The 144,179-nt window shown below is 24.1% G+C and overlaps 11 protein-coding genes across 16 annotated transcripts; 5 read left to right on the top strand and 6 right to left on the bottom strand.

The window, feature by feature from the left end:
• Positions 1-41,662: 41,662 nt before the first annotated feature.
• On the bottom strand, positions 41,663-44,780 carry LOC129610960 (skin secretory protein xP2). The gene is made up of 3 exons (XM_055523813.1): positions 44,671-44,780; positions 42,765-43,382; positions 41,663-42,669 (listed from the first exon to the last, which is right to left on the bottom strand). The coding sequence occupies exons 1-3, from the start codon at positions 44,677-44,679 to the stop codon at positions 42,238-42,240; spliced, it is 1,059 nt and encodes a 352-aa protein (XP_055379788.1). The 5' UTR covers positions 44,680-44,780; the 3' UTR covers positions 41,663-42,237.
• Positions 44,781-84,219: 39,439 nt separating this feature from the next.
• Positions 84,220-85,354, top strand: LOC129610735 (proteasome subunit alpha type-5). The gene is made up of 3 exons (XM_055523406.1): positions 84,220-84,343; positions 84,474-84,606; positions 84,673-85,354. Exons 2-3 carry the CDS (start codon positions 84,474-84,476, stop codon positions 85,263-85,265), a joined length of 726 nt encoding a protein of 241 aa, XP_055379381.1. The 5' UTR covers positions 84,220-84,343; the 3' UTR covers positions 85,266-85,354.
• A 381-nt stretch (positions 85,355-85,735) lies between these two features.
• Positions 85,736-90,924, bottom strand: LOC129610734 (muskelin). Of its 2 annotated transcripts, none has more exons than XM_055523404.1 (11): positions 90,706-90,924; positions 89,782-89,994; positions 89,151-89,349; positions 88,544-89,089; positions 88,319-88,479; positions 88,093-88,261; positions 87,828-88,028; positions 87,561-87,773; positions 87,403-87,488; positions 87,184-87,340; positions 85,736-87,113 (listed from the first exon to the last, which is right to left on the bottom strand). In XM_055523404.1, the coding sequence occupies exons 1-11, from the start codon at positions 90,777-90,779 to the stop codon at positions 86,502-86,504; spliced, it is 2,631 nt and encodes an 876-aa protein (XP_055379379.1). In that variant the 5' UTR covers positions 90,780-90,924; the 3' UTR covers positions 85,736-86,501. The 2 variants fall into 2 exon arrangements, with proteins under 2 accessions (XP_055379379.1, XP_055379380.1); XM_055523405.1 differs by having other exon boundaries at positions 88,093-88,258.
• Positions 90,925-91,808: 884 nt separating this feature from the next.
• Positions 91,809-95,713, top strand: LOC129610885 (inhibitor of nuclear factor kappa-B kinase subunit beta). 3 transcript variants are annotated; one of them, XM_055523663.1, is made up of 7 exons: positions 91,809-92,073; positions 92,162-92,241; positions 93,096-93,496; positions 93,563-94,600; positions 94,659-94,846; positions 94,920-95,411; positions 95,479-95,713. In XM_055523663.1, exons 3-7 carry the CDS (start codon positions 93,182-93,184, stop codon positions 95,528-95,530), a joined length of 2,085 nt encoding a protein of 694 aa, XP_055379638.1. In that variant the 5' UTR covers positions 91,809-92,073; positions 92,162-92,241; positions 93,096-93,181; the 3' UTR covers positions 95,531-95,713. The 3 variants fall into 3 exon arrangements, with proteins under 3 accessions (XP_055379638.1, XP_055379636.1, XP_055379637.1); XM_055523661.1 differs by lacking the exon at positions 92,162-92,241; XM_055523662.1 differs by having other exon boundaries at positions 92,162-93,496.
• A 2,768-nt stretch (positions 95,714-98,481) lies between these two features.
• On the bottom strand, positions 98,482-107,568 carry LOC129611013 (CTD small phosphatase-like protein 2). Its single transcript, XM_055523915.1, has 7 exons — positions 107,446-107,568; positions 100,119-101,602; positions 99,297-100,057; positions 99,056-99,213; positions 98,875-98,994; positions 98,709-98,811; positions 98,482-98,638 (listed from the first exon to the last, which is right to left on the bottom strand). Exons 2-7 carry the CDS (start codon positions 101,560-101,562, stop codon positions 98,573-98,575), a joined length of 2,652 nt encoding a protein of 883 aa, XP_055379890.1. The 5' UTR covers positions 101,563-101,602; positions 107,446-107,568; the 3' UTR covers positions 98,482-98,572.
• Positions 107,569-108,533: 965 nt separating this feature from the next.
• On the top strand, positions 108,534-110,805 carry LOC129610965 (elongation factor Tu, mitochondrial). Of its 3 annotated transcripts, none has more exons than XM_055523818.1 (5): positions 108,534-108,763; positions 108,869-109,159; positions 109,214-109,447; positions 109,513-109,884; positions 110,112-110,805. In XM_055523818.1, the coding sequence occupies exons 2-5, from the start codon at positions 108,976-108,978 to the stop codon at positions 110,669-110,671; spliced, it is 1,350 nt and encodes a 449-aa protein (XP_055379793.1). In that variant the 5' UTR covers positions 108,534-108,763; positions 108,869-108,975; the 3' UTR covers positions 110,672-110,805. The 3 variants fall into 3 exon arrangements, with proteins under 3 accessions (XP_055379793.1, XP_055379795.1, XP_055379792.1); XM_055523820.1 differs by having other exon boundaries at positions 108,842-109,159; XM_055523817.1 differs by having other exon boundaries at positions 108,534-109,159.
• Positions 110,688-111,447, bottom strand: LOC129610966 (uncharacterized). Its single transcript, XM_055523821.1, has 2 exons — positions 111,320-111,447; positions 110,688-111,243 (listed from the first exon to the last, which is right to left on the bottom strand). Exons 1-2 carry the CDS (start codon positions 111,361-111,363, stop codon positions 110,817-110,819), a joined length of 471 nt encoding a protein of 156 aa, XP_055379796.1. The 5' UTR covers positions 111,364-111,447; the 3' UTR covers positions 110,688-110,816.
• A 66-nt stretch (positions 111,448-111,513) lies between these two features.
• Positions 111,514-112,163, top strand: LOC129611182 (DNA polymerase epsilon subunit 4). The gene is made up of 2 exons (XM_055524176.1): positions 111,514-111,800; positions 111,875-112,163. Exons 1-2 carry the CDS (start codon positions 111,579-111,581, stop codon positions 112,133-112,135), a joined length of 483 nt encoding a protein of 160 aa, XP_055380151.1. The 5' UTR covers positions 111,514-111,578; the 3' UTR covers positions 112,136-112,163.
• Positions 112,164-113,473: 1,310 nt separating this feature from the next.
• Positions 113,474-114,618, top strand: LOC129611057 (protein LZIC-like). The gene is made up of 3 exons (XM_055523981.1): positions 113,474-113,614; positions 113,668-113,803; positions 114,152-114,618. Exons 1-3 carry the CDS (start codon positions 113,529-113,531, stop codon positions 114,428-114,430), a joined length of 501 nt encoding a protein of 166 aa, XP_055379956.1. The 5' UTR covers positions 113,474-113,528; the 3' UTR covers positions 114,431-114,618.
• Positions 114,537-115,867, bottom strand: LOC129611056 (NADH dehydrogenase [ubiquinone] 1 alpha subcomplex subunit 8). The gene is made up of 4 exons (XM_055523980.1): positions 115,628-115,867; positions 115,250-115,425; positions 114,849-114,939; positions 114,537-114,792 (listed from the first exon to the last, which is right to left on the bottom strand). Exons 1-4 carry the CDS (start codon positions 115,754-115,756, stop codon positions 114,661-114,663), a joined length of 528 nt encoding a protein of 175 aa, XP_055379955.1. The 5' UTR covers positions 115,757-115,867; the 3' UTR covers positions 114,537-114,660.
• Positions 115,868-116,922: 1,055 nt separating this feature from the next.
• Positions 116,923-140,753, bottom strand: LOC129610806 (retinol dehydrogenase 12-like). Its single transcript, XM_055523533.1, has 4 exons — positions 139,824-140,753; positions 118,364-118,627; positions 117,821-118,228; positions 116,923-117,603 (listed from the first exon to the last, which is right to left on the bottom strand). The coding sequence occupies exons 1-4, from the start codon at positions 140,045-140,047 to the stop codon at positions 117,210-117,212; spliced, it is 1,290 nt and encodes a 429-aa protein (XP_055379508.1). The 5' UTR covers positions 140,048-140,753; the 3' UTR covers positions 116,923-117,209.
• Positions 140,754-144,179: the final 3,426 nt, after the last annotated feature.

Below are 144,179 nucleotides of genomic sequence, written 5' to 3'. Positions count from 1 at the left end.
GATATTTCATCAAGTTTTTGTTTATACTTACACGATGAATGAATTGCTTACTTACGTGTGCTTAATGAATTTCGGAAGTTGCAATCGATTTGATCTAAAATCCAAATGGCAGCTATTTCAGAAAACTTAATTCTTACATATATTTGTTAATGAAAAAGTTGCCATAATTTTCAAATTCACCAATCAATTACTTTTCGACTAAGTGATATAAAGTGCAAATATGTCGGTGAAGATTAGGTTTTTGTAAACTGTTAAAATAATATCTTTATCATACAGATTTCGAATTTGTGACTTTTTTTGATTTGAATAATATTTGTGAATTTTTGTGAATTTGCATAATTTACGTACCTAAGCTTCATAATTTATTAGGAATTAATTAAGTCGGAAATATGCACTAAACTAAATAATTATGTAAAATGAATATAAATAAACCATTTCTCAATGAACTCAATGTATGAGTTATGGATAGGAGGAAGCTATTTTTACAAATTAACCCTTGAATTAATATGAGTTTGGTTAACTCTCTAAAATTATACTTTCAATGAATTTATTAATTTTTTAAGATTATTTACTTGTTTTGGAGAATTAATTCGAAATTTCATAAATTTATGGTATTTCCAAAAAAAATTAACTTCTTATTATTTAATAAAATTAAATCTGAATAGGATTATCTTCCCTTAAAGCTATATATTACAAAGGCAGAGAAAACTTTTAAAAAATTACTTACCATCTTCCTTTTTATTACTTTTTTTAAATTGTCTGTTGGAATTTTTAAGCAATAATTGCTAAAATTCTTTACAAATTAACAATATTTCCGTTTACAAGCCCTTATAAGTTAATAACTTCAATTACAGTATTATATGCAAATAACTACCAACTGAAGTCAATAATGAAAGTTATGAACGTTTCCCCGTTAAATTTAATCATATAACATTTTCTTCATTGTCACAGATTCAATTTTAATTTGATTAAAATTTCACTCAAGGAATTTTTTACAATTTCTTATAATGCATGAATTGTTTAACACAATGTAATTAATATATGGGCGCAAACAGTATTTCATCCGAATTTTACACTTTCAATTTCATTTGAATTTTACATTTAAATTTTTGACAATCCTATTTACGCATATTTATAAATTATGGTTTTAGGGAGCTCAAATTTTTTGGAAATTTTGAATAATTTTCAATAATTATTATTAACTTTTGAGTAGGAAATTTCAATATTTCTTAATTTTTTAAATATTCTTTTTTTTTTGGATGGCCAATTATATTTCAACTAATAATATAAATTCAACATTATTGAATACTACTTACACATACATAAAACATTTTAAGTATATTTAAAAAATTGCAATAAAGTTCTATAACCGCATAATTTTCGTGCGTGTAATGATAGCTTTGTACTTTGATCATTTTTTTTTTTTTGGTGAAATTAGTTTTTCGTGGTATAGACTTTTTGTCCTTTAGGGCAATTTAATAATTTGGATATTCATTGTAATATATGGTCCAATATAGAACATTAAAAATTCGGGAGGAATAAAAGACAAAACAAAAAAATCAACGTTTATATGGTTAGAAGCGTTACAAAAAAAAATGTTTTTTTTGGCAAATTTAAAATGAAGTATTAAAATAATGAAAAGAAAATAATTGACTGGTTAAAACTGTTTTTTCATTTTAAAAAACATAATATATGTGTAAGGTTAGTGATGATGCATACCATCACTACACATATTATGCTTTTATCAAATATATAGATGAATTTGCCACGACATTGCCATAAAAAGAAAGAAATATATAAAATGTCAAATTGTATTTGATAGCATGTAATAATTTTTTGTTGCTTTATATACGAAACGAAGCCAAAATTTTATGTATAGCGATTAGTTTAAAGAATCCCAGATGCCATATAATTTTTTCCAGCAGATAATAACGCGTTTCAACATTAAAATTATTTCTTTGGTGTTTTTACCATATTTTGCATGGATTTAGATTTTTTTTTTGGAAATTTTATATTTTAATAAATATTATTATTTTGGTAAGAATTTTATATGAAAAATAAAGTTTTTGCGTCTTAGAAATAAAAATATATACTAAAATTAATATCGATTATTTAGTGGTAATCTGTGAAATTATATGACTATAGTAAGCGACTTTTTAAAAAAAATAATAATAATAATTTTTTAAACCAGATTTTTTAGACTGCTTTCATTTATGTCATAGGATATTTAAATAGTGCTGCACTCATATTGAATGAAAACGGAGAATGAAATCTAACTTTGTAGTTTGATTGAGCTTTGGGCAGCTATTCTCAATCACAATCAAATTTTATTGAAGAATATTGGTCTTAAACCCGTTTGTAAAAATTAAAGTACCCTGTAGGCTTTTAAGCGCATCCAAACTGATGACCGAGTGGAAATTAAAGTAAACTGTAGGCTTTTAAGCTCATCCGGACTGATGACCAAATAATTTTGTCATTTGTACGAAGTTATACGATTATGATCGATTTTTAAATTCAAATATATGAATACCATATATGCCTTTATATGTTATAATTTCTGAGAAATTGCAAAATTATTTTTCACGTTGTATGACACATATTGAAATAACTCTTTATCTGAAAGCAAATTTCATCTGAACCATGAAGAAAAATTATGTAACAATTGTAATATACGGTATAATTTTCATCTTCTTAGTGTTACAGAAGTAGTGTTAAATTTATAATACCCTTCAAGTATTCATTCTGAGAGCTAACAAAATTTTAAATTATTTAAAATCATATCTAATTTGCATAAACTCTAGAAAATTACTGAGATTTTTTGTAAATGCAATTCTATACGTCAAATAAATGCAAAAAAAAAACTGAGTTCTTACGATTTTATTTTAATTATAATTTTGAAAATCCATAAAAAAAATTTGAAAATTAAGCATTATAATTAAAAATATTTTAAATTTTTTACCTTTTTACCAGTTCCATGTAATTATGTTATATTCAGTTTTGTATAATAAATGTGCTGGCAAAAATTAATATCAGTAAAATTGTAGACGGATCACATATACTTAATAGGATTTTCATGTCTTATTTATAAAAAATAACCTCATATTATACTGTCGTTCAACAAGCAATTAAAGCTTTCGATTTTTTAAAACTTCAAAGGAGCGTGCAAATAAAAATTTTTAATGAGAATTTGCTCTTGAATCATTGAAATTTAAATACTCCTCAATGCAAGCAAATGAGCAATGCCAATTATGTTTATGCCAATTCAAATGAGGTAAATGAGGCAAATGTAAGTTTGTTGAACCAAATTTCAAAATATAATAAGCATAATAAAAATAAATGTTTATTCAAAGAGTGTTATTATTTTTTATATTTTAATTTTCCATTATTCAAAAGTTTAAATTTTGATCACTTTATTACTTTTTATTTTCCTTACATAATAGTTTTCTTTCAAATTCTATAATATTTATATGAAGCATTATTAAAAGGTATTATGAATCTAGCATTTCGTAAATAAGCATCATCCAATTCTTATGTTCGAAAAATGTAAATATAATTCACAAATTGAGTTTAAAATTAGTTTTATACCATTCAATAAATATCCATAGGGTTTTATTAATCGCATTGCATATGACAAAGATAATGTTATTACCAGCCTTTCATCGAAAATAAAATTTGTTGAGTACTAGAAACCATTTTTAACTGGTATTTCTATTTTTCTGCCTGTCTGTCTGACTGTTTACTCCTGCATATATTTCAATATTTAAATTCTGGGAAAATATTTATTAAATGTCCCAATATAGGTACTACACATTCGTCTTCTTTTATTTGATGCTCACTATATTAAAACATATCAAAAAAATGTTTAAATTCGAGTTATGCAACGAAAAACAAATAATTTGCAATGCTTCTAACTTCAATTAATGTAAAAATCATGTACTTATACGCACCGCACCGCCTATTGAAAAAAACAAGAAAAAAGAAAATAAAATAATTTACACCTGCTTTCAAATTTTTATATCGTGTAATTTTTTTCTTTTTATAATTTTTTTTAAATAAAAATTTATTAAGAAACACCTTGTTACATTTGTCTTTTGAGTGATTGAACTTTATTTCAAAAAAAAGCCAAAAAAAACCTAAACGCAATTGTCCTGCTCTTAATTAAGGCTATTTTATATTTTTTTCTTGCCTTTTTTTGGTTTCATACACTAAAGGGCATCATTTATATCCGCAAAATTTTCAGTTTTGTAATCATCTTTTCTGAACTCCTAATACTTTTCATATATACATATTTTTAAATTATAAAATCATTCATGTCTACACTTCAACCAACAATCTTTATAACAGACCCGTGCATTTTTCAAACATTTTCAGATTCTTCATAACAAAATAAAATCATAAAATTGATGTTGGTATGTCGATGATGAGCATTAGTTATGTTTGTCCATCAAATCTTATATTATTTCTATAATGGACGTGTTTGTAGAGAAATTTATACGATTGTGGATCGCTTATGTATATATAGATAGCAAAATAATTATACAAAGAAAATATAAAAAAAATTAATAAAATCAATAGATGCCGTCAATAAAATGTGCAACATTCAATTCACAAGACAATCGCATATTAAAGTGATATAAATTTTTAAAGAAATAAGAAAAAAGAAATAAAAAAAAAATTTTTTAACATCACTGTTGTGTGAACATAGTAATTATGTCTAATTTAGAGGTCTCGTGTCCCTACTATTTAAAATTCTAACCCAAATTATTGTTGATTCTATATACGTGCATTAAAAAACAGAAAGGAAATCAATGTTAGTAACGCATGTATTTTTTGTTTTTGTTTTGCCTTTTTAATGAATTTAAAGTTATGAGTAGCCGTGTTTTAGGCTCATCAACTAAGTTATTCGGTAATTTTTTTTTATTTAATTTCTTTTTTTCATAAATCGGGTGGGTTTTTGTTTTGTGTTTTTTAAAAACATACTTTGGAATACTGAAAAGGAACTTTGCTTTTTCACAGTATTTAATTTGATCAGGTGGAAAATACAATTAATCAATATTTACGGCACATACGAGTATATTCGCAGTAAATATTTCAAAAAGTGTTTCAAAATCAACAGCAAATTTAAATTATTTAAAAAAATCTTGAAAAACCTTAAATTTATAGAGCGAAACATTTTATGGTCTTGTTTTTAAGACCGCACTTTATACTTATAAAATTTGTTGTAAGTTTTAATGATTATTTTAATAACATTTAAGGTAGATATTTTAAAATTTATATTATTAATAAATTAAACTCGTATTAATGGTTATTAAAGTAATTTTCTTTTTAAATTTTAATAACCATTATGAACTAATTTGTACTGATTTGTATGCTACGAGAGTTTTGTGTTGAAACACTATAAAATCTGTAGCCCACAATCAGGCTAAATTATTTCAGATTTTCTGGTTTCATAATCAGAAATTTTGTTGCTAATACTATTTAATTAAAATAATTTTTTCCATCACACCTTACATTAGGACTCAATACCCTTACATTTGTTGTTTCTAAATTGCTTAAAAATCGTGAAACTATTGTAAACATTTTTTTATCAAGAATTTTATAACATCTGAAATTGGTCTTTACAATTTTCTATGTAATTCAACCGTCTTAAACAAAAACACAAATTTTTCTTTACTTTATTGTTATATAACATATTGTACAATTTCACAATATATAATATTAAAATTAAGCAGTCATAAATTCTAATCAAATAATTTATTCAAAGTATAATAAAATACCCGCAAACATTTTATGTTTCAGCGCCCTCAAAATAATGAAAACCCATCATGATTAACACGTAAGATTATATACAATGGAAATGAATGTAATAAAATAATAAAATAAAATTTTTAAAAACTTCCTTTTTCAAAGAAATTTTTTTCATACCTATTTAAATATTATCCTTTTTTAAGAAATAATTTTAGTAGGGATATTCATTTCTGGCATTTTGCATGAATACATTTAGTATGAAAATATTGTTTATATGGAAACAGGAAATTTAATTCAAGATTTTTATAAAATTAATTAAATTTTCATAATGTTGATTTCAAAATTTAGGAACCATGTGTGGAATGCATGTTACTGTAGAACCTGAGCAAAATGTTCCATAATTTCAAACAGTTTTTAACAAGTAAGATTACCTCAAATTAATGGTTTATAAAGTAGTACGTCTCCCTTAAATAAAATAAATAGTTGTATAAGAAAAATTAAAAATAAAAAAAAAAAAACAAAAATCTTTTATTAATATTATTCTCTTAATATCTTTTATCTTTTTTATTGCATATTTTTAGGAGTAACTCAGGAAACTAAAAGAAAATCAATAATATAAAGTCAAGAAATAATTAATTAGGTTATCAAAAATTTTTAATAATTCAAATTTTTTGACACGACTTATCCTATTACTCTTTTCTTTTACTGTTATTGAAAAATGTTGGTGCATTGCTTACACAAATGTCATTAACAACGAATTAATATCAACTAAAACGAATCGTCGTCTATAAATAAATCGTTATTGTAAATGCGGAACTCAAAATAATTACTTCAAATTTTAATTAAACTTTTGACCAGCAGATTGAAAATAATGTCACAAATGTTTTGCAATAGTAAGCACTTTAAAATTAAACATTCATGCTTGTATGATTTTATATAGAGACCGTATAGATAAGTAAAGGGAAGAATTTTTGAATTTTAAATCTAAAACTAAACTAAACCATGTTAAGTAGCCTTCCTTTTTTAAATATTTAGTTTTAATCAGATTTGACGTAAATACATTTCCTATAGCGGCAAACCTACATATGCCCCCCATCCTCAAAGAACAAAATTTATACAATATTAAATCGGGACAATTTAAACATTTATAGCGTGCAACAACTTTTGAAGAAAAAATAAAAATATACCAAATTATAATAAAGGATATTAAAAGTCTTAAAAAATTATCAGTATAAAATTTCAGTAATAAAATTTAATACAAAAGAAAAATTAAAAGCCAGAAAGGATTACAATAGCATTTCATTTTGTTTTATGATTTTTTCAAACAATAAAAGAACAGAGCAAAAAAAAGCATATAAAAACTAAACGGTTCCGTTTTATTGCACGCTCTAAAATTAAATTCATTCGACAGTTTAAATGTTTATGTACCCATTTTATTAACACAATACCAGTACCAATTTTACATTAGTATTAACATACATTTATCCTATATTATATAAGCATTTATTATTCTTTGTAGTATATAGTATACGGAGTTTATTGTATCGCACTTTTTATTTGAAATAATAAAATATTTTGCAAAAAATCACGATTTTAAATAATATACTTACTAAGAAATAAACTACTAATATAGTATTTTACAAATTTACATACCTGTAGGGTATAACACAAACACAAGTTGGAAAATGAACTATACATATATATACTGACATACATATATACAAAATTAATGCTATTTGCGTCATCAAAACAGTAACAATAAAACTTTCATCAAGCGCGGTGTGATTGCATGAATCTACATAAAAGAAGCCAATAAAAATATAAGGTACAAGAAAAACTTTTAAAATTGGATCATGTTTTGCAAGGTGTTTAATTGTTGGTAAAGACCATAATTAAACGCCTTTTATTCATCAGAAAATTAACACAAAAGAAAAGGTAAAGTACAGCAGTACAAAAATGTAAATTTTATATGAAATAGTGCTAAAAGTTTTTTGAAAATAATGAGAAATTTTTGCATAAATTTACAATTTGAAATTAAACACAAAAGGGTTGTACTCGCATATAGGTATATGATTAAAGAAGCAAAGGTTAAAGATATAATTTTAAGAAATTCAATTGTTAAAAAAAAATCGATAATTTAAAAAAAAATTTAATTAAATTAAATTAAAATATTTACGTTAATGAAACAATTAACTTTAAAGGTACAAAAAATACGGAAAACTGTATAGGTGATCAACATAAAAAATCGATTATTGGTTACTCGATATTAATTTTTGGCCATCGTCCGAAAAATTCTGATTAGGTCAAATTGGGAAAAAAAGTATTTCAAACTGAAGTCTTAGTATTTTAATTCATTAACAATTTAAAAGAATTTTTTACAAGTTAATTGTCTTTTCGAATTCAGAGTGCAAAGTAACTTCTCATCGCCACAGTAATATTAAGTACATGCAGCCTTCGAGTACATGTACGATATATAGTTTACTAAATATGAGAAAATTTTTAAGAAATATGTTATTTTTAAATTATAAGCAAGCCACTTAAACCAGAAATCTATAAAAATAACAAAAATATTAGAGAAAAAATTAAGAATTTTATTTTAACACACTTTATTTTAGTCTTAAAATTTGCATAGTTAAATCCGTTCATTCAACCGTTCATTTTACTCTTTTTTGACTACTTAATTAAAATCGACTGCTTATCGAAATTTAAAATTTCTTACTACTATACTGTTCATAGTTTAATTGAGACTTGTGCGACATTCTTTAATATTCTGAAATAAAATTAAACCAAAATTAAATTTATGAGATTTAACTTCAATACCAAAAACTCGACACAAAGCTCGTTGATATCTTGATAATTTTTAAATTTAACCAAAAATCATATCTTATCGAAATGTTCTCTATTTTCAATCTTCTTTAAGAACTCAAATACAATCCGAGAACATTTATAAATATTTGATTTTGAGCTTCATCAGCAACTTAACCAAGAATAGAAACTTCAAATTTAATCAAATTCATAATTATCAAAGATATAAATCGGTTTTCTATTTTTTGTTAAACTGCTTCTTGTATTAGCATTTTATTTTCTTTTTGAGCACAAAAATTTTTCCTCTTCTAATATTTTTATAATTAATAAGCACGAATAAATTTAACTAAAATAAAAAAAAAACACAAACAAAAATCTTTTTTAAATTCAATATGTCATTAATAACGAACAGAAAAGAAAAATTAAAAGTGTCAAATTCCAAAAATTTCTTTTCAAAACATTAACCCATAATTTACCGTTTGAAACGGTACAATTCCAAATATGACATCTCGCTTGTTTACACATTTTTATAATTACTAATTGATTACATAAGAATGCACCTGATGACATCTACTTTATTAATTTGATAATTATCTTTAAGAAGAAAAAAAATCGAACAAAAAAATATCGAATCAAATAATCAAAAAAAAAAATTTTTTCTTATAATATTTTATTTTTTTTCATTAATAATGCAAGAAATTTAACTAACAATATTTGATGAGCTAAATATAAGAGCCATATTTTGTTCCTTTTACTTTTCATTTATTTTTGTTGTGAAATTGAATATCACATAAATTTTAAAATTTTCAAGATTTTAATCAATAATTATCATAGTTTTAACATTTTGTTTCCATACAACACAACTACTATTTTAACTAGTAAATGTTATAACTAGTAGCGCTTGCAATAAAAAAAAATATCATGAAATTTGAGATGAAACTCTTACTACATATAAGGGTTGCCATTCATTAAGAATTGTTTTAAAATTAAGTTTATCACATTTATTAAGGAAAACTATTTATATGCAAGTTTATTACATATTTTAAGAATAATGCATAAACTATATGCAATTGCTCTTAAAACTTTACAGTGACACATTAAATTATTTTGTTTTAATTTTACATTTAATCCAATAATATTTAAAATATATTTAATCTACAAGCGTTATATAAAACGTACATTAAAATTTAATATATTTATTTTATATGTGCAATGACAATAAAAAATTCAAAAGCCAAAATAGTTTTACAAGGACAAACCTCGGGTGCATTTGAAATTAAAACTGGTGTGAGACAGGGAGATGCACTATCTGCACTAATGTTTAATCTTCTTCTACAACATGCTTTAGGAAAATTTTATACTCATGGTAACATTTTTTCAAGAACGTCACAAATAATGGCATATGCAGATGATGTTGTTATAATTGGGAGAAGTGTAAGGGCCATGTGTGAAGGGTTCGTAAAAATCGAAAATGAAACATCAAAAATCGGTTTAAAAATAAATGAGGCAAAAACAAAATACCTAGAAATGTCTAGAACACCGAGAAGGCGACAATTACAAAATATGACAATTGGTCAATACAATTTCGAACGTGTAACAAGTTTTAGCTACCTTGGGGCTGTAGTTCGCAACGACAATAGTATGCACTATACCATAAATGATAGAATACAAGCGGGCAACAGGAGCTATCACGCCAACAAGAAACTCATACAATCGAATCTACTGTCCAGACGAACCAAGCTAATTATATATAAAACAATTATACGTCCAGTCGTGACATATAGTAGTGAGACATGGTCAATGACAAATGGTGATATGCTAGCCAATCTTCTTGCTTTGAAAATTTTCAAAGCAAGAAGATTGGGTAATGATGAATATGAAAGACGAAGCAATAGTGAATTATAGAGCAGTTAATAGGGGGAGAAGATATCGTTAGATTTATAAAATCACAGAGATTAAGATGGGCAGGACACGTGGCCCGAATGGATGATGAAAGGGCACAGTTCAAGATTTTTAATGGTCGTCCTTACCTCAGTCGTGCAAGAGGTAGACCAAGAACAAGGTGGGTCGACAATGTAGATAGCGATGCGCGAAGGCTAGGGATCCAAAATTGGAAAACATCGGCGCAGGAAAGGACAACTTGGAGGCAAATTGTGCAGAAGGCCAAAGCCTACCCCGGGCTGTAGTGCCAAATGATGATGATGATTTTATATGTGCTCATACCATAAAATATGTATTAAATTGTGTCACAATTCTTAGCCAGACGCCTAATTCTATGCAAAATATAAGATTTTTATAATAATTATTCAGAAACATAATTTTAATTACATAATGAAAAATTAAAATAATGTTAGGTTTGATTATTATAATCTCACCACTTTAATGTTCTCACTTTTAAAGAATGAATTAAGTATACCTATTTAAATTCAAAATAAATTCAGATCAAGCCAATGGTTTGTCCAAGAGAAATACAACAGTTGATTTGAAGTACCATTTCGTTTATCACACCTAATCCTAAAATAGTATTGGTTCTGATGGTATTCCAATTTCACATACATAACTGAAATATTAAAAGAAAAAAAAATAATAACTAAAATAGGAATTTTCAATTTCAAAAAAAAAAAATCAAAATCAAAAATTCACAGTCACGCATATTAATAAACACCTTGTCGCTCATCTCAATCTCAATCATACTACCGTTCAGGATGATAGTTATCCATAAAATTATACTAATTTTCATAAACATATTTGTTTTAATGGTAGGAGACGGAAAACAAACAGCATTTACAAAATCTTCTACTAAGATATATATGTATGTACATACATGAATTTGCATATTGTTGTGTACTATAACATAAAGTAGTTAATTTGAAATCAGGTGCTCCGTTATAAATCTTCTCAGTTGGAGATTTTTATCAATAAAATAGGAAAAAAAATATGTAGTTTTCGATAAAATTTTTCATGTCGCGGCTTAAAAAATTTAATCAAAAAAATTTATCATCATAATTTAATATGAAATCGAATTAGCATAACAAAGTATTTTATGCTATTTTATGATTATTATGATTTTTATATTTTATATTTGAAATATATTTTAAAATAAAAATTCTTCTGATTTCTATCTATGAAAATTTTTGGGGAAAAAAATATTATACACGTAAAATATATGATTGTTTGATTTTGCCATTATTGTATACCATCAAAATATATATACAAAAAAATTTTAACCTTGGGAAAATAAATTATAACAATATTTTATGATAAAATTTTATACTAATTAAAAATCAAATGAATCTATATTATAAATTATAACTTTTTCACTATATACATATACTGCTACATAATACAAACTTTATTATAACAAAAATTATAGTCTATGCCTTTTTGATTTTACAAAAATAAATAATTTTTATAAAAAAAAACACAAGTATTTGTTAAATTAACTTCGCCATACGACTGAATTTCAATAAAAAATTTGCAATATGTTCAAAATCCGGTTTAAATTCTTCAAATTATTTTGTTCTAGGATTCTTACCTTAAACTGATTTTTGCCTGAAAAAATTTGGTTAATAACAACTCTTTAACTAAGTGCTTCAATTTTCACGCTATACGGCTTTATATCGTATAGTAAAATTTTTATATCCACAAAATTCTAATGAGAACATTTGATTTAACATATACTATTGATTATATATATTGGTTGCAGACTATATTACCGAGTTAAAAGGAGTTTGAACTAAAATATTTGTTTTGTTTCTAAATTGCTAAAAATAACTAATTTTGACCATTTATTGTACCGAAACCAAACATTTTTTAAATTCCATACACGCAGAAAAGTAACAATTTGCTTCTTTTAACGTACGACGAAATAGTATAGCTGAACATTGAAATAAAAAATTGCCATTTATATTAAACTTTATCTAAAACCAGTTTTATCAAATTTTTAATTTTTGATTTTGCGATTTTCAAAATTGTATGTTCTTACGAATTTCTATAAAAGCAAAAGGCTAACGGTAAATGCCATGTCATCAAAAAATTTAACTATTTTTTTTAACTCACCTATTTAACTATCGAATTTGAAGTCAAATCCTAGAAGTATATAATTTTTAAACTATTTCTCCAATTTGCAAGTTGAAAAATTTATTGAAATCGGATCTATTCCTATTTATTAAATAGAAATTTCTTTCTTTTTCAACCATTATGGAAATATAACGATTGTGTAAGAATTAAATTACTACAAAATTGGTAACCAATAAAAATAATTTTATACTATAACAGCCCAAATGGAAAATCCAATGTTATTTCAGTCTACATCAAGTAGTTCCGAAAGTAGTTCCGCTCCATTTTTGAAATCGTTCAAACCTTATTTGTACAAAATATTGATATTGAAAATCCAATATCTCACAGTTGATACGATCAACTCTATCTTTTCTCATTTTTAAGTGAAACTATAAACAATTTCTTCCTTTACTATATATTTATAAACATATAATAAAAATTAATCTCAAATTCATTTGATTTAAATGATGGGTCCATTCTTTAAGTATCCATTAAATTCAGCGAGAAAATTCATTAAAATTTTCGTAAAAGACATTAAATTTGTTCATATTCATACAAATATACATAATACAATTGGATATCTGAACGTATAGTTACATTTAATTGTGTGTGTGTATATTTTGTCATAAATTAGTTTCATAATATATTATTGTAATTTACGTTATGTATATGGATATATAAATATCAAAAATACGTAGGCAGAGTAACAACATGCGACTACTAATATCACCTGAAATTCAAGTGAATAATATAAGAAAAAAAAAATTAGGAATAAAATTATGACAACGACGATACCGATTATACCAGAAGCATAAAATTTCAACAGCAAAAAAAAAACAGCAACAACAACAAAATGTCATAAAAGTGGACACAGTTTGGCCATTAATCTTCAAGTAATAAAATAAAATTTTCAAAAAAAAAAATAAAAAGATGTAAAAATCTATGTATATGTGCATATGTACGTTCAAATAAATTTAGAAAACTTTAATGTTTTTGTTACTTGTTTTTATAAATTAGAAACGCTAAAAACTCATTTCGATGTTTTCTGCTTATGTGCACATATATTTATATATATTTTAGTTGAAGATAAGTGAGTTATTTGAACATGCAATAATTTCAGTGGTATGACACAAGCCCCTTTATATAGTCTTATAACTTAATTGTGTTGATAAGAAACACAAAACTGCAAATGGATGGTCTAAATTTTTTATTATTTGGAAAAAAAAACAATTAAATCAACCTAAAAGCCTAGTTATTAGCCTAATTTAAAGCCTAAAATTAAGTTCTATAACTTGCTGTTAGTACACTAATGAATATGGTATTAAGCGTATGTAACACATAATATAGCAGTTCAAATGTGAGAACTACATATTTTTCAATACACCAGATGAAGGAGTTGAGTGAGATTTCGTCTAAAAATCAAATTTCGGGACCATCAAATTAAAATAAAATATTTTTCAGAAATTTCTTTATTTCGACATTTAAAACATTTCTTACATTAAATAAAGCCGGAAGCTTCTCAAAATTAGAATATAAAACCCGTATACTAATAATAGCACTTAAATTTCTGGGATTTATTAACTTATTCTCTATAATAAACCCCTTTTTTTATAAAAAAAATATCAAGACCCATGGAGGTCATTAAAATGAATGATCATTTAAAAAAAAATATTTTTTTTATGGAAATCAATAGAATTTGTTATTTATTGTTTTAATGTTGTGTATAGTAAAACGACCCCCCTCAGTTATTTTGAAAAAAATAAAATAGCAAAAAAAAAAAATATTTAAATTAGCCACTGTATTTTACTTGAAGTTTATATAATATAAAAGTAATATAGTTTTTTTTTTTATTTTACTGTAAAAGTTCAGTGAATCTTTTGATTAATTTTTTTCTTTTATTATTTTGTATTCAAACCCATTATATTTTTATTGCCTTGTATTTTGAGATGGTCATCATTTCTTCTTATCTAAAATTTATAATATACAAAAACAAAACTTTAACGTGCGTTTTCTTATGAAACTTATTTCAACTATATATAAAATTGGAAATTAAAGGAAATTTACCGAATTTTCAATATAACATTGAATACAGTAGGTACCAAATATCATAAAATTAATTTAGTTTATTGTTTTTTTAAAGATTTTTTTATTAAAAAAAATTTAAATTCAATTAAAGTTAACAGATTTTTATAACATTCGTTCAAATTTTTTACAGTAAATAAAGTATGAATACATGCAGTGTAACAAGGGTGTAAAGATTTGTCGCTGTTATTAAATTTTATTTTAAACTTTTCTGTTAAATATCTCTATTACACAAATGATTGAAGCATTTCTAACATGCGTCTATAAATTTAAATTTTTTTAACTAAAAATCATTCGTAAAATTGAATTTTTAATAACATTTTATTTTGAAATTAACTTCATCTATACAAACCATATTGTTAAATTTAAATGGTTGTTTGATTCTCTTGCCAATATCCTAAAGAACACAATACGAAAATTCAAAAAAAAACCTTATATATTACAAGTTTCCGAAAAATCTTTGAAATTATTGTTTTTATTTTATCCAACTGGATATTTTTAAAAAAGTAACAAGAAAACTCTTTAACACTGGGGGAAGAAGTCTTTTGTATCGTTTATTACTCGACTATCTCGAATATTCTGTATACTCATACGATTAGACTTTAACATTCATTTTAACAAGCAACCTAACTGAGCATAGAATTTTAGATGAACTAGAATTTGAAATTAAACCTATTCAGGGTTTTGACCATTACACAATTTTAATGAAAATTCAAAAACTTAATGTTAATTTTTACTCTTCTTTAATGTCACCTATTTAGATAACTTTCCTTTTTAATTTTTTACTACACTTTATTAAGTTTAGTTACACACTCACCTCAGGTTGATTCATATGAAAATAATTTTTATAAATGTATATTAATAAAAGGTGTGGTATATCACTTAATTGTAGTTGTGTGGTAACAAAACATTCTATATGTAAAAATTTCACAAATGTGTGTGTGTGTGTATTAAATTTGTAAAAATTTTCCACATTTTATATTGTTCTGTTGAATTCAAGAAGAAATGTAATACTCTTCTGTTAATATATTTTTTCATGGTGAAATATGTTAAGATTAAATGTGTATGTTAACTATTGTGTATGCATTTAATGATGAATATAATACAGATGAACACACACATAGATAAGATACTAAGTTAATTGACGACTAAAATGTTTTTCACGTAATTTGAGCTAGTACAAATTAAAATCTTAATTCCTTTTAAAATCAAAATTTTTGCTATTATTCATTTTAAACTTTCAACCTTTGCTTGACCTCTTGTCCAATTCCCAAAGAGGCTACACATATTTGAACAAAAACTACGACAAAATTTTAAAACAATTTTACAAAAATAAATTTAAAAATAGTTGGGAAATAAAAATTTTACTCCTAAATATTAAAAAACTCACACCAAACTGTTAAATTTAAATAAATTTAAAAGACTCGAACCAAACTCACACATTGGGCTAATTTTTTGGTCAATCTTTAACATGTATAATTAAATGAATTTTATATTGATATTATTACATAATATATTTTTCGATTAAGAAGTAAAAGAAGTAAAAAATTTATGCTGCACCCATTATATGGGATATAAGAAAGAGGACATCACACAGATTTTGTTATAAGAAGTAAAATAAGTGGGCTTGTGGACTTTTATTTATGAAATGTTCAATCTTATATAACAAATTCAGAATTTAACTTAAGTTGTTAGTTTGTCTCAGGTCTATTTTGTGTCATTATAATGCAAGTACTGCTTTTGTTCAGTATATTATATTTCCCTTTCTTATTAAATATAACAGATCACTTTCACGAATTTTTCAGCTACGTCTTTCCGATTGACATTTCGAACAATTGGCTGTATGACTTCTTCCTTTAAGTACTTGTAATTTAATGTTTAGAGAAACATTAAAAATTTTGGATTTTATAAGTTCAGTTGAGGCATACTTTTTGTTTCATACAAAGTAAGCAGCAATTTGTACTTAAAATTATTTCTAATTATAAACGAAATTCCACCAATTTTGTTTAATTCAATGGGATAACGTATACAAAAACAAAGCAAACAAATACTGAAAAAAAAAATATGGAAGCAGGTGTATCGATTTTAGTTCCGGAAACGACGTTCCATATACATTTAAAATAAATCGTGATGGCACGTAAGAAAGAACCCCTCAAAATTTTAACTAAAATTACACTTTTATTTTTCATATAGGTACATAATAATAGTATAGAGAATTAGTTTTTTATATAAAAAAAAATTCTTTGAAATATATAGACAATCGTCTATTCCAATTAGGATATATAAAAACGAGGGCTTTGTTTTTAGAAATTCGTGAAAAAAGGTGAAATATTTTGAACATTTTTCTTTAATTATCTTTGCAATGTTAAATAAAACAAAAGAAGATAAATGTTATTAAAATTTATTGGTAGTATTGATAATAATCAAAATTAGAGGCCTTAATGATGGCCGAAAAAAATATTAATGTATAACATTAAGTGTAGGGTTTTCAATTGGATATAAAATGGAATGGGAAATAAGTAAAATTTATTTTTCCGCTTTACGGACAAAATTATGTCATTTTGAAGATTTGAAATATTTATAAAATACGGCGAGAATAAAAAAATATTGATCGAATAAATAAAATAGCCAAATTTTTTGAAAAATATAAACGGAATAATTTTATTTCCATTGTTTCCTTCAATAAATAATGATTAAATAATTTCATAAATTGAAATAGTTAAAACACTTCGAGTGTGTTAGACTAATGAGTACGAGGAAATAATCAGAAATTTTTTCATATTACAAGAGGAGATTATTTACAGCACATTATTTTATGCTTTCCTTTTTATTTGAAATATCAAAACAGGAAGCATATTAAGTCAAATCAACTAGACTTTCATAAATAGTAATCAGAATTTAGAATAAAGAATTTAACAATGCACTCATATTACTTTTATATACTTTTTGAAGTACGTGCATGAATAGAGAAAGAATGCAAATCTACCTCTTAATTCAAATTGCCCTGCCTGGAATGAAATTTGCAGAAGTATGCTATCAATACACGATTACACTTATGAGTATTTTAGCGTATTTTGAAGCTGCAATTAAATATTACACAAATAATACATACATTTTTTTATTTTAATTGAATACCTGTAAAACTTACATATTCTATTGAATTTGGCGTTGTGCTATCGCAATAAACTTGTATATCTATAACATTTATAATAATATACATGTGTTCATAAATTACGCTTCGAAATAAAAATTTTAATGTCATAATCATTTCAAAAAATTTATAAAAATTCAACTTAAAAATGTCAATACCTACACACACCTGTAATTCGCTGCGAAAATCTATAAAGACACAAAGTAAAGACAAAAATTAGTTTTGCACATTTTTATTTTTACCCTCATAAATTATACTTTCCAGAGTGTTGACAAACTTCCTCCTCTTCTAAATACTAAATTTATTTCTCAATAAATTTTATTTTTTACCTTATTTCTATAAAATTTACAGATAACGAAAAAAATTTATTAATTTTTTATCAGTTTTAAAATTTTTTACAAATTCTTATTTAACCTTACATAACCTTTAGATGTATAGTTTTATAATCAATTATCACAAATAGGTATATTTATATAGGAACATCTTAATTATGTCACCTGCTTTTTATAATTATTTTTAAGGAAGAAAAAATAAAATTAAAAAAATATGCGAACAAATTAAAAATGAAATAAGAAAATCTCAACAGGATTCTAAACCGCACTAAATTCCTATATTAAAAAGTGTGCCAGGAGATCCAAGAAAAACAAATACAATAATAAAATAAAAATCTTAAGAATCTTGTAATTACGTAACTGCCTATCAATTATAAAGATAAAAGGATGAAATACCGACAAAAATTTTTTCTTTAGTCTTGTTAAGGACACTTTAAGATAACGGGCACGTGCTGAGTTGTTTTGTTTATTTAAAAAGTTATTTAGTATTTGAATTAAAAATATTTTTTTTTCGAAATATTTATAAAATTAAAAAAAAAAGACTTTAAAACGTTTAAATGAAATTTCAATAATTTTTAGTTTTTCATTGCGGGAATTTCGTAATATGAAATTCATGTAAAATCAACTTTTAGTTTAGAGTAGCAAGTCGATAATATCCTGGCTCCAAATGTACATGAAAAGGTACAAATTTTTGAATGTAAATGTATGAAAAGTAACGGTCCAGTGCAAATAATTGACATACATTCTCTATATTCCAGATCATATCATTCATATTCCAATAAATCTATTCTCTTTACTTTCATAGATTGCAAATGATTACGAAAATGCATTTTATAAACAGGAAATTAGTAATCTTCATTCAAACCTAAAATTAAATTTCAAAATATTCCGATGACTATTTTCTTAGATACGATGGAAAACGTAAATTTGATTCGCGTAATAGAAGCCTGGATCGCATAGTGAATATTACACCAAAGCTTCATAAATTTTTTTTTCAAATAAATCAAGGTATTTTAACTTTTATAAGGGACTTCAGATGAAAAATCATGTCATTATCAAAAAATTGGTGTAATTTAAAAATTTGAATGACATTTGAATGACATTACAATACAAGTGTCAAAATAGCGCTTTTTATATTTACATAATATTTTTCAAGTATACAATTATAAAGTTGTAAAAATTCATATTTTTTTATTTAGTTACTCTTAATTTAATTCTCAATCCCTTCTAACATTAACAGTAGCTGTTATTCTATTTTAAAATAATTAAACGCTACTTTTAAGCCTAATTTTTCAGATTTTCTCCAAAGGTCACTAAGCTGTTATATACCTTTATATTAAAAGTATAATAACTTAAAATTAAAAATAAAACAACTTACAATAGTAATAAAAAAAATTCAGAGCGAAAAAAATAAAAATATTAAATATTTTTCATGTTATTTTATTTTTCCTTAATTCATGATTTACTCATAAAAGTCATCATATCATCAACTTTTATTACAGTGACTTTACTGTAAAATTAAGTACCCATAATCTTTATTAAAATCATTACCGGTATCTCACCTTCAGTCATTAAAATTTTAAACTTAAAAATTTTGTCTAAGGTCCAGATATATAATTAAATTTCATAAACTAAGAAAACAAAACAAAAAATTTTATTTGTTATGGCTATTAAAGAGATGTAAAGTTATTAAATTTTAATTGATGCTGCTGCTGATTTCAAGATAATTTTATTTTAATGACTAAAATTATACTTATTTAAAGAAAAATATAATAAAATCAAGGAACTAATTACGACTAAACTAAAGTTTCTGTTATATTTCTTAAAATTTTTTATATAGTTTAGATTTGTTACTTTTTTATTTAGACACAGAAGAATTTATGTTTTTAAATTAATTGAGGTCAGAAATATTTAAATATTCTAAATTGTATTTTTTTACAAAAATTAAACTAAATGATAACAATTTCGTGCTTAAAATTCACAAAATTTGAGAGATGTTTCGGTGATTTCGAATCCATAATAATTTCGGTAATTTCGAATCCATAATATTAAGAAACAAAATTCGATATTGTAAAGAATTCCGCATTAAAGTAAAAACTTCTGCCTTGCTTAAACATTAGAAATGCTCCTAAATTTATTGAAAGCATCACTTCTTTACCCCTATAAAATGGAAAGATTGGTGTGGCTCAGAATATTATTCATAATTTAATCTATATGACAACTGTTTAATTGCCAAAATTACTGTAATTTATTAATATTTTGCATACTTCGCTATCAATATCTTTAAAAATTTCATAGCTACAAACTTCTTGAAAATTTATTTAAAATCCTAAAATACAATAAGCAATCTTTTTTATAAACACAATAAAATAATTTTTAATACAAAATATGAAATATAAAAAAGTTCAAATAAAAATAATTTTCCTAACAATATAAAACATTGTGGGAATTTTGCAAAAAAAAAAATTATCCTTACATAAAAAACCAGCATAATAAGGATATCCTTTCCAACAATCATCTTAACATGGATAAGAAGTTTTACATTCACGTATGTTAAGAACAACATGACATCACGCGTGTTCAACATAAGTTTTTTTTTGTTACGATATAAAAATTGAAAAATCCTTGATATTTTTGTTTGGTATTTCTTTTTTATATTATCCTTTAAGTTTACAACACGTAAAAGGAGTGACCAATAACATTAGTATATTTCAAAAACTATGTAAATTCCTTTATAATTTTTAGCAGTATCCAGTTTTTTTTAAGCATTAACGTGATAATCTAACATTTATAATAAAATAGAGTTGCCAGTCTATTTTGTACTTTAATAACATAAATTTTTTAACAACAGTAAGATTTTTTAGTTATATTTTTCAATAATATTTAACAATAAAAATAAATTTTCCGACAGACATCGTACAAGTGAGCGAAAAATTTCAGAAGAGTTGAACATCAGGAACTTAAGTGAATGATTTATGTTTTAAATTTTAATGGTACAAAAAAAGAAGGTCCTACAAATGAAACTATAATTAAATTCTCATCAATTTCATTCACAAAAATTAATTTCATTCATCTTTAACTTAATGTTCACCGATTCATTTCAATACGATGTTGTATGGCAACCCTTATTTCTAATATTATAAAATAATATACGCCTTTAGTATAAAGGTTGACTTTCTCAGTCACTCAGGCGAAGATATCAAAAATCAAAAAAAAACAAACAAAAAAAAGCAAAAATTAATTTTTAACAATATTAAGGCGGTTATTCGGAATACATAATATTATTTTATAAATGTTTATAACTTTAAAAAAAATATGAAAGTTGAAATAATAAAAACGACATACAGCTTATGATTATATAACATACTTATATAACAATTGTATAAGATAGGTATATACGGAAATTTTACAATATAAAGTTGATTTTAATAATGGAATTAAAAAATATAACAAGAGTATTCATTTAATAAGAGGATGACATTTAAGGATTAAAATCACAAAATATGATTTTTTGTTATGAATTTTATTATTATACTCTTCTTCATATTCATATACTACACAAACAATCATATTAAGGCTTACACTACAGACTTCGTTTAAAATGCTTTAATGACTTTTTGATTTTTACTTTTTTTACATTTTGGTATACAAAACATTTTGTATAGAAAAGGATGTTTCAGATGATACAATAGTATACATATAACGGGTTGTCCAAAATTTAATATCAATTAGAAGCGTTGGTGAGTATAGAGGATGAGAGCTCCTAAGCAGTTAATATAAAGATACGCAAATATCTTTTGTATGCAAGTTCCTTCGAATAGAAAATTTATTTTAAAATTTATTTAGATTAAAAAAAAGGCTACCATTTCAAAGAATAAGCAGTTCTGTCCACAATCTCGTACAACCTGTGTCTTTTTACCAGAAATCCCTTTTAATACTTTCCGTTATTAAACACATAGAATTTTAAAGCATTAGATGACACTTTTAAGACTGATACACACAGAAAATTTTAAGAGAATTTTTGAGATTTCCAGGGCAATATTAATTTCAGAGACTAAAACAATTTCAAACATTTCAATTCAGAATATTGCAGTATTACAGTTGAATAACTGTATTAACCATTGGTGCAGTGGTTATGGCACCGGTCCTTTAACCGAAGGGTCTCGGGTTCAAACCCCGGTCAGGTCACTATAAAAATTATATTCAATATTATTATAACTTAATATACAATACTAATAAAAAAAAAATATTATACAAGTAATTTTCAAATATTCCTAATATTCGATATTAAAAAAAACTGAGAAAAATAAACAGTAAATATTAATAACCTCAAATAATTAATATAAATAAAAAAAAAAAACTACGGCAGGCTAGTCACCTACCTAGTTAAACTCTATGACGCTATGAAACTAGTGCATGAGAAATCATGCACTAGCCCTATGCTCCTTCTAGGAGTGAACAAAGGAAAAAAAAAAAAAAAACAGTTGAATAAACCAATAAACACTTAAAATTATATTTATTTTTTATTTTATTTTTAAGATATACAAAAATATATAAACATGTTGACTAACAATTTAACAATTGAATCATAAGTGAGTCAACACCTTGTATATTTATCCATTTTCATATTATATTACAAATTTTATCTGTAAAAACCATACTCTTTTCCAAGGATATAAAAGAATCTTTCCTGGTAAAGAAGTCTTATACAATAATCTGATCATATTTGGATGTGATGATTGTCTTTATTGTTCACTACACTATATACCTAGTTATGTATAGTAACCTTTATTCATTCGTATATGTATACATGTATGAGATGTGTGAAACCAAAAAAATAATGAAACAAAATTGTTTATAAGGGGAAGTAATTTACTGTGATAAGAAGGTTTTTGGTATTATTCGCCCAAGCTATATATGCATCTATTTATTTATCTATATGTATCTATATGTACATCTATTTATTTGTATATAATAATTGTATTCCACTTTAAAAATCAGGATTTCTGCAAATTAATATTATACGATTAGATAAATGTTATTAGATATATACATATCATTTAGATGAATGTAATCATAAGGATAATGGCATTGTTGACAAGGACTTATATTTAAAAATTAAAAATACAAAAAAAAAAAAAATAATTTTATTGTATTTTTCAAGAGGGTAACCAAATTGTAATTATTAGATATTTATTTAAGGGAAATAAAACTGTTTTTCAATTGTGTAATTGAAATTGAATTTTTATCATGAAAAGTTAAAATTGTATATGTATACATAAAATATATTAGACGGATGAAATAAGATGAGATTTAATTGATTTTCCAAATAAAAATATATGGAGGGTGTAATATTGAGTGTTTTCAAAATATTTCTAAATTGTATAGAAATTCTAAAGGTATAGATAGAAAAAGTTGGTGAGAATAAATTTGTATAATGAGTTTAATATGTTTTGAATTAGATCTATTTTTTAAGGGATTAGTTGATTTTTATAGTATAGATAAAAAATTATTACCTAAATAGAAAATTTAATCATAACAAACGAAATTTTGCTTTTTTGAACATTATCTATAATAAAATAGAAAATTAAATGAGAAATTGTTTTTCTATAACAAAATTTTGAACTTTCTTTCAAAAATTTTTTAGAGCTCTTTTCGTCGTAGTCGTATTGTAGGTACATTTTTCGTATAATTTGACATGGTATATATATAAGCATGACCAAAATATTTTAATTTGCACTTTGTATAGTAGAAAATTTATCAATAAAATTAAATGTAAAGTTTTGGTTTTAAATTCGAAGTCTATAATTTTTTTTTAAAACAGATGTTAATATCATCGAAAGACAAACATAGAAAAACTTGAACTGCCGTCAGACCTATCAATCGCACCTGGAAGGTTATGGCACTCCTAAAACTAGTAAAACTAGCTAACTTTTAATTTTGTTCTATCATGTTTTTGTGTCTTCATTCCGTTAACGAACTCTTCCCTTATAAGTGCCTCAATAATTATATGCTGTTTCGAAAGTGTGTTTCATGGAACAGTTCCTTATTTCCGCAATTTTCCCATCGAATAAACTAGCAAATTTAATAATAAATTGTTCTTCAAAACTTCGAGTTTATTTTTGAAATTCGGTTAGACCTTATTTCGTAGTAGACGTAAGTAAGCAAAATTTTTCATAATATTTGATTTGATAAACCGCAAAAATTCAATAAAACTTATTAAAATTCATGATATTACTGTATGAATTTACAGAATGTAAACTATAAAATGTGCCAAAAAATTTCATGATGATAAAATAGAATTTTGAAATATTAAAAAAATTTAAAACCTAGTTTTTATCATAATATTATTTGGTTGCCAAAAAACATTACTATTGACACAAAGAGTATGATTTTTGTACATAAACCTTTATAAAACGACATGACGTTTCTCAACACTAGGAATAAAAAAAATATACCAAATTCGAAAAAAGATTCGAAAAGTATAGTTCTAAATCCTCATTTGAAATGCATTCGAAAATCTTTCTGCTTCATCACTCCTTTCTACCCCATGATTTCCATGATTCACACTTTTTCAATACTAATCAATGCGCTCACGAATCTTTCACCTTAAATACATACTACACATATATCTTTTCCTCTACATAAAAAAATGTATTTTTTGCACTTTTTTTATTGTTTTATAGATGGAGCCTTAGAAATATAAAAATAATTTATATATACAATTTTATTAGCTTCTCTGACAATTTTTTTAAGAGATATTTTCTTAAATTAATGATGAAATTTTTAACGATCACAGTAAATATTTCGCCTGTCCAGAACAGGAAAACCATAAAATTTTTATTCTCTGATATTAGGACAATAATTTCTACATGCAAAAAAAAATATATTTGCCGGTTTTTATGTGCGACAAATGTATATGAATGTCGCGAAAAGGATATGTGTTTAGCGCCGTTTTAATTCATCGTTCTTTATTCGAATTTAAAAGAAAAATGAAGTAAAAAACAAGAATCTTACAAAGGTCATTGGTATAAAATCCAGAATTTTTTTATTTTACTATAAAAATAATTTAATAAACTTTATTTTTCTATAAAATATGTCAAAAAGCTTGCTTCATTTATTTGGAATTAGCGGTTTAAAATAGTTAATCTAAAATGAAAAGTTAACAGGGGTGGGGGATTTAAGTTGTTGTTTTCGGTTTATTGTTTTAATATGGGGATTTTAGTAAAAATTTATACTTATTTACTTACATAATATTTATTAATTATTATATAATACATAAATTTATTTTTTTATGCTGATAAAGTTTAAAATATATAGTCAAACTAAATAGGAGGATGATACCTATTATTTAATGCTTAATCAATTAAAATATTAATTTATGTGACTTTCAATAATTTCCATTAAATTGCAAATTATTTACATAAATTGTAATTGTATCGCTACCAGGTTAACTCGAAAATTTTCTATCTATAGAGAATGAAAACTGAAATATTCAATATTCTTCTTCAAAATTTTAGAAATGTCCATCCTAAAAAAAATTGAAATTTTCACCCAAAATTTTTTAGTAAAATGCCAAAAATAATTTAGTAGCAATCTCTTTTTTTTAATAGTGAAAATGAGGTCAATCTTTCGCTATTTAATACAAGACCAAATATTAAAAATTTGGCTTCTCACAATAGTACAAATAATAGTACAAAGAAATTCTGTTTTCGAATATTTTGAAACAGTTCTTTCTCTAGAATACATCCGTAGTTATTTTATAGATAACAAACAAGATAGTCATCATCTTTTGTTGAATATAAAGAAGTTCTAACATTTAGTGTTTTCTAGTACATAGTCACAAAAGCAAAATACTTAAAAGAATACTTAAAAGATATTTCAAAATTAATTTCATAAATAGAATATAACACTTTTCAGTAGTAAAAACGAAGACATGTTTCGAGTTTCTTAAATCTTTAAAAATTTTAACAAAATAATTAAATAACTATAATTGGTATTAAAATAGTCATTTCGCTACCCATTAAATTAACAAAACTATTTAAATTTGTCTAATCAAAAACTAAAAATTTTATCTAATCAAATTTGCAAACTTCAACAAATTATTATTTAAATTAATCGTGTATACTTCATAAATATTAGCAAAATCATTAATAATCAATTAACCATTAAAATTAAAAGAAACTATTAAATAAATTTAACAATTAATACTAAAACACACGATGCTATTAAATCTAAGGCTGATGACTTTCAATCAAAAATTGGATAAAAAATCATCACATTTTTATCTTAAATTTTCTAAACATGCAATTAAAAAAATTATAAATTAAAGTTTCTTTCATCTTTTACCGAATTTAATCTAATGGCATATGTTTGCTTAAAACAGTTTGTTATAATAAAAGTACAGTTTTATTTCGATTTATAATAAACAGAAACTAATTTGCCGTCCTATTAAGCTCTAGCATTAATTCATGTTATATAAAGATCTGTGTTAAATGTGTCATTAAATTTTAAATTCATTATAAAATTTATAATTTTAATTTTGAGAATTTGAGTTTCTAATTTTGTAAGTGTTTGGACAAGTTCTGAATAGATTATCAATGGAGAATGCAATATCTTGTATAGTGTTTTCAAAAACCTCCGTACACTAATTTTGAAATATCTATACAAAAAAACTGATTCATTTCAAATAACAATTATACCACATACTGTACAAAAAACTGATGAAATTAATTACGAATCTCTTAAATTTTCAATCAAATTTAATTAAACTCAGGCAAATAAATTAATTAAATTAAATTTTAAATTGAATCAAAATTAAACCAAAAGTTAATTAATAATTAAGGCATGCTACTTATTAGTAAGTTCAGAAAATTATTTTTATGTGATCAGATTATCTAAGAATATCTGCAAGCTATGGTAACTAGCTAAAGAAAAATTTCTAAAACCTTAAATATTCTAGATATTGAAACCTTTCTTTTTATTAGTCTTTACGTTTTGTTTTAAATCTCTGATTACTGCGAGGTTAGTCTATTTAAAAACTTTAATGTATCTTCCCATTTTATTACAGCTATATGTTTTATCATATTTTATTTTTTAAAGTTTATGGGCAATTTAAGATTTTAATAGTTATTGCTATTGTTCATTCATTCTCTGCAACCTAAACTTGTTCTTGCATTTTAATTTTAAATGCATGCTCAATAAATTAATGAGAAGATTTTCAAATAAACAATATAATTTTATATATTGTCTGAATACATGTACGATACTAATGGAATGCGTTGCAGCTACTGTTTTAGTAATAACATTATAAATTCTTTATGAGTTTAAAGATGTTAAATTCAGATCATATCAACATTAAAATTAAAAAAAAAATAAAACAAAAAAAAATTTAAGTGATGATTTGTAATTTCTCTTTAGTTTTGTCCATAGTACAGTTCCATATAACTTGATTTCAAATTCACAAAAAAATAAATTTAAAAATAATAAAAGTCAATAGCAGCCAGAATCAATACTTCTTAAAAAAGTTTTAAAATTTAAAAAGAACTTTTATATATTTAGTTGTAAATAGTTAAAAAAGTTATAAAAATTTACATTAAGGTTTCAACGATTAATTAAAGTAATAATAATCTTACAATATTTAATACATTATTAAAAATCTAAGGAAATTTTAATTAATGATTAAGAAAATTTAGTAGGAATAGTAAATACTTATATAAGATACTTAATCCTTAATTCAAATAAAATTGTAAAAAAAATTACATTGCACAAAAATCTCATAGCTGAATTGAAAAACAACTCTCAATTTTTTAATTCGCCATCCGTTAACCTTAATAGTTTGAATAGTTTAAGAGCTGTTGAGCTTTAAAAAATCGTATAAATTTTTGTCATTGAATGTCCTCTCCATTCTTTTAAAGTGCTTACTGTCAAAAGTATTGTTTTGTTCCATTCTGAGCTTAACCAACAGATTCGTATTGGCCAAACCAAATTTTTTTTTTAAATTGCCTACCTTTGGGCAAATTTGCAATTACTAGGTTAGTTCAAAATTTTTAATAATATAACTAGAATAAGGAACTAAATTCAGAACTAAAGTACTTAAAGTAATTGTTTTTTTTTCAATAATTTTAATTTTGAACTTAAAACTTTAGTTTATTTTCTATACTTTAAGAATTCTTATAAGTCATTTTCAAATTGCAAATAATACCATACGTATCGCATGCGTGAAATAATTACATATGAATTGAACATAAAAACATACATGCGCGCCACATAACAATATTACTTTGCACATATTAATATAACTTATATATATGTATATTACATTTATATAATATATTAATATATTAGTATGTTAAATGTATCAATTACTAAAACAAACATGACTAACATTCAAATATAATAGTATATGTAAATTTTGACTATACGTAATTTAAAATCAACTCAAGTATGATGACATAATAACTATGTGAGTAAATGTGGTAGTATAACAAAAACAGCATTCATAACTAATAATTTTTCACTTAAAATAATTTAAAATTTTTTATTTACTCCTATATAAAATAACACCTGCTTATAAGGTAATCAACTTAAATGACATACGATCAATGCAATTTTAAGCAAATTTATTGAAAGCAAAGAAAATTGCAAACTGCATTTCTAAAGAGGTGTAGAAATTGTTATATAAAATGAAAAAGTTTTGTCGCAAAGTAAAAATTAAGAATCAACAATTACTCTATAATAACTCAGCATCTGTGACATTAAATTATATGATGGAATTTTGAATTTTAAACTACGTACAATTATGAAACGTGTGCCCAAACTCTTAAAATTTGCTTTCCTTGTTAATATTTGTTTCCGGCTATTTCTATATATAAATCAATTCCTTAATATATGTATAAATATATGCACAAGTATACATACAAAATCTGCCTGACATAAAATAAGCATGTGCAATTTTTCCGCACAAACTATCAAGTAAAAATTATTTGATTCATTTAATTAAATGGCAAGGTTCGCTTTTACGTCTTTTTTCCGAAATAAATAAATATGTATTTCGAAATAAATTCTAAATATGTATAATTATAATATGAATGTATGTACAGATGAAATTTTAAAAATTTTTTAAACTCACTCATATATGATTATCTTTATTATGCCAAAAAAAAAAAAACATTTGAACCAATTAGAGAAATTATTGAAGCATTTTACTTTTGAATTTCCAAAATACTAACTATCTTTTAGAAACGTTATATTAATATTATGTCAATTTAATTTTAATGTTGTTTTTTATAATTGGATTGAAAATTTAATTATAAGAATTAAGTATAAACTTAGTATTAACTGGGTAAAATTATAATTGATGGCATAATGCTTAAAGAACATATCAATAAAAATGTTGAAATAAAAATTTTTACTCCTACAGCAAATAAATTAAATGTATTGTTTAAATCTTATTTTGATACCACCGAACTACCGATAGTGCTTATTAATAATTTATGATTATAACCGTGTTATGTGAGAAGGTAAATGTTCGTTGCTTTTATGATCAACAACATTGTAATTCGAATAGCTTTAAGTAGAAATAATAATAATAATAAAAATTATGCAAAGATGATTTTAATATAATGCTTCAACATTCAGCAAGCTAATGAGCATTGTATTTTGAATTAGTTAATGACCACTTTTAGTAGTTTAGAAGCAATATCTGTGTTCAGCAATAACGCATAGATGCCTTCACTCATAATTCAAATTGAACAAGAAAAAATTGAAATTTTAAAATATGTTTGTTAGTGATATTTATTTTTAGATTATAATAAATTAATAATAATTTAAAAGACAGTAAATTAAAATTTATTATTTCTACATTTCCTCGGAGTGTTAAGTACGTGTCTCTTTTCTGAGTTAATATGGCAAACTAGTAAGATGCGAATTGCTGGTGGATAATTTCGCAAATGAAAATTTTTAATATTTCGAATATTCCGATTATATTTAAAATTTCTATATCAAGGAATTTTTAAAGAAAATATTTGATATTTTACTAGGAGCCTTATTGGTCAAATACGTTTTTTTTAATATTCCCCTATAATTAGCAACAAATCAAATAAGGCAATATTCTAAAAATAATTTCATCGTTATATGAAAATTAAAATGTACGTGCCTTATATAATTATTATTTAAAATATTTTAAAATTTTAAATTACCAATTATATTAGAAAATAACTTTCCGCAAAAAATTTTATTGAAGTGTCCTTTTGCTAATGCAAAGTGTAGTTTAAAAATTTCGAATATAAGAATTTTCAACGTACATATTTTAAAAGCACTATCTACTTTAGCATACGTTACATAAATTTATTTTTAATAAAATAAAATTCTATAGATGCACTAACATTACTGTAAATATAAAATTCAATCTTAAATAAAACTCCACCCATTATATGTTGTGTATACGACACACCCTTAAATACAAATTTAAATAAACATGTTTTAAAAAAAAATCATTATTATACTAACACAGTTACACACATATTACATTTAACATTGCATATTCATTCAGTACAGTAATATGTAACAGTATTGTTATACAGATCAAAAACACATTTGAGTGCACATTTTAAATTGAACTTTTTTTTCAATCGAATTGTTAGCATTTTTATACTTATTAGGAAAATTAAGAAATAAGTGAAACAAGCAAGGGAAAAGTTAAGTAACTGGAATTCAAAAAAAAAAAAAGAATATTTACCACCTGCGCAAATTCTAAAATAAAAGGTATATAATCAAGAATGATCCCGCAATTTACGAATCTTATAAAACTAACAAAGAAAAAATATTGCCTAAAACAAAACATTGTAAGAAGAAATTAATGTTTGGCATGAGTGCAAACTTTAACTCAAATAACATGCAATTAAAGTGCCACTTTAATATCATTACGACAATAATAATTTTCTTTTTTCTTATTCTTGATATTAATTTCAAAAAATATTTGAGTACTCACTATAGTAGAATTGAAAATAACCGACGTTGTTGATGAAAAGGATCAAAAGGATCTTAAATTTAGATTTTCACAATGATAAAGTTTCACTTATTTTTTTGTTTTCTTTTTATTTATTACTACAAAATATGATGACCATTAAAGAAGTACAAAAAAAAATGCATAAAAAAAAAGAATACCGCTAATTATGTCGTTCGTGTGCTCTGTGGTTGGCTGATTTAATAATCTTTTGATCATAACACTCTGATAATAATTTAAGTACATTTTTTTAAAACTCTATATACATATTCATATTTTTTTGTTGTAGATTTTTTTTAAATTGTAGGAAATTTAGAGAATTTTTTTTTTAATTATTTTTAAATTATAAGAACGTTATAAATTTTATTAATTTATGAAAGACTCTTTGTTACTGTATTGTTTTTCTTTAAGGTTTTTACAAAGCCTGGAGGATCAGTTCCAAAACACATTTGTTTTGTAATTTCAAAAGTCTTCATTCAAAGCATTTCAAATTTTCAGTAATAGTATTTTCAATTGTTTAAGCAACCGCTTATTTGAGGCAATTTTTTTTTTTAATGAATAAGATTATACTAAGTGTATATACTTGAAATTGACGATATTATAGGACTTAGATGAACTATTTTCCCATTTTCGTGAATTTTTTTTAAAATATCGAATGCTATAAATGTAAAAGTTTTTTTGTACTCTATAAGTTTATCTAAATTTGTAAATTTTATTACCAATTTTCGCTCATTCATACTCACTTAAGTATGCGTTCAAAGTAACAGTTCAAAATAAACTTTTTTCTTCAAAAAAAATATTTAGTCAAGACACCCTTGGCTCTGAAACAGAATAAGTGAGAAACTTCTGTTAGTAAAAAGAAAATATCGCCCTAAAAAGAATAGATGTTGTATAAAGATTTCGCAGTTATCCTCTTACACCATCGGTTCAACTGTAGTAAAATTTGTTGAACGGTGATCAGATATCTAGAAAGGTATATAGCGAATATGCAATATACAATTTATTTAATTTCGAATAAAATGATCTACGAAAATTAATTATTCCAGATGTTCTCTTCATATCATTATAACTTCACTATATTCAGTCAGAATAGAATCAGAAGATATATTTGACATTTTGCAAAAAAGGTTTTATTTTTGCTTTGAAAATAACAATCATAATTTAAAAGTTAAATTCATTACAGAGTTACGCTTGAGAAATTCACAACCAATCTGTACAATATTATATAATTCGCAAAAATAAAACCAAAAAAATTATTCTTTTGACATCATTATTATCTTGTTACACTCTTAAATAAAACAATTCAAAAATGGGGTCAAATCAAAATACAAATAAATATCTAAACGTTCATTTTAATATACCGAAAAGGGAAAAAATATCCCGAAACAAAATAACCGCATATGTTACAGCAATTACCTGAAGATAAATTACAAATATTTCAAAAACCACATTAATAGTACAAAGAGTGACAAAAAATATTTATGATCTTGTTTTTTTGTTTGAAATATTAAAGACCCGAAAAATAAATAAATAGAAAAAAGAAATTATAAATAATTATCATTCAATGAAATTTTAACACACCAGATCTGATATAAGAACATAAGTACTAAAATGTTGTTGAGTGATTTACATAACAAGAATATTTGTACAGGGTGGATTCCACGAAAAACAATTAAATTGAGTATGTTAACTCCCTTTTCTACTATAAAAGAAGGTAAGATTTAGTAGCCCACCAATCCAAAATGTTTGAAAATATTGTTTTTTAGGTTTGTTATTAAAACAAAATTAAATAAAAAGAAAACACTGATATCGGTTCTTAGAGTGAAAAGCTGTTAATATTTTACAAATTAATAAAAAAACATAGCAAGTTGGTTGTGAATTCCAAAGCAACTTTTATTTAACCACAAATCGTTTCGAGAGACCAGCAAGGAAAAGATTCGCCTTTAGTTTATATGATTTTAAAACTTTTCAACTGATTGGTTTTTAAACGATTACGAAATGTAACGTCAGAGGTGCAAATAAAAATTTTGTTATAATATCATCGTCTAAAACAAAATACCCTATACGTAAATTTTTGTATTTACAGTTAGAGCAATGTATTATCAATTTTGTACCCTATAATCATTACAATCAAAACAAAATAATTGCAAAACAAAGAAACAAATAAATAAATAAATTAAATAAATCTTTTTTTTTTAACACAATAAACTGACAATAAAGGGAGTTCATAATTTCTTAATATCCTTGTTATACTTTTTATACAGATACAAAACTTGGCACCCTGCCGATACAATTTCCCTTTATATTTTTAATTTAGCGTAAGTCACGGAACATTGAATTCGTTTCTATTATTTTTTCTTCGTGTGTGACTTTTAGTTTCCATGTTGTATTGTTGTCATGTAAAATCATATTTTATTGTGGTTTTATTAACTTATAAAAGCAGTACTTGAATATGTGAAAGTGTATTTTAAAAATTTATATAAGCAACATATTTTTAATGAAGTGTGAATTTATTGCAACGCATGTTATGATTTGATTATGATGAAGAATTATTGATTATTGTGCTATTTTAAATACATAATTTATGCAAAAAATATTGTGTCAATGAGATATACGTGTTACCTATAATATAGGACAGTATAACATTCATTTTTATAATTATTAAACTTGATGTGATTGATCATTAAAAATTATATGCATATTCGACATAAACTCGATATCTTTGAAATTTTTTTTCATAAATAACACTTAATTACAAATTCAAAGAAAAAATATCTAAAAATTAAATTAAATCATATTCGGAAATATCACAGAAGTACAAATCCGAAAGTCGACCGTAATGTCGAAGCAAGGCAATAGAATGAATCAAGACTATTTATTATATACGGTATCAAAATAAAGATTTGAATATTAGCTTTCACTTTCCCCAAAATGAGTATAAGTCATAAAGACCCACTTTTGGGCCCATAAACTTGAGAAGGAGGGTGAAAAAAGCAAAATGTTCCCCTATGTTTTTTTCTATTCTATCATTCTGTTTAAATTTCGGACAATGCATGTGCATCAATAAATTACTACATACATCTTTGAATATCCCGAACTACTTAAATAATTGTTGTTTCAATCTACTTAAAATCCCTATACAAAATTCCTGCATACCGAAAGTAATTGTTCTTTTACTGAGTTTTTTTAATTTTCCAAAATATATGTATATGTATATCAGGATGTACATGCGTTTATATTTTTTTACTTCTGCATAAATTTTCATCCATATAAATACAAAAGTATTATGTAGAATACAAAAATTCCATGTAGCTCTAGCTATATGAATTTCTATTTTATTTTTTTCAAACCAAAGATTTTTTTTAAAGTTAAACGACTAAGATTAGCAATACAAACCAAGATTATTTGGAAGAATTCATCAATATTTGAGCCGAAATATATGCAAAATATTTTTGACATTTAAATAAAAATTAAATTGCAGTCAAGAAAATGAGGCATAAAAAATATATTTTTTGTGTTTACCTGAAAGTATGCAAAATTATTTCATTGTTAGAGGAAATGGATTAACTATTACAGTAACGCGAAATAACTAGTTATATTTCAGTAAAATATAATATAATAAAAAAAGAAACAAGTGTAAAAAATTAATTAAAATGAGCAAAAACGAGATAAAATAAAAGACGTTTGGTTCCGATATAATAGATTCCTTTAAATCTCATAAACTATGGCCACAAAATTGAATAATGCTGAACATTAGTTTAAGATTTAATAACCAACATTAATAATTCTCAGATTTACAAAATCCACGGCTGCATCAGAATTAATTCTTCTCAAACGTACTTCACAATAATTTCATAAATAATAAACTAATATCCATTTAATTATTTTAAAGCAATGATCTTACAATAAGGCTATAAATAAATCCAAAATTTTTATAATATTAAAATATTGCAATATCTAAACATATAGCTAGTTTCGACATAAATTTAACTCAAAGAAACTAATTGACAATAAATTCATATAACATTATTTCTTACTTCATAAATAACCTTAAACTGAAATTTCAACATTTTAACAAAATATCAACAAAAACAATAAAATAACTAAATTAGATCACTTTAAAGCTTGGAAAAAACTACCTAAACATAAAGTTAAATGTAATATTATATGTGTATATTTGCACAACTTAAACTAAACATATATAGGTATATGTACTTAGTGTATCGCAAAACACAGAAGTATAAACATTAAAGATTAACAAAGGTGAACGAAAACCTAAATAAAAACACTAAAAAGTTCAATTTCAATATAAATCTTAACGACATGAACAACATGCAAATTAATTTGCAAGATTGATTTCAATTTTATGCTTTATAAAAAACAAAAGAAAAAAAAAACAAGTAAAAACGTTTCAGTTGGTATAAACCGATTGAATTATACCCTGCACCTTTCGTTGTTGTATAGCAAAACCATTCTATAGAAACTTCACGGATATCTCTGACCTAAAATTGGACACAGAACTGCCAAGTTTCATGAATCTTACTTTATTATTTTTCCGAATATAAAAAATTTGCTGTTGGAGTTGTATGGCAGCCACCCGAAACGGGCAGCTGTCCCATTAAAATTTTTAAAGCATATGTAGAATACAATTGGACACATGCATACAAAATTTTATATTTATAGCTTTATTAGTTTTTAAAATATTTAAAATAAACTCTTTGAGTTGTATGGCAGCGTTCTCCGAATTAGTCCAATTACAACAGGGTTCGTCCTTGGCACAAAAGAAACAGCTTGTGAAAGTTTGGTGTCGATCGGACGTACGGACGGATATGTCTAAATCAACGCGGAAGTTTACGCTGAGCAAGAATATATATACATATATGTCCATACCGTAGATGACTCCTTCAAGTAGTTACAAACTCCATACCAAAGTTAATATCACGAAGTGCAGGGTATAAAAATGATGCGATCCTCATTTTAAATTCCAAGCATCGAGAATATAGTGAAAGTCAATCAAAATCATTTAAAATTTAATCGCTCACGCAATAATGAATTTTGGTTTTTTAACACAATTGCTTTCATTTGGACTGTTAATGGGTAAATTATATGGGTAAATATAATGAGTAAATATATTATATACATATACAGAACTTTTATAAAATAAACGTATATAACATACTAACACTTGTATGTATATAGTGTATGGTTCTTTAATCAAGATCTTTTTAGAGCGTAACTTCTTTTGTTGACAACCCTCTTATTGACTACAACTTTCTATTTTTACAACTAATCAATAACTGTTTATTTTTATTTTTGCATAACAAAGTTATTTCTTAAAAAAAAAATTAAATTTCATTAAAAGTAATCTTTCATAAAAATAATCGAGATTCCCACATCTACGCCTTAACATATGCAATTTTTCATCAAATAAAAATCTGCTTCCATGCTATCGAAATTCATTTAAACGTTTTCAAGTAATGAAAACTTGATTTGTGACAGACAGTCAGTAATAGTGAATTCAGTGTTTATTGCTTCGGTAATATAGACATTGTATAAAACATACTTAAGCAAAATATAATTGAAAACAAATTGAGAAACAACTTTAATTTGTTTTTTTTTTTCTTTTTTAATTTTTTGTTTTGCATGTTTTTCATCAAAGATTCACTTACTTCAATTTCCGTTTCAAGCAAAAATTAGAAAATAAATTATGTATTTTGAGAGCGTTTTAAAACAAGTTTGTAAAATCTGTAAAACATGTTAAAAAAAATTGTGTTAGGTTAGTGTGAAAAAAATTTTTCTTTTGACATTACAAATAACATATTTAAACTATACAGGTAAATAGATGACCGTATCTCGTTTACTCTTTACTCTTCAGTTTATATATCCTAATATTTCATAAGATAATACTGACCCTTTAGGTACTGTACACCGCAAAATATTTAGTATTTGAGTTTACATAAGTAATATACTAGACAACCATTTCAAAAAATTATTATTAATATAATTGTAACAAGTTAACACGAAAAGTTAGATATTTGGTAATTTCCTTGCAATTAACAGCAAATTCGATCATATAATGCAGTAAATAAGCTAAAAATATCAAGGTATAGACCGGCAGGCCATATGCTTTATATAGTTATATTATAAATATGAGTCTAACTTATTATTTACAAAACGATGTTAGATGTAGAAAATAAACGCTGAACAGAGGGAAGCCTACATATCTAAAAATACTTGAATTTGGTGATACTATAATATAGTTCAAGTATTAACAGTTTTATTGCGTTTAACAATACTTTTACTATCCCATAAAATCTTATACTTTGTGTAGACTTTTAGAAAATGATTAATGAAGAAAAAGTACCATGAATTTAGTATTAATGCAACAATCCTCTCTTCAAATTTTTGGTGTTGATAAGTATATTAATATGTTAAACTGTCTGATAAGTTATATTAAGCTGTTAACATAATTATTTCTCTTGCAGGCGCCGCATCGCTATATAATTTTCTTATTTCATAAATATGCACTCATGATCTACTATAATTAAACAAATCAATTATACCACATTGCTTAAACACTTTTATTATAATGACAGAAATTTTGTAATTATTATCATTCATTTAGTGGTAAAAATAATTATATTAATAACAATTATTACCGTTATCCTCTTACGAAAATTTGACCAGAAAATCAAGTTAAGAATATTATTATTACATATGTATCTAAGTATTTATAACGAAAACTATTATATATCACTGCAGTTGTTTTAGAAATTATCTCTATTTTATTTTAAAAAATTAAAGAAAATGTGTAAAAATCCAGTTTTACCCTCAATAACTTCAATAACATTAACTAAATTACTTAATATACCAACATATTAAGCATATAACGTACAAAAATACTATAAACTGTATTTGAATTTGACAATATTTGAATTTTATTATGTAAATTAATGAAATAGAGTATAGATTACAAGATAAATTCACATATACTCAATTAAATTAATTTTCGTAAGTTAAACTTCAATTTAAGATAGCAATTTTACATGCTTATCCACACATCAGGCAATAGCATAAATACAAACAACTGGAGTAATATGAATTTTCCAAATTTATACTAATTTATTTTTAATGACATCAAAATATTGCAATATTTTGAGATTAGGCAACAATAAAAATTTAAACGAATAAACGATAATGTAAACGATTAAACGTATGAGAACTCATTACTAATATTAATTTGGATTTAATATAAATAATAAAAATTAGAAAATGAAAATCAAATCTTAAAAAACCAAATTATCATTATTATCAACTAATTCATTCATATTATCAGTTCATATTATATACTGACTTTATTAACTCTAATCTAGTTTAATAACTCTAAATATTTAATCGCAGGATTAATTAACAATGCTAGCATGTATAAATTTGCAAAAAGTATTTGTATTTTCCATAATTTTTATTACAATTTCACGCATTATAATTTCATTATTGACGATATCATTAAGCGGTTAATATACATTTTCCTTTCCACAAAAAAAGACAAAAACATCTCAGCTCCCATATATTAATTGTATAATAAAATAACACTTTTATTTAATATATCTTTATGAAACTGGTTAATATTAAATTACTTACTTTTAATGTCTTGTATTTATACTGTAAATATATAGGTGAAGAAAAGAGGTAGTAAAAATCATATATACTAATATTATAGTTTTACGGAAAATTCGTTTTCATTTCGTTACTTTTTTTGTGTTTTCTTCTTCTTCTTCTTGTTTAATATTATGCAATAATAACTGTTTTATTACTATACTATTATATTTTTCTTGTTTTTCATATTTCTCGTTTTCTTCTCTTATCGAGTAATTTTTCATAGCATGTTGATTTCTTGAAAAAAAAAAAAACAAAATGAAAAGTTAAAAAAATTAAAACAGAGCGCTTATTCAACTTTTTCCTTCCTTCTTCATTCCACCAACATACAAATATTATGTAGCTATACAATAGTATGTTTGTATATATACCAGTCTGTTTCACTTTTTGAATGTCTATATATAATTTTGATCTCTAGATTTCCATCTTTGCATATTATATTATTATGCAGTGTATTATATTGCATGAATTATGATATAAGAAAATTCAATATAAAAATGCGGTAACAAAGACCGAAATACACACATAAAAAAAACAAATCAACATAGAAAAAAAATAAAAGTAAAATTTTTTAGGATTACGTAATTTTAAGATTTTCTTGTACATCTAGATATTGTATCATGTATGTCGATAAAATGGATATATAAATGCAAATAAAATGTTTTGTTTTTTTGCGCGCATAAAGCATATTCGGTTTTCTTTTCTTGTAATATCAATACAGTGTATCCCACCGCATATGATAAAAAAAGTTGATAAAACTGTTTTTATTTTCTGTTTTTTTTTTAATATTCTGAGTACGCTTGTAATTTACTAAATATATAATTTACCTATTTTGATTTTTTTAGTTTGTATTTTTTGCTTTTTGCTTTAACACACAATATATATACATACTTCAATTTTAAAGCCAATTATTATTCAAAAGTTAATTTTTAAAACTCTTAAAATTCAATTCAAATTTTCTTTGTACACATATAATAAATGCAACTGTTATAAACAATGTATAATTTAATTTTTTTGCAACTTTATAATATTATTAAATTATTTCATTACTATATAATTGTTTGCACTTTTATTAAGAGACCAAATTGCTTGCTTTTATTTTTTTTTCTTGCACTTAAAATAGTTCACAATTGAATAAAGGATTAAAAGTTTCAAAAGTTTTGTGTTTTTGATTTTTTTTTTAAATAAGTTTGCATCTATTATGAAATATTTTGATATATAAAATAAGAATTAACATGTAAATTAAGTTGGTAAATGCGGTTTTTTTTATGAAATCACTAATATGAGCACGCTATAATATTGTCTTGTAATTTATTTGGAATTTCATGGTATATGAAATTCACTAAAATTATGTTGTTTTCTTGTATAAATTAAACTCATTGCAAAAACTGAAATTCCAAAATATATTTGAACCATAACAATTGTGCTGGAAGCAATTATAAAATTTTGTATATAACTTTATATGTGAATAAAGCATTACGAGTATATAAACAACATTTTAGAAGTATTTTTCATTAAACTTCCTTGAAAATTTTTTTACATTATTTTTTTGTGTATTTTTTAATAAATGAAAAACTGTTTTTTTTTTTCTCTCGTTTTGATTATAAAATTGGTATTGGCATTTAAGAAATTTTTTTGTGAATATTCCGAACAAATTATATGAATAATTTGCTACGAAATATGTTTGATATATAATAATATACGATTAAAAATTATATACAGAAATTAATTGATTTCATTGTTTAAATTTTTTGATAAAAAACATGAAATTTTTTAATTTTCAGGAATTAAGGAAATAAATATAAAATGAATTTTTCGTTGCAAATCGTTGAAATTTTCGTTGCATTTATAAACCCAACAAAGTTACGGAAGAAAACAATGCAAAAAAATTAATTTCCTACTCTTATATTGGATTTAATTTCTTTTTATAACAAATGTAGTAATTAAAAACTTTTTATTACTATGAAATTATTTAGTTTTGAAACAAAATGTTTTCTGTAGAAAATATGAATGTATGCATTTTAACATTAATAAATTTCAATTATTGTGATCTAGTTAAAAATTGAATTGACTTAAACCGGATGCATGTTAATTATTATGGTATAAGAATGACTTCAAATACAGTAAGAATGTATATAGTAAGAACAATATTTAAATTTTTAATCGATATTCTTTAATATGTTATTGGCCAATTATTATTTCAGTAAATTTTACCACATTTATCTCAATTATTGGAGAATGGTTTTCTTGCAAAATATTTTGAAACATGCGTTTTGAATAATTTAAAAAAATATCCATTGCATTATATTCAAAAATTTTATTCAAACTTAATTTACAGTGCACATACGCATATGTAAATGAGTTAAAGCGCAAATGTTAGTATACTAATTTGGTATATTGCTCTCATAACAGCTCCTTCAACTTCTGAAAAATATAAGAAAAATGCATATTTAAAAAAAAAAATAAATAAAAGAAATTGTTTTGTTTTTTGTTTTTTTTTTATAAAATAAAAAAATTGTTTCCTATATTATTTTAGATAGAATTTTTAAAAAAATATATAATAATAAAATTATAACACATTTGGCTCGTAAAAAAAATATTTTTTTTCCTTGTTTTTTTTTTTTGAAAAGAAATTAAATTCGCTTCGTTCCCATTTATTTTAATAAGATTTGGAGTGATTTTTAATCCCATCTATACATATTATGTCATATATAAATTAAAATTAATAAAATTATTTTTTGTTTTCGATAATATTTTCGTATTAGTACATTTTAGATAAATCGAACGCAATTAAATAAATTTTAACGAAATATTGATTTAATTTTAGTACGATTTTTTCATAGAAATTTTAGTTGTCGAAAATTTTGTCAGAAAAATATTTTTTTTTTTTGAAAAAAAGTACAAATAATTAAAAACAAAAAAGTACTTTTTTTTGTTGAAATAAAAAAGAAATTTTCTTAAAAATTCTTTCTTTTCATTGTTTGCTACTTTGTAAATTAAGATATTCTACTTCGAAAATTTACTTGTTAGTTTAAAATAGAAGTAAAAAAAACAAAAAAAAAAAATTAAGAAAAAAAATCACTCTTCAGCTCAATTTTAAACAATGCTGTGTACATAGGTAAAGGACAAGCTTTTATAAATTTAATTATTATACGCTCCGAATAATAATTTTAATTTATACTTGTTCTATATATAATAGTGTTTTAGTACAATTTTCTTGTGTACAATTTTCCTTCATTTAATAATTTATTATATTTTTTTTTCCCCCCATAAAATACTGTTTGATGTTTCTTGTTGTTTTTTGTAAAATTTTTGTTGTTTTTAATGTTGTTTTTAATTTAAATATGAATTTTTAATGTATTGATGTTATTTTAATTTCGTTTTTATTTATGTTGTTCCTAAAAATGTCCATGTCCATGTCCATAATCATGATGTTCGATATGTTCAATATGATGATGATGTTCTTCTTTATGTGGTATATGTGGTACTTCAACATGATATTTTTCTGGGACTGGAATTTCTTTATGTACTGGCACCTTTACTTCTGAATAGACTGGATATGGCTTATCAATTGGTACTTTAACTTCATATGGTACTGGTTTTTCTACAGTATATGGAATTTTCTTTTCAACAATATATGGTTGTGGTACTGGTACTTTAACATGAACTGGGTATGGTTTTTCAACATATACTTTGTATGGTTTATCAACAGGTACTTTTACTTCATATGGTACTTTCTTTTCAACAACAACTGGATATGGTTTTTCTACTTCAACTGGATATGGTTTATCTACGTAAACTTTGTATGGTTTATCAACTGGTACTTTAACCTATTGAAAATAAAAACGAAAATATTAAAATAAATTATGTTATACAAAATTGTTAAGCATATGGTTACATAAATTTATTTAAAACAATAGCTTACTTCAACTGGTACTTTTTTGATAACTTCATATGGTTTTGGTACTGGTACTTCAACTTTTACTTCATATGGTACTTTCTTAATAACTTCATAGGGTTGTGGTACTGGTACTTTAACTTCATATGGGATTTTCTTAATAACTTCATAGGGTTGGGGAACATGTACTTTAACTTCATATGGTTTATCAACTGGTACTTTTACTTCATATGGAACTTTTTTAATAACTTCATATGGTTTTGGTACATGTACTGGTACTTTAACATATTCTTTAACATGTACTGGTACTTTTTTAATAACTTCATAGGGTTGTGGTACTGGTACTTTAACTTCATATGGTACTTTCTTTTCAACTGTATATGGTACATGTTTTTCTACTGTATATGGTACAGGAATTTTCTTTTCAATTGTTATAGTTTTAATATGTTCATGATGTTCATGATGATCATGATGATCCCAATCACCTAATGAATGATGTAATCCACGTTTTTCTTTATTAGTTGATTCAGCAGCTTTATTTTCTTGAGGGGCAGCAGCTTTTTCCTCTACTTTTTTTTCTTCTTCAGCTAAACATAATGATGATGATAATAATAAAGCGCACAAGGCGGCATAAGGAAGAATGTACTATAAAGAATGAAAAACAAGAAAAATATTTGAGTATTTTCCTTTTAATTCATTTAGTAATTTTTAAATTAAATATTTTAGAAAATTATAAATTTTGGAATATTCTTCAATTTAATTTGCAATGCTCTATTAGTGGTATAGACCATGATATTGAATAGGAAATTCCTAAAGGAAAATTCACGGTATATCAATTGAATAAATATTTACGTAGATATATATACACGTAAATATATAACAATAAGTTAAATGAAATAGAAATGCTTGAAATTTTATAATTAATTAAAAATAAAAATTAAGAATGTTATCCCTCTATAATCTTCAATCTCTTATTATCCTATTTGAAATTGTAAAGGCTACCGCAATGAGTTTCTTATATTTTATTTTATATTTGTGTGTATTTCCTCTAACCAATTAATCTAATTTAAATTGTTGAAAATAAAATATTCATGAAATAAATTCGATCGTCTATAATTGAAAAGAGTGCAAATAAATAATGAAAAGAAAAATATTGCTAATTAATGCTATTAATTAGTTCCATATCAGATCACACAATGTACAGTAACAAAAGTAAATTTTTTTCACTTTCATTTTAATTATGCAAGTTTTTCTTCCATTATATTAATACGTTCAGGTTCACTCGTATTTATGGTAGCAATTAATTATTATATTTTTCCTCATTTTAATTTTACACTTTCATATATTGTTATACATTTTTTTATTTTGTTTTTTTTTTCTTTTACATCGATTAGTCGTGTATAACTTTTTCATTGTAATTTAGTGAAAATTTTATAAAAAAATCCAATTAATTTTTGCTTTTTTACGGTTTTCTATTCAAATTTCACTTTTTTGTAGAATATTTATGGCGGCAAAAAATATGCACTAAATAATTAATTTATATGAAACTTTAGCTTTTACTCCATAAAATTACTATATAAATTAGTCTTATCGTTTTTAATTTAGTACAATTTCTGCAAATTATTCCAATAATGAATATTCCAAAATTCTTTCTGCATTCAAAGTGATTTTGAATAAAAATTATTTAATTAAATTTTAAAACTCAATTGCACTTTCATTTCGAAACTAAATTTTTACTCCGAATTTTAAAAAATTAATTACTCCGAATTTTCGGAGTTAATTTCGGAGTTTTAGTAACTTTCAGTAAATTTAATTCATTGTTTAAAATTTTTACTTTCACTTTTTTTCAGAATATTTAAAATGTTCTCTTATTTTTTTTTATTTTTAATTCTGTAATATTTTTATTTAAATTATTTTCTTTGTTTTTTTTTACCATTCGCATTGTTGAGCTGTTGTTTATTAGATTTTTTTTTCTAAATTATCACAAGATTTTAATTAAAATTAAAAATAAAAGTTGAACTAAATACGAGGAGACCAATGTTGGTACTGATTTGGTTCCCGTCCATATTCTGCTATATATACCAAATGGTAATTTTTTTCATCTCTTTCTTATTTTCAATTCTTTTTGGTGTTAAAAAATTTTAATTTTTTTTTTATTTCATTTTTCTTTTACTTTTTTAATAAACTTATTGTAGTTTTTTTTTTTTATTTTTCTTTTACACATGTATGAACAGATGTATGTGAATATGTACATTATTTGCTTTTAATCAAAATGCATCGGTATATAGACATACATAAATTTGTATTCAAAAAAATTGTAAATGGTCAATGGTAATATACGATAAAGTTTTTATGTGTGCACGTTGTGTATTATTTTATTCAAGAATTGGATGGTGATGGTAAGGTAGGTGAAATGTTAAATTGTAAAGCAGTAATTGTAAAAAAAAAAATAAAAATAATAAAAAAAATAATATTTTTCTGCTGTTTTTTTTTGCAAACTTTTAAGCTCAATTGAAAATTGAAAGAATAAAGAAAATGTGTGGACACGAGAGGTGAAGTGTTGTATATAATTTTAGACTTAAAATATGGATAAGAATTTGAAATAAAAAAATGTAGTAAAATTCATTAAACACAAGGTGCAAATAATGTATACGAGTATTATAAATAGTACTAATAATAATGTTGTAAATACAAAGTCATTTAAGTTTATTGTTAGAATTAGAATAAATTTATTCTGAAAATACAATTAAAATTAAATTATTAAATTAATTAATGTCTAATTAACTTTAACTTGGACAGTGAATCATTGAAGAACAAAATTATTTATACATAATAAGTTTGTACTTAGGTATACTGCATTTAATTTTTAATTATACAATTAACCTTAATATATATAAAATATGTAATCAGTAATTACATATTTCCTGTGAATAATTTTGTTAAAGTTTTGATATTTTCAACAAGGTATAGTAAACATATTTATTTATTAAATTTTAAGATATTTTTTTTCAATTTTATTTGTATTTTATTGAATAGGTAGCAATGTCATTTAATCTTAAAAATAAATTAAAATTTTCAAGAAAATTCTACGATAACAACAAAGAATTTTAATTATTAAAAACAAATACATAATAGAAAATTAAAGATAAAAAAAAAAATTTAGTTATATAGTGAAATAAGAATAAACTAAAAATTATTATATCTGTATCGATAGTTTTTTGAAATTTTTAAATTCTTTAAAAGAAGGAAGATATTGACTATTTACAAAACAGAACGAAAACAGGACTTTCGAGTTAAATACATCGTAGAAATCAGAATTTTGTTATTCTCCCTAAATATAACATCACAAAAAAATTAATTTAGCACAAAGTTTGAAAATATTTGAAAATGTGCCTCTGGGATTTTATAGAAGGAATAATTGTTTCCAAAATATAGTATAACAGTTAAACCAAATGCATTGCTGCTGGGCATATTACTGAAATTATTTACTATTATTAAAATAGAGAATTTAACAATTCAATTTCAAAATGATATTTTAACAAAGAAATCGTATTTAGTAAAAATCTCATCATTCTACTATCTCATTTTTAAATAATACTATAATTCGCAAGCCTTCTAACAAAACTATAGATATAATAAAAATTGCTAATATTTGATGCATTTCTAGGTCTTAATAGCAACTGGCTATAGTTTAAGCTTAAAAGGAAATAATTTTTTTTCGCTTTTAAGAAAATATTCGATTTTTAAGTAATTTTTTTCTTTATTTGAAAATACTGCAAAACTTGAAGAAATTTCAAAAATTTCACAGCCTTATTAAACTAATTTATGATTGAAATTAAAAACGAGAAATTCACAAAAATCATAAAATTTTTGCTCATAACGCTCCTCTGTAAATCCTGTAATAAAACTCAGTTACACAAATTATTTTAAATTGAATTAATTATTAAATTTAATTAAATAATTTGAAATTTTCCTAACAAATTAAATTTTTCGGTAATTAACTATTTTAATATTCCTCAAAAATTTTTATTTTGACTACGAATTTTAAATCTAAATCAAATACATACATGGTACATGTATTATTTGCAATTATTTCCTTTCCAACAAAAATTTATACAAAAAAAAAATAAAATTTGCATAAATAATGATTTTTAAATTATTTTTCATAGATTTTCAACTATATTGTTAAATATTAATTAAGTAGACTTTTATAACTGCGAACATGCAATCACTTTTTAAATTCTTTTGTGTGTATGAGAAAATAAAAAATCAAGGAACCTATACTCCATAAATGTGTTATGTATAAATTTTTTTCTTTTCAAATTTAATTGAATATTCAAAAAACTTAACGAGTGAAATTTCAGTAATTGGTACGAGAAAAGCAATAAGCAATGCATTTTCATATAGCAAAACATGCTACAAATTTTCCCCCTGTTTTTATCATTTATTTTTTCTCTCTCTCTTTCTTCAAATTCAATTTTATAATAGCTGCAAGAAAAGCAACCTGTTAACGTTTGACATATAAAAAAAGTTAACGTTTGCGTATACCCTAATAACTAACATATGAGAAAAACGCAATTGAATAAAACAATGAAAGGACATTTAACTTTTCAATGAGAAAAGTTGCATACATATCGTAAATTTATATGCAATAAAATCTATTTCTAATTTAAATTATAAGCATGGATTAAAATCTCAATTTTAATAACATTATTTATCATTACTGTTATTATTCATAAAAATTAAAAAATACATTTGTACATTTTATTTACATACATACTGCATATATGCTTTAATTTCAAATAAAAATTTCCCCAACAATGCTCAATAAAAAAATTATTCCAAAATTTAGCTAGTAAAAAAAATTATAGTAGTACTATTAAAATTGCAAAAACAAAAAATAAAATTAAATCAGCTAAGAAATCTGTAGCTTAAATTTTAAAACCATGTAAAAACCGCATTTTTATTAAAGCGAATATTAAGAAAAAAAAAATGCAGAAAAACAATCAAAAAAGCGAACAATGGAAAAAAAAAATCATCGAAGTGGCACTTATGAGGAAGTTTAGTACTACTTAAAGAATAGTTTTTAAACGTGTGGTAGCTATTTAAGACTATAAATAGAGATAAAAAGCATTTTTTTTAGTGAATACAAAATGTACCATGAACGAATTTTTAAGTTGATTTTCATTCAACATTTTTTTTTATTTTTCGTTTTTGTTTACTCTCTATATTTTAATTTTATACGAAAAATTCACATATATTATTGTACTTAAATTAAAATAATTTGGAACGCATGGTTAACTTAATCTTAATAAAGAAAAAAAACAAGTAACTATAAAAATAAAATTTTATAGTCGGTCTAAACTATATTTATTATTAAAAAAAAATTTTTACTAAAATAAAAAAATGTTCGAGTTTCAATAAATTTGCATACGATTAGGCGTTGGAAATATTTTGCAATAGAATAAAACCTCGCCAGCCATTCTTAAAGAAATTCGTAAATTTTTTTAAGTGTACTATTTTAAGATTTTTAATGTTAACGATTATATTTAAAGAAAAGGATGGTTTATTTAATTTAATTTCAAGAGAATATTTTCTTTCCAGGTATTTTGAAAGTCATGTTTTCTTTGAAAAATGTTAAAAATTTTAAACTGATTGAAATATTCTTGTCTAAATTCATTTGCACAAATGAATTTATAATTCGTAAGTGCATATATTTTTCAAATTAAATTTTTCAATAACCATTTTCCAAAATTACAAGTACAATAGATTTTGAAATCCTACTGATCAAATGGAAAAAATACAAAATGTTCAACGGCTAGGAGCGATTAATTCAATAAAAGTATACTGAATGTTGCATATCTCGCCATATTTAATTTTCAATATAATTTTTTAATATTCTCCTTCAAATTTTTCGACAAAATAAAATATTGCAATTAAAGTGAATGTCTGTACTTAATCACAAAATAAAAGCCAAATATTTTTTTTTTAATTTATAATATTAAAAAATTTTCATCATTACTATCAATGTTTTTTCGATGACATCTGCACAAATTACATTCACAACATGCTCAAAAAATATCCACACAAATACTTAACACCATATTTGCTGTGTAGTACCGCACATAATAACTAAAATATAAAATAATTTTTTTAACTGTCGTTTTACATGAATGGACAAAAATTTCATATTTTTACTCTGATTAATATTACAACTTTGCTTAATTTCTTTGTCTTGATCTCATATCCAAAAAAAAGAGATATTAAAAGAATAAGCAAAACTTTTAAAGACTTTTCATTAGATAATTTTGAAGGTCATTTAAGTGCACAATATGCTTAAAAAAATTCAAAAAGAAAAAAACCTGAAATTAAAAAATTAAACAAAAACAAAATTTAAAAGAAAAGGGTTTTCATATTCGCATTCTATAATAAAATTGTTTGAGTTGTGCAATCTTCAATATTCAATAATCTTCATTGTATAAGAAAAAAAAACATAATTTTTTATTTAAAGTTTTCTGCAATTATTTTAAGGTTTTTCTATATTTGAAAATAAAAAATATTTTAAGAGGAGAAAAAAATTAAGTGTAGTTTTTGGATAATAAAATTCAAGCTTCAATATCGGTAATTTATTTTAAGTTTTCTCTCTGTATACCTTTACTCCGTCCGTTTTCTATAATATGATTATGTATGTATTTTAAATTTATTTTGGAAATTGCGTTCCTCTTAATATACAAAGACCTCGAATAACGCCTTGTCATAACTGTCATTAAAAAAATAGAATATATAAGTACATATAAAATAAAATTACCTACATCCGAAGTATAACAATTATTGTACTTGAAATTTTACAAACGTTTGTACAAAATAATGACCAAATTTTTTTTTATTTTTTCTACTTAAAATTGTTTATTTAATTAATCGAAATTAACTTTTTAAACACGTTCCATTTGTTTGTAATTTAGTATTCGCATGATTATGAATTTTTCCTCATAACATTAAATATTTTGTATTACAGTTTTTTAGTCTTTGAACTTTAGTAAAATTACAAAACTAATTTACAAAAAAATATTATCGTAAAAAAAACGAAATTTTAAAATTTTGAAAACTACAAAACAGGCATTATTAATTCGGCATTTTAGCAAAGTTCGCCTTAAAAAATTAAAATCAAAGATTTTTGTGTTGGATGTAGAATAAGTTTTCGGTGAGATTCTAATCTTTAGCATAAAATATTTTCTCTAACAGAAATCCTTTCTGATAAAACTCTTATATTCAAGGTATGTGCTATTTATATTACATAATTCAATCATTTCATTTCTCAATGCTCACTCTCTAAAAAAACCTAAATATAAGGAATAATAAATAGTTTAGCAAATGAAATGAAAACCGAAGTTATTTAGCTGGTCATCGTCTTAAATATCTCATAGCTAAAATAAATCACATTATAAGCTATAAAAATATATATGAGTATAATTTGTTTATACTCATATATATTTTTATATTGATAATGATGATAAAAATTTTCAAAGCAAATACTTTAACATTATATCGTACATTAATTTCGTATCTTTCTATAAATAATATTTTCTCTAAATATTAAATAATAATTGTAATTTATAAAATAATTGAGCAATTCAATAATTTAATATTTCAACTCTTAGAAATTACTGGAAATTAACACCTTAATAATATGTATGTATTACACCAGTTCAACTACCGACCCTAGGAAAATATATCATATTACTTATAGACGCAAACTAATAAAATGTAACATTATGTTGTTGTTATACAACAATACATTGTGTATTATTAAAATTTTTATGAAATAATTTAATATTATATCGTGCACTTGCCGTGATTTATTTACACATCGTGTGTATGTAATATTTATGTACCCATGTATGTAAATACAATACGTAAGCACTAATATTATATTATTCAAATTCAATACTAAAAATTATTTAAAAAGAACTTTATAAGAATTTTATAATAATATTTGCAAAACGAAAAATAAGCTAAAAAGGTCCATTAAATGTCATTCACCGATTTTATTAAGACTTTTGGTTTTAATTTCATGTAGTAAAATAGGCAAACAAAAGAACAAAATGCTCTGATAAACGCTGGTTAAACATTATTATGAATAAATAAATAATTTTCTAATTTTTTAAATAAAAAATTAGAAAATTTTTCAAATAATCTTGGATTTTTAATTTTTGAAATCTTTAATTGAGTTATATGGTGCATTAATTTTAAAATGATAATTGAACCGGAAACTCAAAATCTTTGCATTGAAAACTATGATTTCAATAATACATTTGCATAACGTATTTTGAAACATACCAACATATTCATAATAGAGTCAGACTTCATAAGTCTGCGTGTTGAGTCTATGACTCCTGATATAAAAAATTAAAATAGTATTAAAATTAATAGTGTATATAACTGCTAATAATTAAAAATTCAATTCAATGTAATTTATTTTAGACAATTACAATAAAAAACATAATTATGTACATACCATCCACTATAATTCAGCTACAAAGTATAGATAAACAAATAAAAGCCATGCAAATATTATGCAAGTACATTATTTGCATAGTACGAGGCCATAATTAATGTACTATTCATTAAAAATAATTTTATGTGCTCTTATATAAAATTTAAAAAATAATAAAAAGTGATAAAGCTAGCGTTATCTTATGAGCATAAGCGTTTCATAAAACATTTACTTGCAATTTAGTATTTAACAATATATATATGACATAAGTTTTTCTTTAACAAGGTTTTCTAAAAAATATTAACAAAGAAACAGATTTCTAATTCAATCTTCTTCTTCCGTTTTGGTTTATAATTTCCAAAACTTTTAAATTTATGAATATTGAAAATTTTCTAATCAGAATTACAAGAAATAATTGATTTGCTTTTGTTCCAGTATATGCAACACACTCTTACAGCAATTCTCTTACAATATTTAATTTGGTAATTGTTGTAAGGTAACAATTCTATTGAAAATATTTGCCTCTATAAATCATCAATATTTAATATATATCTATAAATTATCAAGTTTTTTTTGTTCTAATCTTCTGCAGAAAATTGTAATTACAATCTGGATATATCTGGATAATTTTTTCAAAACGAAGGCAACTATTTAATGATTAAAATAAGAAACTTATTATGACGTTTTGTAAATGTATATCATCTTGTTCACGCGAAGCTTACACATTTATTCCAATGGCTGCATATTTTGATATTGAAAAAAAACAACAAATCTATATTGTTTGAATTTATTGGTTAATTTTAACTCGTACATACCAGTGCTTAAATTAAAAAAAACACTTGAATTTCAATACATTTTTAATAGTCCTATATTAAATATAAATAATAAAAATTATAAAAAAAAAAAAAATGTTTTAACAATATTTATTACATGTAAAAATTGAATTTATCCATTACTTTTAAACAATCTTTTATTTTTATAAATATTTAACAAAAAAAAGTCTTCCTTATATTTTAACACTACAAATGTATGCGCATAGAAACGTAGATGTAGAATATTGTATAACAATATAACTTTCTACAAATGGTATATTATCCATCCATGCAATACAAGTGTACTCGTATGTGTTAGAAATTTTTACATACCTATGTGTGTATTATCATATAATTGAAAATACAATTTAAAAGCGAATATTTTTTCAAAAAAAAATTTCTTTTTCTAATCATTCTTTTTATATTAAATACTCATATTATTTGTTATGTGATGTAATAAAATTCATAATATAAAAACAAAAAAATTAAATACAAAAGTTGTTCATGTAACTGAACACAACGCTTTAATAAAAATCGTGCTTAAATTAAGGATAAAAAGTAATAAATTATTGCTCTAACTCTAAAAATCTTAATTACTTTAACAAAAACATAAAAAAAAATTATTTCTTATACGAGTAGAAATAAATTTCGCATTGTTAATTTAAAATTCAAATATAGACGACCATAATTATAATAAATCAATGGAGTTTGTCTTTGAAAAAAAGGAGTGGTAATCGTAATTAAAAAGTTTTAAATCAAAGAAAATTTCGCTAATAAGAAATTAAGTACAAATAATTTTTCATCTTGTTCAAATTTTTTATATAATAGTGAAATTAATATGACAAACCAATTTTTTTGAATAATTTAATTGGTTGTTAGTATTCATCAATGAAAATGCATTCGTCTCTAATAAATATTAAAAAATATTCAAAGATTTTATTTGGAACAACTTTATTCAGCCTACTGAATTACATAATTGCAAATATTGTGGAAGGTGATAATTATCGACCAATAAATTATCGACCATATATTTAAAAACAACAAATAACATAGAAATTTATTGCGGTCACAATTTAATAATTTAGTGCTCAAAATGATTTGTTAAATTAAACTAAATATTTGCAAAATATTATCACTCTTGTTTCTTACATGTAAACAACAAAATTTTAAATATTTATGCACTAGCACATAGAATATTAAGGCATAAAAATCGAAATTTAGTTTAAAAAAGATTGTGCTGAGTAAATTAAATATTATAGCTTCAAATTCTAAAATATTTACTGCTTTAACAACAAAAAATTTTTTTTTCAATCCAACAATTTATATGCTGAGATGACATTAAAGAAAATATATGTATACAAATATTATGTAATTTTCCCACAGTATCATTTATTCATTAACAACAATAAGTCTCATTGCTATAAATTCATCATGATTCAAATAAATCAATTACAACAATTTCTTATTCAACACATAAAATTGATGCGAATATTAAAATACATTTACTTATATATTTATTTATATTTAACGACACACGATTGTATATTTATATAGATATGTTTAAGCAATCTTGTTCTAAATTCTTAATTAAAATACTCAAATTCCTATATTATTAAAGATTTGTTTTTAATAAAGTAAGCTATTAGTGTTTACACATAAAACCACTAAATTTTTTTTTTGTTTAATCTGACATCAAATTGATGATGAAATTGAAGGCTTCGATTTCATTATATATTCATGTAAATATATGTATGTACTTATGTATGTAAATATAGTTACTTCTATAGGAGTATAAATTTTCAAATAAAAGCCGTAACTAAGTGTATATACATATATAATTTCCAGTGCAAAAAAAGTGTATAAAACCAAAAAAAAAAATCTGATGTGGTCAGCACATAACCGACCGCATTTTATATTGTCTAGTTAAATGAAAGTGTTACAGAATATTATAAAAATGTCTGTTAAATACTTCTTTCCAATTTTTAGGACATTAGTAAGCTTATAGTTAACATACCTAGAGAAATGTAAATTTGGCTCTTAGTAGAGTTTCGCTTTGTGCTACCCGAATTCCCTGAAATTCTCGCCAGTTAGTTTCGGTAACAACCAGAACCCAAATATCAAATTTCAAGAAATTCCATCAATTTGTTCTGTGGATATGGTGAAAAATGTAAAATCGGCCCGCAAATCAATTCTCGAGCCCTGATCTTTCCAAAAAAGTTATATGTTCATTGCTTTAATATGAGGAATTCATATATTAAATTTCAAAGAAATCGGTTGATTATTTCTCTTTATATACACAAAAGTGTATGTTTGGCCCGTAGTAAACGTCTAGTTGCCGATGCCTGATCTTTCCAAAAAATTTATATGTTCATTGTTTTAATACGAGGAATTCATATATTAAATTTCAATGAAATCGGTTGATTATTTCTCTTTATATACACAAAAATATATATTTGGCCCGTAGTAAACGTCTATTTGCCGATGCCTGATTTCTTCCAAAACATACGAATTTTTGCGGACGGTCGTGCTGAGCTTATATATAAAATTTCAAGTAAATCGGTTGAATATTTTCTTCAAAATGTTCAAAAATGTAAAACAGGCCCGCTAAAAAGTGCAGTTCCCGAGGCCTGATATATACCAAAAGTTGATCGATCCGTGCCATGGTGGAAACAAACTTATATATAAAATTTCATAAAAATCGGTTCAGCAGAACTTGAGATACACGCGTGCACACACAGACCGACAGACCGACAGGTTGCTAAAAATAGTTTATTTACACTTCCCTACTATGGAGAAGTACGTTCCCACCGAAAACTCGATGTGCAAAATTTGTTGCCATCACATAATCTACCTATTGTTTACACAATACGGTCGGTAAAAAGCAATCGATTTGCATCAAGAGCGTTGCTCTATTTTAATTGAAATAACAAAATTTGATTAGCTGTATGCAACCAAAAAATATTTTTGAATATTTTAAAATATCAGGCATTAGTTATTTCATCGAAAAACATATTTTAATCTGGTAATTAAAATATGAAATCTGAATTTTTTTTTGCTGCTAGAGTTATTAATAAATAATTTATTTTGTTCGAGGCAAATTATGTTTCACCTCGAGCAAACCTTCGGATTTATCGTCTCGACTCTTCTTTAAAACTGCAAGCTTTAGTAAAATTTTATAAGGTGCACTGACATAAATAATTGTTTTAAATTACACATTTAACCGTATAATTTCGTCAACATCCTAAAAGTAGGCAACATGTATGCTATACTAATAGAATACTTTGCGATGTTATAGATTTCGAAATTTTATATCTCAATTTCTCATTTTGATTTTATGAAAATATTCTTCCATAAATTATGTTGAAAACCGTCACATTCGATTTTGCAAGTATTCAAATGTAAATTTTTATATAATGTGTATGTATGTATATGTTTATTTATGAAGATATTTTTACAACACAAATAGAAAGAATATTATATTTTATTTTTGTTTTTCTTATGTTATTACCTCAATCTTGATCACTACTCAAATTGCAACTTTCAATTAATAGTGTATTATTTACTCTTAAACTATGTGTATGTATATAAATTGTACACATCATAGCTGATAGCAAGTAATTTTATAAATTTATATGCATTTATCGTGATAAACTGTTACAAATCTTTAATGGGCTTCATATTTACAGTGTTTTCCTTTCAACTTCTTTATTTTTTCATATAATACTAATGATGCAAAAATTATATAAATAAAATATATATCATAGGTACATAAAATTAAGTAAGGAGTAATTAAATAAATTTGCGTTTCATTTGGAAGAATAGAACAGTAAGGAGGAGTTTGTAGATAAAACAGATTTAAAACAAAGCTAAGAATTAAAATATCGATAATTAAAGAATTTAACCGTTATTTTCCAAAAAAAAAAATCAGTTATATCAAATATAAAATAAAAATGTCCTAAAAATGATGAGGCCGTCCACCGAAACACTAGTATATTTCCACTACCATGTAACTAAGATTGGAAAAAGTCGTTAATATTGTACAACTCTATAGAAGGAACCATTATGCGTCAGAAAAGCTTTATCGCATATAATGAAAAAAATATACCAAGCTTTTCTATAACTGTATATGAAAAGAAGCCACTTCAATCATAATCGCATAAATTTTGCAATTTATCCGTTATTTTTAATAAAATTTTTAATATTTTTTATAGAAGTTTCACTCCTTTCCGGTCTGGTTCACATAAAAAAAATATAATTTTTTTTAAATAACAACATAGATACTATTTGTATAATAAATAATAACTAATTAAAATTATATTTATTAGTATACGACAATGGATTACATGGAAAAAACATTTTTTTGAGTGTTTCTTTTTATTTTATTATTATTACTTGGAGGGATTAGAACAAATTTGTACTAGTGTATATTTAATCGCGTTTTAGTATGGTATTGCTAATAGATATTACTTTAGTAACATGACTTATACTAGATTCAGAAATAGATATAAACAAATACACACATACATTTTTCATATGTGGTTAATTCTTAAATTTTTTTTAACCAAGTAGCATTCGAATTGCAAAAGCACTTGGCCATAAACCACATTACTTAATATTATTAAGTTAATAATAATAAATTGTTTGTAAATAAAATAAAATATAATTAACTGATTTACAGCTAAAATTACAACAGTTTCTCGGTTTTAATTTCAAATCAAAGAAGTTTCTGAATTATTCTTTACCAAATTATTGGTTTACATCGGAATAATCTCATAGTTACGTTTATGTATAATATAAGTAAATTATTTTTACCATTATATTAAAAATATATTTTTACGAGAAATATTCGCCACAATTTCAAAGTATTTTTAAAATTTTAAAACTTCTAAAGTAACGTATTTATGAATTAAGATATAATTTTTTAGTAAAAGATTCTAATAGCATTAGTGTCAGACAGGTCGAGGAAGCGGCTAAATGGCAATAAATTTTCGGATATGCCTAATTTTTTTTTAATTTGGAATTTAGAAATATTTATAATAAGCAGCATATTTTTTTAAAAATTTGCAGAACTAATACAAAATTGCTTACATGGCAATTAAATAATTAAACATATTTAAGATAATTAATTAAGTAAACTTATAAGCACTCATTCTGAATCAATTCACAGAATGCATATTAATTTAATTCAAATATAGAGTTTAAAAAAATTGCAAATTAAAAATACATTTAATAATAATTAATTTTAATCAAAGTAAATTAGTTAATTAGCTAGAATATAAGGGATTAATTAAAGAATATTAAAGATTTTTGTAAAATCTCATGTAATTACAATGGAATTATGACGTTTTCAATTGATATGGATGTTCTGGCATACACATATGCTGCTTGCTTAAAAATTTAAAAAAATGCGTTAAACAAAAATATATAAAATTTGTTTCTGAGGTCAACCATCTATGTACTCAGGACAATGTAAATGCTTCCATATAAACTGAAAATTTTTTAATTTTATTGTCATTTTTCTTTATATAATCTAATAACGCAAAGTATACATTAAAAATCATACTAATTTAGGCCACGTTATCACGGTTAATGGCATTTTTTTTCTTAATTACGACTTTTTGCTTTTAATTAAATTACAAAAGAAAGTAACCAACTAATTCTTTTGTGCTGATTTTTTAAAATATTAAACATTAAATCAAATATCTATTTAGAAATAATTCAAAAAATTATAATGTCCCTAAAAAACGTGCTGATATATAAACTTCGTTTTAGTCTACAACATCTTAACATCTATATTCTAACACATAAAATTTACTATGCCATAAAAACCATTTCGAAAATATTTGTATACAAACAAATATAGAAAAATGTTATCATGCTCTACTACTATAAGTGTTACTTCGAACTACCTACTGTTCCAATTATTTTTCAAAATCTATTGACCTTATATATATGAATGTGCAAAAAAAAAATACAACTAAATTGGTAACGTCAATAAATTTTCGACAATGTTGAAAATTGTACATTTAATTCAAAGGAATATAAAAAATTATATTGTATGTACCTTTTAGAAAAAATTAAATATTTTCAACCGCAGTATTGATCCAACATCTCACTTTGATTTCATGAACATTTTTTTAGCAAATTACTTATTCAATATATAGAATATAAAACAAGCTTTAAGATTCATTCACTCATTGTTGTATCGAGTAAATGCTATATATAGTTTTAGGAAGTAAATGAAATACATTATTATTTTAACAAATCTGTGGGGTGATGATAATCTTGCAATTAATGCATTTTACTTATATATACTATTTTTGATTTAATTCACATTTCAAGAAAGATTTTCGATTAGAAAATCTTATACATAATTCATTTCTTATCATCAAAAATACAATAAGAAAATATTATGATTACCATGTTTTGGCTCTCTTCCCATATCTAACTTTAATAATACACAATAGGTATGCATACACATATCTATAGAGAATTTTGCACAATTTATATGTACATCAAAAATTTCATATGCACCGTCATACATGCCCACAGCAATATAATTTAAATAATATTGTGTAGCCTACCGTTACTGTTTATAAAACTCCTGCTGTTTGCTACTGTTGATGCTTTTGTTGCTTGCTATTCGACAATTCACTTAAATATTATTTTCAAGTTGTAGTATCTGCTATAGATTATGCAATTTCTTGCTTACTAGTCTATTTTTCTTTTATAATGAACATTTTGATGTTATATGTATGCATATATGTTTAGTAGAATTGTTAAATAAATTTGCAGTGCAGTATAAACGAATATATTAACGTACATTAAACATATGTATGTATATGGAAAATATACAATCAACTATTATAAAACATTTTTGTTCATTTTTAAATTTTTTTTATTACAATAAATGCAATATTTGTGCTCTAGTATTATATTTTTAATAACAAAAATGAAAGAAAAATTATAATACAATAAAATTAAACAAACAAAAAAAAATAACATTTTATTGTTCAAATTTCGTATTATATACATACATACATAATTATGTACTAAAGCATTTTTCTATACAAAACTACTATCGCGTACACACATAAATGAACGTACTTATAGCATTATGCGAATATAGTGCAACATTAAAGAGCGCTAAAAAAAATAATAATGTATTAAGAAAATTTTTTTAGGTTATGTCATTATTCGCAATAATTGCATCTTATATAAAAGTAATAAAATATAATACGTTAGTTTAAACCATTAAAATTATACTCTTTATTGCTTCGCTGGTGTTCCGTATAGCACAGGATTACTATTATATACTTCTTTTTTAATTTAATTTTTAATGTTCTTTAGTTTTACTTGTACGTATATTTATATACAATAATAGGTATATAAAGCGTATTGAGTGTATAGTGTCTGCATTAATCACAGACAATTTTAATAATAATTATTTTATAATGAAATATTTTTGCAATTTTAATTATAATATTAATGTGTATGCCGTACTTTTGAATTTAATTATTGAAATCTTAAAAATTTAAAATCTGTCTAATTATATACATATTTACTGCAGTTTAAAGTATACATACATGCGCACAATTAAAAGTATGCCAGTTATCGGCTTTACTTGAGCTGTGTGACATAATCAATTACGTAAAGGAGAATTGAGCATTTTTTCTTAGATTACATTAAAATCACAAACATAAATAAAAAATGTGTGCAGCTGAATGGAGTTAATTTTTTTGGTAACATTTTATTATATATGTCCACTTATACGTGTGCCTATTTAACAGTCCATTTATGTTATTTTCTTTATGATGGTCTGAACCTTTTTTTCTTATTGAGAATTTTAACCATGTTACATTTGAAATACTGCTCAGCTAGTATTACACCACTGCTAAAATTTGAATTAAGCAGTGTTGCTTATAAAAACAAAAGTGTGAGCTTATAAGAAAAAAAGCCAGACTGAGAGACCTGAGACTCAGACTGAGTATAAAGCAATACTAATCACGTAACAAGAGAACGGTCAAAAATGTTCAACTAATTAGTATCTAATACACTTCTTTTGAAAAGTTTTAAAGAAAAAAAATTTATAAGACTTTGTTAAATTTGTAGTAAGAAAACAAAATGTTATTATTGCTAAATATGCATTTATCATTATATATATGTATACCGTTTATATATACTAAATCTATATATAAGTAAAATTGTAATATATATTTTAAGATTTCAATTAAGTGTTTGAAGTATTGACATATATAATATCAATATCTTGTCCTCCCACTTTTATAATTTATACCAGATATTTAATATTTATACAAAAGGTAAAAACATTTAAAAACAAAATCAATTTGATATCTCATATAGTACCCAATTATAAGAAGTTTTTCTCTTTCATATTGGTAAACCACAGGTGTTTTACCTTTCAATAAACAATCTTATATTTTGCTGTTATAATACAACCTTCATGGTATGAAAGACAATATCTGCAATATATATGTAATTTTAAATTAAATTGGATGAAATAATATTAAGATTAAAATTACTTTTTCTTTCATATTACGTTTATTTTGTGTTTTAACCAATTAAGGTAATGAATTTTTGATTCCATTTGTATGTACATATATATATATGTATGTATATATATATATATTACAATAAAATTTCACATTCAATATCTGTGGTTTTAAGGAACAATTTTTTCTTAATTTATAAAAATATTGTGATTCAGATAAATTATAAAAATTTTAAAATACTACTGAATCTTTGAAAACAAAATTTGGTACTTTAACCATATTCATATACATATAAAAATTAAATTGTACTGGGAATTCGAGTTCGAAAAATAACTCAAATTTTTCCTTGTGGTCACAAATTATAATATAAAAAATTTTAATTGTAAATTTATTGTCTCACTTTATTGATCTTATCATTATAAAATCAATTTTAAATACAATCAATAATATGTATATATACCTATATCTTTACCATACATAAATACCCATATTGGTAAAATAGTGTTAGTAAAATTTACACAATCATCTACCATGTACGTTACATACTTTTTAAATTCATTCGAAATCATAAAATTATTTCCAAATTTTTAATTACAAAATTTAACAACTAAATTATTTATGGTATATTTTTAAAAACTAACTTTTAAAAATAACAGTATAAGATACATATATAAGATAATTACCAAAAAAAAAAAATTTAGCAGCTTTTAAAATTCCAAGATATTTTTGCAAATTATCGACGTTATGGAATATATTATATTATTTTATACATATATACATGCAATAAATGAAGTTGACCAAGTTAATTTCAAACCATCAACCATTTTTACCACAATCAAATAATAAAATTTTATAATTTAATAATTATATTAAAGATTATGGATATGTAAATGTATGTATTCATACTCATCTCATTAACACTAAACTGGTTTAAAAAATTGCTGTATGCAATAATCACTTTAAGAGAATCAATTTCAAAACTAGATTCCACATTTTATTTTCCAAATCAAATAACCAGAATCAAATTTACTTATAATGTAATTTTGATTTATTTATTACAAATATTTCCTTAAAATATTTAATGTTATAATTGCAACACATCCTTTAAAAATTCATTTATGACTGAAAACTGTGCCAAATTTTCAATTCCAAAAATCAATTTTATTTTCGTATATCTATTTTTCTACCGTTAATTACATTTCTTAATTTTGAAATTTTTAATCATTTGTAAATTATTGTATACAATAATATTTAATCTTACTTAATAATTTTTTTTTTATATTTTAATTATATTTGACGAATATATCATTTTAGAAACTTTTCCGTCATAATTTTTTAATATTTTCATTCATATTTTACTCAAAATCCGTTAATTTATCACGTTTTCTTCTTTTTGTTTTTGCTTACTCTTGACAGATCAAAATAAAATCTATTTACCGGAAATAAATTAGTTATGATTTAATATGATTTCCATTTTATTGTTTACAGAAAAAAATATCATGAATTCGGATGTTATATACGAGACTGGCATCTGAATGCATCAAATGCTAATCTCACATATAAAATCCATCCTTTATGCTAAATATGAAGAGCTATATTATATGCGGCTTATTTAATCAAACAAATATTGAGATTTGTGTTAACATTATAATCTTAATAATGCATCATTTTATAATGAAGAATTTGTATCCTCATACCCATATGTAATTATAAGATCATAAAAAATCCGAAACATCAAGGTAAGAAATTCATTTAATTGCTGTATACCGAAATTGGAAATGCATTTTATTGTAAAAATACAAAATTTTTGTACCTATTTTAAAAAGTTGTATTGAATTTTTGTATATATTTTAAAATTTTGTATCTCTTCATGAGTTGTATTGAATTAACATCATGAGTTGTATGCAGAGGAGCCGATTTATGTATAATTTCCGTATAACAAACCCCTGCTAGCAATCCAGTAACATACAAACATGCACTTTTGTAGCATAGTCACCTATACAAATATAGTAGAAACAAGACGAGAAAAAGTTGTAACCCCTAGTATATTCACCTCAAAATTGAAATCCCGAAAATAAACTTCATTAATAAAATTGAAAATGGAAAGCAAAAAAAAAAAATTATGTATATTTTAATTGAACTTTAAAATCTAAAAACGGAATTCAAAAATTAAAATACATAATATTTCAACAACCTATAATAATTTCAACAGATTTAATAATGCTTAATTTTACAAATTAATGAACAAAAACGTTAAAACAAGGTTATTTTAAAATATATTCATGTGTACTCAATATGTTATTGTATATATACAACACATGTATATTTATATATATATATATATATATATATATTTGATACAATAATATAAGTTCAAAACTAAAATTAATTTGTATTATTTTCAATAATCACGTAAATTTCTACTCATATACACATTATGCGCTTACATCAACAACACCAAATATATTGCAATATTGATCAAGTTACAATTAATAATAATAAAAAATTTATGTACAAATAATTTTAAATTCCTTTGTATTATATAAAAGTGCACAACCATTAACTTGAAACTTGAATGAAAATATATAAAATCGGAAATTAATAAAAACTACTTATTTTGTTTTTCCTACTTTTCTTGTATTTTATACTATAAATTCAAGTTATATCAGGTTATTAGTACATAATTTTACTTTACTAAACTACTGACATTTAAATTTTACAATCATATTAAAAATTTTCTTTTCCTTACTATATTTACTCGTATTATACATATGCGCAAGATTTAACATTTAATCTTCATTCCCAATCAAGTTTAATAATATTATTTTTAGACTTAAATAGAAAAAAATAAAAATTATTTTTCATCATGAAAGTTTTCTTTATCTATACAATTTCTTGTAAAAAATTATTTACCATCATTGACCATAATAATGTCCAAAGTATTCATAGATAAGTCAAATACAAGTCCATATTGAAAATAGTTGATATAAATCTATAGCTTTGCCAAAATAAAACAATTAAAATGTCAATCAATTTTATTTTGTTTGCAAATTATAATTTCATGATTTGAATGAAAAATATGGTAATACACAATAGTCAATACTCATTTGAATGATTTTTAATACCGTAAATTTACATGAACTGTAATTGACAAGGTAATAAACTGATTTTCTTTGATATATAGAATGAGTGTTGTACAATTGTATAAGAATATATTTAAGCCTCTTTAATGAAATAATAAGAAAATAATTTTAGAATATGGTAAAATCTTTATATGCTAGGCAATTATTCTCACCGGCAACTTTATGTTTGCTAGAATACTTAATAACATATATTATTGAATATGCAAAACTTATATTATTTATACATAAAAGTTAATAATTACCTTAATAGGGATGCGTTTAAATAGACGCGTTTAATAAAAGAATTTAATTTTTTTCCTTCGTTTTTGTAATTCAGATAACAAATCATATCATAAGTAATAATGATCAAATTTTCATGAAGTGATGATATTAATACATATTACACTGATGATTAATTATATCCAGGTTTTCTTAAAAGAGACTACAAACAAGTCAATGAACCAATAATAATAAGGAATAAAAATATCATAATAGTATTAATTTTACATTTAACTTTTCTCAGATTGAACTAGTACAATAATAATAATAATATTAATATAGTATTAAATAACAGCTTCTTAACTTGTTTTTTATTTTCTATTACATCTTCTCCGGTCATATAATATTTGTGTATTCGGCTGTTAAATCGCAAAATCTTCTGAAATTCCAATATAAATAATCAAAATTAGTTGAGTAAAAATTCAAAATCCACTGAAAACTTGTTATAATAGACAATATGTATTAGTATATATTTATCATACTATATATATATATACAAGAGATACTTGCAAAAAGAAAATTCAAAATTTTAAAAAATATTTTGATTGGTTTTCTCAAAATTTTCATTATTTTTTCACTTATTAAACAAAATTCAACTACATACTCGTATAAATTTTATATTATAAAACAATGTGACATGTATAAATTTTTGGAAATATCGCACATGTATAAATATTGTGTACTTTACAATTTTATAAAGCGATCCTTTTGTATTATGAGAAATTAATTTGCTTTTCACGTCAGATTAATAATTATAATTAAAATTTAAGAACGATTTTAAGACAATTTGCAATCTTAATCCCATTATCACTGCAATATAATTTTAGAGCAGAGAAAATTTCACAATTAGGCGCAAAATTTTAAAGTAAAAGCAAAAATACGGTATTACTTTTACTTTTATTTTTTTCGACTTAATTGTCAAAATTCATCTGGCTTTGCATTCAAAAAAGAGTAAGACTATTGAAAATTTTATTCATTTCGTAAAATAATTTTCGAGTTATATTAATTTAATATAAATTTCATATTGCTTTATCAGAATTTCCAATAAAGTAGCATTTGTTCATAAAGCACATTTTGCATATTTCCAGGACGATCAGTAAAAAGATCACTCTCCGAAGAAATCTTAAAAGACCAAATTTTTGAAATTCGGATCCTATTTCTAATTATCTGAAATTAGTTTTTTTTTTTGCTTCTCCTAAAAAATCAGGAAATTTCAAAGAATAAAAAAAAGTTTTTAAAAGCATTCAATTATTTCTAGAGTTATTCGCATTCTCACTTTTAACGTACTTGCGATTCGAAAAGAAAAAAAATTATATGTTATAACGGCTAAATATGTAAAAAATATTATTAAAATAAATTTATTATTAGATCTTTATTTTCTGCATTGACTATAAATTTTCTCATTAAATTATAACAAAACAAAAAGAAAATTGAATTGAAAATTTTCCAACTTTTTGTAAAATCCAGTTGTAATGTGTAATAAAATTGACGTTTTACATGAAAAAATGTTCATTCAAATGTTAATCAGTTTTCTGTATAGAGACAAAATTTAAAAAAAACGACACATGTTTAATTATATTAATCATTATTATAAATTGTATATATTGTAAATATATATATATATATAAATATGTATACATAAAAATATATTCAAATATAAATTGATGTACTCGTATATTGCACCCTTGCATTAACAATATTACAATTTAAAAAATTGAAATTTTTCAAAGAGATGTTTTGACTTTAATAAAAATTTGTTCAAAGATATTGTCACGATATTGGTATATTAGTGAACGTCTTTAAATATAGTAGTTGAAGAATAAGCTATTATTTACTAAACCATACCCATTTTTAAATATTGCAGATCAAGGTTTAAGTAATACAAAATTTAATCTTTAGAATAATCGATATTCCTTTAACAGGCCACAGCAGTTGTCCTAACCTAATAAAATCTATATATAGGAGATCAATAAAAACAAAGTCTGGAATGAATTTTAAATGCTCAAAAAAATAATCATAAAATCCAGACTTACCTGTACAGTAAATAAAGCAAATGAAATTGTACATACACATTTCATGTTATACAATTTTGCCAGAATGTTATTTTATAGGTGCGATATGTATAATTATGTATCTAGGAAAAGAAATAGAGAAAGTGTTATATAATAATTCTGATTGCAATTGCAAATAATATCGTTTTCGTATAACTGCACAACGAATAATGTTATAATTGTAATATATGTACAGTATCATTACAGAAGTGCATATTCATATACATATATATTATATTCAAATATGTATATAGATATGTATATAAATTATAATATAAAAATATTCAATCAAATGAATATTAAAAATTTTCCTTTTATGTTTTATTTCTACCGTGTTGTATATGTATATGTATAAATGCATGTTAAAATACAATATAAACATTTACTATTAAATATAAAGATTTCCTATATTTAGTATATAAAAAAAAGTTGCTATTACAAAAAGTGGGTTAGTAGTATAAACTGTTATATATTTAATTGTTATGGTTTCTTGTAATTTGCGGCAATATTAAAAAATTGCAATGTCATTTATACACAAAAAAAAATTAAGTTATTAACGTTTGTAAACACTTTGACTTTCAATAACTAATTAAAATATATATTTACATGAATGTAGATTTGAGTAAAAACGCGTTTAAAATATTAAACAATTCTAATTTAACATACGTATGTAGATATAAAAAAAGCAATATACTCGTAATATGAAATATTTGAAGTATAATACTTCCTTTGTTCGATCTAAACTGTAATATTTTAGTAATTACATCGTTTATTATACAAACTATTATTTAATACAGGCCCTTAAATATATGAATACATCCGCTGACTGTAAATTTCACTTGGGAAGGTTAATTACATTTCATTAGTCATATATACGTTTCTTATAACGTAAAATACGAATTTCCTAATAGTTTTATTCAAATTGCATAAATTTGTATAACTTTTTTTTAAAAATGTTCCTTGTGGTATATTGAACTTCTATGAATTTAAATAAGAGATTATACCACAAGATTTCATGTCATATTAATAAATAAATTTTATGATCACTCTATTTAAGACTGAGAATTTTATTAAAAAAAATAACTTTATAAGCTTATATTTAAACAGTAACAGTTATAAAGCGTTTGAAAAAAATTAGAAACCAAAATATGGTGCAAAATTATTGAATGGGCAAGTTAATTTAAAGTACGTTACAGTATTTGAATTTAGTCATTCAATTTTGATTTTAGTAAAAAATTTCAAATTGTTAAAATATCAAGAACACAATATAATTCATTGTAGTACTCAAATACAATTTGAGTAAGGTCGAATTTTCTTAAACGCAAAACTTCATTTTTCGCACAATATGCGCACACAATTATATTCAAATAATTATTACATGAATTGTATTATTTTGTCACTATAAAAAATAAAGCATAACAATAATCTTGAATTTTAAATCACCTGAAATTTTTAGATGGCATAATTTTTCTTTAAATTATGTTATTTTCTTAATGTTATTATTACGAAGCACAATATAAACAATTGAATATAAATTTTGAAAAACAAAAAAAAAAAAATTTATTTTTTCTTTATTTAAAAAATATTTATTTTGACATTCATAGATTTACAAATTTTAAGATAATTACAATTTATTACAAGTAAAAATTTCCCATAACAAGAATTAATTTTAACAAAAAATAAAAAATGAACATGATAAAGCCCTTTTCATAATGATATAAAAAATAGAAAAGAAAAAACAAATTTCAAATCTTTTAAAAAAGATCTTTAAAAACTCTTTGTCATTCTTGCAAACTTTTTATTGGTTCATTTTTCTTTTTAATAGAAGTCAAAATTGAATCTTATTTCTCTGACCTAACCCAAAAAAAAATTTACAAAATGATACAGAAAATTTGCTTCTAATTAAAGTTTTTTGGGAATTTTTTTATTTAATTTTTCGGTTTTAAATTTTCCCTTTTGTTTATAAAAAGCAGTTGAAAAAAAAATCAGTTAAGGTGGAAACTGTAAATTTATTCAACATATGTTTTAGATAATTTCGCAAAACAGTACACTTTTGTTACATAATGTCTAATAATAAAACTAAAATCAGAGGAAATTTAGAATTACTAATTGTTCAAAATAATATATTTTAGATGTACATAGGTGTAACCATAGTTGTAGAGACGTTCACAATTAATTTGAGTACATACACTTTTGGAGTTGGAGCTTTAAATAAATATGTTCTTTTAAAAAAATTGCAAAAATTTAACGAAATTCGCTAAAATTCTGCATTAGTAGTACCTGCTTTTATTTCATTTTAAGATTTATATATTAGAAAAATCTCAAAATTTTGTACCTTCATATGATCCTAAACCTTGTCTTGGACACTAATAAAATAGTTTACCGAATTTCAGTATATTGTTTGGCATTTTTCAACAAAGATATAATATTATGCGAAACTATACTGTTTGAACTTTAGCAGATCTACACAAATCTCAAACTAATTTATCCGTTTATAGTATTGCGATAAATCACAAAATTATCGCAAAACACCCTCATTGACAACATAACTACTGCTAAATTTTTTTCAGCATTGAAAATTTAGGTTGCAAAATATTTTCGAACTATTAATTGATAAAAGTATAATTGGATTTCATTTTTGGTAAAAATTTCAATTTACCAAAAAACTTTCTTATAAAGTTTCTTGTAAAATAAATAAATATCAAAATCTAAGAATAAGAACTAAGAATTTAAATGAATCCAAAAAATACTTGTACTTAGTTACTTCTAATAAATATTCGTTATATAACATCACTGAACTTAAAAAAAAAAGAGCTTATCTCAATTTGCTACCTACTTTGTTTAACTAGTTCAAGTATTATTGCTCCTATTTGAAATTTTGTTTTTTTGATTTTTAAAAGAAATACTTTCGAAGTTCATTAAGTGAGTTAAAAATTCACGATAATTGCTATACAAAACTTACATTCCAAAGCCAAATAAAAAAAATTCGTATAAAATAAAAGGCATAAAAATATTGTCGTTTCTTCTGTTGTGTGCGCAAAAAACTTTAATAATTGTAATAAAATAATGTTATAGATAACGGTAAACGATATTAATAAATATAAGAGTAGCAAATTAAAAAAAAAATCTCTCTTTCTCATATTCATAAAAAAGTTATGGTGAAAAATATTAAAATGCATTCATAAACATTTACACAATAATACACGGTTAGTATTAGCACATATATTCGCACATACATATACTGTTGACATTATGTTTGAATTGGTGAATAATTAAATCATAATGATTTGAGATTGCTTTTAAATTAAAAATATGAAACAAAATAATTTTTATTTATAAAATTTAAAGCTGCATCATTCAAAATTATCTGATTAAAGCAAAATTTTTAATCAGTAAATATTAGATTTAGCAGATGTAGTGATTAAATTTTTAAAAGAAAACCATACGTTGTTATTGCAAGATGTCCTCTTATGATTAGCAAAATTTTTGATCGAATTCAATGTTAAAATTAATTTTAAATTAAAATTAAATTAGAGATTTTAAATAGAAAAAATTCATGCATATTTAAAGACACTTGACTCATTATACTTCATCATTTCATTTTGTACTAAAAAAAAAGGTACAAATTAACAATGGGAATGAAAACAATTGTAAAACTACGTAAATGTTTACAAAGTACTTTCAAATTACCAACTATTCAATTGCACCAATTAATTTAATCACATTTTAAAAGCTGGAAAATTTCTTTTAATTTTTATTGCATTTCAGAACAAAAAAAAACCTTTTTTACACATTTCTTCATAATTATTGTAATGATGAATTAAGTATAATTCGGAGAACTTAAGATGAACACATAAATTATTATCATAATTTTTCGATTATTGAATATTATTCAAGTTGTTTATCTCTTAACAGCTCATACAACTCTTAGTTTGCCAATATAACATTTCTTTTTTAGCACTTTTCCAAAAAATTTTTGAAAAAAAGTGCTTATTAGTTTCACTCTGTCCTTCTGTCCGTCCGTTCCCAGCTTTTAGACACTAAGAAATACCCATTTCGTTAGAAAAAATTTTTTTTCCACCTCCACCCGCTCTCGAGTTACCTTATACTTCAAAACTTCATACTTTTTCAAATTTCTATAAATTGAGAAAGCTTGCGGTAAATGCCAGGCCATTAAAAAATATAATTATTTTTCTTAAGCCACCTAATTATTGCTTAAATTCAAGCATTACGTTAACACCTTTTTTAATTTTTCTTTTGTCTCATCCCAAATATATGCAATTTTTAAAAAATTTTGGCATATGAATAAAAGTAATTTTAAAAATGTAATATCTACATAGATTGATTTTAAAAATAGTATTTTCACTTGGTGAAGGGAAAAGTGCTACGTTACAAACCGTTGGTTTGACCGAACTTTATTTTATTTTAAATTCTCTTTGTTTAATGAACATTTTATTTTAAATCAATTCTTTTCCATTAAATCGAATTGTTCAACATTTCTTCTTACTTATTTTATTTTTTTTATTGTATACTTATTATTTTATGATAATGCATATTTCCAAAAAATTATTGTGCAAATAAATATCATGATGTGTATGCAATATTGAAATTAATAACATTTTTTCATTATTTTATATTACAATAAATAATAAACGCGTGATTTAATATTTAGGTTGAATTTGATAATAACGTTATACATTAAGCATTACACTGTTGTTGTTGTTGTAGATTTTGCTACAGTTGTTCTGCTGCTATATTATACTGTTGTTCATTTTTGACGCGTTGATTGCATTTGCAACTTTCATTTTTTCATGTTAAGTTGTTTTAAAAATAATTTTTATTGAAATTTTTAATTGATTTTTTTTTTCTCAATTCTTTTTTGGAATTTTTTTTTTTTCAAAATGTTTCTTTTCAATGAATCCACACATATATAAAAGTATTCATAATTTATGGAATACTATGTGCTGACTGATTGATATTGTACATACCTACATACAATACTGTGTATGTACATATATACTGAGGAGGTGCAATAATGTGTTAAATATGGAAAAAAATCTATTAAAATCATAATAATGAAGCACATAGAAATAAAAAAAGTAATAATTTCAAATATAAGAAAAAATAAAAGAGAAAATCTAATACTTAAAAAAAAATATTTTAAGCAATAGAAAATCTTTTTTAAGAGTACTAAAATGCCAACTATGGTTACAAAGTATTTCATTCAATGTGATTGATAGAAAAATTCCAGTTAAATCGCAATAGGAAATTTCATACTTAAATTATTTCGAGTTTTTCATTTTTTATTTTGTTTTTCGTTTTTACTATTCATATAATATTTCTGCCCTCTAAAAAAAATTAATCTTAATTTTATGGTTTAAATTGATGTCTATAAAGCAATAAAGTACATTTCCAAATAAATGAATTAATTGAAATTACTTGAAAATTATTGTGATAGATGTTTAGTGGCATATATACTTTGAAAAGTGAACGATTCATACTGACTTTTATTTATATATATATATTTATTGCGAGGTACTTAATACTCGTAAAAGAAATATTGCCATAGATAAAATTTTTTTTTTGCGATTCCAAATTTATTAAATCTGAAATAATTAACAAATAACATCATTGAGGAAATTTAAGCTTCAAAATCGGTATAAGTCTTGAAAATTACAAAAATATAGTATAAAATTACCTTAACACACAATAGTTAATAATAATTATCGATACTTAATAATTCTTATAATAATTATACATAAATATGTTGGCCCACTTCAAGCAAAACTATATAGCTCAATATAAAGCTCAAATTTAAATATAAAGAAATTAATATTCTGTTAAATTTGTGAAAAATTTTACTAAAAACAATTTATATATTTCGAATTCAAACAGTAAACCAAAATTGCAGTATAAATTTTGATTATATGTATTTGAGAGACTCAAAAAGCAGAATGACGTAAGCCACAATTTTTGTTATTAAATATTAAGCCGATTTCCTTTTTAACTATAAACATGAAAATTTTTAATAACAAAACCTTACTATATACTTAGTACATTTTGTGATTCTATAATCGGAAACAGTAAAACTGCATTCACAAGGTAATAAGTATATAAAGGTAGCGTACGTTAACAAAATTAAAACGTTATTTATTTCGAATATTAATTTTCATATGAATTTTCAAAACAATAATCAATTTTGAAGATTATATAAAATGTCATTTAAAAATTTTATAAAAAAAAATCAAAGCTATTAAAACTGCTTGCAATCATATAAATCTTCATCTATTTATTCTATACTGACATATTTATGTATATGTGTTTATATTACACCATGAATGTAAGTATTTTTTTTCTAATCTATAAATGATGTGGTCATTAGCAATTTAAAATAACTGCAAAAAAATTTCGTAGACATGCCAATAAAACTACTTTTTTTAAAGAAAACTCTTTTGATTCTAGTTTTTTGCTTAATTTTCATCACACAATACATACATATATGCATAATATTATACATGTATTTGCTTGCTTATTTATATGGATACATACATGTACAATAAATGCATGTTAATATGTTATATAATTTTTTATTTGTGAATCTTTGAGAAATGTTTTACCTTAGAAATTTTGAAAATTCTTGATAATTTTAAAAACGACTTTAAAATATTAACTATGAAGACAATTCGGGTACCCTTCAATATTTCGAATTCATTTTTAAACTTTCCCAGAACTACTCAAACCAGAAATATTTCAGAGACTTGATTTTTTATTAATTTTCTTTCAAAAGTCATTTATTTTTTACAGACTTTAAAAAAATATTAATCATCAAATACAAAAAATTAATTAACAACGCAACCTCTTACAAACAAAATTTCAAATTTAAAGAAATTTCTCAATACCAAATGATGTTTTTTAATTAGAAAAGCTCGTCGATTTTGCTTTACACCAATTCTTTTTTTAATCATTACAAAACTATTGGTGTAATTAGAAAGAGTGCAATAAACTAAAATAAATTTTCCAAGTCATAAAATAAATGTTCAAAATTAATAAATTTCACTATTAAATATTTATAAATGTAATCAAAACTTCAAAAATGAAACCATCGTAATCATAAATTATATGTTTATACATGCATATATACATATGTATATTGATGCGAAGCAAGTAAGGCAATTTATGAATTAAATATTACTTTAATAAGCTAAGCGAAAATTAATTTATTGCAAAATTTTGCAGTGATTTATTAAATTTAAACGTCTTTTATAGAAATTTTCATAGTATTCAAAAATATAATAAGCATGCATTGATGCATGTACAATATGTTATAATGCATACAAGTTTTAAAAGTATAATTACAAAATTAAATTGAGCCTTATCAACCAATTCAAATTTATACTTTCTTCTTCCTAAATTATTTATACAAATTTCAGTTTCCTTACATAATGTGTGCATTCTAAAATGAACTACTGAAATATTACATATCTACCAAAATGATCAAATTATTATACCTACAATATTGTGATTGTGGTACATTAAAATATTGAATTTTGTATAACTTGCCCTAATTTTTTAAACCATTGAATATTAATTTCTTGTTTTTAATTTTTGTGTTTTCTTTGTTTTTGAGTTTTTCATATATAAATATAATTTTTATTTCCATTACAATTTTTTCCAAAACAAAAATGAAAGCAGATGTTTCATAATATTGCAAAAAAAAAAACTGATCAATTTTATGTAATTGACCTTGGTTTTTAATATCACATTGTCATAAATTTTAATTACTCGACCCATGGCATAGTAATATTATGTATGCAGTAAAATGACTGATGGTAATTTCTTAGGAACAGAAAATACTTTTTTTTACATAATCTTTTCTCGTTTGGCTTAAAAGTAAAATTTATAAATATATGCGCCAAATAACGGTACAAGGAATTGATAAAAACAAAAACATTGAAGTTTTTGTTAGGAAAAATTCTGCAATTATTTTTTGGTTTTTGGTTAAAGTTTAAGAGACATTATAACTTAGCTTTTATAAATGCTATACACAACAAAATAATAACATTCATAACTTGATTAACTGAAATTTAATGTAATCTGAGATTCTGGGCAATTGATAATTTTAGTCATTAAAAACCAATTTCAAGTTCAATTAAATTAATTTTTGAAAACTGAGTTGAAAAACAACATGTTTCTTTGTTAATTTCAATGTGCACAGTTTGGTTACAACTTATAAATACAATAATTACAAAATAAATTATAAATACATGGTTTCTTGTATACATTAAAGGTATAACATTCAAATTACAAGCAAAAAAAATTTTTTCTAGAAAATACGAATCGCTTAAATATTTTTAAACTCAATTTTTTTTAGATTGAATGTACGAAACCCATTAATAACTTAATCTAACAATAAAAATTTATTCTGAGTTATTGCACCTTTGCACTTTATTTGTGCTTTAACTAATATCTATACACAAAAATGAGATTGTACAGATGGTATAAACTAAAACAAGAATGCACCATCTTTAACAGCAACTTTAAACCTACTTTTTCAACTTCTATAATTATCTATAATTCTATAATAGAACAAACTTTTTATTTCTATCCTACGTGCTTTCGAAAATTCTTATACTTTGGTAATAAGATTTGGATTAAAAAATTTAAAAATTTCCTAACTATATGCAACTATCCGCTTAAGTGGACAAGACAATTTCAGTAAATTTTAATAAATAATATCCATTACATGTAGTGCTATAATAATAGTAACATTTTTGTCAAGAAAAATAAATTAATAACATTTCCGTGTTAAATAAAATTCATATATAACATCAATCAAATCTAAATCCTTTTAATTTTTATAAATACTGAAACACAATTTTAACTAAAAACCATTCATTTTACAAGTATCAACTTTTAGTTTCTAAAGTTTTTAATACATAAAATTCCTATACAGTAGTTTTTAATTAATTTAATTATAACTTCATATTTTTTTTTAATATAAAATATGAATAAAAAAAATTATTTTTTGCATGATCTTCTTTTATAATAACTTGTTTTTAACATTATGTTTAAACTTGTATGCTTAAATAATATTACATATTATGTATACATATGTAACAATTTGGAATTCACAATTCGTTTTTAATAAATTTGATTGCCCACCATTGCACATAACATCCCCTTTTATATACTAATTTTACAGATTACCGTAAATATTTCATAAATATTTTTTAATAATTAATAAAAATATTTGTGTACTACCATCCACAGCAATATACATAGCCATCCACAAATATATGTATATACATAATTCATATTTAATTTGCAAAATTCATATACAATGTGCAATCAGCTGCCGTACAATGCTATTATAATTTTATTTGTTATAAATTCCTTTCACGTCTGAATTCAAACTACATATTATGTATAGTACATATGTATACAACAGCATTTGAAATACATATATACAATGATTCGGAATACTTTTAAATATTTAAAACATTCATGCCATACAATTTTCTAATATTATGAATAAGTACTTAATAATCTCATTACTGTATATTTAATGTTTGCTATGTTAATTGAAAATTAGTTGTTTTCTGTTGAATTTATATATAGATAATTAATTTGCTTAGATATAATATGTATGTATATGCATATGTTATGTATTCATAAAGTAATATTAATAATATATATATATATATATATATTTATATATAGCATATTATGTCAATTTACAAAATATAAAATTAATTCAGCTATCTTATACATAAAACACTGTTAAAAAGAAAACATCGTTTATTATTATTATAATTGGCAATGTTATGATGTGATTTCGTACATATATAAAATTTTATATTAAACAATGTATCGCGGTATTTCTTTTATTATTTCGCGTATATTGATGTAGGTGTATACATGCATTGTATATATATGTACATAAAAATTTAGTGTAAAGATATCTTTCGTGCCCACTTAATACAATGTATGCACCTCATGTTATCAACACTTTATTATATTATATTATATTATATATTAAATATAGTTTTAATTTAAATGAATAACACTTTAAATGAAATTTCAAAACTAAAATGCTTATATAATAATTTTACATGATCTATTAAAATATGTATATGTATACAAGTTTTTTAGTTTGTTAATAGATAACCAGCAAATGTAATTTTCGCATATAATTTAAAAAACTAGAAATTTTTACTTAATAACCAAATTATTATGACGTAGTATGACTTACAAGTTTTTAGGATATTAACCCTAACTAATTCAATTAATATTAATTATACATTTATATTTAAACTAATTAATTCGAAATTAATAATAATCATAAGCCGAAGTCATAATTTAAAAAATGCTAATATAAAAATTTTGATGTATTGATCAACAACCTGCAATATTAGTGTGGAAATTTAAATTTGGAATAGGAATTTGAAATTTAAGCAAAAAATTACTGGAATGATGTTGAAGCCACTTTCTTTCGCTATCTAAACACTCATTACTAAAATTTATATTGTATTTTGGACACATACATACGTGTAATATAATAAACGTGCATTTTTTTTTCAATTAAAAAGTACAAAAATTCGGTACACCCAATTGCACCGCTTAAAATTATTTTAATCAACTTAATAATTTGTAGACTCAACCAAATCTTCACCGATTCCATTTAAAAACCTTAATAACAGAATATCATTTTATATAAATAAGTGGTTACATCTAAATTTTTAATGTAAATTAAATGGAAAAATATTTAGTTTAAAAGGATGTTACATACAGTCAGGATGTTATGTATGTATATAGATTGTACATATACTTTTTAGACATTGAAATTGTTAAATTCTGCTATAACTACATATTATGTTATGTACATTGTATTAATATCTTTTATTTGCCATAAATTTTAACACGTATCATGTTGCGTACAAATCGTTACAAATATTTTAAACAATATTCCAGAATTTAAGAAAATTTATATATACTCTGATAAAAAATACGATTAATTATACATTTTAGGTACTAATCATATAATTATTTAAGTAAAAAAATTTTATATCGTAATGTATTTATATAAAAAGCGTATTTTGACCAATAACAGTTTCGATTGAAAATTCTTATATTTTAGTTAAATAGTATGTGTTAATCAATAGTTTTACTTATTGATATTTTCAATTTTATGGCAATTGTATTCAATATCTAATTATTTTATTTGTATTTATTCTTAAAATAAAATAACCCTGATTTCATAAATATATAAATGGTTAATTTGTGATATTTCATTCAAATATTAATAATTTCTAAGTTTTGCTTTGTTGTAGATATTGATAGCTATTTCCAGCATATTATATTACTTCTAAATCATCAGCATACATAAAGTGCTTACCACATGTTTTAATATCTAGTATACTACATAGCAGCAAACAAATTAGGATCCCATACGTTGTATTTTCTATAGTTCACTTTTTGTATACTCACATTCAGCACACTGTCGTCTTTTACTAAGATTATCCTAAACACATTTCACATAAAAATAACAAAATATAATAAAATGTGCTTATTAAAAATTAAAAATATCATTTAAAAATTTTTGTATACGCGATAATTAGCGTACATAACAGAAAAAATTAAAATTTTACAATAAATTTTTAAAATTTCCACTGAAATTTGACAGGTACTAAATATAAAAGCTCCAATATTTCAGTTCTCATTTAAATCTTTTAAATTTGTACTTGAAAAGTATAAAAAATAAATAAATCTAAGTTATAAAACAATGTTTTTTGATCCACAATAGCATGTGAATTTACTAAAATTTTTGAAAAAAGGGGAAAAAGTACTGCATACATTGTGCACGTTTCCTTAAATTGTATTATTATTTCCACTTTGAAATTAATTTAATAATAAAAAAAATTTCAAAAAGAAAACTGTAGCTACATATTTTGAATTCAATAAATGTTCAGTACTTGAAAAAATTTTAAAACTATTTTAATTATAATTGAAAATTAAGGAACTGTTTTTATTCAATTTATCATGTTTTTATAAGGTAAAATAATGAAGGAAGTTATTTTGCATAAGTTAGGATTTACTTTTTTTTTACTTTTTATAAATTTCCGCAATTTTTATGTCTTTTTCTTTAAAAAAATTTTCCCAAAAACTAAATTAAATGCACAGCGATATTTTAAGTTATTAAACAAATTAACTAATATAAAACTTCTATTGTACATGTAAAAATAAAACCAAAAATAAAACCAAAAAAATTTCATAAAATTTAAGGAAACAATAAATTAATTTAAATCAATTTAAAAAATCAGCGGATCAAATATAAATGAACAGCTTATTTCTATGATAACCATTTAAAATCAATCAATTTTAAAAATTAGTCAAGCTCTAAAATAAATTTTTCATTATGAATTTTTGAAAGTCATGAATTTGTTAAAAAGTTGTTTTGTGTAAATTGTCCACGGCAAATTGTTAAAAATTAACCGTGAAGTAGAGAAAATTTATGTTAGAAATTTGAAATTAATACAAAAGAGAAAAAAAATTTAGCAAAAAAAAAACGAAAATTTATAATTAAAAAACAAATAAGATTCAAATTACTTTAAAACGGTACATTATATTAGAATATATATATATATATAAAAATGTATATTTTAATTTTTTACTCTTTTCTCTCTTAATTTCCTGAAATCTTTTTTATCAAAAACATTTTTCAATTTATATAACATTTAATTTTTATTGAAACTCATACTACTTGCATTAAAAATTTCATGTAAAATTTACGTATACCCAATATCCAAGAACGAAACACAAGAATATATAGCAATATTTTCAAAGAAATAACTTAACTTTCCTTAGTTGTTCTAAGAAGAACTCATTTTATTAGAAATTGCGACTTCAGAAGAATTCATTTTATTAGGAAACATCCAAAATACATGCCAAGAATCAATTTGGTATGCTTATTTAATCTCTATATCTTATTGGTTCTATAAGACCTTTATAGTCTTTAATCTTAATATTATAGAACAAAAAAAATGCTAAATATCCATTTGATTTTCAAATTTTATTGTAATATCAAATTCAAATGCAGGATTAAATTCACTATAAGCTAGTTCATTCACAAGAAAACTCTTTTATTGCTTTAAAATTAATAATAAAAGCAAAAAGAATTAAAATGGTCTAGTAGAATTTTTTTAATTTTATTCATCATATTAATTAGTTATAAATAATGTAATATCCTTGTACATTAAATTATTTGAAATAATTATATAATTATTATATAACACATTCTACACATATACAAATCTTGCGGCTATATAAAAATTAAAATTGAATGATCGTATTACACTTACGTTAGAGCAAGTTTATTAAAAGTTGCTCCCAAAAATAATTTACTACACATATTGTGTATTAGGTAGACATAGCAGTAATTATTAGCATGACGTTCCAACCATAAGTATACTAAGAAAGTAAATACGAAAATTAAAACGCTCTAGGTGTGCAACATACAAAATGATCATTTCATTTTTCATATATAAAAAAAAATATATTTACCATAATTTAAATTATACCACTTTAATAGATAAAATCTAGATACTCAAATATTGAGCAATTAAATTAAAAAAAAAATCGTATAGCAATAATAAAGTCGTGAAACTAAATTATATCTATATAATCAATGTGAAAATAACTTATAATTACACCCTACCTACATAAACACATAATATTAATGCCAACAGCATGTAGGGTACCCCACGGTGTAAACTATTCAATCTTACATATTAACACTCATTTCATTCGACTTTTAATTTGGAGAACTAAATTAGTTAGCTGTTCTATCAGATATTTTGTATTAATTATCAAATTATACTTAATTTAATAATTATGTACATATATGTCAATATGTCGTTAATTACATATTATAATATACACATATAATTGTAAGTGTAAATTATAGTGATCTATAAATATTGAATATACTCCCAACTATCCCAATAAAATGACGGTAATTTCACAAGTTTCCTATATTTCTTCAGGATAGCTTGCCTTTAAATTGGTCCTATGTAACACACAAAGAGTCAAACCAGTCTGCACAGCAGGCGTTATACGCAGGGAAGTTTTGGTTTTTTATTTTAATAAATTAACATTCCTAGGCATGAATATCAATTAGCCATTGCAAATATGGCAGTTTCCTTGTAAAATAAAAGTATGTATTGTCAATCTCTGCCTGAAGTTAAAAATTTTATGTTATAAATTTTTGATATGCAGCTTAGTCGAAATGTACTTCCAATAAATAATTCAATAATAGTAGCTGACAAATAAATTTAAAAATTTCCGGAAAATCTTATTATAATATTAAGTACTTTATTTAAATTCTCACTAAAATTAAATTTTAAATTATACGTATACTATATCAACAATACAATGTATTATGCATAGTTTCTTCAAGGACTTACCATATAAACTTGTCATCCAAAATATTTCTATATTTTATTATTTTCTATAAATATTTGCAATATAATAACGGAATATCTAGCTGTATGCAAATAATAAACAAGAATAATCGCAATTTTGATATTATTTTGATGTGTAGTGTACTTGCACACCTATATTATATACAAAAATATATTTATTAATTTTCAGTTGTAATATATATTTTATTTGCACAATTTTTTTTCCCCGAGTTATAGAAATAACAATGCTTCTAAAGCTTAGAAAAAAATTGAATGTGATTAGACATGGGATCTACATTTTTTATTTTTATGCAAGTAATAAATATCGAACTCTGAATATCATAACAAAAGGCAAGAAATTTTTATATTTTCTTCAACCATAAATTTCAATGTATTTTTCCATCTCTTAGTTAGCCTTGTCTGACTTATTTTTTTTTCATTTTCTTTTTGGTTTTTTATTCCTATCTTAATAAAAACTTTGTATTTTGTATTCTGCGAGTTCATTAATTTATCTTAAATAGTTAATAATAACAATAACCCTAATATCCAATTACTAACAATTCATGTTTGGCCCTGTAAACTATTTTCAAAACTCACATTTTTAAATTAAAAATAAATAAATCGTGATTTAACAAAAAAAACAATATCCATTAAAAGTTTTAGGAAAAAAAATCTTGAGCATTCAATAATCTAGATCTTTTATTATTTTCATTTAATTTTTACTCTTAAATAACCATTTTATTACCAAGATTATATTTTAATTTTCATATTCTCCAATAATCTTAATATTGAAAAAAGAATAAATATATTATATAAATAACAAAATATTTTGTTACGGTTTTGAATTTTATTTTAATTTTAAGTAAACCAAAACTTTTTCAAAGGCAAAGATCAGAACACAAAAATGTAAAAGGAAATCAAAGGTATAGTCACGTCCAATCAAAATAGACACCAAATAAATATAAATGTATGTATGTATGTATGTGTGTACATGTTATAATAACTTATATAAAAATATTTTTATTGAAGTGAAGTTGGAAAGATCTTACAATTTAAAAATCTTCAAACGCTTGATTAAATCTATTATTTTGAATAGATGCTAATAGAGTAATTTTTAAACTTTAAAATACATAAGCGGCTTTGTTTCATGTGAACCACTCCAAAACGATGACCATTAGTGTATGTGTTAATATTAACAAGTAAAAACGTTTCAGTCGGTATAAACCGATTGAATTATCCCCTGCACCTTTCGTTGACCTATAATTAGACATCCGACTGCCAAGTTTCATGAATCTGACTTTACAATTTTTCCAAATATTTAAAATTAGCTTGTGGAGTTGTATGGTAAATACCTGAACCTGCCAAGCAATTCCACCAAAACTTCACAAATATATCTGATCTATAATCGGACACACAACTGCCAAGTTTCATGAATCTGACTTTATTATTTTTCCAAATATTAAGAATAAGCATTTAGACTTGTATGGGAGCTACTCGAACCTGTCAAGCAATCCCACCAAAACTTTAGAAATATGTCTGACCTACAATTTGACACACGACTGCCAAGTCTCATGAATTTGACTTTATTATTTTTCCAAATATTTAAAATAAGCTTTTAGACTTGTATGGGAGCTACTCGAACCTGTCAAGTAATTCCACCAAAACTTCAGAAATATATTTGACCCATAATTGGACACATGACTGCCAAGTTTCATGAATCTGACTTTATTATTTTTCCAAATATTTAAAATTAGCTTCTGGAGTTGTATGGCAGGTACCCGAACCTGTCAAGCAATTCCTCTAAAACTTCAGAAATATATTTGACCTATAATTGGACACATGACTGCCAAGTTTCATGAATCTGACTTTATTATTTTGCCGAATATAAAAAATTTGCAGCTATCCCATTATAATTTTTAGAGCATGTGTAGAATATAATTGGACACATGTATACAAAATTTTATATTTATACCTTTATTAGTTTTTGAAATATTTAAAATAAACTCTTGGAGTTGTATGGCAGCTACCCGAACCCGTTGTCCGACTTAGTCCAATAACGATAGGGCTCGTCCTTGGCACAAAAGAAAAAACTTGTGAAAGTTTGGTGTCGATTGCATCATTCGTTTTTGAGTTATCGTGCGATCGGACGGACGGACGGACAGACAGACGGACATGTCTAAATCGACGCAGAATTTTACGCTGAGCAAGAATATATATATATGTCCATACCGCAGATGACTCCTTCAAGTAGTTACAAACCCCATACCAAAGTTAATATACCCTTCACGAAGTGCAGGGTATAAATATTTATTGAATAAGATTATTAATATAAGAAACACAAACACTGATAATAATAGTTCCTATATGCAACATGAAAAGAATCTCTCAAACCTCATTGAAGACTTTTTAAAATAAAATTCGTGCAGGATCAATGTCATGCAATATATGTTTGTATGTATATGTATGTAACTACATAACATTTATACACATATATCTAATATGTTTTACATATTTCGTACATACATATATATACATAAGTATGTATATACATATGTTAGTAAATTAAGATAGTAAGGGTTGAAACAAAGATGGTGTCTTATTTTATGGCTCCCGGAGTGGAAACCATTATAAACTTCGGGAAACGCGACTTATGCATCTTTACTTTTCAAACTTATACTTACATACTATGTTATACTTACCTTTTTTCAGAACAAGTTTTCAAATTTCCAGATTTTTTTAACAGTTTTTTCTTATTCTTTCCATAAGAAAGAATTCTGATTCCTCGTGAAAGATGGAAATGGTGATTCCTCCTCTGAAACGTGGAAGCATCTTTTTAAAAGTTATTTGAAAAAAAAATTTGCAAATTCCATCAAAAATTTTTAAAATTTCCTTTGATACACTCAAATTTTTGTCACTGTTTTGCCACTTTGCACCTTCTTAAGGTTCTTATGGATGTGAAACCTACGTATGCTGATAATTTTAAAATGAAAAACTTATTAGAATTAATTTTTTTTTAGAAATTTTTAGAAATTGCTAATTAAAATACGAATTGAAATTTAAGCAAATTCTATTTCACTTTTGAAAAAATTTTGTCTAAGAAAAATTTCCCACTTTGTAAAACTTTGAAAAAGTTTTGTTTTTATTTTACGTAACTACACCTATCCCTTGTTTTACGCGATTTCGGTTTTTCGTTTAGAAAATAAGGCAAAAAATTACTTTTTTCAAGAAAACAAAGTATGCGATATTTTTCTTTTTTAAAATTCCGTTCCAAAATAAAAAGCAACCCCTAAAAGAGTACAGAAAGCAGTATTTTGCTTAAATAATTCAATATATTTCTTTGTTTATTTTTTTAAAATTATAAATTAAATAAAAAGTAATTTTGTTAAAAATTTTGATATTTTCAATTTTATCCTAACAATATTGCACCAAAATTAAAAACTTTGAAGTCTTCCTTAACATCAATAAATTTCGGTTTGTATACACTTCTACAGCTTTCATAATGAATTTAATACGCTGCACTTACATTGAATTTGAAGATGATTGTATATACTGATCACTTTTTATTACCGGTTGAAACCAAAATTTTTAAAATATTTTTAAGAATATTAAATACGTTATGAAAGTTGTAGAAGTGTATGCAAAACAATTTTTTCAAATTTATATTGTGAATTCTATTTTGTATCATTTTGAATTTGCATTTCAACGAAACTTACAAATGGCAGCACTTGCGTTGACAATCGAGTTTTTTGACACCGGAAGCACTTCTATTGTTTAAGGTGCAAGTCAGCGGTATAGCAAAGTTAAGAGTATTTCATCTCGGTTATATTTTTATATTAAGTAATAAAAGAAGTTTAAATAATTCTATAATTTAAAAATGTAAGTATGCATGAAGAATTTAAGAGCGTAAAACATGAATCGCATTTATTTTCATAAATTTCACTAATAACCTCAATTACAAATTTTTGTAATCAAATTAAGTTTAAAATTTCTCCTGCTTGTATTGTAGATGTTCCTCACACGATCAGAATACGACAGAGGTGTAAATACATTTTCACCAGAAGGTCGTCTTTTTCAAGTGGAATATGCAATTGAGGCTATTAAATTGGGCTCGACTGCTATTGGTATCTGTACCAAGGAAGGTAACGTAAAAACAACATTATTTGAATATCTAAGTAATATATAAGACCCACTCCATATCCTTTAAGGGGTTGTACTTGCTGTTGAAAAGCGCATAACATCACCTCTAATGGAACCATCAACGGTAGAAAAAATTGTTGAAGTGGATACTCACATCGGCTGCGCTACATCTGGTTTAATGGCTGATGCAAGAACTCTTATTGATAGAGCAAGAGTTGAATGTCAAAATCATTGGTTTTCGTATAATGAACGTATGTCAATTGAGTCGTGTGCCCAAGCAGTTTCTAGTTTAGCTATTCAGTTTGGTGATAGTTCAGGAGGTTCAGCTATGTCCAGACCATTTGGGGTCGCAATTTTATTTGCAGGTGTTGACGAAGGTCAACCTCAATTATGGCACATGGATCCATCTGGAACCTATATTCAATATGGTGCAAAAGCTATAGGATCTGGTAGTGAAGGAGCGCAGCAAAATTTACAAGATAATTATACACCAGAAATGAGTTTAAATGATGCTGTTGATTTAGCACTAACCACATTAAAACAAGTAATGGAAGAAAAATTAAATTCCACAAATGTTGAAGTTATGCTTATGACACCAGAAAAATTATTTAGAATGCATACTAAACAAGAAGTTGAGGATATTATTGAAAAACTAAATTAAAAGTATCTCAAAAAATGCTTTTGATGTTTTGTAAACCTCTTAAAAATTTTTTTTTTATTTTAATAAAACAATATGAATATGATGATAAATTTTATAAAGTGTAATTTTATATTTTTTTTTACCACGGGTATGTTAACATCCAGACTCGCTTATTGGGAAATAGAAAAAAAAAAAAAAACAAAATGGTTTTTTAAAAAGTAGAAATTTATTACAAGTAAAGAGAAAATAGGTTAAATATTTTACATGCACAAATTTTACATATATATTTTATCACAATATCTAATTCTAAAACAAAAATCTGCATTATTCAAACGAAATAAAAAAAAATTAACTTTGCTCTTAAAGACTTTTAAACAACTAAAATATTCTTGATTTCTAAAGAAATTGTCTTTAAAATGGTTTTCACTTTTCTTATAATACATGTATTTCTAATTATATTAGTACAATTATTAGTATTAAATTTTGAGTTTTGTGTTTAGGTTATAAACTTTTTGCTTAAAATTAATGTTTTGATTAGTAACATACATATGAAATATTTGCAAAATTGTGTAAAATATTTTACTAAACATTTCAAAATTTTGTAAATTTAGAAAAATTTTAAGATTTGAGTTGCTCAAATCAATGTCGAAAAAAAAACGCAATTTAAATCCAAGAGATTAAAAGAAAAAGAAAAATTTAAGAAATTTCTTACAATTAAAACCGTCAATTATTTTGAAATGCTAATTTTTTTTTTATTTTCGTTTTTTTTTTAAAAAACATTTTTATTTTATTTTATCAGTTCCTATTTTGCATAACGCTTTTTCAGTCATAAATTTCAACTTATTGTTTAAATTCCATAGAATTTCCGAGTTTTTCTTGTTTATAGTAACTTATTGATACATACAAAATTTTGCGAAAAAATATGCACAAATTTGCAAAATTTAAATTAAGAATAAATTGACTATTTTATTCATTTAGCAGTTTATGTAGTTTCACTATTTTAAAAAATATATTAATATATACATATAATATACATACTGAGTTAAATACATTATACATAATAAATCGTCATTTCTCATTTATTTTTATTAAACATATTTAATTAACAAGAAAAAAAAATTATTAAATTTATTGAACTTTTTCTTAAAGTTCTAGTTAATTATATAGGTATATATACGAGTTTTTAATGTAAAAATCATAAATTTCTATTTGCTTATTTACGTACAATATAATTGTCTTGTTTAACAATTAATAATTTCAAATTAATACGAAATCACTTAAATGTCCTTTCGGCTGAACCATATGATTTGGCATTAATTCAACAATTTTATTGAATAAATATGTTCTTCGTGTTTTTATTTCAAAATTATAATCATCACGACTTCTTTTTCCGCCACATTTTCGATACAATTCGTAGGTGTCATCTCCCGCTCCAACACCTGATAATGATGTGTGTGATGTATGAGGAATGAATTCATGATATTGTTGCCGTTGTTGTAAATGTTGATTCTGTTGCTGATGCATATTATTTTCAATAGACTGAGTAGAAATTGTTTGATGAATTAATGGACTTGATACTGATGATGTAGATGGAGTACTTATATCTTCTGTTGATTGTATGGAGGAGTCATCTGTGGACATAGCAACATCTTCTGACTTACAATCTGTTGCATTTGTATTATTAGGTAATAAAGGTAATTGCTCCTCCTTAGTGTTATAAAAGGAAGAAGATTTAGATAATATCTCGTTTTCCACATAAAATGAAGAAATTCTTGTTGGTTTATTTTCAACAGGAATAGTCATTAATTGAGATTTTTCATCTAAAACATCATCCTCACCTTTGAACAACAATGATGCGAGTTTGTGGAACTGTTTTTAATGTAAATTTAATAGATAATTTCTGACCAGTATATAACAAAAGTAAAGAATAAAAACTTACGTTATTTAATTGAACCGGATCGTTATGATCTATAACTTCTGAAATGTGATTTTGCAAATATTGCAAAGCATAGATTGGATTTATTTTTGTGATTTCTTCATATTTTAATTTCCTAACTAAATACTGACAGTATCGTAATGTTTCCTGACGTGTAGGTCTATAAAAATATTTAATGGTATAAAAAATATTCAAATTGTTTGAATCCATTTAAAAATTTACTTTTCTAGCAATAAAACCCAAAAATCATCAAGTCGTAATTGAGGCAGTTGCGTTTTACCAGGGTTTCCACCAAACAAATAATGAACCTAAATTATACCCACAAAATTTATTAAATCAAAAATATAATATAAATTACGAGATATAAAAATATTTATTACCTTTTGAATTTCATCAAAAACTAGTTGATGAGCATATCTTGGACAGGGTTCTGCATGTTTGTCACCTTTGTCTATTTTATTATAGCACTGATCACTAGCATGTTTACATGTATAAATTCTTGACCATTTGTTAGTTCTCAAAGAATACACCCAAAAAGAGTTAGATGCGTCAATTTGTTGGGGATCCCGCTTTTCCTTCTGTTTACTTAAGCTCTATTAAAACTGTAAAGTAAGTAAATTTCCATTTTGTTTTATATTTTCACTTACGGAAAAAACATATATTTCATCCCTTTCACAATCTATAGTGGCTCTCTGAGTAAATCCAGCTGGTGGTTCGCTTTTATAAAGATTTCCACAATTGTTTGGGTTTAAAACATTGATCATTTGGGTATCAACATCATATGAAATAAAATCATCTATTTCTTCCTTACCCCGTTGTCCACCATATATATAAAGCTTACGATTTTTCTATTAAAATTTAAAAATTTTTTATCGTATTCTGTATATGACTTGAAAATTATATTAATTTTACATTATGAAACACCATACAGTGGGTTACACGGGATTTAATTGATAAAACATCGGTCAAGGAAGCACTCTGATGATGACAGTCAACTAAAATTTGTGTCCATGTATTTGTTGCAATATGATAGGAAAATAGTCCAGAGTATTCCGGTTCAGATGAAGCTTGATTGACACTTCTTAAAGAAATTAAATAGATATAATATTTTTTTACAGATTAATGTAAACTTTTATACTTTGGAGTTAAAATTTTTCCTCCGAAAACATAAATAGTTCTTTTCTCTATGTCAATACACATCTGATGATCATAAATTAGTTGCGGACCGCCAACTTGACTTGTATCATCACAAATTTGCAGCCATGTCCTTGATTTTGTATCGTACAGATAAAAGTCACTCTACGAAACATTTCATCAAATTGAAATAATTACATTGTTTATTACAATTATGATTTGAAAATACCTTAACATAGTCTATAGTCCTTATTGAATTGTCTAAATATCTTCCAATCATAAAAATATTCTCACTAATTGGATCGAACACCATTTTATGACAACTTCTGGCTTTTGGTCCATCAAATAACTCAGAATTCTCAAATATTAAAGTCCATGTACTCTTTTCAATATCAAAGCACCATAAGTCGCTCAAATCATGAAAGCCATCCCAACCCCCGTATAGATATATTAATCGCTTCTTAGGATCAATAACTAATTGATGACCACCTCTTGTTCCGGGACGTATGGTACTTAAAGTTTCCTGAATTTTCCATGAATGTTTATAATCTTGTTTAGCCATATAACTATCCATTAAACCATCATTAACACAATGTTCAATAAATTGTTCCGCCTTTTGGAAATCACCATTAATTACTAAACATTCATGCAATTCTGTTATAATTGGATGCTCAAGCCGAACGTTTGTTTGTTCTTGAAGCGCCTTGAAAGCATTGTCATAACCTTGTTGACGAAAATGTTTTAAGCAGAGTTTAACTATTTCAACTTCCCTTACCTAAAAGATTTTGATTAGATTAAATTAATTTTAAAATTAAAACTGAATTATTATAACGTACCATATTATAATCTCTTAAACTAGAACTCATAAAAATTGGATCATCTTGGCCATGAACTTCAACATACCAAATACTGAAATTAAAACTTGGACCCCATGATAGTAATGGCATAATTTTTAAAAATAAAACGGGAAAATTTTCTCCTTCGGTTGTATAACGTAGTGAAAAACTTTCTGGTGTTGAATCATTCTTTAATCCACTAAAATTGGAAAGTATAAATTTATTTTAAATATCACATCTTGCTAAGAAAGTCTCACTTGCATGAGAAACGCATTGTACTAAGAAAGAATTTTTATACAAAATAATACATATGTATTTTATTTACTAAACAATAAAAAACAAAAACAAATAAAAAAAATAAAAGAAAAATAAATAATTTTATTAAATGTAAACATTTAACTTATCTCATTTTGATTAATTAAAAACAGATCAATTTTTTTAATTGTATGTAAAAATATTTGCCAAAAAAACAAATTTATGCAAAGTTCTTTGTTCTTTAAATTTGTTTATATGAAATTATCTAAGTTTACATTATAAAAATATGTATTATAATGTATATACCTACATATATATTAAATAATATTTACAGTATGTATAAAAAAAGAAGAGATTCCAAAAATTAAACATTTACCTTTCAAGTAATAATAACATTTTGTCTTCATCTAAACCGCCAAATATACGAAATTTTTTCAAATTGCAAACATGAGATTTTTCAAATTTCCCAAACTTGATTTGTCTTACAATGGCCGGCCGCTTCAATTTTAAAGTCAGGAATTGCGGTGGATTATTTGTGTTTGATGACCATCTTGATGCTTGATTACTGGGACTATCTTCTAAAATATTTCTAAAATAAAAAATATATTTTAATTTAATAGCAATTATAAAATTTTCGGCATGATTATCTCCCTAAATAAAAATTTTTATAAAGACAAGTATTTCTAAATAAATTACAATTAGTATTAGGCCGGCCGGTACTTGCTAACGTAAGAATAGGGTAGGGGGCAATGTATATATTTTTTATATTATTTAAAATTTATGTATGTAGTTATATATGTACATATAGACTATTGAGTATATATGAGGATAATTACGCAGTAAAATTTTAATTATATTTTTCTAATGTTTCAAAAAAACAAATGGTTTTTTATTTTTCTAACACAGTGTCTAGAAACATCTTAAAATAGATTGAACGCAATCAAGGAATTTTTTTTGTATATTTCTTGTTTCCTGCACATCAAATTTTTTTTCTACTTTCCCTTTTAAAGAAAGAAAAACTTTCGCACCTTTTTAATGTTTGATTATTTTACAGTTAAAAATTATTTTTGGTAAAATACCGTAACATCTTGTTTTAAACCAAGCGGATTACATTAAGTATGTACCTACCTACTTATTTGAAATATTTTATCAAAGGGAAAATTTTTATCATAAGAAAATTTAAGTGCCATATTTGCTGATATGTATCTAAGTAGGTAGGTGCCTTACTATGATTTTTTTTTATAAGTCTTACAAAAATATTAATCTCATATATGTATATTAATTTAACCACTTTACTTACTCTGGTAAATATGATGTAGAATAAGAAGAATAATTATAAATTTCGTAATCTAATTTGTCCAAATTTTCCATCATAATTATTGTATTATTTCTTTTCTTTTTTGTACACAAAACCCGAAAATAAACTAAATTATAAAACCTAGTAACGAATGTCGCAAAGCGAAGATCTAACGAAAAAAACGAAGAAATACACAAAAACAAGCAAAAGTGAAATGAGATTAAAAAAGTGCAGTAGCAAATGTCAAAATTTTTGTATGCAAATCTGCACAAATCTAAACTATATGTTTATAAAAAAAAAGAATTTGACAGATCCTCAAAACTAATTAAGTGTTACCGTTTACTACTAGTATATTAACGTTAACCAGTTTGTTATGCTTTTTGATAATATTTATGCAGATTTAAGGAAAGTTTACACTGTCAAGATTATGTCAGATTTTCAAATGCTACATATGAAAATGCTATTATAAATTTATAAAAAAATTCTGATTCCATAACGATATTTTATTTAATTTTGAAATGCTTAGAAATTGATTATTTTTGACAATAAACACATTTCATAGACAAAATAATATTAAAACAAATGTCAATAAATTATACCAACAATAATAGGAATAAACTCAGACCCAAATACTCTCTTTATATTTAATAGGGATCAAATACATAACGAGCCTGTTTATGTAATTTTTATAAAGATCGAATTAAAGCAATGAATAGTTTTGGTAAAAAAATGATATTTGGTATTTCTTAGTATAAGCGCTGGTCATAGCAGTGTTTTAAATTGGAATTCATATAGGGTATTATATATTTATAAATAAGCCACGAAAGCTTACAACTTTAATGCACATAGGCTTTCTTTTTGAAAGCTTTTCTTTTACAACTTGTAAATATGTACATTCATTTAATGATGACAGTTAAAAAAAAAACAAATTATTAGGATGTTAAAGAGGGCTTAAGAGTACGTGTAAATCCTTCAGCTGTGAATTTCCGGTTTTTTTCGAAGCGCAGAACTGTATTTCTGTCAGCATGGTGCAACCCTAAATAACAAAAAATAATACAGCTGATTTTTTTAAAATACTGTCATAATTTTTTCTCTTTCGTGTACAGAGAATCAAAATAAAAATCAGAAATATTTTAAGACTATTTTTATTAGGATGCAGAGCAAAAATTGAATATTAATCTGCTTATTTGGAAGTAATTTATAATTTTGAATAGAAAATCGAATTGAAAAAGAAAAAAGGCATTTAAAATTAACAAAAGATGAGTTCAACTGAGGAACCAATTCATATTGGAAATTATACTAAAGTAAAAATATTAGGTAAAGGTAGTTTCGGGGAAGTAAGCCTTTGGAGGAATAAAGGAAAGTTTTTTGGTAAGAATTTTATCCTAAAAAGGAAAAAAAAATTTTTAGTAACTACATTTAGAAAATTAATTTGATGAACATTGTACTAAATTTTTAGTTTGCCTTTAGGTACTTTTGTACCTACCAGGGAAAAAACCAAATGAACCAGGAAATTAGAAAGAAAACAATCATAAGACGGTACTAGTTTATGTTCTTAAAATAGAATAAACCACGAGATTTAATTATAATATTTCTATTTTTAATATTAGATGTTATTTTTTATTATTTGTGCGATTTTTTATAATTTGCATATACATGAATATTATTGCACGTACCTATCTGCCTATTTCGCAATGCATATTATGTACATATGTATGCACAGTTGTGTAGTCGGTGTCTTTGAAATATTAGTATATAACTTTTTCATTATTAAGTATGTATGCCTATCTCTATCGATAAACGAATTGCATCCTGAGTTGAATAATAGAGAGTATCTAGGACCCAAATGTGCAATAGGGAAAAATATTATGACATTAGCATTTAATACATTATGTAATTTTAATTTTAAAATATTAACCATTTGTATTGAAGAATTGATAAATTTCTTTTAGCTCTTGAATGTCCTCGCTCTTAACATTGGAAAAAACTACATAATTAGATTCGTTATTCTATGTTTAAAAAAATTTTCTTTGCATTTTATAATACAAAATGAAGGGAATGTGAAATTTATTGTTTAATATGTGGTTTGACCATAAAATAATACTTCTTAATGTACATACATACATACATAAACTTTCCCTTTAAAAATAATTTTTAAAAAAATAGAATTATGATATCATTGCCATTTTATAACATCGGCCAAATTTTACATTATACATTTAAGTTATTTTAAGATTACAGCTCTTAAACGGGTAGGTACCTACTTGAATATATGTAATTTTATAATTAATATAATATTTATATTTTGATTTTATTTCAATATATATGCAAAAATAATTTTGTGTTTGAATTGTAAGATTAGTTAAACTATGTATATTGCGTTGATATTTCAGCTATTAAAAAATGCACGGTCAATTTAAAAACTTTAGCGGCAGATCAAGCAAACAAATTGAAGGAAAGATGGTTGAGTGAGCTTGATATGATGAAAAATATTGTACAGTGCGACCATATTGTAAAAACAGTTAATGTAAGTCAAACATTTATGGATGAAATTGCAGAATATAATATATCTGGACTTCCGTTACTTACAATGGAATACTGTGAAAATGGAGATTTAAGGCTAATGCTATGTAAAATTGAAAACTCTAATGGTCTCAAAGAAAGTGAATGTAGAAACGTATTAAAATGCTTAAGAAATGCTGTTAAAGCTCTTCACGAAATTAACATTACTCATCGTGATATTAAACCTGAAAATATTGTTATACAAAATAAAAATGGTAGAAATATTTATAAGGTAATTTAAAGTCCTATACATTTAACGTTTTCAGTTGAAATTATAAAATGCTTTCTGTTTTTTTAGCTAACGGACTTAGGATATGCTAAACAAATATTTCGAACTGCAGAGAACAGTTGTGTGGGTACACCAGGCTATTATGCTCCTGAAATAATTACTTCTCCAGAATATTCAAAACGTGTTGATTACTGGTCAATGGGTGTTATTGGTTTCGAAGTTATATGCGGTGTCAGACCTTTTATCCCGCACGAAACATTAGTTAAATGGATGCTGGCTATAAAAGGAAAATCTTCAAAAGTTATAGCTATAACTGAAAATAATAAAAAAGAAAGAAAGAACCATGAAAAAATTTTTAATGAAAGTCAAGTTTCAGACATGTTTAAATTTTTAGCTGAAAATTGGTTGACTTTAGCTTTAGAATATGATGGAAAGCAACGTGGGTCACAATTTGTTGAAAGTAACCTAAAATCAAATACAAATTTAGCAGAACCACCTAAACTTGTATTTAAATTTTATTCAGAACTTGATAAAATTATCAATGCGAAAATTTTGAAAATATTTTGTTTAACAAGTTACAAATTCTTAAGCTATATAATTTACGATAATACTACAATGGAGGAATTGAAACATAAAATCGAAAAAATTACTTCGATACCCAGTTCCGAAATGTATTTTATTATACCAATTGAAAGTAACGTTGACCAAATAAAAGCCGATACGAAACCTATTGATTTTTTTATTAAAAATAGTGACGAAGTAATGTTATATGTTACCCAAATTAATAAAATATGTGAAAAACCATCCGATCCGCTAATATCGCACGTTATTCAAGACGTTCTCAAGATGAAGAAAGATGAAAAAATCGAACCATTTTATTTTAAAGAATTTATTAGACATGTTGTTTGTACGCTTAGGAAGGAGCAATTACATTATGTTACATTATTAAATGGATTGAAAAATTATGCTCTAAATTTAAATGACTCAATAGAGAAAAATCAATCAAACAAAGATGAGATGAAAAATAAAACATTGATTGCAATGACAAAAGTTAATTCTCATGTTGCATCAGTTAGTCATACAAGAAATAAAATTGAAGAAAATTGTGTATGTTATTTTTAAAAAATTGTTGTTTTTATTATTTGATGTCACAAAATTTTTTTAGCTTATGGATGTCGGAGAACAATATTTATCAAAATGGGAACAAAATTGTAACAAGCTACAGGAAGAGACTCAAAGGTTCGTAGAAGCATATCTGAAAGTGGTACAACGTTTTGATTCAATATTACGAAGAAGTAGAAAAGTGTTAGATTCAAAAATTCTTTCAAATATTAATAATGATCAATTTGAGGTGTAAGTAAAAAAAATTTACTTTGTATGTATATTTAAAATTTACCTAATTATTTAAAATTTACAATTTTCTTAGAGAGAAATATGAGAAAAAATATCAACTAATTAGACATTTAAAAGAATTTGATCGTCTGAAGGATGAAAGTGAATCATTTCAGAATATTGTTTACGACACGATAAGAAGACGAAAAAATCTTCTACAAAGTGTGGATTTTAAAGACTTGCAAACAACTTTAAATGAAATTCATGTTGAATATGTGGTATGTTACAAAATCATTTTAGATTCTCAAGCATACTTAAGACAGCACGATAATGAAATACAAAAAGTAATTAATGAATATCATGATGAGTTGTGGGAATTTCATGACTCAATGAAAAAAAATGATTCTTTAAATGATAGTCGGCCAAATTTGGATTCACTTTTAACTTTTGAAAATTCAAATGAACATTTGGTTTTTGATAATTTGACATCAAATATAACAAAAGATGATGGTAGTACGATTTCTTGTTTTGGTGAAACAAATGACACCAAGAGTTTAATAGAAGAAAATGATCAAATAAGTGGAGCGTATGTTATATATTTTTTATTAAAAAAATTTTTTAACATTAATAAAATTAAAATATTATAATTGTAGATTTGAAGATCTCTTGAACGATTTAGATCAACTTTTAAAACAAATCAGTTAATACAGTATATTGTTCACATACGTTTGTTAAAGAAGAAACATTGTTTTAAAAAACAAAGAAAAATTTGAAACGCCAATTGTTTGTTTGTTAAGTTTTGTAATAAAGGTGTGCAATATGTTGTAGAATTATACTAAATGTTATGTAAAATCTTTTATACTATGCTTTATCTAATAAATAGAATTAATAAACATAATAACCGTTTTCTTTTTTAATTTTATTTACAAAAAGTTAAAAGGCTTAGTATTGAATTGTAGTATTTTGCAAAAACAAATGGCTTTTTAAAGATTATAAAAGCCATTTGTTTGAACAAAAAACAATTAATAAACTTATGAATTATAAGTTTATTAATTGGTTAAAAACTTAATCTTCTATTTTTTAGATAAAAACTTATCTTTAATCTTTTTGGATAAAAACTTGTATGAAAAATTTACAAAGGACGAACACAGAAAAAATATTTTGAATTTTTCGTATTGATGTATTATTAATAATTATGTTATGAAGAATGTTAATATACAATATAATCATAAACATAAAATAAAAATGAATATTTGAAAAAAAAATAAAATGCATTGTGAAAACGTACCACGCAATAAAAAAAATACATTCCAATATTTTTATTTAATTATTTTTATTGCCAAACTGTTAGAATGCAATTTCAATACAATTATGAGAGTTTTAACTTTTAAAAATAATTCTTACACATTTTTTCTTGTCAAACCTAATTAATAATGAAAATAAAGTTAAAAGTATATTTATTTTTTTTTTGATTATTTTCTTTAAGAAACATTTTTTTTTATAGATGAAAGCACCATAATTTCATTTAAAAACATTTAAATTTGTTTAAAATAAATTAAAAAATTCAAAAAACTAATTATTTTTTATAAGTCTAAAATTAAATCGCTTAAAATTTGAATCAAAGTTCTTTTTATTATTTAAAAAAATGTAATACTGTAATGTTAAATATTTTTTTTTCAATATAAACATTTTGAAATATAAAAAAAATATATGTAAGTCCTTCATATTAGGATTTTTTAAGATATTGATTATGAACAAATTAAAACACCTACTCACATAAGTGGTAATCTAATATAATAAATAATGTCACTAAATTAATTTTTAAATAAAAAATTTTAATTATTCATAGAATTATATAATTTAATAGTGTTGAATAACGTTCTTAATTCTTAAATTAATTTACAGAAAAAAAAATAAACAAAATAAAAACCTATTCAATATTAAAATTAAAACCAACAATAATTGAAAGATTTTATTATTCTTTGAGAGCTAATTATCATTAAATTCAAATAAATCCGTATTGCATACGTATTTATATAAATAAACCGAATAAAAATAAATATAACAAACGATATGAAAATGAATACTTCTTGTAAATAAATAAATATATTTGTTTTATGTTATTGGGGAACTTTGAATCAATTTTTTTCCACTCGACTTTTTTAAATATTACTTTTTAAAATTGAATGAATTGACATGAAATTATTTATTTAATTAACTTTTTTAAAGAAACTGGTTTCCACTTTATTTTATTAAATCTTTAAATTACGAATATTACATAAAAATTAAAAATAAAATATTATTGATTTCATTGTTTTAAGAAACAATATTGAATTTTTTCTGTTTCAAAAATGGTTTTAAAGCAAATACATTGTTACAATCAAAAGTTAATTTTGTTAACCTTGTGTATTTAAAATTTTAATTTTTATATAGATTAATTCTGTTTAATAAAAATGTATGTAAATATTCTTTGAATTTAAGATTACTAATACAAGAAAAAACCAAAAACTGGATGTTTTATCACAAAAATAGTTTACAATTAATTTTTATTAACATCATTTCTTTTAAATTCTATTCAAACTTAATATGTAGATACATATATTACTCAAAGGAAATAAAGAAATCAAACATTTTACTTTTGATTCAACCCGTAAAAACTTCAATTGAATAAAATTTAACTGAAAATATAAACAAATTAAATAATGTTAAATAATATTTAAGACTGAAGATGACAAATGCTATATTGCAGTTGTAATTATTGCGTTAATCTAGTCATAAACTTACATATTATCAAATTAATGAAGTGTTTTTAAAGTACATATATGACTTTAGTTATATGTAATATTTAAAAAAAAAGTACGACTTAATTCGTTTGATCGATTTTTTATTTTATGCCTTTATTCCTATTTATAATAAAATTGCTTTTCAAATTAAAAGCGCTTAGTAACTGAATACATTATTTTTATTCAGAGTATAATAAACGATTGATCGCATTTTCAACATTTTCCAAGTATTTTAACTAATATTACTTAAATTCTATTCGAATTCATAACAAAAAAAAGATTCTTATATTTATTCAATAAATTTTTCTTTTTAATTGTATGTATGTATTTGTTTTTGATGTTATTTGAAAATTGCCTCTATATATTATTATTATATATGTATATATATACTTCAATAAATACAATATAATACATATTTAGCTAAATTTTGTGCAAAATATTCAATATTTTTGATTTAAACAAAAAAAATATATAATTATATGCATATATATATATATATATATATATATATATAAGATATTAATTCAATACTTTAAACATAAAAACAATTTTCATGCTTTAAGTATAAATAACTTACATCTTAAACTGTAATACTTAACATTTATTAATCAGAACTTTAAGCTTACTTATATTTTATTACTTAGCGTAACAATAATAATAAAAATAAATATGATATTAAAAATAATAGTATTGATAATAATAATAATATTAATAATAATAATAATATTAATAATAATAATAATATTAATAATATTAATAATAATAATAATAATAATAATATTAACAATAGCAATAATAAAAATAATAATATTAATAAACCCTTAACAATAAACTCTTAGTTTTAAAATTTTTTATTTGATTACAAACTATTTATAAAAAATGAGTTGAATCTCCTAAAAATATGTGTATGTAATTAAATAAAACTTTCAAAATATGTAAACATAAATAGTATTTCAAATAAAATCTAATCTGGCGGCAAATATGAAAATAAACGAAATTTTTCCCTGATATGCGGTCGAACATCTTCTCGCTATAAAACAACAATAAAATATAATTAAAAAATTATAAAATTTAAATAAAAGTATTAAAATATTAATTACCATTAATGCTAGTTGTTCTAAAAAAGGTAATAATTTCATAAGCTCAGAATCATTTTGATCCATGAACCAACTTTCAATTGGAATTCCATTCTCCAATTGGTAACTAAAATCAATATAAAATTAAATCGAACTTTTAATTAATAAAAACAAAAGTAAATATATTTACCCAAAAGCTTGAGGTGAGTTATCAATTATAATTGTTTTAGATAAATCACGTCCGAGTATTGTTAAATCCTTAATATAATTTCCATTTACAAGTACACAATGTTCTCGAAAAAGTCGATATCTATTAAAATAAAAATTGTTTTTTTATTCAACATCGAGATTTACAATATTCGAATACTTACTTAATCCACTTCCTTTCAGGATCTAATAAATTTAACAATTTATCAGCATAAACTCTTTTAGATGCGGTGAACAAAATAACTTCAAATAATTTAGACACCTTTTCAAGAAATTCTTTAAAATACGGACGTGTTCTTACGAATACTGTATATTTACAATCCTAAAATGTAATTTTTTTTATAAAATATACAAAAATAATCTTTTTAATTTAAATGAAGCTACAAAGTAAAAATAATATTATACCTGAAATAAGACTGGAAATTTGAAACTTGCATCTGACAATTCTTGTAAACTGCAATGTACTAAAGTTTCATCTAAATCTAGTACCAAACTAAATTCTGGACTTGACCTTGTTTTCAGTGGTAAAGCTGGACATTTAGCTCTCATTTCGGTCGTCAAAGGCGGTAAATGTTTTATAAAGAGATAAGGATCAAATGAATCCCACTGCATATCCTCTTGCCTTGTATCAGGTATTTCTTCTATTTCAGGACATTCATCTGCTTCAATTTGTGAATCATCATCATTTCTGTACAACATAATACCCCCGCAACCATTGGGTGCATTCATGTTGCAGTGCATTGTATTATTAATTACGTTAACGTCTTGTAAATTGCAGCGATTCATTGAATGTGAAGCAATTTGTTGTCCATAGGGTGACACACTATGTATGAAACTATCGACTACTTCATCTTCTGAATCTTTTGGTATATTTAAAGTGGAAAACAAATTTGTGGGATTATTTGGTAGGTTTGTTAGTGCTTTTAAATTATCAATTGCTGTTTGATGCATATAGGCCGCAGCAGCAGCTGCTGCATTGACACCTAGTGATGAATCTTGTAAATCGATTGCATTTGTTGAATTGTCATCGCGATTATTTAAACCTGAGTTTATATGTGGACTACGATTTTCATTACAACTCAGAAAAGATTGAGTGAGCATAGAGTTATATGATAGAAATTCTGAATAGTGACAAAAATCGTTTGTTGTACATTGCGTTGATGGCACTACAAAATGAACAATTTTTTTTACAAATTTTTAAACATAAAACTTTAATATAGATTTTACCATTGTAACTACTGTAACTGGGAAGAGACGATTGTGATGTCATCAAAGAGGTAACACTGGAAGGACAGGGATTTTTTGCAATATCATCTTCAAACATTGCTATTAAATCTGGTGTAAGAGGTGCAGACGTGGGCAAATTTGAAGAAAGATTATTTGCATTGCTACAACTATTTGAAATCATTCCATTGTTAATTGCATTGTTTCCAATAAAATCAGAATATCCGCTTGAAAAGTTACAGTTTGCAAAAGTTGCGAAAATTTGTGAAAAATTCTCACTCATTGACAAAGAATTGCTTTGGTCATCCGTTGTTCCACTTTCATTAACATTATTTGCACAACAACTTGTGCTACTATTGCTCGTAGAGCTTTGTAATAATTCGGTTGTTGTTGAATCAACTTCAGGTACAACAATATCCAAAGGTTTTGAGTAATTAGATGTACTTGGTAAACAACCCATGGAGTAGCCCATGCTCATCATGCTATTTGTTCTTTGATCGTAATCTGTAGTAGTACTGTCACACTCACTACTAATACATTTCATTAGATCTTGTCGACTTTCGGGTATATTATCATTACCTCCGCATACCGAGTATTGAAAATTTGAAGCGGAACAACTACTTTGTGAATCTTCCTGATTAAGAATATTATATCGAAAAGATGAATCTGATGTTGATACAAAATCTGTCGATGTTGTACTTATTGCTGTTGAAAACACCGAAAAATTGTTTAACTTTGAGGCGGAATCTTTTTCCACATCGTTTTTATTGGAAACCATAAAAGATGGGATCGATGTAAAAGAGTTGGATAATGAATTTTCGTTTGATGAATTCACGCACGAATTATCACCATCTTTTGTTAAATTCGTGCCAACATTCAATGTAGTTGTTGGTAAAGTTGTGCATCGTTCTTCTAGCAATTCTTGATTTGAGCGTTGTGGTTTATTACTTGTACATTCTTCCGTTTTATAATTACTGCTTTTCTTTTCAATTGCACGAGTATCCTTCCAAATATTCTCCTTTTCTGTTAGTTTTCGATATTTACGCTTTTTAAGCGAAGATACTGAAGTGGTTGTAATTGTCGAAGATGTAGCTGTTCCAGAAGAATTCAAAGAACGTTTTGAACGTTCTTTTAAACGCTTCGATGTTGGTATTGTATTGCACTTAGTCAATTTTTGAACATTTAATCGTTTCGAATATCTAGACGTTACCGTACTATTAGGTGATCTTAAAGAATATGTAGTTGACGAAGTTGTTTTGTTATGATTGCCGTTATTATTGATATTGCTATTAGAATTATTTTTTCCGGGAGGCAGTTTTATTGTATTTGATTTGGTACGATTTGCAGAGGTCGTAGTAAAATTTACCAAAGAGCTTGCAACTATTGCTGAACGAATACTTGTAGATCGTCGTAAACGACGTTCGCGCTTTTCGCTGCGCAGCAGCATACTTCCAAAAATTTTTTTCTTTTTTTTCACTATAAAAAATCTAAAAAGAAATAAAATATAAGATATTTTCATTAAATAATTGATTTTATTTAAAAACAAAATATTTAATATTTTATTTAATCAATTATATAAATATTGTTATTTGCACTTAAAATATAAATCTGATAACTATTTCCAGTGTTCGGATTTTTTTTATCTTTCATATAATTACTGATATAATTTCTAAGTTAAGAATTCTTTTACGTACGGTATAATATAATATAATTTTAATATATATTTTATCCGTATTGTTTTAATATATATTGTAACCATTTTTATAACCCGCTTTACAACGTAAATAAGAACACTAATTTTTCATCAAATGATGAATTTTGAACAATTTAAAATTTAAAAATTTCACGTCAAAAATTTTTATCAAATTAAGGGTCAAATTTAATAAAATAATATGAAAAAACTTATTTTATTAAGAAAGAATATCTAAGCTCAAAAATTACATGTTCATATAGTCGTAGTAAGTAATAATAAATTATACCTTTATTATGTTTTTTGTAGATAATTCCAATAATAATGTTTCAATAACAATATTCAATTGCTAATGAACAAATTTTTCAAAATTATGAAAACTATAAGTATTGTACAATATAAATTATAAGTAAATCAAAATTTTTAAAAATGTATTTCAATTAATTAAACATAAATTAATTAAAAAGGAAAGAAATTTCATCAAAACTTATATATGGGTAGGTAGTTAGTATGCACATTTTTTCTTTAATTAGGTATACTAATAAATATATAGGTAGGTACATTATATTATGTATAAGTTAAATACATAAAATCTACTTGCTTAAAATAATGTAAGAAAAATTCACATTCTTGTATTCAATAAAATTAAATATGGTATACGAAATAGGTGTTACATATTGTCTTTAAGTAACTATTATTAATTTATCCAAATTTTATACAATGTATGTATGCATATGTACATATATGTGTATACTCATCGAACAAAATTTTTTTCTTTTAAAACATTAATTATTATTGTCATTTCATAATATGTACATTTATGTGTATATACTTATATGTAGAAATAGTATAACTACCCGGCGCAGAATAAATGTTTGCAAAAAAAAAAAATAAAGGTAGGCATACCTACATAATTAAATACAAATGTCCATATATGTATGTATATATGTATAACATATTATGTACTCATTATCTTATAATGTTATAAGAGATACTCGTATGTATGTAAAAAAGAATATCTACAAATTTTAGTTTATTATACTTAGCTGCATAGTAGATACATACATGATTTTTATATTAAGTAAACTATTATAGTAATATTTTTAAATATATGCATAAATGTATGATAGGACAAATTTTTAATAATAAAATAAAATAATTTTCTTCAGAGATAACTACTCCTTTTTTCCTAATTCTATTAATATTCTTTTATACATTTTTCAATTACTCTTATGTTGATACAAAATATACCATACTAGGTATGTTTTTGATTTTTACATACATATGTATGTAAGTTTACAATTGCACACACTTATTATATATGTATGTAAATTGAATATCATGTTGTACATTAGGGTTACATAACCAAAATTTTCATATTTTCTTTCCTCATTTGCAATCTATAGGTCCTAAAATACGTTTGTTGTATATTTGTTAAAAATATGTAAATATCGGGTGTAATGAAGTACTTAATTAAGATTTTGGGTCTTCATAAAATATTCTATCATAATTCATGCTTTTTTGAAACATTTTTTCAATAAAACAAAATTTAATGGGTCAAGTATTACCATAGTGCTATAAATATTTATCCCGATACTACTAAACACATACACATAATTATGTTTAAATTTCTAATATACAATATAATATGTACATATTATACATTCTGTTCTGAAAAGTTTTATTTCTCCATCACTCAAGAAGAAAAGGTACATGTAAGATTTGTTTTTGGTACTTTTATATATGTATATTTACTTACGAAAATACGTACATAATGTTATGTACATCCCCTTCTAAAGTCAAAATAAAACAATAATAATAATATAAAAATATTATAACCGCGCGTATGATGTAATTATTGAAAATAGACGTGGAAATCATTACCGGAGCCCGCCAATAGGAAAATTTCAATTGATAAAATGAATTGTGATTGTTTCTTTTAAAATTTTCTTGAATGTGAAAAATAGTCGCTTTAATTGAAAGTAATAAAGTGTACTTAATTTATTACTTTTTAAATGTATAACTTTAGATTGATTTGTGTTATATAAATATAAAATTAGTAATAGATTAATTTAATTTTTCAGTAACCAATATTATAAAAATAAGACATCTTTATTTTTGTAATTTGGCTATAATTGCCAGTTCTCTATTTATTGACAGAGATAACTGCTATACATACATAGATAGGTATATTTATAAAATTAAAGATTTTTTAGTTATACGAGTAGTAAGAGTAAAATAAACATTAGAAATGCAAATCAAAACAAAAACATAAACTCAAATTAAAATTCCCACATATATCTAAACCTTCTCTTATGTGCATTAGCACAATATGAACGATAAGCATAATGGTCATACGAGTACATAATAACATAATAATACTGAAGTACTTAACACACATAATATGTATACATATATATGTATGTAATTGTTTTTTAAATTTTATTATTTCGCAAGTTTCTTATTTTTATAATAAGTAATGAATTTTTAAGAACTAAAATCGCGGGAATTCAGTATTTATGTAAAATAAAATGAAATAAACAATAAAAAGAATTTTTTATTTAATGTTTTTATAGTTCTGTTGTAAATCTCTGTTTGTAGAAACAAAATAATATGAAATAGAAAAATAAAATTTTCATTTTGAGCATTTATTCTGATTTTCTTTTATTTTAATGAAGAAAAACAACGAAAAATTGTGAATGTATTTATTATTTGTTTTTATTTACGTAGGCGTACATTGCCATTATTCAGAATAGTAAAACATAAAATATTGGTACCTACATATGATTCATAAGAGTTCGTTTGCGTTGGCAATTCAAAAAATGATTAGATGTTACTGTATAATCAATTATGTATGTTAGTATGTATTCACATGACAAAGTTGTAATCAACGTTTATAATAGCAGTGAAATGGTAATCAGAATGGGCACGTCGGGACATACATTAAAACTAGCAATGCAGACATAAATGTGTTCAACCGAGATGAAGGCGTTAGGGCTTCAGAAAATTGAATAAGTTCCTTAATTTCTGAATCGCCAATTTATTTGAAGAGTCAAGACAACACACGACAATTTTAGAAAATATATTTTAAAAATTTTTTAAATTACAAAATTATTAATAATTATAATTATAAATTATAAATAATTTATTAAACAATGGTTCCATAGACCTGATCAACCTAACAAATACATGAGTTTTATCTATATTAAAATGATTAAAATTGAAGCAACAAACAATTACATATACACAAGTAGGTACTATATAGGTACTTATATTTTGCTATTCATCATTGCATTCATATTATATACCGCGAATATTGTACCTAGTTTGTTTTTTTTCTATCCTACATAGATGTTTTCTTTTACATATTCACATATCTAGATATTTTTTGATTTGATTTACATACATAAATACACACGTATTATGTGTGTATATTACACATATTATTTAATTCAAAATAATATTTATATTTTACCTGTATGTATGAACAAATATATTATTATGTATAGCTAAACTTGGGACACTGAAAGAAAATAGATTAAATAAGAGGCTGAAACCGACGGACAATTCATAAAATACACGTCCACGAACATTAATATGAACAAAAACTGTCAAGAAACTTTTAATAACAAGAAAATTATAAAAGTTGTTTGAAATATATGAGTATGTACATATTATGTATGTACATACATATATTCAAAATATTCGAAAAATTTAAAAATTATGGAAAAAATAGCCTTTTTTCTGTTATCGCGCAATAATGAATGAGATCACATCTAATAAAAGAAAAACAGCAACATAATTAGCTAACATGTAGAACCAAATGAACAAAAAGCCTCATCATCAGCCCCAGAGTTACAGCTTCATCATCCGTCTTACTTTTTTAGTCGCCTCTTTTATTTACTTTCAGATCAGAATTGTTTTTAATATTGAATGTTATAAAATTGAATCAATAGTGACTAAATTTCGTATATCTTGGGAAAAACAAGAAACGCAATATGAAAAAATTCTTCTTATTCACAGTTACGTTCTCAAATACATGATACTCACTCAATGTGTTCTCACGCTTTGAGTAAAAATACTACAAATGCGAGATAAATGATCTTCTTCATGATAATTTTTATAAGTACACGGCACCTACATACTTATTTGTATTTCAATTGTAAGAAATGATATTTTATATTGGTTAATTTTTTAGCAACTAATAAAAAATTTTAATTTTATTAACATATGTACAGCAAAAAGGAAATTTCTAGAAAAAAAGTAGATTCATTTCAGCTCCTGATCAATTCATTCTTCCTGTATGAAAATATTTAGGAATTTGGGAAAATAATAGTAGGTACCTTTTTTCGAAAAGTATCACTATAAGACATAACCTGGTTCTCAACCTCAACCGTTTCAAAGAGAAACTTCTATTTTTTAACCTTTTCCAATAGTTCATATTTTTTAAAATATCGATAGCTTCAATGATATAAAAAAAATCTTTCCCATTCTTTTGGGAATGATTATCGTTTAAATAGCTGGAACGACATTTTCCATCCCGATACGACGTCACAAAGTATGAATCGATTTAGTGGTCCAATATTTATATTGCACTAAGCTAAGTACAACTACTTTATTATAGATTTTGAAAAAATTAATACATAGTTTCATAGTTAGTTTTACATTATTTTCTATTTATTTTTTTGAGTTCCAGCCTCTTATTATTTAAACGTCGCGGGCTGTATTTTAATACGTATTTTGTTTTATGGTAATACATACTTGACAGGAATAAATTGACATTATTAATGTAATTGTGAATGTACGTACATTCATAAAGCTTTGTGTGTGCATATGAAAATATTTGTATACATGATTTGTTGAAAATATATGCATGGGAATATTTTATATTTATGCATGTATGCAAATAATTTTTTTTTTACAAATATAATTTTGTGTATACTATTTTTTATTTTATTTTTTCAAATTTATTTATAAAAACTTTCTGTATGGCTATGGAGCTTGCATGTTTAACAAAATTTTTTATATCTTCATTTATAAAGTATCTATGAATATGTGTATGTAAATTACTGTAGATTAAATGTACGAAAATTGAAAAAAAATTGTTAATAGCGAAACTATATAAGAATTTATACATGTTATATTATAATATATTATATTATTATATGTAACATGTATTTATATGTACACATATTGTGTATCTATATAATAATACAATAAAATGAAAAGAGTAGAGATAGAAGATGTAGGTACAAAACATAAATGATTTTTTATGCTCCCGATTTTTTTTTCATTTATTTGCAAACAAATAGAAAAAAAAAATTCGTTTGACAAGTTTCCCGCCTCATTTCAAAACAAACCAAATCAAAACATTAAATTTCGAAATTTACTATTTTTAAAAAACATAAACAATCGAATAAAAAGCAAACTTTTCAATTGAATTTTTAATTGAAGTCCACTTTTTTTCAAGAAGAAAATCGATTCAATTTTTACAATTTTTTTTTTCTTTTCATTTTCACTTAGTCGGAAGAAAGCACCAGAAAAAAAAATTCAGAAAAGGAAAAGTAAATTTTAATTTAATCCTTTTTAAAACAATTATTAAAAATTTTATATAAAAAATTAATATTAAATTAAACTCACTTTTCTTATAAGAAATAATTTATTTTTAATAATTTATTTTAATTTTTCATTGCATTTTCTCTATATTTCTCCACTAAACATTGATGAAAATTTCAACAAAACTGAAGATACATTTAAAAACACATACAAAAGTAGGTGGAAAAATGTGTGTAAAATTTTTGTGAACAATTTTTCAACACAAGAAAAAATTATAACAAATATTTTCATCTCTTTTTAATATTAGAAAATTGAATTGTAAGTATTTCATTCACAATATTTTCTCTTTTTTTTGCCTAAGAAATTCCATCTTTTTTTTTCCAGTAAAAAATTATATTAAAAATAAAAAATATATCTTCCCGTTCTAACCTTAAAGAATACTTCATTTAAAATGTACAAATTACAGGGTAATTTAAAAGTTTTTAAGTTTTATTTGGAAAGTATACCTATATATTATTTACAAATATAGCTTCACAATGTTATAAGTTTATTATTTTTAACCATCCAGGAATGAGCTTGATTAAAAAAGAAAAATTATTTCAATATTTTATTATTTAACATAAAATCAATGGTCTTAGTAGTTTGTCATTAGAAAATAATATGCGTTTATTTTATGTAGAGAATTTTATGTTTTTTCTACCTAAACATTTTTTCACAACTTTTATGATCTTGCTCTTAAAATAACTGCAATGATTTGTTGTAAATAATTTTGTGTGAAAATTATAATATTATACATATTACATTTTATTATCACGTGAAATGGAATACTTTAAATTTAAATTCAAAAATACAATTTTTGACAATTTGCAGGTTTGTTTTCCCATCGATTTTCGGTCACAATGATTAAAGACAAAAATTAGGCTGAATTAAATAGTAACTTAGTAAGAAATAAATTTTAACATAATATTAAAATACTTTGACGTCGTCAAAAAATACTCGATTTTTTTTTATCAAATTATTTTAAAATTAGTCTGAATGGTTTACTTTCTGTTAAAATAAACTGATTTTTTGAATTATTTTATGATTTGTCTAGTGAAGAGACCTAGAATCATTTTAAAGATATCTCCATATGAATTTAAATTGAAGTAATATCAGGTCAATAATGTACTGCAGTATAAACATTTCCAGAAAATGTTGATGCGTTGCAATTCAGTTATTAAATTTTCGAAATTTACAACATTTAGTTTAAAGTCGATATTTTAAAATATCTAGATAGCATTGATTGAAGTTGAGAAAATCTAATCAAATACTGTACAATTGGATTGCATTTAAAAAAATGAGAATTCTAAAAATAATACTGCTTCTATAACTTTTCGAAGTAGTTATAGAAGCAACTTAAAAGGTGCGATAAAGAATAATAAGACTATTATTTTTTATAAAAGGCTTTTATAAAAGGCTTGTAAAATAATTTTGTTCTTAGATTTTATTTTGACTTACTACATTTCAGTTTCATATATAGAGCATGTTTCAATAATAAACATATAGTCATGATGTATGCACATATGTCTGCACGTATGTAATTCACATTGGGTAAAATTAAAGTGTAAATAAAAAATGGCAAAGGGTTTAGTATTTTCTTGCAGATATTTTTATAAATTACTTAATAATGACACTTCATTTCTTTTCAAAACGACATTTAATAAAAATAAGTTTAATCAATTTAATTTATACCAACAATATTCTCAGCAAAATGTCAAGATTAATATAAATGTTGGGACAATTGGGCATGTTGATCACGGTAACAAAAACAAATATTTTTAAAATTGGTAATGGATTTACGCATATTATGTAGGAAAAACTACTTTGACAGCAGCTATTACAAAAGTTTTATCAAAAGAAGGCTTAAGTAATTATGTTCCCTACGACGAAATTGATAAAGCGCCTGAAGAAAAATCAAGAGGAATAACAATAAATGCTTGTCATGTAGGGTACAGTACGAAAAACCGTTCTTATGCTCATACAGATTGTCCGGGTCATGCTGATTATATTAAAAATATGATTTCTGGTGCTTCGCAAATGGATGGTGGTAAATATACACTAAAAACAAATTTATCCCTTATCGCTTAGAAAAAAATTATAATCGTATTCCAGCTATTTTGGTTGTTGCTGCTACTGATGGGCAAATGCCTCAAACTCGCGAACATTTACTTTTAGCAAAACAAGTTGGTATTGAAAAAATAATTGTGTTCATTAATAAAGCTGATCTAGTAGACCAAGATGTTTTAGATTTAGTTGAAATAGAAATGAGAGAGTTGTTGTCAGATTTTGGTTTTGATGGTATAAATACTCCAGTTGTTTGTGGTTCAGCATTGTTAGCTTTACAGGATGATAATTCAAAGCTTGGTATAGATTCAATTAAACATCTGTTAAATACAATCGATGAATATATTCCCACACCAAAACGAGATTTGGAATCACCTTTTTCATTACCTATAGATAATGCTTTCACTGTCCCTGGAAGAGGTTAGTATTATTTACATAACATAAATAATATGTATGTAGATATTTATAATGTCATCATTAATATCAATTTATCATCATTTCATCCATTATTTATGATGATATTATAATATCATCATTTATATCAAATTTGATCATTAGTAAAAATGAATCACAACCATTAATATTATGTAATTGCTTCTAAATATGTGTATGTACATAACAAATAAATTTTGCAAAAATACTTCTAGGTACTGTGGTAGTAGGAACAATAAAAAAGGGAACTTTGCTAAAAAATGCTGAAGCAGAATTATTAGGTTTTAATGAACAGATCAAAACCACTATATCTGATCTTCAAGTTTTTAAAAAAAGTGTTCCCAAAGCTCTTGCTGGTGAAAATGTAGGGGCTCTTTTAAGAAACATTAAAATATCTGCTGTTCAAAGAGGTATGATATTATGTGCTGCTGGATCAGAAAAGATATCAAATCATTTCCATGGTTCTATGTATTTATTAACAAGAGGTGAAGGTGGCCGATCAAAACCATTAACATCTAAATATATTCAACAAATGTTTAGTCGTACTTGGAATATCCCAGCACGCATAGATTTAATGAATGAAAACTCGATGCTAATGCCCGGTGATCATGGAAATGTCAAAATAACTCTACATAAAAAAATGGTAATGACGGCAGGGCAGCCTTTTACTATTAGAGAAAATGAGAAAACTGTTGCAACTGGAATTATAACAGAAAGAAAAGAATCTGTAAATTTACCGATGAATAAGTTATCGAAGCTTCAGTTAGTTAATTGAATTTCGTATCCAAAAATATAGATTAATTTTTTATTTACATCATACATAGGTACTTTTTATTAAGCAATCATTATAGAAATCATATTTTAAAAGAAATTTGCTTAAAGTAAATATAATAAGTTATTGTAAAAATAGCATCTTTTTCCTAATTTAAAGTTTTAATATCTATACCAAGTTCAGTTAAACGCTGTTCAATCGCTTTTACGTCTAACCCGTTATCCTTATTATATCTGTAACTAATAATAAGTTGCGCTTCTTCAAGGCCACTTATATGGTCAAATAAACTCCCTTCTAGTTTCTTATCTATATCATTTTCTTCTCGCAAAATGCAAAAATATATTAGAAAAACTGCGACACTTGCAATAACAACATACGGTTGGTACCATAACATTTCATCAACATGTCCGCTTCTAGTATCTTTAGCATGCCATGATGCAGCTTTGCTTCCTAAAAATTGAATAGGCTGGTCAGATTCTTCACTTTTCTTTGCATTCGATGTGGGCAACTTTGTCGGAGGTGCAGAAGCACAAATTTTTGATGAAGTTATACTTCTAGCAAACCTGTTAGGCAGTCTGTAAGAATTATTTATACGATTTATATAATGACAGTAACAAGTTTATCTAAGAAAATAATTTTGAAAAATATTACCGGCTCCCTATTAATTTCGCTGCGTTAAGTAAAATTAAACTCATGATTTACTTATATTGCGAAATCAGAAGCAAAATAAAAAAAGTAAAAATCTTTGTTTTTTTTTTATTTTTATTTTGACATTTATAGTTATGTGACAGTACATATTAAAGACATCAAACTAAACGTCATAACAGAAAACAGAAGGTAAACAGTCAAAATAGTCTGTATTATATAAAATTTGGCGCTATTAAAAAACAAAATATTTAACAATTCGAAGATGGATAGCGAAGATTTATTTGATCGTCAAGAAAGTGAAGAATTTAATATAGATGAACATTTAGGTCATGACAAACAGGAAAATGTAGAACAAGGTGATCAAAAATTAGATGATAATTTAATAGACCAAAGTAAAAATAATACGGATGGGTTAATGGAAGACACTGAAAACATTGAAGATGCTTTGAATGAAGAAAGTGCTGACCCAACAGATAAACAAAGCGCATCTGCAAACAAAAGTAATAGTTATATATGCTTTATAAAATCGAAAAAATAAAATATTATTTTTTAGATAAGGTTCACGAACCGAAACTGATTCAATTACCATTGTCTAAAATTCGAGCGTTAATGAAATTAGATCCAGATCTTCATTTAGCATCTTCGGAAGCTGTGTTCTCTGTAGCTAAAGCAACAGAGTTATTTATAGAAAGTTTAGCGAAGGAAGCTTATTCCTTTACTGCACAAAGTAAAAAGAAAACCGTCCAGAAAAAAGATGTGGACTTAGCTATATCATCGATAGATAGTTTAATGTTTTTAGAAGGTTCAATGAATTTTTAAAATTTGCATTTTTCTAGGGGATAAATAAATAAACTATATAGGAATATATATAATTTATTTTCATTTAAGATAATATTCTTGCGATAATAAGATATGCCAGTTGCAGTTGTATTAATTTTTTGGTGAAAAAACGCTTTTATCTTGAAAATGTTATGGTGTCTGCTATTTCGCCTGAATATATACAAGTCAAAATGTAATTTTCACAATCTGAAATGCAACAAAATTAAAAATTTATTCAATTTAAACTATTTGAAATTGAAATTTTGTTTGAAAACCTTCTTTAATATTTTGTTTGTGCTAAGAAATGGGCTGAATGATAAAGCTTTAATCTTAATTAATGAGAGAAATAACTTTTAATCTTAATTATATTCTTTACAATAATTAATATTATATTTTAATACTACAGGCTATAGTTTCAGAGCAAACTCAACTCAGCTAAAAGCTGTTTAAAGGAAAGTAAAGTGCTTATTTAAACATAAGGTTAATTCGTTTTCAAGCTAAAAGCGTTTTTCTTGGAAAAAAAATGGGGCTATACCATTTTAACTAAAATTTTTGTATGATACAAATAATATATACATTAGATAAAAAATACATTAGGTTTCTGCAAGCAGGTAGTGAATTTACTTGTTAGTAGATTTACTTTAGTTAAAATTTCAAGTTTAAATTTTTATTTCTATGTATAAATTTTGTCCGTGCACGGGAGATTATATGAGCGATATTTCTCCTGTCTTTCGGGAGGGGAGTCAGTATTAAGATCTGTATATTCAATTCTATTGTTTATTTTGTTGCTAGCATCGTTGGACAGTTCCATTTGTAGGATAAAGCTGAAAATTAAAAGCTCTGGAATTTTCCTTCAAAATTTAATACATTTCAGTAAAAATCTTTAAGATTCTTTTATTTTTTGATTCAAATTCAAAAATCATTTCTTAAAAATGTCGACTGATTTTTAGAATGACTATTTTAATAAAAAATTACTAATAATTTGCAAGTCATAGCGTTTAAAATTAATAAAAAGCATAAATCGCGACCATTGTGTGAGTTTATTCTTTTTATTAAAATCTTTAAAGTCTTGAAAATCTTTGAAATTCAAATTTTAATCAATATCTTTTTGCTATATTCCCAGGGGATTTAGTTTTATTTCCTAAAATAAAACAATTTTTAAAGCCTCTGTTTGTTAAATTCTAGAAAATTTACCATTAGTAAGCTGAAGGCAGTAGTAACGGTGTTTTAAATTCAAAATTTCAATGTTAATTTCGGACCATGTGAATTGAAACAGTTGACAGAAATTGTTATGTATGTACATAATTATATAGAATATTTTTTAAAGCAAACGTAAACAAAATAATTTATGTATGCATGTACAAATTAAACAAACTTATAGCACAGAGAAAAAATGTCGGCTAATGAAAAATTGATACTTAATTTAGAAAAGCAGTTAGAACGACTTGTTGAACAACTTAAAGATTTGGAAGACTGCCGGTATTTGAATAAAAGTATTTCATTATAACTCTTCTTCAAAATACAATTTTTAGAAGTGAGCTTTCTGAAGATGAATACAGTCTGTTGAAAAATGAAACAGCAGAACAAATTAAGGAATTTGAGGCTACTTTAGATCGTCTACAAAAAGGGAACGTTACCTTAAATAGTAAATTCTCTGTGATGAAAATTGTAAGTTGATGTGAAAAGAAAACTTCCTTTTATTCGTAATAAAATACTTTTATTTTTCGCTAATATATTTCGTGCGCTACACACGCACTTTATCAAAGCTGATTTTCTTCTCTGAAAAAGAAAATTACCAATTAAAAAAAAATTATATTTCGGAAAAATTATCAACCATTGAAAAAAAAAAAATATTTTGATTGTAAGTTGAATTATTTGAAATAACATACAAGTCCTTAATCCACATATGTATGCACATACATATGCATGTAGGAAGGTATCTACCCATAAAAAATTTATGTTTAAAGTCAAAACATAATTTTAATAGATTTTTCATTTGTAAATTTATAATTTTAGGCTATTCGCAAAGCAATATCATCAGCTTTTAACACAAAAGACATGATTCAAATGTTTGGCGACCAAAGTTTAAATGATCTTGAAAGGCAGTTAGTACAGATCGAAGAAGATTATCATTTAAAAAAAATCGATCAATCAGCTTTCGAAAAACATAAGATTGATATATTGAAACAGCTTCAAACTGAAGGGGCAATAATATCTGAAATCAATTTAAAATTTTTAAAAGATCGACAAGACCAACAACTTTACCAAAGGTTGGAACAAATTAATGAAAATTAAGATTTGTGCAAAGGGACAACACCATTCAGGCGGGCTGTATTTTGAACGCACATAATTTAAATCAAAGTATTTTTTTTAAATCTAAATTTTGCAAATTTTCTTCACATACTATTGACTAAACATTTTGTATTTTTTTAATTTCAAATAAAATTTTACTACGATATTTTTTTAATGTGAAACATTTTAAATATTGTTTTAATATTTAATAGAAAATTTGAAATAATATTCATTTATTCTAGCCAATGGAATCGAGAACCATATTTGGCTGGTTTTCTTTCAAAGTCATCTGGTAGTTTAGGTGTAGCATCCCCATATACGACCTTTTCTTTTGGTGGAGGTGCTGGACGATTAGAATGATGAATCTACAACAACATAAATTTTTTTAGGTTTACATTATTACTAATAGCTATTCATTTACCCTTGCTCGGCAGAAATATCCATAATCTTCTCGGTCTAGCCCCATTTTATCTTTCATACATTTATCAAAAACACCCTGTGTAGTACGGCATCTAAAAGAATTATATTTTTTCAGAAAATTATGAAAAGTAAAAAAAGTATGCATGTTTTAAATAAAAGCAAAATTGGTGTATATATATATGTATATTTTCACTCATATTTTCGTAGGTACTTTACTTGCACACAACTTTGATATGTTAATTCTAAAGAACAAGAATAGGTATACAGGTACCTACAAAAACAAAATCAAATAATTTTGTCTAAAGAAGCGAATTTTTTAATTTTTCTATAAATGTAGTGCCATATTGATTTTATTTAATTTACATTAATGTGAACCTTCTTACATGCAGTGTTAATACTTACAGCGAAAATTGCTGCTTTCCACTACTTTTATCTATACAGTTTGCATATTGCATAAATTCTTCAGCACAACTGGCCTTTACCTGTCTGAAGAAATTTAAAGCACAGTTTGTAACAGCCTTACCTTCTTCAATACACTTTCGGGGATCGTTTAGTTCTTGTCGACATAACATAAACTCCTATAAATTTACAAGTACATATATTTCATATATTGTTATACATAGATTATTTTTGCAATAGTAACTAGGTTATGAGTTAAGTGGAATACTTATGTAATGAATAATTGATGTGAATACTATTCATCAAACTTAAATTCATTTGAAAATGTTTTTAAATTTGAAGATTTAAAATTTAAAGAGAAAAAGAAAATGTAAAAATTACATTATTTTGAAATTCGCAAGCTTTTCCTAAATGAAATGCACCAGCTCGTAGGGCTGAACTAGATAAATTAACTTCCGGCACTGTCAACTCCTCATCCGATGGAAGTGTTGTTTTTAGAGTAACAACCATATTTCCAAGATTTAATAACTTTTTTTATGTTATGTATTTAGTTTAAAATAAAAAAAAAATTTTTTTTAATATTGGATTTGAGGTGGAATGACAGCTCCAACTAAATAAAAAACATATGTTGCGGAAAGAAACAAAAAAAAAGAAAACGCTGTCAGAAAGTTTCATTACCATCGAATCAGAACAGTTAATAATTTCGAGTGCCTCTAGTGTCATTTTACTAAACCTGTTTCAATATGATACTCTCATGCGGATCATTCGTTTTTGCCAATGTAAAGTCAAACTTGGTTGGTAAGCTGAACATTTGCATAACAGAAGAGAAAAACCATATCAGTGCTGCCAGCTGTGTTAAAATTAGAGACACCTGCAATGTTAAGTCACCTAAAAACTTAATGTTTTTTAAAAGTCAAAAGTTAAAAATTTAAATTTTTCGAATTTTAAAATCATGTAAATCTGAAAAGATTATAAATAAAGTTGACATTCATGAGAAAATTTTTCATATATAAAAAAATAACTAATTCTAGTATGGTTTTAAGTCCCTGTAACTCAGGACTTGCTGGGTTGTAAGTATTATCTCCATATAAAAGTTACCTACTCACGAGGGTCTTTACAATGTCATATATCAGTGATCTTACATAAGTAAAAAGAGACAGTGCATATAACGTAAAATTAAAATAATAAGACAAATGTTTAAAGTTAAACTAAGTTCTACATTAACTTTCTTTAACTTGAACCACTGTTAATGACGGTCATGAAGATATGACTGTCAATAAATAAGTATAATGTACATAATGGAGAAATATAAACATTAACGTTTGGTAATTAGGCATTAACATTACGTAATGGTAATGGTTTTCTCAGTTCTTTTGTTTTTTTTTTAATTCCTAACTTTTATGTTATAGATTTTTAATCGACATACATATGAACATAGGTACATCTCGATTTATGGTATTAAACCTTTCAGTTTTATTTTTTAGGTAAAATTAACAAAGTTTTAAGGTAGTTAACAAAAGAATTGGAATATGCTCACGATATGAAGATTTGTTAATTTCTAGTATTTTCTTAAATCCTTCATTGAAGTTTTTTAGCAATTGTAAGATTATTAAATCTGGGATGAAGAAAAAATAGTCAAATAAATAAACATTTTTCTAATTATAATTTACAAAAGATTATTTTCTTATTAGAGTAATTAAAAAATACATTTTCTTATCTATACAAATGAAAATTCCCAAAAGGAACAAAATGATATTTAATATTTCATGTACGTATGTATGTTTCTACATATTATATTTAAATAAAGTAACATAGTTCTTTTATATAAAGTTATGTATAAATTATAAATTTATAAAAAATTGATATTATTTTTAAATACATATAATTACTATAAGTACGTACATATATATATATATATATATATATACATATGTAGATTTACGGGTATCTAATTTTACTAAACTTATTTTTCATTTGTTACTTCAATGACTATCGCATCACCATTCTTATTTTTGTCTACTTCAATATTTTCATTTTCTTCAGTATTTTCTTTAATTTCTTTAATTTCATCGGCAGTTTCTAATGTCATTGTTGTTTCTTTTTTATTATTAACTTCTTCAATATTCATTTTGTTATTATTTTTCTGCACTGATTCAATTAATTCTTCACTTTTATTCCACAACCATTCCATCATTTCTTTATCTTTAGCTTTTGGCAAAACTGGAGCTCTTATACAGTCAAGATAGAAATAACCAGAAGTTTTCTCCAATGAAGGATCTAGTGCCAAACGTAATTGAGTTTGGGCTCCAGCTCTTGGTGATTTTAAAAAATATGATGCAATTGGATTTAGAAATGCTCTAAAAATAAATAAATGAAAATTAATAATAATTTTAAACATCTGGAAATTAATTTCAAATTGAATCAGGTACAATATATGTATATTTTTGTGAAAATTCATTGCAAATTATTGCAATTAAATAGATCCCCGAATATATTTGTATTATAATGATCACAAATTCTTAAAAATTTTACAGCATTTAATTATTTATATAAAATATATTTTACTACCCGTACTTTGTTTTATTTTTGATTAAATGTCTTCCAAGTTCAGTTTTTACTACACCAGGATGACAGCAGTTTACTGTAACACCAGTTCCCTCTAATTTACTAGCTAAATGTTTCGAAAAAAGAATATTAGCTAATTTACTTTGACAGTATGCTTCGATTTTTGCATATGATTTTTCACTCATTAAATCATCTTTTTTAATACGACCCCATAAATATATTCCACTGGCTACAACGACAATACGACTTGGTGCTGATGCTTTGATTGTATCCAAAAGTAAATTTGTTAAAAGAAAATGTGCTAAATGATTCGTTCCAATTTGCATTTCAAAACCATCTTTTGTAAGCATATGCGGACATGCCATAACACCAGCATTATTAATTAAAATATCTAAACGATTTTCTTCTTTATGAAATCTGCAATAATAATATTACAAAAATATTATTTGAATGGAAATAAATTAAATATGTATGTTTGTTATATATGTACATAAATTGTTCTGATTTTTATTATTGTATATACATAGATAGCTCATTTTTCTTTTTTCTTACGTGTCAGCGAATTTCCTAACTGAATCCAATGATGAAAGATCTAATGTACGATTAAAAATCTTTTCATTTTTAGTTTTTTCGATAATTTCTAAACGAGCAGCTTCACATCGAATTGGATCCCTGCATGCCATATAAATTTTTGCTCCCCTTTTAGCTAATTCTAAAACAGTTTCTTTACCTATTCCAGTATTACATCCTGTAACAATTACAACTTTATCATCAATACGATTATTTTTCCAGTATGATGGTCCTTGAATGATTTTTCTGTAAATTAAAATTGAGAATAATTGTATTTATAATGAAATAATTTATTATTTATATATATATGTGTGCATATCTGTGCATAATAGTTTATAGTATTATGATTTTAGTAATTATTTAGCATAATTATTTTGCATAAGTGAATGTAATTATGTACATATACTCGTATGGCTTATGTATATAGTAAAATGTATAAGCCTAATAGATATTTAATATCCTTTTTTAATTTTTGTTTACATATTGCATATACAGATGAATCAATATAAGGTTGTATATTTTACAAGTCTATATATATAATTAAAATTCTTGGCCATGAAAGTTTGAAAATTTTACTTTTAGGGAAGAAGATTTTATTTCTAACTGAAGATTTTACTTGTAGGGAATCGACATAACATATTGGCTATTATTGTTTTCACTGCAATATTTGAAAAGGGATTAGTTTTAAAGTATGTTTTTTCAGACTAGTATTTAGTCATATAATTTCATATGGGCTCAGTTCTTCTATATTTCCTTTCAGTATATAATATTTCGTTTTTGGTAACTGTTATGTTTAATTTTAATTGTAAATATATGTACATGCATATTATAATGTATATAACAATAATGTACCTTCTTAGGGTTAAACTGTAAAGCTTTCGTTTCACACAAAATGAACTGTTGAGTTTAATCAATGGAAATATTTGAAAATGTCAGACTCTATTCGATACATTATGATTTTATAACTGAATTTAAATGCTGGCTTGATATAGTTTCAATTTTAACCCTGATTCTACATATTCTTTTGCTGTGTGTGGTTAATAATTAATCAAAATTTATACAATTCTGCATTATTTTTGGGTATGTTTTTAAAAATTTTTAAAAATATTTAAACATTTTCAATGAAAAATAAAAACAAAAAAAATCCACCTTATTTTTTTTTTAAATATTTTAAGAGTTTCAAACTCATATATGTATGTACAGGTATACATAAAATAGAAAAATGAGAAAAGGAAATTGAAATTATGAAATTGAATTTCCGTTCTGATTTTTCATTACCAAAATAAAAAACTTTAATATTTTTTTTTTTTAAATAAAATGTACCCACATTATACATGGGCGTATATACACGATATATTTAATAACTAATTTTCTGATTGTAATTATTTCTACATGTATAAACACCGCCTATTAACTTTTACCAACAATAATATATGAAGTCATCATTTTGTATAATTATATTGCTTTTATTTTAGTTACCTTTTGTTTTTTGAAAACAGTATTCCATTACCACTCTTTTTCTTATTCATAATTTTACAATTTCAAATCTATATTAAAAATACTAGTTATATATTCATGCTATGTATATAAATATCACAGTATACGAGTATTAAATGCAGGTGGCTTTTGCCACAATATACATATATCTTCTATACACATATTGCATATGGGTTTAGAGTTCATTGAATTAAAATTTCACTTTTGCCAATAATGGTAGTATATATTGTGTATGTATGTAATATTATATATTATATAGGTGAGACCATAAATAAAATCATTTTATGCTATTCAATAACAATAAATTTTCATCTTATATGTAGGTATTTGTTATTTTAGTTATTCTTTTTCTTTTACATGTAAGTTTTACAGTATAGAAGGGAGATATATAATTAAAAAATTTCGTTTATGATACTATTCAATTTATTTATGTTTTATTAGTTGAAAAACACAATAATACATGTAAAATGATACCTAAGACAGGCTTGTCACCTGTCGAGTTAATTGATTGACTTATGAAAACTTAAATTTGAATTTAAAACGTTAAGTGGAAGAGGGCCCTAATATTCCAAAGTGGAAATTTATCTTATAAGTCATTGAGAAATTAGGACACACATTTAAATATTCAAAATTTTGTGCTTCAAAATTTATATTAAACATTATATTTTATAAATGCATTTGTAAATTATTGCATGAGGCAAATATGCAATATGTTTGACAATGTTATAAGTGTACAAAGCTATTATATCATTTACTCCTTTAATATTTGTAAAATATTTTCCATTTTGTTTTTATTTTAGGAAATTTTTAATATAAAATGAGGATAGAGTTGAATATTTTTCAATCTACTTATAGAAAAATATTTAGAAATTTTTTTTGAGTAATTTTTATTACTGCTATTTAGATTATGTAAAGAGAGGGAGGCAGTCTACTCTTATACACATTTTCGATTTTTGAATGAAAGGAAAACTATATTTACAAAAAAATTTTCACATTTCCGGAATTGAGTGGTGTTTTTACATATTTTCAAATATCGTTCAAATTTTCGATTTTCGTCAAAATTTTAAATTTCTCCTTGTTAGAACCAAAAGTGTTTATAGTCAAATTATAATAAATTATGTTATAAAAATAACATATCGCTATTTTGCTGCAACAGTGACGTTACTCAAAGAATTCGATTACTAAGTTAATCATACAAAAATATAAGAACTTAAAACATTTTTGTTTTGTTCAAAAATACAATTTTTCTAATTACCCAAAAACATTAAAATTTGTTATTTCTTGTTTTCAAACGTGCAAAATTTTGAGTTATGACAATGTTGCAGTAAACAAGCATATTTTTTTGTATGTGCATACATTATACAAATATTTTTTGCGAGTACATATGTACTTATGTATGAGTAAGTGCCTATTTGAATAAATTTTTTATTATTTAAAAAAATGCGTTAAATGTGCAATTGAGCGCATATATTTAAAAAAATTAATATTTAAATTAATCAAAGTACACAATTTATTGAAGATTTTTAACTGAAAACTGATGTTATCGCAGAATATACTATATTAAAACTTTTTATACTTATAGCATTTATGAAATAAGTAACGTAGTCACGTAATTTACTCTTTTGTACCTATAAAAATTTAATTTTTTCTTATAAATTTAGAATCGATTTGCGGATCAACAGTGTTAATTAATGATTTAAATTATTGCCACTTTTATGACCAGCAACCAAGTAAATTTTAAATTTTAATTAACGTTTGTACTTAATTATTGTTTGTAACAAGTGGCATTTTATAAATACATAAATATATTTATACGTTACATATATGTAGATATCATTTGAACTGTTAAATTTATTGAACTATACACAGATATTAAAGTAACCAACCGCTCTTGAACTTTTTGTTTTCATTCTTGTTTTTTGTTTGTTTTTAGTTTCAAATTGCAGATTAAACTTTAATTGAATAAACTTTAATTTAGAGTTTTTAAAATTTTTATTATTCTATGGTTTTACATTTATTATATATGTACAAACATAAAAACACACATGAGCTTTTTTTGATTTTTTAAGAATGTTCTTTAAGAAATGAAAATTTATGTCAAGAATAGAGTTTACAAACCACATTAACATGTATATGAATAAATATGTATATATATTTAATATAATATAAAATAGAAGGTTATTTAAAAAGAAAAACTGGTAATTTATATGAAAAATATCTTAAGAGTTGAAATACCAAAAAAAATATTAAATTGGAATTTATTTATATATAAGAATATTTAAGAATATCTGAATAAATATTTTATAAATATTTTTATTTTTAGATTGGTTAAAGATTGGTGTATACACTAGTAGACCTTGTACTTTAGTAACTAAAAATATTTGTAATATTAGATGTTAATTATAAGATTTTAATTTCAAATTCAATTTTATATAGATAATTGTATTTAATTTAAATAATTAAGTTTATTTTCTTAAATAAAATAATTAATAGGTATATGTGTACATATATAATATGCGTTTAATATTAAACAAAAGTTCAATTAGCAATAATTTAATTGCTGCTCGTATAACACTTAAAAATTGAAGTCAGTTTTAGTTCAGAGTTCAAAAATATTTTTATATTTAAGGTTTTATATTACTTATTTTATTTGACACAAAAAAATTTAATTTTAAATTTATGGAATAATTAAAATATTTTTTTTTTCTAGTAAATATTTTAGGCATTTTTATTGTTATTATTTAAAAAAATTTAAGTTTTACGTTCTAATAATTTTATTATGTTTATATTTTACTTAAAAGTATATAAAGTCCCTGGAATTATTATTTGGTCAAACGCTTAGTTTTGGTAGGACTGCAAAAGAACTATCCATAGTTTTCGACATTATTACTGAAACATTAAGTAATTTATAAATTTTTTGATTTATAATTGAAAAAAAATCTTTAAATTAATCGCGAAATAAAAAGATTCATAATGTTGACAAAGGGCCATGCCGCTTTTTTTGGGCAAGAAATTTCTGAAAAAGAGTAAATTAAGTAAATTAACAAAACAGTATGCTTGCACGCAAGAAATTTCTAAAATAAAATGAATAAACTTTTATCGATTTTTTCGGGTTTAACTCGGATTTTGTTTTCTTTCTCGTTACAGAAAAACGAATGTTCTACGGATATAATCCTTATATAAATTTTTTAAAGTGGCTCACTAATAAATTCTTAAGAATATTTCTAAATAATTATTTTTTTATTTAATTTTAGGTTATTTTTGGAAAAAAAAAATTTTAAAATATTTAACAAAACAATATTGAATTCAATGTTACAAAAAAAGTTTCTCACTTAAATCTTTTTATTTTTATACATGAACGAACATATGTTCGAAGGGTATTATTAATTTGTCACTTTATTTGTAACGCCTAGAAATAACGGTATGAGATATAGACGCAAATACATTTTTTTGATAAGCATCGAGTTGTGAGGCGATTTGTCCATATTTATTTACGTGTTCGTCCGCCACAGCGATAACTCAAAATTTATTTGGCTAAGTTTTGGCTGATTTATTATATGACAAACGCTAAAGGCCTAATTGAATTGGATCTCGTATAGAGGTACTATTCGAGTAGTTGTCATACAATTTCAAAAAATATTTAGTCATATGGTGTAAAAACTATTGAAATAACATTGGTAAACTTTTGAACACATACGATTATGGTTATATTTTCATAATTTTCCTAAAAGCCTTTTGACATTGTATAAGTTTATATGATGGCAAATTGTCATATATGTTGCAATAATCATGTAACATTTTAAATCATTTATTCGTACCCGTGTCACAGATATGATGCGGTCAACTCTATTCTTGTGTTCAAATAGTAATTGTGTTCCATATGTTAAAAATATTTTTAGAATATTTTTAATATATACAATAAAGGTTTTGAAAAATTATTGAAATAATTTCATGGTAATTATTTTGTGCTAATTAAATTATCATTAAAATGTGAACTTGTCACAATAAATATTATAGGATTTGAAATAAATTTAAAGTGGAATCATGTGAAAAATTTTAATTTTTTTTTTTGTAATTGAATGATGTGATGTGTATTGAAAATGTTAATGTTATTTAAGTAGTTTTTGTTTAGTGTTATAAAAGTGATTGAACGTTCTTTATATACTTCCCTTTACATTTGTGTTAACTGATCCATGTTGTTTTTTATGAAATATTTCGTGAAAATTTTTTAATTAATTTTGTATAATTTAAGAATAATTATTTTTACAAAAATTTCAATATATTTAAATAAAATGTAAATATTTTTGATTTATTAATTTAATTTTTTATGCTTTATAACACTATAAAATAATTACCAATATTTTTTAATATTTAAATATTCGATTATGTAAATTTTCCTGTATTTTAGTTTCTTGAAATGAATATTAATAAGAATATAATAAAATAGTAACAAAATGATATCATGTAGTGTAAAATTATTGCAAAGTTTTATTTTACAATTTTATTTTACAATCTATTATAGAAAATTTCTAGTTTTACCCGAATAAGCTGGAAAAGTGCCAATATTATTGTTCATTAAAATTTTTAGTAATATTATGATTTATAGAATTATTAATTTAAATTCTAAAACCATGATTTTTACATCAATCATATAACCACAGTTTTTTATGCAGAATTGAATATATTTTTTTAAAAATGATTTCTTATTCTTAGAAATTTTTTAAATGCTATTAAAATTCAACATAAATCCGAAATATTATTGTTCAAACTTCTTTCTAATATATAACGTTACAAACTGATGCTGTTATACTAAAGAAATGTAATATGATAGAAAAATATTGAAAATTAATTTAACAATTATGGTAATTTTTGTGTTAAGCAAGTAAATATTAGTATTGTGTTGAAACAAATGAAGCATAGGTAAACTATAATCACAATGAAAATAAAAAATTGTGGAGTCTTCTATTTTAAAAAAGTAGGCAACATTTTTGTGTGAAAAAAATATTGAACTAAATAATATTTCCTATCTTACACACATAACGTATGTACATGTCGTTGACAACAAAGAGCGCCATTCTAAGGTAAAAAAAAAAAAATTACTTTTATTGAATTGATTTTACTTCTTTCTGTTTATCTGGTACATATGAATATGTATAAGTTTTCCTTATACTTTTCTCAGGAAATTAATATTAAATCACATTGTATATAATTATATTCGTATATATATATGTTTATACAATTGCGTTGATGGCAGCGGTTTAAAATCTTTTTGCAAAAGATGATGAAAAAAGAAAGCATGCATATTAATTAATTTTTAATAATGTAATAAAATTATATACAGTCATCTCCGGATAAATGTGTCACCTGATTTTTTTAAATTTTAAAGCAATTAAACGGGAAACGCATTTATAAAATTGACGCATTAAAACATTTTTAATTAAAAAGAAAATCAAAAATATGACCTTTTTATTTTATCAATCAATCAGAGAGATCTTTAACTTTATCAATCAACAACAATTTAACAAATTAATTTTTTATGGATCAATCAGGAAATTTTTCCCGGGACGCATTTAAACGAAAAGTCTTGATTGTAATACGGAATAAAAATTTGGTTTACTTTTCACATCAGTAAAGCGGGAAACGCATTTAAATATATACTACATATGCATATAGTGAATGACTGTATATAGAAAGAAATTCGGTCAAGTTTGTGTTAAACTTTGAAATTTGGTTCGCATTAGCTTTTAATTTAGGCGTGTTATGTTTAAAATCCAATTATAATTTGCGATATAAGAAAAGAAGTATATAGATTGTTTATTGTTAGTTAAATTCGAATTATAATATTATAATCAAAATGAAAATCTTTATTTTTTCCAAAAACCAATATTCGCATCTAATATTATAAGCAGCATATTACATAATGTTTTTTTATCATTAACATAAAATGATTCATAATATATTTGACTTTGCAAAGTAATTTATCGAACTGAATTTTTTGCCTATATTAATTTGCATTTTAACATAATTAATTATGCAATATTATTGTATATGGACGACCTGAATTTTTAATAATATTCGTAAAAAAATCACATAATTTAAAATTTTATAAAATTATAAACAAATTTTTTTTTCCTAAAAAATATTTATTAATTTAAATTTCAAAGCTTTTGAATCGGTAATGATTTATTCGATACTCGTAATAATTTAAAATATTATAGGTTATAAAAAGTGGTTTAAGTTATAATACTTGCTATTCCTATTGAACAGCCTAATTTTTAAGACGTATTTTGAGAAAAGGACTGCTAATGGTTATAATTAATAAATATCAGAAAACTGTTGCTTAGAGCTGTTAAGCTGTATTGCCAAGAGGCGCAATAAACATTACATATTTGCAAATAAGCAACTATCAGTTAACAAGAAACAAGCGTCATCATTTACAGGAGAGGTAGTTGAAAAACGTCAATAGAATAGGTTAAATAGTAGAAGGGTATAGAAGACAATTCAAATAAAATGACGAGCACAAAAAAAAAGAGGTTAAGACTATACTAACATACCGACCACTAGACACTGAAAAAGTAAGAACAATTACTTGAAAAAGCAAAAAGAGATAAAAAATAAATAAAAGACAGTAAAAGTCTTTGCATTATTACAACGCAACATTCCAGTGAACAGCTCGTTTCTTCAATTATCAGCAGAATGATAGCGAATGGTACATTAAACAACTCAATAGAGCTAAGATTCCTTACATTATCCCTAATAGAAACTTCTAATAGAAAATTATTTAAAAAAATATCTTTTTTGCTAGCGTTTCAATTTAAAGAATTGTTGTGAAAAGGTTAAGAATAATATTACAAAATTTTCACCAGGTTTTAATTAGGACTAAGTGTTTAAGGTAACGTTATATACTACATACATACTATACATTTTTTTGTTTTATTGTACATAAACAAAATAATTTTATATTCTGTAATACTTTTGATCTAAATGATTATGTAAGGCATATATGTTTTGTTAAATTTACCTAAAAACTTCAAAAAAATTTGCTTATTATAGTTTCACCCTGTCCGTCAGTCGGTTCACCCCTGAGTCTGTTTGCGAAACTTTGAGATAGACATTTGACATATAAATATACCTTTACTATAGAAACTTATTTTCGTAGAAGAAAATTTTTACCTATCTTTCTTTCTCTAAAAGTTATAGCCTAAAGTTATAACCCCAAAGTCCTAGGAAATATTTTCTAAATGCTTCTTCTACCACGGCATAGCATAGTTGTGCATGGAAATGGCGAATTGGCTGCTAATTCTAAAATTCATTTTTTTCATGTTTTTAATATTATTTTTCTTCTAGACGATAAGTTGGGCGAGTCTGAAATTCAAGCAGGCAAATTTTTTAATGCCTTTTTCAATTTTTTTATGCTTCATCCCAAATGTATGCAATCTTTAAAATATTTTTGTATATGAATGAAAGTAGTTTCAATAATGTCTGAGATGTTTTTAAAAGCAGTATTTTGACTTTGTTGAAGCGAAAAGTGCTACTTTAGACCCCATTGATTTAACCAACCTTTATTTTTTAAATTACAAATATATGAATATTTTAATTCAGTTTTACTTTCTTATAAAATCGCAATAAAAGAAAAAAATACTGGCGTATTTATTTTTAAGAAATTTTAAATAAATTTTTATTTTTATAACAGGTGAAAATCGAAAAAGTAAATTATCTTATCCAATTTAACTAAAACTTTCTGCAAATATGCAAATATTTTGAAAACGTGATAAAATTTTCTTTTTTATTTCTGATTTACGCGCAGGTACAGTACACTTATATAAAAATTATAAAAAGAAAATTTTCTGACAAGTCATCTTAAAAACCTATAATGGCATGAATGACGACATTGATTGATTGCAATTTTATAAATGAGAAGAAAACAAAAAAAAAATCAAATTATTTTCGTATTTCGCGTTTTATAATTAGCAAAAAGAAATCAAAAAGTTAAAGAAAAAACAAAAATTTACAAAAAAAAAAAAAGAGAAAAAGCCGTTAAGTGAAGTGAAGGTGGCTTAGGTAATCGGCATTAATATTTTTTTTATTATACCCTGCACTTCGTGAAGGGTATATTAACTTTGGTATGGGTATATTAACTTTGGTATAACTGTCTGTCCGTCCGTGCGTCCGATCGCACGATAACTCAAAAACGAATAATGCAATCGACACCAAACTTTCACAAGTTTTTTCTTTTGTGCTAAGGACGAGCCCTATTGTTATTGGACTAATTCGGACAACGGGTTCGGGTAGCTGCCATACAACTCAAAGAGTTTATTTTAAATATTTCAAAAACTAATAAAGCTATAAATATAAAATTTTGTATGCATGTGTCCAATTATATTCTACACATGCTCTAAAAATTATAATGGGATAGCTGCACCGGTTCGGGTGGCTGCCATACAACTCCAACAGAAAATTTTTTATATTCGGAAAAATAGTAAAGTCAGATACATGAAACTTGAGAGTTGTGTGTCGAGTTATAGGCCAGATATATTTCTGAAGTTTTGGTGGAATTGCTTTACAGGTTCGGGTACTTACCATACAACTCCAAAAGCTTATTTTAAATATTTGGAAAAATAATAAAGTCAGATTCGTGAAACTTGGCAGTTGTGTGTCGAGTTGTAGGTCAGACATATCCGTGAAATTTCTATAGAATGGTTTCACAGGTTTGAGTAATTGCTATACAATAACGCAAGGTGCAGGGTATAATTCAATCGGTTTATACCGACTGAAACGTTTTTACTTGTTTAACTTATTATTTTGGTTCGCTATGACAGTATAAAAGAAAACAAAACTTCATTTTGTGGCAGACAAACCTTTTGTGTTTGGAGATTTTTTTTTTGTTTCATGTATAACCATTTTAAGACTATGTAAGTATAACGGTAGGTGTCAAAATTATACGTAAAATGTGTAAAATTGGTAAATATTTGATTAAAAGTTTTTCTAAATAAAATTTTTTATTAATTTTATTGATGCGCATAGAAATGAAAAAAATGTTTGGTGAAATTTTTATATAAAAAATCATACGCCTGTTCCTTTTAAGCACTTTCCCATCAAAATTGAAAAAAAATTGCTATTATTGACATTCTTACCGTTTTTACGTAAGAGATAAAATTGCAGTTTTCTGAAACCTATAGCAAGTAAAATTCTTCAAAGTTTCACGAAAAAACAATGAATCATGTAAATCCAATTATACCAGAAATTATATGCATCGAAAATTTGATTTAAAATTTGGATCTGACTGCAGATATCTCACAATTCTCATATGTTCTCATATTTATGCAATGCCAACATTAAATCTTAACACAATGAAGAGAATCTTTATATGGAGAGAACTGGCAGGAAGCATAACATACTTACTGTGAAAAGAATTTTAAAAATTTATACAATTATTATGCGTAGTTAAAAAATTTTCTAACAAATATTTAAAAGTTATTTCAAGAATTTATAATTGTTTTAATATAGTAGATAATATAGTGCATTTGTACTATGCAATTTTCAAATGTACATATAAACTTATTGTTGGTTTAACGAAGGTAAGTTTTACTAATTCGCGTCACATTTTATATAGTTTTTAAAATTTCCATTTTTTCCATTATATTTGTTTTTATTAATAAAAGTACTTGAATGAATATAGTACACATTTTGAACACATATATAAATTATAATTGTTCTAATTTAATTATAATTAAAATGTTAGACGTAACGTTGTATGATAAACTTATAATAAAACTTAATTTCAATAAAATAAATTAAAATTTACAAAGTTGTATTATAAAATTAAATTCAAAACATGTAGCTGTGAAATAAAATCGATTGCAAATTCGTTTTGAATTGGAAAAATCGAAAAATTCTTTACAAAATGAAATTTTTAGAATTGTTTTTTTTTTTTTTATAACCTTAGAAGAATTGTTAAATGTAAGAATGCATATTATAATTGACAATAGAAAGCAATAATATTTGTAAGGCAGTCTCGAATCAGTGACCTAGTGAATATGAACTTGAAACATAAAAGTACCATTATAACAATATCAAATATTTTAATACTCTCACTGAAAGTTAAAAAAGAGAAAAAAAATATAAATACTTTTAGATTTAAAAGATAAAATGCAAATGTATAACACTATATTCTTATACAAATTCATAAAAAATAAATAAATATTCAAATAAAAACGTAAAATTACCTTTAAAATATAAAATATTTGGTTAACTTTATAGAAAAATATTAATATAGTCCTTCTCCAACTGCTCTTACATTAAATCCCAACAGCGGTTCACTAAGATTTTAATATGAAATTATTTAGCGCTTTTCGAAAATATTTTTAATTGAATTATTATTTTTATTATAATTGTTATACAAAGTCATAGACAAAGTTTAGAGCTCACGTGCAAAATAATGACTTCCACATTCAATTACAAATTAGGTGTTCTAAATACATATAACAAAAACTTCATATTGTGCATACTTGGAAACTATTTAACAAACGCACTTTACCATACCAAATAAAATTTACATGCAAACTAAATTAGGAATAAATATAATGTTAGCCATTTGGAATAAATATGAAATAGAGATTTTGTTAGTTTTAATTTTTTATTAATATTTAAATTTTACTTATCATTGATTAATTATAATTTATGGAATTTATTATTATATAATACTATACAATTTTCGACTGGAAACCAGTAACAATTAATTCTAATGATTTTTGTTTTGTTCACTTTAATATTAAAATGATGTCAAGTCTGAAAATTTGGTTTATTATAAAATTAATATCATTAAGTATACTTGAAATTTCTACGATATTAAAATATTAATAAAAAAAAATTACTTATAATTATTATTATTTTTTACTACTTATTTATGTAATTAACTGTTATACTAAAAATTAAACTTTCATAAAAGTTATGTGCATGCTATGAATTTTGTTTTCTTTTTTTTTTAAATGAATTTCTACTTAAATATAGAAATGTTTATAGATTCATGTCACCAAACGACCATTTTGATAATGATACCATCTATATTTAAAATAATACCACCATAACCTGTAAGCATTAAAAGAAATAAATATAAAATATCATTATGAAATTTATATACTTATATAGAATTAGTTGGACTATGAATAATAATAAAAAAAAATCTGATGTGGTCAGCACATAACCGACCGATTGTTAAGTGAAAGTGTTACAGAATATTATAAAAATGCCTGTTAAATACTTCTTTCCAATTTTTAGGGCATTAGTAAGGTTATAGTAAACATACCTAGAAAAGCGCAAATTTGGCTCTTGGTAGAGTTTCGCTTTGTGCTACTCGAATTTCCTGTAAAGCTAGGCAGTTAGTTTTGATAATAACCAAAACTCAAATATCAAATTTCAAGAAATTCCGTTAGTTTGTTCTGTAGATATGGTAAAATATGTAAAATCGGCCCTCAATTCAGTTTCCAAAAATTTATATTATGTTCATTGTTTTAATACGAAGAATTTTAATATTAAATTTCAATGAAATAGGTTGATTATTTCTCTTCATATGCGCAAAAATGTATATTTGGCCTGTAGTAATCGTCTAGTTGCTGATACCTTATGTCTGCCAAAAGTTTTCGCGTTCGGCCGAGCGATGTTAGTAAATGAAATTTCAATTAAATTTTTTGAATATTTTCTTCATAATGTTAAAAAGTGCAGTTTCCGAGGCCTGATAAACTTATATATGAAATTTCATCAAAATCGGCTGAGCCAAACTTATGGTAGACGCGTACACACACAGACCGACAGGTTGCTAAAAATAGTTGATTTACACTTTCCTATACCATGGAGAATTGCATTCCCACCGAAAACTCGATATGCAAAATTTGTTGCAATCACATAACCTACCTATTATACACAATGAGGTCGGTAACAATATAAAGTTAAAATTTACATATAATGACTGCCTTTATATAACCTGCGTTATATATTTTCATGTTTATAGTTTATACCATTCCTAACAATTGCCTGTCTTTTAAGAGCAAAAGCCCAAGCAATATGGGACAGGAGTGTGATATGTAAAATTCCATTCATAATGCAACAATGTAAAATGCCCATAATCCATGTGAATCGTAATTGTTTTTGTTGGACCTTTATAAAATTAATTGAAAAATGTGGTCTAAAATACATTGAAGAAACTATATAATTTGCCTGTTTTTATAGTAAAAAGTAATTGTGTTTAATCAAATAAATATTTTGGTTAATATTATGATATTAAATTTTATTTTAAATCTATAACAAAAGTTCTGCAGTTTAACACTGTTCAGGTTGTTAAAAACTGTACATTTTATTTGTAGTATCTAAGATCTTTATTTGTAGTAAGACTTAATTCTTACCTTAAATGTATGAAAGACTATAATTTTATACTTCCTTTATTTAGTTTCCTTATGGAATAACAAGAAGGAAATCTATGTAATTTAGATAAGAAACATTCTAATGTCACAAAACATCAAAAGGGTTTTTTCGAATGTGAAATGTTTTGCTAGAACCCTTCTTTTGGAGTGAAATACTCGCCATAAAGTAGCTTTTTAAAAAAAACTGCATTTATAATATTTGAACATAATTTTAGAATGCTGTTCTGCGAAATCCTAGCTCTTGAGGAGATTTGGGTTAAAAATAATAAAATTTTCTTAAAAAATCTTTACCAAATTATTTTTAAGTCAGAAAACGCGTTTCCAATTTTTTAATTTTGTATGTAATTAAATTTTAATATTTCACTGAGTTTTATTGTTTTTATTTTCTTCGAAATCATATTGAAACCCATCACGGGTTAACGAATATAACAACAAGAACCTTAAAAACAAGATTAAAGTTATTAATATAAATCTTTTATTTTAATTACGAAAGAAATTAAAAACACAATTTATAATTAAAGTCATAAAAGATTAGAGAAATTTTTATTTTATTATTTCAATGTCACTAAAATGTAGACAGAAACCTGTAAATTTTAATAATCTTCAAAATGATTTTCTATATAAATTGATAAATTATTATTTTTATTAAATTATGTTATACAAAGTATAAGTATTATGATTCGTTCAATGAACTTATTGAATTCGAACAAGGAGGTTAAAGTTTTTTAAATATTATGTGTGTACGTGCACGTGTGTCATAAATTTAAAATTTAATTTCAAAGGTTAATCAAGATAAGTTGTAAAAAGTATATAAAAATTTCTATATACAATTTATTGTAATTACATCCAGCAATTAGTACCAGTACATATGTACGTTAATTGGGAACTGGAACATTATTTTTTTAAAATCTATTGTTTTTAATCGGGCATAGCATTAATTTGTTTTCGTTCCGTAATTAATTTCCAAATTCAGAAGCTTGGAATCGGTCAGTGAATAAGAACTAATTAGTAATTAATTACAATAGCATTAAACTTATAAAAAATTATTATACACTTTTAATAATTGTAAATATTTTTTATTCTTCTTTACTCGTTCATACCTAGCCAAATTAAATTGACAAAAATATTAAAAGAATACCTTTGCAATTGCTCTAATATTTGAGCTATAAATGGCAGTTTGTTTTGACCAAAATTTTATTTTTCCTAACCATGCTGTAGTTTAATGTTTGTTTGTAAGTATGTAGAATAAAGTGAATGTTTGTGACAAAAAAAAGTTGGGTCAAACCAATGGTTTGTATTGTAGCACTTTTCCCTTCAACAAGTGAAAATTCTGCTTTTAAATACAGTCTATGTATAGCTATCACACTATTAAAATTATTTTCATTCATATACAAAACTATTTCTAGGATTGCATATATTTAGGATGACGCATATATGCAGTCTTTGAAATAAAGCAAAAATTAATATAAAAAGGGGTTAACATAATGCTCGATTCTAAGGGTTAATTGTGTGAGTTAAGAAAAATAATTATATTTTTTAATTTCATGGAATTTACCGTTAGCTTTTTGCGTTTATAAAAATTTGGAAAAGCTTGCGTTTTCGAAAATATAAGGTGTCAAAAATTCAAATTTTACGAATTTCAAAAGGTGATAACTTGAGAGGGGGTGGAGATGGAAAAAAATTTTCTTCTAACAAAATGAACTATTTATTAATATCTAAAAGCTCCTAAAATTTCAAGCTTCTACAGTCTGGGGTCTAGAAGAAAAACGACATCAAAAATTTGGAAAAAAAGGACTTTAAATAACGGTAAATTTGAACGGCCATTTTGTTTTTCTTAAGTTGAGCTATAGTTCCCCGCGCAAGGGGAAGCAAGCCACTGCCTTTCTGCGTTTACAAAATTTCAAAAATGCTTATGGTTTCACTGCAACAAATATTTAAAAAAGGCCATTTTTAGGGTTTTGGGGGGGTATAACTTCTAGAGGGGCGGAGATAGGTAAAAATTTTGTTCTACGGAAATAAGTTTCTAGTGAAGATATATGTACGTATTAAATTTCAGCTTTCTATCTTCAAAGGTGTAGAAGTTTTGTAAACAAAAAAAGTGTCCACGGACGGACGGACGGACGGACGGACGGACGGACAGAGTGAAACTAATAAGCACTTTTTTCAAAAATTTTTTTGGAAAAGTACTAATTACAAAATACTAAAATGTGTAAAATAATTATAGTTATACGTGTGACTTTTTTCAGTTCATTGCATTGTACAATGGAACTAAATAACTTTTTAGTATGCATTCATGTACATACTAAAATAATTATTTTATATAAATATAATTTAATAACAAAAGTAAAGTCAATATTATTTCAAACATCAGAATTTAAGTTTTCGAAAATAAAATAGTTAACTTTTATTTACATAATATTATTTACATAATATTTACATACAATATTATATTCATTGTATATACGAGTATATTTTGTATACATACAAGGAAGAAGAGATAAAGTCCAACAGGGTTGTGAAGATCATATAAAAATAATTATATAATCACGTTGTCTAGGGTTTTCTGTCAGAACATGATATCTACATTTTTGCCATATCGAGAAAAAGACCATCGAAATTTTTTTACGTTTGTTTTACTAAATCGTTGACCAATGAAAATTTAGTGAAGATAGTTTAAAAAGTTAGCCTTTTTATATTTTTTATATTGCCATTAAGTATTACATAATATTACAATTTTAACATACTTATCTATTTCAGATATACACTTTTTCTTATTGCAATTAGTATCAATTAGAAGTGAATAAGTTGACAATTATCTCGTTTTAAATCTGCGTTTTACTTATGTATATGAAAATAACCAACATGAACATTTAAATATGGAATGCAAAGATTTTTCTTGCTTTAGAAAGCACTCAAAATTTTAAGTATAATACTGTATATATACTGTATGCACTATAATTTTAAGTATAATTCATAACTTTTTTTTTTAAAAATGTAGATATCATGTTCTGATAGAAAACCCTAGATATATGTCCGCAAAATGAGAAGATAATTATAAACATGATTTTATAAACACCTCGTATAACCGAAACATGTTTTGAAACAAAATACAAACTTTGATAATAAAACAAGATAAAACTAGTATAAATCTTTAGAAAAGTTTTAGTTTAACGAAATAAAAATAGATTTTAAATAAATATTTCATAGGTACGCTTTTTTGAATTAGAATAGAAATCAATGCTAAATAGAAAATAGAAAATGGAAAAGGAATAAAGATTGGTTGTGAAATATGAGAATTAAATCAATGCTATGATAGCCTGAAAGTTATATCGCGTTTTGAATTCTATATTTTGGTGTAACTCAAAAAATTGCCCTAAACATTTTCAGTCACATAGTCATCTGATTTATGTCACATAGTACATCTGATGAAATATACAAAGGTACATTAATTCATGTCATCGATGTGGCACTTCCACACTTCCATGTCATTTTAAGAGTTAAGTGATTTTGAAAAAAATATTACTAATGCTATATTTGAGGAGAAAGAAATTTAAATCATTTGGCGGGTTGGCCCATCCCTGCCAAATAAATAAGATGGAAAATTATGTAAGAAGTTAGTAAAAATGTTTCGAAGAAATTTATGATGAAAAATTCATTTTTTGACTGGTACAATTCTGTAAGTAAGAAATTTCTTTGATTTTATTGACTCGAAACTATAAATATTCTTTAGTAATGTACTAAACTTTAAGCTTTTAGTGCATTTGTGAAAGATAAGATTGTAGAAAATATTTGGATTATCTTATTTATATACGTATACAGTGCCTATTGGGGAATGTATAGTATGTGCATACACAGGTGTACAAACTTTAAATCAGGTAGTCTAAAGAATTTGGTATGAAATAACAATAAATTTAAATTCAAAGTTGGTTCAAATGTAATTATTCTGTAAAAAATATTTAGTTTCAAGATTGATTTCTAAAGAAATATGAACGATTAGTAATAAGGCAAGCTTGTGAAAGCTGAATGGCGGCTACACGGAGAACGAAGAGAAAAGAACTTTTCTCCTCCTAGAGACCAATTTTTAAACAATTCGTCCGTTTTTCATGCCCGTGGGTTCGGATTACAGAACACTTAAAGTATAGAATATAGAATATGGATGAGATTTCACCAGTACTTCTGAAACGGGGACTGGAATAAAAAACGGGGGCTGGAATAAAAATGGGGGCTTAATTAAGTGGTTTTAGTTAATATAAATAGTTAGTAAATTATTTATTTAATTTGAATAAAATTGGTGTTCAGTCACGCGTTTACTTTTAGAACTCAATTCTCTTTGAAATGCACATGTATTTAACAAAAGTAATAAACCAAGAAATTTCATATTACAGGTTTAATAAATACTTTAAAAATTTATACTATTTTTTTAAAAAGGTCATTTTATTCATTTATTTTATTTTAATAATTTTATCCTTTTATTTACATTTTCTTATAAATTTCAATAACCGTGACACAATCTCGTATATATTTTGCATAAATGTGTAGAATTTTGATTTCTGTTCGCGTTTTCAAATTTTACTTTCAAATCAAAGTTTTTTTAAAAAAAAATTAGCATAAAATATTGGATTATTCATTTAAATTTCTAAGAATTATTTTCTCAACCATTTCATATAATTCTTTATAGTTTTTAATACAGAATGATTCTTTGTTTTCTTATTTTTTAATGTAGGTTTTCACGGGGTGAAGTTCGAAGAACTATGTGAGTAGTATAGTAAGAATACCTTCTTACTGTCTTATACTGTAGAATAACCAATTTTAATAAATTTATTTTCAAAAATGGTTAAATAAAATAAAAAATTCTATTTCAAAGCAAATAAATAATTTTTGTGTGAATTAACAGAAATGAGAATTTTATGAAAATTCTTTTGAACTCAAGTTCACTTAAAGTCACATTAAGAATTTCTTTTAGATTATTTTTTAATAGGAATCTGAAGACAAAAAAAAAGAATTACTTTAATTGCGAAGTGAAATTATTTTACAGTTTCTGAAAATTTCATGAGTTTTGATTTAATACAGGTGTAGTATGAAAGAAATTATCCAAACCGGTCATTGAATTTTTATTAAAAACTAAAGGTTTTCTTTCTTAAATTTAAACCTCTTAAACAATTTTAATAATACAAAACTATAATCGTTTAATAAATTTCACTGAATTTATGAAATTTAGATTTGAGTTTGGAAATAGAGTTTGGATTTAAAAATTTTATTATTTTTAAGAAAATGAGTTTATACGAAATTTTTTCCAAAATAAATTTCTGATCTCAAATTTGAATAACGCAAACTAAAATAAAATATTTACATATAAGGTAATTTGTTTATTAAAATTGTCATCAATAGTGAAATAATTATAAGATTCGAGTGTGGGTTTAAATTAGTAATATTCTTAATTTTTAAAAGTCTTTGATTTTTTATAAGTAAATAACCATTTATGTAGAAATTAGTTCTGAAAAGAATGGTCATTTTTAAGAAAATTTAAATTTCATTGTGAAAAAGCAAAAATTTAAACAAATTCAAAATATAAGAAGATTTAAATAATATTTTTCGATTGAATTTTCTAATTTTAAATTTTCTAAATCTAAATATAAATTAATGGCGATTTTCGTATATGATTTCGTATATAAGTAAATATGCCGGCGTAATATAGTGCTTAAAATTTTTTACAAGATTAAATTCGTATTAAACCTTACGTTTTTTATTACTATTGAATTTTAAATCCTCTTCATTTCCTCATATATTCAACATTGCATACAATTTCGAATATTTTACATATTTACACAATTTCTATTCTTTATATTAAAGCGAGTTCACCAGAATTTCAAATATATACGTATATTCAGATATAAGTTACATATTAACATAAATGTATTATAAATGTTCTTAAGAATTAAATTTTCATGTAAGTAATATAAAACCATAAACATTGTAATTCTTTATTGTCCAGACATAAGCTGAAATTTCCGCTTCCGAAATTTGATAATAATTTAAAATTTTTTATATATATATGCATTTTAGACCATATATTTAAATAAGGCTACTAACATTCATTCTTAGTGTAAAATGTGTTTTAGGAAATGGTAAAAATCATGCTGTTGAATAGCATGTAAAGGCTAAGGTTTTGTATATTCCACTTGTATTATATAAGCCTTCATAGTTTAATTAGCAAGAATATAGAAAATAGATTTATATATGCAAAGTATAACTAGACATAACATAAATCTCCAATTTCCAATTTGCAATATTGTAAAGTATTCTTTTTTATATTGTAAAATACACATTTTTAAACATACAGGAAGAAATTTAAGAGTACCAATCATATACTGTTTTACTTTTATAAATTTGCTTTTTCAAAGTAAAATTCTTTATTTTAATGAGTTTTAACAATAATTACGTATTATGCACTTTCCATTTGAATTTTTCATAAGTAATTTTTTTAAATTCAAAATTTCATTCAATTATTTTTGCAAATTATTTTTTAATAAAACAGTTCTATGCGAATATTTTATTTAATGGAGTTTTTTGTAGTAAGTATTTGAAATCAATTCTTCGATAAAAAATGCAAAAATCTCTAGTAGGAAGTAATCTTTTCTTTTATTTTTAAAATAAATTCGTAATTTAATTAGACTCCCTAATTGAAACACTATTAAATGCTTATAATTTTTAGTATTAATTAATACCTTTAAGGGGGTAATCCATCAAATCTATATTGACATATAATGTAATGGCCGACACGTATACATTTACTTAATACATAACGTACACGTATTTATATATGTACATATTACTATGTATTTATTATTCTACATGACTTCGTTTAAATAAAAAATTAATGCTTAAAAAAAGTAATAAAGAATCCTTAGAGTTTATCACTTGTTGTTCGTATTTTAATACCGTATGTACACATATTGATTTTCCTTTTACTTTAAGTATATTTAAATAGTTAATTCAACAGGTAAGTCTCTCTTTAGTTAAGTCTAACATTCTCTTTTTATACATAATTTTCATAATTTATAAATTTATATAATTAATAAAATTTTGAAAATATTCTTGAATTTAAAGAGAATTTTTTTTTTTAAAAATAACAATAACACCGCAGTCGATTGTTCGTTTTAAAAGTGACCATAAGGTTCACTTTACAAATATTCAAAATGAAATATTTTACTGCTTGGGTTTAAATTATAACTAAAAATTGGTTTAACTGATTGTGTGCTTTTCAAGTATATTAACTTTTTGTCAAATTACGTAAAATTCAGTTCACACTATAAAAACTATTTATTTTATTTAAAGCGGCTTTGTCAATATAAGAGTCTTGGAATTGCAACCTGATTTAATTCACATTCATAACAAACCATTCAAGCAGTGTTTGATAGGGTTGAATTTTCATTAAATAAATTTAATAAATTTTTGGAAAATATTGTATGTATTTAATTTTAAAGACCTAATTTATTTTAATTTTAAAAGTACAAAAAATATTTACAAACCTTATTATAAATACAATAATAACGAATCCAACAATTATTCCAATTACAATTAAAATCCATTCAGCTGGTGCACTTAATACGGCTTTATCGTTATTATCATTTTCATTTAAACTACCATTTATACCATTATTATTATTATCTTCTCCACCCATTGTAATTATCGGTGATGTATCAGTTGTTTCATTACTAAAATTTACAATGAATTGTTCTATACCGTCACTCATTTTCACTTTTTCTTTTATTTTTTTTTTATATCTGTTTTCTTTTCGCTTTAAATTTCTAAACCAACAAATATTTTATTAAATTACACTGATTTCTACTATATTATTTTATTAAATTGTTATTTTTACCATTTATGAAATTATCGACATATAAGCTAAGTGAAATTTTTTTTTAATTTAAAAGAAAAATAAAGTTTTGATTTACTCAATTACTTCTTGATTTATAGTTGGAAATGTAAGGTGCCTTTAAATCGATAGATATAATAAGAAAAACCAAAAAAACAAAAAAAATTAAAACAAACACTAAAAAAAAAATTGAAATATGGAAACTAACAATTCCCCATATATTCAGTTAATATTAAAGTAATAACAAGAAAAAAAGGAAAAACTATGAAAATTCAACGTGTATCATTTATTGCCTATATGTATGTATGTATACACTCATATACGGATTTCAATGTGTGTATATGTGCTTGGTATAAAGCGTAAAATTATAGATTTCTTTTTAAACCACAAAATTTTGTAAAGTTAACAAAATAAAAACGTAATAACAGAAAATCGTACAATGTACAAATATTTTCTTTTTTATTACAAAAGAACAAAAAAATTAAATCAAAAACCAAAAAAAAACAAAAAAATTATGTCTGCCTTTAAGCCACGGTTGAAATAATAATAATCAACCGTCAAGTTCAATGTGTACTTTAATACTGACTGACTTCTTAACAGAAATTTACTATACAACTAACACTAAGCTGCTTTAACTAACAAACGAATTATGAGTAATGAAATTATTGCAAATAAAATAATAACACAAAAGAAAAAAGAAAAACAAAAGTAGAAAAATGCTATGTATATAAAAAACATAAAAACAAACAAAAACAACAAATATAAGAAAAAAAAAATGTTATGTTGTTTGAGATCGCATCACGGTTCTCATCCGTATACCTACATAACTATAAATAATACAAAAAAAAATTATGTTAACATTATGCATGCATACTTCGTACCAGGGCTGTCGTTTTAAAATTTCAAAGAGTTACCAAACGGAGTTTCCAAGCTGTATTCATGTAATTTATTGCGGGCTTTCTTGTAATTTATTACCCAAGAGTGATTAATCTATATATTTAACATTTATGTTTATCTAAATGTTACACATCATAAGTATGTCTATCTGAAATTAATATATATGTATTTAATTTTTCATTCAGCATTTTGACGTAGAAATTTTGTCTACTGAATGAAATACTTTAAAACGTCTTTTAAAAATCCAAAAGTTTTTGTTTGTATAAGAAAGACACAGACGGATATTGATACAGGCGAGCAAATTTTAAGTTTGGTTTTTTGTGTTAAGTTTTTTATTTTTCGATCTTGGGTTGCCTCTAAATAAATACACAAAAAAGTAAACTTCACGTAATTTATGAATTTAACAATATGCTTGAATTTAATATTTATTATTAGACTGGAGCTTTTCGTATCCATAATTTACAAATTGTCGCATTTATAAACAAATGACTGCCCTGTTCTCTACATACATAATTTAAAAACATACATGTATTATACTGTTATTGTTATACATGTATATTGTTATACCGTAAAAACTCATCTTGAAATCTTGAATCTTTCTATTTTTCAACGTTATCATCGTATATATAGCTAAAACACGTTTGGTAATTATTCAATAAATATATAGGTGTACATATTTATTATAAGTAATATAGGTGATACTTTATAATATTCATGTGAATATTTGTATGAAAGTATACATATATGGAACACTAATAGTTTACATGTATTATGTGGAATAGTGTTGTCAATTAATTATAAAAAAAATGAGAACTCTATTCCATATTTTGTGAATATCAAAACAAAAACTACAAAATTTATAATAAACTTGTTAAATTAAATTTTTATTTGAAAAACTGCTTACATTATTATAATGGGGGGATATTAGAATAATCGATTTTTAGGAAAATGGTTAGAAAAATTACATATTTAGAGCATAGCTCTATATTTTGTTAATTAGAAATGAATAAATTTTTTTATAAATTTTAAGATTTCTTTATTTTCTTTTCACATTTTACCTCATGTGAAGTTTAAACGAGATTTAAAATCAATAATTTCTGCTTAATTACTGAATCGTTTATGAAAAACTGTTAACTCCGAAATTCAAAATGACACCACTACAATAATTTATTTTGTAAAAAAGAACATTAAACTTAAATAAATTTAACTTAATTTGTTAAAAGCTATAAAATTTTTAGATTTTTAAAAATTTTTAAAGGCAAGACATTCAACTTAACAATGACCATTTAATCTCAATGCATAAATATTTTTAAACAAGTTAAAAATTATTAAAAAATTTCTTATTATAAAATGAAATAAATTTTGTACTATAAAATTTTGGATCAAACACACAACAAAATAATAAAATTGATCCACAATTATTGAAGCAAGGTGATAACACTAACATATAGGAGTGTACAGTGAGAATGATGATGACGTAGCATGTATAAAAAAAATCTTTTTGTATTTTAATTTGGAGAAGGGGGATCATTTCATTTTACGATGCTCCCTGTAAAGTGCATTTCATACACACATGAGAATTTAAATAACATGGTTTACAAGTTTGAAAACAATTAAAGAAAAAATGTTATTTAAAAACTTGATTTTTTTTTTAGTTTTCTTGATTAAATTATGATTTTCTTTTGATTTTTATAAAATAAAGAAAAAAAGAAATTTAGTTTAGGTATAAGGTAATGAAAATGCGGCATAATATAAATTGAATTTTAAATTGTTATATGCACTCGATATACAAGGCGGTTTGGAAAATCATTTTGAAAAAGGAATTTGTATTATTAGAATTCCATGTTATTATTAAATATTTTCATTATTTATAGGAAGATTGAATATTTTTAAGAAAACGGTCTTAATATTTACAATATCTGTCTTATATCCGAAAGGCTCATGGGCTAGTAACTAGTATCGATTCCTCGCATAACAAAAAAATTTATTTCAATTTTTAAAACATTTCTATGATTAAAAATAGGTCATTATATTTTGAGCTAATTGAGTGTAAAGTCAGAAATTTCTGAATAATATAGCTACTTTATTTTCAAGATTTTATATCAAAAACGCCGGATGATATGCAATGCTTTTGAAATATACTTAACAGTAGTTTTACATAATAACAGCCTAATTGTTTTACCCACTTTTTATTCACTTTAAAATCCGAATTCTCTGTTTTTCTAATAAATATTTGATTTTTTCAATAAGATTACTCAATTTTTCAACTAGATTTTCGCATTTTTTTTTCTCAAATTGTCGACTGAACGTCTGACTTTTAAAAGAAACGAGATACGCAATATCGAATAATTCTTCTCATTCAAAAATTACATTATTATAATTTATAATAGCTACTCACTTTCTTCTCATTCAAAAATTACATTATTATAATTTATAATAGCTACTCACTTTCTTCTCACTCAAATAGCGAGTAAAATAGCGAGATAGACGATCAGGATCTAAATGCTAAGCCATCATTTTTAGATAAGAAAATTTAGTTACATTATGCACTATGTCAAAAATGCCTGATCGTATGCAATATTTTTAAAATATATTGTTAGAAAATTCGTACAGGATAGAACAACAATATAGACTTTCTGCTTACTAATTATTACTGTAGGAGATAATTAACACTTAAATTATTTAAAGAGCATTTGAAAACAATTGGCAATATTTTATAAAATATGCAATACGTTCAATTGCATATCCAATTATCCTTTGGTAAAATCCCAACATTATAAACACAAATTTGTATTGAAATTTTAAGAGCATGATTTTAAATTACTCTGTAACTTTAAAATTACAAACATTAATTTACAAGTTATTAAAACACATGGTTGTCTGACAAGTTTTTTTTTATTTACTACACTCATCTTAGCCTTTTATTATGTATGTAAATATGCATGTTACAAGAATACATACACATAAATAAATATGTAATGTGGCATAGTAAGTGGTATAATAAAAATTATTTGTAATGTGGTAACTGTGTACAGTGAAAATGCAACAAAAAACATTTATGAAATCAGAAATAAGAAAAGAAAAAAAAAGAATTTAAAATATACTATAAATA

Source organism: Condylostylus longicornis, unplaced genomic scaffold (assembly GCF_029603195.1).
Source record: "Condylostylus longicornis isolate FDR11 unplaced genomic scaffold, ASM2960319v2 ptg000048l, whole genome shotgun sequence".
Classification (NCBI taxonomy): Eukaryota; Metazoa; Arthropoda; class Insecta; order Diptera; family Dolichopodidae; genus Condylostylus; species Condylostylus longicornis.
This window is presented reverse-complemented; position numbering and strand designations above follow the sequence as displayed.

Bases quoted from the DNA above. Each gene is read 5' to 3' on its own strand.
- LOC129610735 (XM_055523406.1), top strand. From the start codon at position 84,474: ATGTTCCTCACACGATCAGAATACGACAGAGGTGTAAATACATTTTCA. The intron at 84,607-84,672 runs GTAACGTAAAAA...ATATCCTTTAAG, and splicing joins TGGTATCTGTACCAAGGAAG to GGGTTGTACTTGCTGTTGAA.
- LOC129610965 (XM_055523818.1), top strand. From the start codon at position 108,976: ATGGCAAAGGGTTTAGTATTTTCTTGCAGATATTTTTATAAATTACTT. The intron at 109,448-109,512 runs GTAAATATACAC...ATCGTATTCCAG, and splicing joins TGCTTCGCAAATGGATGGTG to CTATTTTGGTTGTTGCTGCT. The intron at 109,885-110,111 runs GTTAGTATTATT...AAATACTTCTAG, and splicing joins TTTCACTGTCCCTGGAAGAG to GTACTGTGGTAGTAGGAACA.
- LOC129610734 (XM_055523404.1), bottom strand. From the start codon at position 90,779: ATGATGGAAAATTTGGACAAATTAGATTACGAAATTTATAATTATTCT. The intron at 89,995-90,705 runs GTAAGTAAAGTG...TTTTTATTTTAG, and splicing joins TCTACATCATATTTACCAGA to AAATATTTTAGAAGATAGTC. The intron at 87,114-87,183 runs GTAAGTTTTTAT...CATTAAAAACAG, and splicing joins ATCCGGTTCAATTAAATAAC to TTCCACAAACTCGCATCATT.
- LOC129610960 (XM_055523813.1), bottom strand. The intron at 42,670-42,764 runs GTAAGCTATTGT...TATTTTCAATAG, and splicing joins TCAAAAAAGTACCAGTTGAA to GTTAAAGTACCAGTTGATAA.
- LOC129611013 (XM_055523915.1), bottom strand. From the start codon at position 101,562: ATGCTGCTGCGCAGCGAAAAGCGCGAACGTCGTTTACGACGATCTACA. The intron at 99,214-99,296 runs GTATAATATTAT...ATTACATTTTAG, and splicing joins AATTTCCAGTCTTATTTCAG to GATTGTAAATATACAGTATT. The intron at 98,812-98,874 runs GTAAATATATTT...TATTGATTTTAG, and splicing joins AACTCACCTCAAGCTTTTGG to TTACCAATTGGAGAATGGAA.
- LOC129611182 (XM_055524176.1), top strand. From the start codon at position 111,579: ATGGATAGCGAAGATTTATTTGATCGTCAAGAAAGTGAAGAATTTAAT. The intron at 111,801-111,874 runs GCATCTGCAAAC...TTTTTAGATAAG, and splicing joins ACCCAACAGATAAACAAAGC to GTTCACGAACCGAAACTGAT.
- LOC129610806 (XM_055523533.1), bottom strand. From the start codon at position 140,047: ATGAGTGACGGTATAGAACAATTCATTGTAAATTTTAGTAATGAAACA. The intron at 118,229-118,363 runs GTAAGAAAAAAG...TTATTATTGCAG, and splicing joins GTTAGGAAATTCGCTGACAC to ATTTCATAAAGAAGAAAATC. The intron at 117,604-117,820 runs GTACGGGTAGTA...ATTTATTTTTAG, and splicing joins TTAATCAAAAATAAAACAAA to AGCATTTCTAAATCCAATTG.
- LOC129611056 (XM_055523980.1), bottom strand. From the start codon at position 115,756: ATGGTTGTTACTCTAAAAACAACACTTCCATCGGATGAGGAGTTGACA. The intron at 115,426-115,627 runs GTAATTTTTACA...GTAAATTTATAG, and splicing joins CTTGCGAATTTCAAAATAAT to GAGTTTATGTTATGTCGACA. The intron at 114,940-115,249 runs GTAAGTATTAAC...TAATTCTTTTAG, and splicing joins GGAAAGCAGCAATTTTCGCT to ATGCCGTACTACACAGGGTG.
- LOC129610966 (XM_055523821.1), bottom strand. From the start codon at position 111,363: ATGAGTTTAATTTTACTTAACGCAGCGAAATTAATAGGGAGCCG. The intron at 111,244-111,319 runs GTAATATTTTTC...TAATTCTTACAG, and splicing joins GCGAAATTAATAGGGAGCCG to ACTGCCTAACAGGTTTGCTA.
- LOC129610885 (XM_055523661.1), top strand. From the start codon at position 91,962: ATGAGTTCAACTGAGGAACCAATTCATATTGGAAATTATACTAAAGTA. The intron at 94,601-94,658 runs GTATGTTATTTT...AAATTTTTTTAG, and splicing joins ATAAAATTGAAGAAAATTGT to CTTATGGATGTCGGAGAACA. The intron at 95,412-95,478 runs GTATGTTATATA...TTATAATTGTAG, and splicing joins AATGATCAAATAAGTGGAGC to ATTTGAAGATCTCTTGAACG.
- LOC129611057 (XM_055523981.1), top strand. From the start codon at position 113,529: ATGTCGGCTAATGAAAAATTGATACTTAATTTAGAAAAGCAGTTAGAA. The intron at 113,615-113,667 runs GTATTTGAATAA...TACAATTTTTAG, and splicing joins AAAGATTTGGAAGACTGCCG to AAGTGAGCTTTCTGAAGATG. The intron at 113,804-114,151 runs GTAAGTTGATGT...TTATAATTTTAG, and splicing joins AATTCTCTGTGATGAAAATT to GCTATTCGCAAAGCAATATC.